Raw genomic sequence first — 121896 nt, 5'->3', positions numbered from 1 at the left:
GATCCTTAGTTAATTTAGAAACATAGAAACATAGAAAATAGGTGCAGGAGTAGGCCATTTGGCCCTTCGAGCCTGCACCGCCATTCAGTATGATCATGGCTGATCATCCAACTCAGAACCCTGGACCTGCTTTCTCTCCATACCCCCGATCCCTTTAACCACAAGGGCCATATCTAACTTCCTCTTAAATATAGCCAATGAACTGGACTCAACTGTTTCCTGTGGCAGAGAATTCCACAGATTCACCACTCTCTGTGTGAAGAAGTTTTTCCTCATCTCGGTCCTAAAAGGCTTCCCCTTTATCCTTAAACTGTGACCCCTCGTATGAATACTCATACGAGGGTATGAGTATTCCCTCATACTCACTGGAATTTAGAAGATTAAGCCTAGTCCAGGGGTCAGCAACCTTTACCACTGAAAGAGCCACTTGGACCCGTTTCCCACAGAAAAGAAAACACTGGGAGCCGCAAAACCCGTCTGACATTTAAAATGAAATAACACTGCATTCAACGTTTTTTTTGCCTTTATGCTATGTATAAACAAACTATAATGTGTTGCATTTATGAAATTGATGAACTCCTGCAGAGAAAATGAAATTACATTTCTGCATGCAACAAAAACATTTTGAACTCCGAAAAAAAGACGTTGGGTTGAAAGTTACTTTTAAGTAAAATACTCAATGTCTATTTGAGTCCTTCTTGTATTTATGAAAAACGCCGAACTTAAATTTTCCGCCAGCAGCAAACCAAAAATAACGTCAGCCAGCTGTCAGCCTGAAAAATAAAAGGACTATTTCACTGAACAATGAAAAAATATGAATATACATAAAATAATAGGCAATTAAAATATTTATCATACTTGGTTAATGGGATTTCTGCTCCTGGACCTCAGCGCACAGCGTCTGCACATCAGGGCTGTATGACGTCACCTTCATCTTTACACAGGATCGCAAGCTGTCATCTGTGAGGCGTGCGCGATGTTTGTTTTTAATAAAGTTCATGTTGGAGAACACCTGCTCACTTACATATGTGGATCCAAAGATCGACAGGACTCAAAGCGCATACTTTTTAATGTTTACATAAATGTCGGGCATAGCATTCCATGTTTCGAACACAAGTTTGTCCGGTTTTGGAAGGTTTTCAATATCACTCCATTTGTGTTTCTGAGCAAGAACGGCCTTCTGACGGGCAACATCTTCAAGGTCTGCTGTCAAGCGTCTAAACTTGGACACCCATATGTCTTTGTCGGCTATGTCGGCCAGTTCCATCTCAAGATCAGGTTGACTCACACCTGCCAATGCAGTCGTATTCAGTAGGGAAGGATCGATGCTTAAGGGAGTGACCGGGAAGGATAATGTGTTTTTTTCCTCTCTGAACTCACAGAAGCGTTTCCCAAACGATGTTTGCATTGCGATGATTGCAGAATGTAAATACTCCGAATTTATCATGTCGTGACCTTGTTTGAACTCTCTCAAATTGGGGAAGTGAGACAAAGTGCCTTTCTGTAAATCTCTGGCAAGCACTGTCAACTTGCGCTCGAATGCCAAAATATCCTCCAACACGTGCAGGGCTGTGCGTCCTTTCCCCTGAAGAGCTGTGTTCAGCGTGTTCAGGTGCGCTGTCATGTCTACCACGAAGTGTAGCTTTTCCAGCCACTCTGGCTGTTCCAGCTCAGGAAAGGTGAGCCCTTTGCTGCCCAGGAAAGTTTTCACTTCTTCCAGACACGCGACAAAGCGTTTCAGCACCTTCCGTCTGGACAGCCAGCGATAAAAACACGTTGTAGCGGTGTCAGTAAACTGCAGTCAAAGATAGCTTTATTCGAACTAAACAGCCTTGCTTTTAAGCCTCCCTCAACCCAGCCCCCATGGACGCAGATGCTGCAAAAGACGCGTACTCACAAACCCCCGTAGGCTATCTCCCTTAGCCGGAATGCTGGCTAATTGTGAGCCGTTTCGGATGTGCCAGGAAATGTGTCGCCACACTTAGATTGTACAAGATCACCATAATCTTCAAATTTAGAATTACATTTCAAAAGCTAACAAACTAACATAAAATACATTTTAATTAAATACTGACCAATTATTTCCCAAAGCCACAGGGAGCCGCAGCACAGAGGTGAAAGAGCCACAAATGGCTCGGGAGCCGCAGGTTGCCGACCCCCGGCCTAGTCGATCCAGTCTTTCTTCATATGAAAGTCCTGCCATACCAGGAATCAATCTAGTGAATCTTCTCTGTACTCCCTCTATGGCAAGAATGTCTTTCCTCAGATTAGGGGACCAAAACTGCACACAATATTCTAGGTACGGTCTCACCAAGGCCTTGTACAACTGCAGTGGAACCTCCCTGCTCCTGTACACAAATCCTTTTGCTATGAATGCCAACATACCATTTGCCTTTTTCACCGCCTGCTGTACCTGCATGCCCACCTTCAATGACTGGTGTACAATGATACCCAGGTCTCGTTGCATCTCCCCTTTTCCTAATCGGCCACGGTTAAGATAATAATCTGTTTTCCTGTTCTTGCAACCAAAGTGGATGACCACACATTTGTCCACATTAAATTGCATCTGCCATGAATTTGCCCTCTCACCTAACCTATCCAAGTCACCCTGGCAACTTCCAGGCAGTGAAGCTCCATGGCTGCCTCTTCTGTCTGGCAGCAACAAACACATCAGCTAGGCCAGCTGCTTCTCCAGCCGTTGCAGGGTTGTGCTCCTTAATCCAGACCCATAGCTCAGGGGGAAGCATTCTCAGATATTGTTCCAGGACAATAATTTCTCCATTTTCATTCACCGTCTTCTCCTTCGGGTGAACCCACTTCCCATAAAGCTCCTTTAACCTGTCATATAGTTCTTTTGGGCCTTCATCGGGTTCAACCTCAAGGCTACGAAATCTCTGTCTGTAGGTTTCTGGATTTATATCATATTTTTTTAAAATAGCACTTTTAATTTCCTCATAGTCTAGACCATGATCAATGTCCATAGGAACATAGGCACTCCTAGCTTTGCCTGTCAATAATGGAATGAGCCTAAAAGCCCCATCTTCAATTGGCCATCTGCATGCTGTTGCTATTCTCTCAAAAGTGACAAGAAAATGTTCAGTATCATCAGGATCAGTCAGCTACTGAAGCTTTGGCTCCTGAGTAGATCTCAAGTGTACCGCTGTAGAACCATCCTCATGGGAGACCCCGAAGTTTACCCGGGCAGGAGGGGGGCCTGCACCTGAACCCACAACATCTGCCCCCACAGTATCTGTCTTACCAGGTGGTTGATCAAACATTGGAGGGGTGCAGGCCTGCACCTCTAACTGAAGCAGATTGAACTGGTGCTGCAGCACTTTAAATCACTGCTCTCGGCGTGCTGTTTCTTCAGTCAATTGGTCATCTCATTCCTGCTGCTGCCCCATGTACGTGTGAAGAATATTGGCCAGGTCGATAATCGTGGGCTCCCGAGGCTCCTCTATTTCTGAGGACCTAGCCCCACCTTCCACTCCAGATTCAGACTGCTCCCCCAACTCCAGCTGCTCCCAATCGGCCAGCACTTCCCCTCCTCTTACTACCTTCTTCATGTTGAGAAAGAAAATCAGAACACCTTTCCTGCACCTCCTACTGCTGGTCCTACCACTGCCACCATCTGTGAAGGACCAGGGTGAGCAAAAACCCAGGAGAACAGGTAAAGGTGAAAAAAATAGGGGTTCTATTACCCAAAAAGTTTACAAACTCAACAGAACTGTTCTAGAGTCCAAACTTGAACCAGCTAAACAGAACTTGGTTGTTACAACAACATAGTAAGATACTCCTCAAACCAAGAGGTACCACTCATCTCCTGACTGCGGGTTTACATTTGATGCTGGCCAGTCCATAGTAAATTGCAGGGGAGAAACATTCTTCTCCTTAAAAAGATACAGCATAAATGAAGCAGCTGCAGAGGACACCCCTCTGGCTGCAGCAGAATGGCACAAGCCAATTACCCAGCCCCATCTGTAATGCAACAGCTCAGTTGTTTACCAGATTATCAGGAGGATGGTCGGCTACAGGACACTTTAATATGTCTGGCTGATGGTGCGGCTGGTAATTGCAGCCATCACAAAGCAGAATCAGAATCAGGTTTATTATCACTGGCATGTGTCGTGAAATTTGTTAACTTAGCAGCTGCAGTTCAATGCAATACATAATATAGAAGAGGAAAATAAATAAATAACAGTATACATATATTGAATAGATTAAAATTGTGCAAAATCCAGAAATAATATATATTTTAAAAAGTGAGATAGTGTTCAGGGGTTCAATCTCCATTTAGGAATCGGATGGCAGAGGGGAAGAAGCTGTTCTTGAATTGCTGAGTGTGTGCCTTCAGGCTTCTGTACCTCCTACCTGATGGTAACAGTGAGAAAAGGGCATGCCCTGGGTGCTGGAGGTCCTTAATAATGGACACTGCCTTTCTGAGACACCGCTCCCTAAAGATGTCCTGGGTATTTTGTAGGCTAGTACCCAAGATAGAGCCGACTAGATTTACAACCCTCTGCAGCTACTTTTAGACATTTGCAGTAGCTCCCTAGCCCCCCAATACCAGACAGTGATGCAGCCTGTCAGAATGCTCTCGATGGTACACCTATAGAAGTTTCTGAGTGTATTTGTTGACGTACCAAATCTCTTCAAACTCCTAATGAAGTATAGTCGCTGTCTTGCCTTCTTTACAACTGCATCGATATGTTGGGACCAGGTTAGATCCTCAGAGATCTTGACACCCAGGAACTTGAAACTGCTCACTCTCTCCACTTCTGATCCCTCTATCAGGATTGGTATGTGTTCCTTTGTCTTACCCTTCCTGAAGTCCATAATCAGCTCTTTCGTCTTACTGACACTGAGTGCCAGGTTGTTGCTGTGACACCACTCCACTAGACATAAGACCGTAAGATATCAGTGCAGAATTAAGTTATTTGGCCCATCAAGTCTGCTCCAGCATTTCATCATGAGTAATCCACCTTCCTTCAGCCCCCATATCCTATGTTCTCTCTGTATTCTTTCATGCCCTGACTATTCAAGTATCTATCAACCTCTGCCTTAAATCTACCCAATGACTTGGCCTCCACAGTCACCTGTGGCAACAAATTCCAGGTGCACCACTCTCTGGTTAAAGAAATTCCTCATCTCCATTCTAAAAGGATACATCCCTAGTTTGAGGCTGAATCCTGTGGACTTAAGACATCCCCACCACAGAAAACATCCTTTCCACATCCAGGTCTTTCAACACGCAATAGGTTTGAATGATGTAATCCATCATTCTTCTGAATTCCAGTGAGTACAGGCCAGAGTCATCAAATGCTCCTCGTATCACAAACTTTTCAATCCCAGAATAATTTTTATTAACCTCCCTGGAACCCTCTCCAATATTAGCACATCCTTTCTTAGATAAAGGCCCAAAACCGCTCAATACTCAGTATTGCACTTGTGAGGCCTCTTGTGAAGTCTCAAAATTACACCCTTGCTTTTATATTCTAGTCCTCAAAATGAATCCTAACATATTTGCCGTTCTCACTGCTGAATTGAAGCGAGAGGCTGAGAGTGGAAGACTGAAGCATCGCGGAGAGAAGGTCATTTTTCTTTAACTGATCGGGGAAAAGGGGCTAGACTGCGCAGGCTCGTGATGTAGCACGCCAAGGTTTAAAAGAAAGACCGCCATATACAGCAGCCATCGTCGAGTGGGACGGCTTTGGCTCAATCAGGCTTCAGTGAGAAACAGGCGGAGGCGAGGGTAGGTACCAGTAAGTTTCTGTTTTTCTTTTTTTTTGTTCAGGCTAGAGAATATGCCAGGCAGGATGTTGGAATGTTCCTCTTGCAGGATGTGGGAAGTCAGGGAGACCTCCGGTGGCCCTGACAACAATACCTGCAAGAAGTGCATCCAGCTGCGGCTCTTAACAGACCGGGTTATGGAACTGGAGCAGGAGCTGGATGACCTTCGGATCATTCGGGAGACTAAGCAGTTTATAGATAGTAGCTTCCGGGAGATAGGTACACCTAAGGAACAGGGCACAGGTAACTGGGTTACCTTCAGGCAAGGGAAGGGAAAAGGGCAGGTGGTGCAGGGTTCCCCTGTGGCCATTCCCCTCCAGAACAGGTATACCAATTTGGATACTGTTGGGGGGGATGGCTTACCTGGGACAAGCTGAGGCAGCCGGATCTCTGGCACTGAGTCTGGTTCTGCAGTGCAGAAGGGAGGGTGGAAGAAGAGGAGAGCAGTAGTGGTAGGGGACTCCATAGTCAGGGGTACAGACAGGAGATTCTGGGGTCATGACAGAGACTCCAGGATGGTTTGTTGCCTCCCGGATGCCAGGGTCAGGGATGTCTCTGATTGCATGCACAGCATTCTGAAATGGGAGGGTGATCAGCCAGATGTCGTGGTACACATCGGTACCAATGACATAGGTAGAAAGAGTCAGGAGGTCCTGAAGAGTGAGTACAGAGAGTTTGGTAGGAAGTTGAAAAACGGATACCTGGAGGGCAGTAATCTTCAGATTGCTGCCTGTGCCACGTGCCAGTGTGGGTAAGAGTAGGATGCTCTGGCAGATGAACATAGGGCTGGACTGGCATCTCAATGTTCCAGGGTTCCAATGTTTCAGACATGATAGAGGCAGAGGGATGAAGGGTGGGGGGGGGGGGTGACTTTGCTAGTCAGGGAAAATATTACAGCAGTACTTCGGCAGGACAGATTAGAGGGCTTGTCTACCAAGGCCAAATGGGTGGAGCTGAGAAACAGGAAAGGTAGGACCACGTTAATAGGGTTGTATTATAGACCATCTAATAGTCAGCGAGAATTGGAGGAGCAAATCTGCAGAGAGATAACAGACAACTGCAGCAGGCAGAAAATTGTAATAGTAGGGGATTTTAATTTTCCACACATTGATTGGGACTCCCATACTGTTAAAGGTCTAGATGGGTTAGAGTTTGTGAAATGAGTTCAGGAAAGTTTTCTAAATCAATATATGAATGTACCAACTAGGGAGGATGCAATATTAGATCTCCTATTAGGAAATGAGTTAGGGCAGGTGACGGAAGTGCATGTAGGGGAACACTTTGGTTCCAGTGATAACATCATTAGTTTCAACTTGATCACGGATAAAGATAGATCTGGTCCTCGGGTTGAAGTTCTAAACTGGAAAAAAGCCAAATTTGAAGAAATGAGAAAGGATCTAAAAAGCATAGATTGGGACAGGTTGTTCTCTGGCAAGGATGTGATTTGTAAGTGGGAGGCCTTCAAAGGAGAAATTTTGAGAGTGCAGAGTTTGTATGTTCCTGTCAGGGTTAAAGGCAAAATGAATAAGGAACCTTGGTTCTCGAAACTCTGATAAAGAGGAGAGAGATGTATAATACACATAGGCAACAGGGAGGAAATAAGATGCTTGAGAAGTATAAAAAGAGTAAGAAATTACTTAAGAAATCAGGAGGGCTAAAAGAAGACATGAGGTTGCTTTGGCAGTCAGGGTGAAGGATAATTCTAAGAGCTTCTACAGGTATGTTAAGAGCAAAAGGATAGTAAGGGATAAAATTGGTCCTCTTGAAGATCAGAGTGGTCGGCTATGTATGGAACCAAAAGAAATGGGAGAGGTATTAAATGGGTTTTTTTGCATCTGTATTTACTAAGGAAACTGGAATGGAGTCTATGGAAACAAGGCAAACAAGTAGGGAGGTCATGGAACTTATATAGCTTAAAGAGGAGGAGGTGCTTGCTGTCTTGAGGCAGAGTAGATAAATCCCTAGGACCTGACAGGGTATTCCCTCGGACCTTGAAAAAGACTAGTGTTGAAATTGCAGGGCCCTGGCAGAAATATTTAAATGTCAATATCCACGGGTCAGGTGCCGGAGGATTGGAGGATAGCTCATGTAGTTCTGTTGTTTAAAAAAAGCTCAAAAAGTAAGCCAGGAAATTATAGGCCAGTAAATTCAACATCTGTAGTAGGTAAATTATTGGAAGGAAAACTAAGAGATAGGATCTACAAGTATTTGGATAGACAGGGACTTATTAGAAAAAGTCAGCATGGCTTTGTGCGTGGTAGGACATGTTTAACCAATCTATTAGTTTTTCGAGGAAGTTACCAGGAAAGGGGATGAAGGGAAGGCAGTGAATGTTGTATACATGGACTTCAGTAAGGCCTTTGACAAGGTCCCGCATGGGAGGTTGGTTAGGAAGATTCAGTCACTAGGTATACATGGAGAGATAGCAAATTGGATTAGACATTGGCTCAATGGAAGAAGCCAGAGAATGGTAGTGGAGGATTGCTTCTCTGAGTGGAGGCCTGTGACTAGTGGTGTGCCATAGGGATCAGTGCTGGGTCCATTGTTATTTGTCATCTATATCAATGATCTGGATGATAATGTGGCAAATTGGATCAGCAAATTTGCTGATGATACAAAGATTGGCGGTGTAGCGGACAGTGAGGAAGGTTTTCAAAGCTTGCAGAGGGATTTGGACCGGTTGGAGGAATGGGCTGAAAAATGGCAGGTGGAGTTTAATGCGGACAAGTGTGAGGTATTGCACATCGGAAGGTCTAACCAAGGTAGAACATACAAGATAAATGGTAGGACACTGAGGAGTGCAGTAGAACAGAGGGATCCGGGAGTACAGATACATAATTCCCTAAAAGTAGCATCACAAGTAGATAGGGTCGTAAAGAGAGCTTTTGGTACATTGGCCTTTATAAATCAAAGTATTGAGTATAAGAGTTGGAATGTAATGGTGAGGTTGCATAAGACATTGGTGAGACCAAATTTGGAGTATTGTGTGTACTTTTGGTCACCTAATTACAGGAAGGATATTAATAAGGTTGAAAGAGTGCAGAGAAGGTTTACAAGGACGTTGCCAGGATTTGAGAAACTGAGTTACAGAGAAAAGTTGAATAGGTTAGGACTTTATTCCCTGGAGCGTAGGAGAATGAGGGGTGATTTGATAGAGGTGTATAAAATTATGATGTGTATAGATAGAGTGAATGCAAGCAGGCTTTTTCCACTGAGGCCAGGGGAGAAAAAAAAACCAGAGGACATGGGTTAAGGGTGGGAAGAGTTTAAAGGGAACATGGGGGGGGGGCATCTTCATGCAGAGAGTGGTGGGAGTGTGGAATGAGCTGCCTGATGAAGTGGTGAATGCTTTTGACATTAAAGAAAAACTTGCACAGGTATATGGATGAGAGGGGTTTGGAGGGATATGGCCCATGTGCAGGTCAGTGGGACTAGGCAGAAAAATGGTTTGGCACAGCCAAGAAGGGCCAAAAGGCCTGTTTCTGTGCTGTAATGTTCTATGGTTCTATGGAATTAACCTGCAATTCAACCTTCAGGGAATCCTGTGTGAAGACACCCAAGCCCCTTTGCACCTCAGGTTTTTGAACTCTCTCTCCATTTAGAGAATAGTTAACCCTTTTATTTCTTCTACCACAGTGCATGACCATATACTTTCCAACTCTATTCCCCCTGCCACTTTTTTGCCTATTCTCTTTTCTCTACTTTCTCAAATCTACCTGCCCCTCCACCCATCCTTGTATTGTCCACAAACTTGAGGACAAAGCCATGAATTCCATTACTAAGTTATTGAGACACAATATAAAAAAAGCAGTCCCAATACAGAAGCCAAGCCCTATTGTCACCTATGTCACTTCATTTTACTTTAAGAGGTGACGGCGTTCAAGCCTGGCCACAACAGTTGAGCATCCTTCATTGAATTAGCGTTTGGCCTGGAATTGTTACTTTGTTCATGAGACAGCCTTCTAGTGATTGTACCCAGTTACTTCTCCACATTAAACTTGCTCCCTCATGTAGGACAGGTGCATACGAAGCTGACTGTGCTGACTGTGGCTTTGTCTTTCCAGCTTTCAGAGGGACCACTTCACAGGTTATTAACTGTCATCTACATTGTTCAGACATCAGCCAACCCTGTGGAAGGTCGTCAGAAATTAGAATTCAAATTCTACACCCCTTTGGAAAATCCAGTGGTTACAATCTGCAGTAATATCATGATGTTTCTTTGCTTTATTCAATTTCAGTTTGGTGCAGTTTTATTTACTAATATCAGGACAGGCCTCTGGATTATCAGTGTGGTAGTGTATCAGCATAATGTTAGCTTGTTACAGAACTCATGTACAGAATTTCCTGAATTTATGGAATGTGAGAAACTCCTAACAAATGTTTTGAGTGAAAACTGTCAATGGACAAAAAGCATAATCTATTACTGGAATTTTTGATACTTTCAATTGCTAAGTTGCACACATTCAAAGGTAGTGCTCATACGTCACTCTGTTATATTCCTTTCGGTAAACAACTTGGCTGTTTCAAGCTCTCTGATGGATGAAACCCAATAAGCAGTTACATTAAGTTATTCTGGGATTATTACAACCTTTAAAATGTAACACTAAACAGAACTATCATATTGCGAGATGATACTGAAGATTTGGACTTCAGAATTATAAATTTGTCTACTGTAAATGGTTTTCATAAATCCTGTGAAAATATTTTTCCTGCAATCTGACTGTTAGTAATTAGGTAAAGGCAAATTTTCTAAACTGGAGCCAGGAACAGAAAACTGATTCTGGATTTGCACAGTAAGAAAATGGAAGCATCTCAGCAAGAGTGAAATGTTTATTCACATCATTGATACAATCAGTAAGTTACACTGCTAAACCACATCACCATGCAGTTAAAAAACCTGTTCTTCAAAATATCACATTAATTCTGCTGTTCAAATCTACAGATAGGAGAGCCATAACTTTTCAGATAGCTTGTTCCATTTGAAGCCGTTAGTTTGTAACCTCAAAAAGGATAGTCCTTGTGGTTAACACACCTAAAACAAAGAAAAAGTTAGAAGAAGTTTAAGGGCAGGCATATAAAAATCTACGCATGCCAAGATGACTTGCCTGCAATTATATCAAGTTTTATACTTTAACCATAAACAATATTATTCAGATTAGTGTTCTGCACAGACCTTTACTGCAACTCCATTGCCTCAGAGCCAACTCCAGCTCCAACACCTCCCAACCAGAAATCTAGCCCTCAGGTGCAGGGAGCAGGCTTGTGGGTGTTGGGAAGCAACAGAAGTAATTCTTTAGAGAAGCCTGGTAGGCCAGTGACAGAAGGGGGCAGATATAGATGAGGATGGGGTCATACAGTGGATTCACTTCTCTGGGTAGCAAGTCTACAAGTTATTGACTGTAAGCCAGGCCCTTATTTGATACACTGCACGCCCCACTGGCCAATGCCTCACCTTTCCTCCAACCAAACCGAAAAAATCCAAGGTAATTCACATGTGCACTGTTCCAAATGATTGATACTCTTGTATTTCAAATGTAATTAACAACCATTAACATGTACAGTATACTTTCATAATTGCAATTCCTTTTGATAAAAAGCAATGTTAAAAGCTGATTTTTTTTGCAGATTTCAAGGTAACAGCTTAGAGTCCCATATTTCCTTAATTTAAAAAAATCAAACTTTTGCTATTTTCCAAGCATATTTTTAGTTAAATTTGAGTCAGAAGCATTTAAGGGACTGGAAGTGTACAAATTGGGCTTGAGAAGGATATGAAAACCCTCTGCAATTCAGTCAGAGACTTCTTTCTCTACAATGAGCTTGTACTTCTGCACATTTTCCATTGACTTTGCTTCAGCTGCTTGGCTGAAAGAAAGATTTTTTGCTAAAGTGGCAGGTGAAAGGCAAAAATTATGAAATGGACAAGCAACTGCATGTCACAAGCTAGAGAAAGTCTACAGACACTGAAAATCCAAGCCACACACAAAATGCTGGAGGAACTCAGCAGGCCAGCCAGCATCTATGGATAAAAGTACAGTCACATTTTGGCCTGAAATCCTTTGGCAGGACTGGAGAAAAAAGAAAGCTGAGAAGTAGATTTGAAAGGTGGGGGGGGAAGGGAGAGAAACACCAGGCAACCGGTGAAACTTGGAGGGGGAGGGATGATGCAAAGAGCTAGGAAGTTCATTGGTGAAAGAGACAGAAGTCCATGGAAGAAGTGGGGGGGAGGGGGGAGGAATGAAGAGCACCAGAGGGAGGTGATGTGCAGGTAAGGAGATAACATGAGAGGTGCAATGGGAAACGGTGAAGGAGGGGGTAGAGGCATTACTGGAAGTTTGAGAAATCTATGTCCATGCCATCAGGTTGGAGGCTACCCAAATGAATACAAGGAGTTGTTCTTTCAACCCAAGTCTGGCCTTATCCTGACAGTGGAGGAGGCCATGGATGGACATATTGGAATGGGAATGGGAAGTGGAATTAAAACAGGTGGCCACTGGGAGATCCCAATTGTTGTGGCAGATGGAGCAGAGGTCTCCCAATCTATATCAGGTCTCACCGATATACAAGAGGCCACTCCAGGAGCACCAAACACAGTATATGACCCACACAGTCTCAGAGGTGAAGTGCCACCTCACCTGGAAGTATTGTTTAGGGCTCTGAATGGTAGTGAGGGGGGTGGTGTAGGGGCAGGTGAAGCACTTGCTCACTTGTTCTGCTTGCAAGGCTAAGTGCCAGGAGGGAGATCAGTGGGGAGGGACAAATGGACAAGGGGACAAGGGAGTTGCACAGGGAGCGATCCCCGCAGAAAGCAGAAAGTGGGAGTGGGGGGGGGGGGGGTTGGGAGGAGATGTTTTTAGTGGTGGGATCCAGTTGGAGGTGGGGGTGGTTTCAGGGAATTATGTGCTGGGCGTGGAGACTGGTGGGGTGGTATGTGAGTACCACATACCACATACTACCTCTGGTAGTGCAGCATGAGGATGGGGTTAGAGCTGATGTGCGTGAAACGGAAGAGATGCAGTTGAGGTGAGCGTTGATGGAGGAAGGGATGCATTTATTTTTTGAAAGGGGACAGAACCTTCATTTTAGAATGAAAAGCCACATCCTGAAAGCAGATGTGCAGGAGATGGAGGAATTGAGAGAAGGGGGATGGCGTTTTTAAAAGTAGCAGGGTGGGTAGAGGTATGGTCCAAGCAGCTGTAAGAATTTGTTGGTTTATAATAGACATCGGTGGATAACCTGTCACTGTAGAGAAAGGGAACGGAAATGTCGAAGATTGACTAGGTGAATTTGAGGGCCGGATAGAAGTTGGGTGCTAAGTGGATGAAATCGACAAGTTCAGCACTGGTGCAGAAAGCAGCACAAATGCAGTCGTTGATGCAGCATAGGAAAAGTACAGGACAGTCACAAGTCTAGGCTTGCAACACAGACTGTTCCATGTAGTCAACAGACAGCATAGCTAGGACACAAGTGCCATTGGCTATCCCTTTTATTTCAAGGAAGTGGGAGGACCCAAAGGAGAAATTATTTAGAAGGATAATTTCCACTAGGCAGAGGTGAATGGTGGAGGGGAACAGGTCGGGTCTGATGTCCAGAAAAAAAAACTAAGCTTTGAGGCCTTCCTGGTTGGGGATAGAGGTGTATATGGACTAGACATACATAGTAAAAATATGATGGGGACCAGGGAGCCTAAAATCCTTGAAAAGATCAAGCAACTGCATGTTATTATCAGATTAAATCCATAAGGCTCAATCAGAATCAGGAAAATTGCAGTTTGAATTCAAAAGATAAATCAGATACAGAAAGGCCAAAATGTACAAGAAGTACAGAAGTTATTTGGTGCTGTTAGAGGTACTTACAATTGAATAAGCAGCTTCAATGTAGTTGAAAATATAATTTGTACACAATTATTGGACAGGAGGAGGAACCGAGCTTTTGACAACAGTTCCCTTGTTTTTAAATCCTAAAACTGCAATTATCAATAACTTGAGAAACAGAAGTTTCTCCCTTTGAAGATTTGGAACCTCAAAAGCAACACTCACTGCTCTAAAAGACTCATTTTAGTTAAATGACAGCTTTTTCAACTTGTTGATCTAGGACGGAGGCAAAATTGGACAGGACAATGAAGCATCAGGTAGTGAGAGTCAAGGTCACCCACATTAACAAAGAATGGCTTAACTGAAGCTCCATTGAAATATTCCTTTAGTTCCAACTCCCCTGCTGGGCAAATAGAAGCTATGTTCTTTAAAGACATTTCTTGCTTGGGATGTCTGCAATCTACCCTTGGTTGGAGATTAATTAACCTTTGCCTTGCTACCTTTTCCATAGTGACCACCACTCTGCCTCAAAGAGGATCAGAGTCTCTTTCACCCCCCATTTGCGACATTTACCAGTAGTGTTGCTGACAAAGGGCCCCAAAGCATTGAGGATTCATCCCTACCACCCATCCAACAATCTCTGGACTCAGTACCCTCTGGAAGAGGTACAGAAGCATCAGGACTAGGACTGCCAGACTGGGAGTTTCCTCCATCAGGCTAAGACTAATGAATAAATATCCTGCCACCACTAAGGTGGCATCACTCAGACATCCAGCAACTTACTTTTGCTGCACTTCACTCCCAGCATTTGAATTATATTTTAAACTTATGTGCTGTGTGGGTGTCCTGCGGTCCAAAGGAACATTGTTTTGTTTGGTTGTACATATGACCATCAATTTGAACTTGTTTTCTTCATTTCACCCTCTCATTGGTGAGGCCCTGGGTGGCTGGGCTGGAAATTGTCTTGATTTATTCATTCCTAGGATGCATTGTTGGCAATAATGACATTTAATGTCATTCCTCAAATGGCCCTAACTAAGTCAAGTTGGTCAGCTCAGAGACACCTTTTGGCCAAGGTAAAATTTTCTCTCCAAAGAGCATTATTGGAATAAGGTTTAAGCTTGTCAGCTATCGAAAGCTGAAACTGGAGAACCTCTTCAAAATTATGAAAATATACAAAGTATACTTAAAGAACTAAGGACCTGAGGGACAGAGTGTCAAATGGGGAAAATTGAAGAAAAATATTTATATCCTAAAGGCAAGAGGATAATCAGTGAAGAGTAGGGACAAGATGTGTTTGGAATCAGAAGATACAAGGGATGTTTCAATTAATACAGATCAGAAGTAATCTTAGTAGAGATGGACATTGTGGTTGGAGAAGGCAATGAGGTACATCTTGGTTGAATTAAAGGTGGCTAAATCTTTCGGGCTTGTTGGAATCTATCCCAGGCTGCTAAGGGGGGCAGAGAAGAAATCTTACTTCTTGCAAGATCAGCAAGACTAAGCTAAGCAATTACAGACTGGCAAATCTGGTATCAACTGCAGTTCAGATAGAGCCATTATCTTCTAAAAACCTTCTTGTACTTCGACATCTAGTCAAGCAAAAATCCCCAATATCCATACCAGCAGCTGGATACCCAACTTAGACAAAAGACGTGTTTTCACAACTAATTATGCAATCACAAGTCTTTGGGACCTAAACTTCTGCAATTTTCACTGATCAATAGTCTTTCCTCTCTACAGTCCCGAGGCCCAGAACTTAACTGGACAAGAACATTAGAAGGTATTGCTGCAAATACAGGTCAGAAACTGGACAGCCTCTAACACAGTAACATCTTCTAACTCAATATCTTTCTAGGTTACAAGCCAATTTATGGGTGCAACAGAACATAGAAAAGCTACAGCACAATACAGGCCCTTCGGCCCACGAAGTTGTGCCAAACACAACTTCCTTAGAAATTACTGGGCTTACCTATAGCCCTCTATTTTACTAAGCTAAAAGTACCTATCTGAAAGCCTCTTATAAGACCCTATTGTATCCACCTCCACCACCATTGCCAGCAATCCATTACATCCATTCACCACTCTCTGTGTAAGAAACTTACCCCGACATCTCCTCTGTACCTACTCCTCATGACCTTAGACCTGTGTCCTCTTGTGGCAACCATTTCAGCCCTAGGAAAAAGCCTCTGACTATCCACACGATCAATGCCTCTCATCATCTTATACACCTCTATCAGGTCATCTCTCATCCTCCGTCGCTCCAAGGAAAAAAGGCCGAGTTTACTCAACCTATTCTCATAAGGTATACTCCCCAATTCAGGTGACATCCTTGTAAATCTCCTCTGCACCCTTTCTAAGGCTTCCACATCCTTCCAGAAGTGAGGCAACCAGAACTGAGCACAGTACTCCAAGTGGGGTCTGACCAGGGTCCTATAGAGCTGCAACATTACCTCTTGGCTCCTAAATTCAATTCCATGATTGATGAAGGCCAATGCACCATACATCTTCTTAGCCACAGAGTCAACCTGCGCAGCAGCGTTGAGCGTTGTATGGACTCGGGCCCCAAGATCCCTCTGATCCTCCACACTGCCAAGAGTCTTACCGTGAATGCTATATTCTGCCATCATATTTGACCTACCAAAATGTACCATTTCACATTATCTGGGTTGAACTCCATCTACCACTCCATCAGCCCAGTCCTGCATCCTATCAATGTCCCGTTGTAACCTGTGACAGCCCTCCACACTATCCTCAACACCTCCAACTTTTGTGTCATAAGCAAACTTACTAACCCATCCCTCCACTTCCTCATCCAGGTCATTTATAAATAATCACGAAGAGTAAGGGTCTCAGAACAGATCCCTGAGGCACTCCACTGGTCACCAGCCTCCATGCAGAATATGACCTATCTACATCTGCTCTTTGCCTTCCATGGGCAAGCCAGTTCTGGATCCACAAAGTAATATCCCCTTGGATCCCATGCCTCCTTACTTTCTCAATAAACCTTGCATGGGGTACCTTATCAAATGCCTTGCTGAAATCCATATATACTACATCTACTACTCTTCCTTCAATGTGTATAGTCACATCCTCAAAAAATTCAATCAGGCTTATAAGGCACGACTTGTCCTTTACAAAGCCATGCTAACTATTCCTAATCATATTACACCTCTCCAAATGTTCATAAATCCTGCCTCTCAGGATCTTTTCCAACAACTCCATGCACCGTATGCATGCATAGTGGTGCATAGCAGTGGTGCATGCATCACTGCTATATACAGCACCATCACTGCTATACACACTGAAGTAAGACTCACTGGTCTATAATTTCCTGGGCTATCTCTACTCCCTTTCTTGAATAAAGGAACAACATCCACAACCCTCCAATGCTCCGGAACCTCTCCCGTCCCAATTGATGATGCAAAGATCATTCCCAGAGGCTCAGCAATCTCCTCCCTCACCTCCCACAGAAGCCTGGGGTACATCTCATCTGGTCCTGGCGACTTATCCAACTTTCTGCTTTCAGAAAGCTCCAGCACATCCTCTTTCTTAGTATCTACATGCTCAAGCTTTTCCAGTCTGCTGCAAGTCATCACTACAATCACTAAGATCCTTTTCTAAAGTGAATACTGAAGCAAAGTATTCATTAAGTACCTCTGGTTCCATACACACTTTCCCACTGCCACACTTGATAGGTCCTATTCCTTCACGTCTTATGCTCTTGCTCTTCACATACTTGTAGAATGGCTTGGAATCTTCCTTAATTCTGCATGCCAAGGCTTTCTCATGGCCCCTTCTGGCTCTCTTAATTACGTTAAGCTCCTTCCTATTAGCCTTATAATCTTCTAAATATCTAACATTACCTAACTCTCTGAACCTTTTGTAAGCTTTTCTTTTCTTCTTGATTTATTACAGCCTTTGTACACCATGGTTCCAGTACCCTACCATAACTTCCCTGTTTCATTGGAACGTACCTATACAGAGCTCTACACAATTATCCCCTGAATATTTGCCACATTTCTTCTGTACTTTTCCCTGAGAACATCCGTTTCCAATTTAAGCCTCCAATTTCCTGCTTGATAGCCTCATAATTCCCCTTACTCCAATTAAAAGCTTTTCTAACTTGTCTATTCCTATCTCTCTCCAATGCTATTGTAAAGGAGATAGAATTATGATCACTATCTCCAAAATGCTCTCCCACTGAGAAATCTGACACCTGACCAGGTTAATTGCCCAATACCAAACCAAGTACAGCCTCTCCTCTTGTAGGCTTATCTGCATACTGTGTCAGGAAACCTTACTGAACACACCTAACAAACTCCACCCCATCTAAACCCCTCACTCTAGGGAAATGCCAATCAATATTTGGGAAATTAAAATCTCCAATCACAACAACTCTGTTAATATTACACCTTTCCAGGATCTGTTTCCCTATCTGCTCCTCGATATCCCTGTTATTATTAGGCGGCCTATAAAAAAAATACCCAGTAAAGTTATTGACGCCATCAGGTCTGCTGCACCATTTCATGAAGGCTGATCCATTTCCCTCAGCCCCAATCACCAGCCTTCTCCCTGTACCCTTTCATGTCTTGACTAATGAAGAATTCATAAACCTCTGCCTTAAATATACCCAATGATTTGGGCTCAACAGCCACCTGTAGCAAAACATTCCATAGATTCACCACTACCTGGCTAAAGACATTCCTCATCTGTTCTAAATGGACATCCCTGTATTCAGAGGCCGTGTCCTTTGGTCTTAGATTCTACCATAGCAAAAATCTTTTCCGCATCCACTCTATCAAGGCCTTTCAACATTCAATAGATTTCAGTGAGATCATGATTCTTCTGAATTTGAGTACAGACCCAGAGCCATCAAACACTTGAGCCTTAACTGAACCCCGTTGTTAACAGCAAATGCAAATTAACTAGATCCACTGAATGCACTAAGGTTTACTTGTCAGCACCTTTCAAACAGGTAACTTCAGCAATCTAGGTGAACAACACACATGTGCCCATCGTCTGCAAGCTCCCTTTCACAACTACCATTTTACCCTGGAGACATCACCTTCAGTTAAGTGTCAAAATCATGCAATTTAAGAGTATTATGGAGTTTGCAGTGATTCAAGAACCACCTTCTCAGGACAATTACATAAAGTAAATGACAGCAACACCCACAATAAATCAGTAACTGTTTAGAAAGATCATGTGTGCTAGTTTACAATTTACAGGTGTCTGGGATTGTGATTTTGGAGCATATCAATTATAGGATTAAAACAGTGGTGCCAGAACTACATTGGACAAACGTGTGTTGGAAATAGTTAACAGCTGACACGCCATTCTTTCATTCATGAAATAAGTGTTGCAGGAAATGCCAGCTTTTTTGTTGCTTTTATGTAATTACTCTCAAGGTGCGAGCTTAAACCAAATCAAATGAAGATTATCCAACAGTGGGAATAATCACAAATGTTTGTTTTTATCCTGGCCTTGCCAGTCAGGACCAGAGTTCTTAATCCTATATGGAAGATCAACTCCTTTTTAAAATACGATTATGTTTTGGATGATATGTCTGAGGAACTCAAACAACAGCAGTTTCCACATCCACATGTATTTTGGTAGATAATGGAAAGGTTGAGATGGTAGTGAATGGAACAGAATCAAAGTACTGGGGGAGCACAATTTCCGTCCAGCTAATTACTGAGCTCTGGGTCAAACTTAATCCTAAATTTCCAATATTATTCTCACCAAAATAAACACTGTACACAAACTATTATGTTTGATCAAGATCAGCTTTAAGCAGCTTGTACAATTAACTCAAACATCACTTTCAGGTGATCTGATACAACCTTTCAGTTAATCTGATACAACCTTCATCTTGGCACGAATCATGTACAACCTTTGCTGTTATAATAGTTTCATCTCTTCCCATCATTTCAACTTGCTTGAATTTAAGGTTATCTAACCATGTGCAGATTTTCCCCCCCCAAGTTCCTTTCACCAGCTACCACATTCCACTAGCTTCAGCATCTTGCTAGGTGTTACTCCAAAGCCATACACCTTTGCCTTAAAGAAGCCTCATATGTGGAGAGTACACATGCAGAAGTGTCAAATTGCTGGAAGCACTCAGAACAGGTTGAATAATGCTGGATTGTTTATATTCTGTAATATTATTACAACTTCATTCATTTAGAAAAAAATGGGAAGTTTTCCAATACTATTCCAGTTCATCACTTAAGAAATGTTTGAGCTCAGTAACGGTCTGGTAATTGAAGACAGAACACATTGCCTGTTCAATTATTCAAATGGAATTGCAGCACACTCACAAGTGGAATAGTCAAAGCCATGCTACAACTGTTTGAAAACCTATTATGCACATCAGAAGTTCTAGACATTCATTGGTCAAAGCTTTCTATTAGAACAGCAAGATGTGAGAAGCAGCTTTAAAAAAGTAAACAGAGCCAAAAAGCAGGTATTAAAAAAATCTCTAATTTATGAACCAAAATAAAAACTAAGGAAAAATGAGAAGAACGTGGAAAACGTCAGTACAGTGAAGATTCAAGATCTAGGAATATAGTGGAATTCTCAGGTAGATTATAAGGTCCGATATTACCCAGTCAGCCTGGCACCAGTAAAGGACTCTTAGCCAAAGTAATGCAAACACTTCTCTTTTATTTTATTTCTTCATGTAACATGCTACTGGGGACAAATCAGCTTTTACTAATGGGGACTGCTTCTGTCTGTCAATGGAGTAGCAGTAATTTCAGCCTTAATAGATACGTGCATACAACTCACCATTCTAGAGGACAGCTTCGCCAATTCCTGTTGAAGGAAAGAATACTCTTCATTTCCTCATCACTCAACTGAAAATCAAACACCTGTAACAGCAGAAACACAATTAGATTGTAAAATTAAAATAGTGAAAGATTGGTGAAATGACACACGACATGTGGAAATAATCTTACCATGAGCTTTTCAGCTGGGATTTAATAAGGAGCTGAAAAGTAACCATAGCATTTGATCTTCCAAAGACAAATCAGAAGCCTCAAGTTTACTGTCATAAATTTAGTTCTTTCCCCCATCCACCCCTAAAAAATGCACTATACAGAGCTAAACTTAACTATGAGCTGGTGCAATGCATCACCTTCATATCTCCTCTTCCTATCCCCTCTTACAACCTTGGCTCAGGAAGTAAACCAAAAGAGTTGGGCCGCGACAGGAATGAGAAACAGAAAATTTTTATTAAGGTAATGGAAGAAGGGTGATCGTGATGTGGTAGTGCTGGCTGCAGAATGGGAGAGGGGGAGAGGGAATGGCCTTGTTTTAAAAGCAGTTCCCAGCTGGTGCTGGCAATGGAAGGCTCATTGCAGGTATCCCAAAGAACCAGGTTAAAGAGGAAACATAGGCCAGGAAATGTACAGGACATAACCTCATCCCTAAAAAGTTTGCTCTGGTGCAACCTAAAGCTACCCCAGTGGCAGGGACATGATATAGAGAGCTTCTGATTAAGCTTACCAGCAACCTGACACACCTGGCATGACCTAGAGTACTGTGCTACATCAGGCTTCACACCAGACCAGAAGAAATGCCTAAGTGTACAATCAAGAGTTTTCCTAGTGCCCAAATGATCAGCGAGGTTATGATCGTGAGCCAAACACACTATGTCAGGCTGGGAAACATCAGGATCAATTTGATAAACACTACTCAAATCATCCTGAACAGACATTTTTGGAGACTGCTTTCTCACTAACACCCATTGCTAATAACCACACAAGGCCTCTAAATTGTTTCCTCTTCAGAGGGGACAAAAGGGTCTTTTTCTGTTCAAGTGCTAGCTGTTCACAAGAGGAAACACGTGGCCAAACCCTGTTAGATCTACATCACCTTAAGCCATAAAAGTGTCACAGATTGGGAGACTGTCAGAGCTCTTGCCTTGCCTTTGATCTTTCTTGGACATTGCATGAGTAGTAACACAAACAGGAAAGGTATCTGGATAGTCAGCTCAAGCTGATCTGCACCACAGGATTAGAGGTTACTTCAGGAGTAGAGAGCACTACCACCTGCCAAATTGTTTCCTAGAATGAAAGGCATGCCTTCAATTGGTATCTGGGAACAAAGGGCCACAACTTCACCAGAAACTGAACCTGATTGGAGACAAAAGTTATGCAAAGACATGGATAAAAGAAAACCTGTACCAAACTCTCTTACAAGTGTCTCTGAACCCAAAGCAAACTCAGAATAGCAAAACATCCTACAGAATTAGACTGAAAAGCTCTGATCTTAATGGGTTGCTTTGACTCAGGATCAGAGGCAGGAGAAATGAAACCATCCGTTAGGGAGAGCCAGCCAGCCAACTCATGTTCCTTGTTTGAGATGTCACCAAATGGAGACAGGAGTCTGTTAGTTTTCACAAAAGCTACAGGCTTCACAGATTCCTGATTTTCATTAAGCACTGAGCATTCAGTAATTAGATGACCAGGCTTCTTGCAGTAGAAACATGGCATTCTCAGATGTAAAATTCTTAGGCAAGGTTGAGGTGGGCTACTGGTTTTAAAGATAGTGCTTGATAAGATAGACCTGCACCCAGCTTGCTGTTTACAGGGAACACTGACTTTGTGGGTGAAGACATACTCATCTTCCAATATGGCAGCTTACTCAAGGGTTGATGCCTTTTGCTCATTTAGACAAACAGATGCAACATCAGGCAGACAGCTCTTCAATTCCTCAAGCATGAAGAGTTAACCACGTTGTTCTTTAACTCAAATAGAAATTAAACACCGCTGGTCAAGCAGACTCCCCACCCACATCCCCGACAAACTCAACATGCTTTCCCGTCAAGCTTACTATAGCGAATAAAGTGTTGCCTGACAAGACTCAGGAACTAATTCACAAGATTTCAAGAAAGCCATTTTGACCCCATCACAATCAACATGAGAGAAGTACTTCGGCATCCTTCTCAGCAAATGGTGGAGCTTATTTACAATGGCTACCTACATGAAATACAGGATTATGTATGAGACTTCTTAAACTACAACTCCATAAGGAAACGCTCATGTTCTAAATGTAGTTTGTGTTCCTTATTCCTGTCCACTAATTGCTTCACTTGCAGCTCTGTCCATCTCGTTTAGCCTCAACTCAATGCCAGCCTCTGACAAAGGATTATGGATTGGGCACTATGGGACAGGTTGAACTAGCTTCAAGAACCCCATTGTCTATCAACACTTCTTGACAATTTTTATACTCCTTTCAACCATTTTCAGTGTTAGTAAGCTCAATTTTGTAATCAGGAGCCAGCTGCAAAAGTTGATCTTTTGTAAACTGCTCAAGCAGCTCCTCAGAAGGAGCTTTAATGAACACTTCAACAGATGCCATATTTAAAAGTTTCCATACACTAAAAGTACTGACAAGTATAGAGATAAGCACAAACGTAACAATTGTGGCATTTATTACAAAGCAACACTGTGTACGCAACACACACGAGGGCCCAGCAAATAGCTACCTAGATACAAATTTTGTTCTCTAGAAAATAGCCATTAAGACCACAATTACAAAAATAAAACTAGATGTTACCACCAGAGTAGCATAGAATGGATTACCCACCCCAGACAAGCATCACAATTCTTCAATGGAGACTGCCAGTCATCCTAATTAACAAAACTCAGGGTACTAGTTACAAACAAGTTCAAAGGTAGAACTTCATAGAAGCCAATCATGGACCCACCACAAAAGTCCCTAAAATTTAGTCACTTTAACTCACCTAACTTAACCTATTTGCTTTAGCTTTCTCTCATTCTCTTCCCCCAACACACAACAAAATGAATATGGCAATTAAGTGGTAATCTAAGCACAATGAAAGTGCAGATCTAAGAATCAAATGAAAACCCTACTTCGTACTGGACAACAGGCAACTTTAAAAACTTCAGGAAGCATAGGCCATCAGCCTATGGTCATGCAGTTCTGAAATGCTTACCTCATCTACTTAAAAACACCTTGAAAACAATAAAGGAGTGACCCATAGGAAAAACTGATTTACTCAGTTCAGCTGGAACACATTCCCTCTCTAACCAGCATACTTATGCACTAGCTAACTTAACAGCACTCAAACAACCACACTCACCCAGCAGCAGTTGTACCAAAAAGAAGAAAAATGGCAAAACAGCTTAAGAAGTCCCCAGTAAGTGCCAGCAATGGAAGGGTAATTGCAGGTGTTCCAGGGAACTGCACCACAAATTAGAGGAAACAGGCCAGGAAATGTTGAGGAATACGCCTCAAATCTTACTTACCTGAAAGTTTTCCTTAATTCGCTCTGGAGTGACAGACTTTGGAATTACAACCAGCCTTCTTTGAATCTGGAACCGGATCAACACCTGAAACCAAATCCACTGTAGTTAGAGCCAATAGCCTGCTGTAGAATATTAATGATGACCGCAGATTTACTGCTTAAATATAGGGTGGATTCCATTGGCCAATTGTTTTGAAATCCCTACCATGTGATTTATGTGCAGAAGTGACAGTCCAAAAGAGGAAGTACAGACAAACCTCGATTTCCTATATTGAAAGGAAACTACCCAGGTCACAGAAGAGGCTGCTGAGCTGTCGTGTTGGAAATACCTTTTATCACAAGGGCCTGTACACAAGAACCCCAAATTTGCCATTCAGCTCCAAAATCTGTTCAAATTGTAGGACACCACAATTTAACAAATCAGGAACAATGAAAGCAGTGTTAACTTAAAAGGTGGGACATTCATCCATTGGGCAAAAAGCAGGTCCTGAGCATATTGCTGACACCAAATGGAACAGAACCTACCCCTTTCTGTCTCAGAACACCAGAACTGCCAATCACAGCACTAAACTGGTAGTTTCTGTAAAGAAACATGTTACATGCTAAATTAAAGAACAGATTTCCATCCTTCCAAACTTTTTACATCAATAGGTAAGGTAGTAGAAGGAGAATAAACACTCACCCAAACTATCTAACCAACTATGGAACTCTTCTTTAGTGAACTGAGCAGAATGAAATTTGAATTATGGCTTTTATAGATGAATAACCATTAAATATTTAAGTAAATCAAGAAACAGTTCTTCGGAAGTTAATATTTCAAACTAAAAGTCACAGAGCAAATACATTAAAAATCTTAAACACTGTGGATTCTGGTTAATCAGGCCATCAGTTAAAAGGTGAAGCCACTTAATTTGGACAACACTTAACGAGCAAAAACTAAATCAAGAAAATAGCCAAGATTCCCTTCATTTATTTGGGATACAATGTCACTTAATTAGGCAAGAGATAGATAGTCATTGGCACTTGTGATGCTTAGACTTTACCATGCTTGAAACCACCAGTTTACATATGCTTGTGTGATGTTATGTTATCCATTTGAATGGACACAGATTCAAAAAGCAGCAATCTTTGATAATTTTTAAAGTTTTGTCTGTCTTTAAAAAAAAAGAGACCCTTGCCAAGTAATCTCAAAAAGATTTGTCAATAACCAAATAAAATTACCTAGACCAAATTAAAACCCATCCAGCCAACACCACTCATCGTTGGCTGGCAGAGATAACGGAGTGCCGAGAGTGACTGCTGCATGGTCGATACATCAGCAAGATAAACTGTAATGATGGGCATGACACAAAGAACAGGGAGCATTCCAAAAGTAATGTGTGAAGAATCCAGGAGTTGGAGGCCCTCAGTATTTTTCCATTTTAACTGGACAAGATGTACATGTTGATTGGACCAGAGGGAGAAGCTAAGAAGCTGGGTCACAAAGAATTTAAAGGAACAGACGGCTGGTTGCCAAATGGAATGTCAGCACATTAAAGAAAGCATATGGTGAGAAAGGCATTGCTGGGGGGGACGTCACGTGATGACGTAGGATCGAGACGCTGGAACCTAGCTCTCCCGTAAAAAATCAATAAATTAATGTTTAAGTTAAGAAAAGTTAGTCAATACTTTCTAAAAGTTACTTATAAACTACTCTGGATTGTTTCAAGTTATGCCTCACAAACAGAAGATGAAGAAAACTACTACTGTGAAGACAACGCAAGTTGGAACAGAATCAAGGCCTACTTCTGCTAAAGAACCACGGGCTCAGGTACATTTCACCTCCAGCGACACAGAACAGGAAACTGCGGCAACATCGATCAATCCTAAAGAAAAAGACCAACGAGAACTGCGCAAACGTGAAGAAAGGAGCATGCGTAAACGTAAGCAACCAGAACTACACATCCCAGTTACGACTGAAACCGAAAGTGAAAGTGAATCTGAGGGAGAGTCAGATTCTCTGGAAAAATCAGATGAAGATGGAAGTAAAAGTTTTTCTGGAAAAGAAAAGACTTTGATGCAAATAATGCGTAAATTAGGCGCATTAAAAGTAATCAAAAGAAAAATGACAAATATGGAGATTATGTTTGATAAAATGACAAAAAGACAGGAAAAAATGGAAAAGAGAATTATAGATTTGGAAACTACAATGGAAGACATAGTTGAAAGAATGAATAAAATGGAAAATGATACTACTGCCTGGACATCAGAAAGAAAACAATTTATGGAAAAAATTGATAAGCTTGAAAATTTTAGTAGACGAAACAATATTAAAATTGTTGGACTTAAAGAAGATATAGAAGGAGAAAATCCAATATTTTTTTTTCAAAAATGGATCCCTGAAAAATTGGAAATGGAAGGAGAAATTCTAATTGAAATTGAAAGGGCTCATATAGTCTTAAGGTCAAGACCTCAAGCTGATCAAAATCCACGATCAATTTTGATAAAATGCTTAAGATACCAAGATAAAGAAAAGATCCTGAAGGCAGCTGCCCAATGTGCCAAAAAGAGAAACGGGCCATTGATGATAGCAGGGAAGGCAGTTCTTTTCTATCCTGATATAAGTTATAACCTTTTGAAGAGAAAGAAGGAATTTAACCCAGTGAAAAAAGTCTTATGGGAAAAGGGTTATAAATTTATAATGCGTCACCCAGCAACACTGATAATTTTTTTGGAGGAGAGAACAAGAAGATTTTTTTTTTTACCAATTATCGAGAAGCAGAGGAGTTCGCACAAAAACTTCTATTTATTCACTAATTACTCATACAGACTTCCAAGCGTAATGGATTAAAGAAGATAGAGACAGTGAACAGAAGTGATGGACATTTAAGGATGATACAGGGGAGAAAAGCAAAATTTCAGAAATACTAATTGAGAATAGTATTTTTTTTCTTCTTTTATATATATACTTTTTTATGTTGCGGGGGGAGGGGCTGGGGAGCTTTGGATCAGTTACTACAGGATTCACGTGTGTAATCATGGTGATCGCCATGACCCGTACAACAGAGGGGGGTAATGTTGTGTTTTTTTTCACAACATTAGTAGGGGGGTATTTTGTTTTTTTCTTTATACTCTATTTTTCTTCTACCTTTCTGCCTGGATGATCAGTGGGGACACACATAGCAACATGGAGAATTTTACAAAGATTTCCCAAGATACCACAAAAGTTGAAAGATTAGGTATTATTATAGATTGGAGTAACATAATTAAAAATAATGACTAATTTACTAAATTTTTTAAGTTTTAATGTTAACGGGCTTAATGGACCGGTAAAAAGAAAAAGAATTTTAACATACATTAAAAAAATGAAAACCGATATAGCTTTTTTACAAGAAACACATTTAACAGACATAGAACATCAGAAATTAAAAAGAGACTGGGTTGGAAATGTTATTGCAGCTTCATTTAATTCAAAGGCGAGAGGAGTTGCAATTTTGGTTAATAAAAATTTACCAATTAAAATACAAAACGTATTAATTGATTTGGCGGGGAGATATGTAATTATACATTGTCAAATTTTTTCAGAACTATGGACTCTTATGAATATTTATGCACCAAATGAAAATGATGTAAAATTTATACAAGAGGTCTTTTTGAATTTGGCTAACGCACATGACAAAATATTAATAGGTGGAGATTTTAACTTTTGTCTAGATCCAGTTTTAGATAGATCAACAAAGGTTGTCACAAAATCAAAAGTAGTAAAATTAACTCTATCATTGATGAAAGACTTAAATTTGATTGATATATGGAGAAGAATTAATCCAAAAGAGATTATTCATTTTATTCAAATAGACATAAGACATATTCAAGGATAGATTTTTTTCCTATTATCAACGAATATTCAAGATAGAGTGAAAAATGTGGAATATAAAGCGAGAATATTGTCAGATCATTCTCCTTTGATAATGACAATGACAGATAAAGAGGAATCAATTTATAGATGGGATTTAATTCAATATTACTAAAACGTAAAGATTTTTGTGATTTTATGAAAAAGCAGATTCAGTTCTTTTTAGATACAAATTCACATTCAGTTGATGATAAATTTATATTGTGGGAAGCAATGAAGGCATATTTGAGAGGTCAGATAATAAGTTATACTTCTAAAATTAAGAAGGAATATATGATAGAAATAGATCAATTGGAAAAAGATTACAAAATTAGAAAAAGAATCTCAAAGAAATATGACAGAAGAAAAACAAAGCCAACTTATTAATAAGTTACAATATAATACACTCCAGACATATCAAACAGAAAAAGCAATTATGAGAACTAAACAGAGATATTATGAACTAGGTGAAAGATCACATAAGGTCCTTGCATGGCAGTTAAAAACAGACCAGACTTCTAAAACAATAAATGCAATTTGAACAAGAGTAAATAAAATTACTTATAAACCTTTAGAAATTAATGAAACTTTTAAGAATTTTTATTCTGAGTTGTATAAATCAGAATCACAAAATGGTAATGTCAAGATAGAAAGGTTTTTAAATCACAAATAACTCTTCCAAAATTAAATACGGAAGAACAGAAGGGATTAGATATGCCTTTTACATTGAAAGAGGTCGAAGAAGCCCTAGGATCACTTCAAAGTAATAAATCTCCAGGAGAAGATGGTTTTCCACCTGAATTTTATAAAAAGTTTAAAGATTTATTAATTCCTCCTTTTATGGAGTTAATACATCAAGCGGAAAGAATGCATAAACTTCCAGAATCTTTTTCGACAGCTATTTTAATAGTATTGCCAAAAAAAGGTCTTTTAAAGCCAGCATCATATAGACCTATTTTTTTATTAAACACTGATTATAAAATAATAGCAAAAATCTTATCTAACAGATTATCTAAATACTTACCAAAATTAGTACATATGGATCAAACAGGATTTATTAAAAATAGACAATCGGCAGATAATGTAACTCGGTTATTTAGTATAATTCATTTGGTGCAAAAGAGGGAGGAAATGAGTGTGGCAGTTGCTTTAGATGCCGAAAAAGCATTTGATAGATTGGAATGGGATTTTTTATTTAAAGTATTGGAAAAATATGGATTAGGAGTATCTTTTATAAAATGGATTAAAACCTTAAGTATTAATCCCAAAGCTAAAGTAGTGACAAATGGTCAAATTTCAAGACCATTTCAGTTAACAAGGTCAACTAGGCAAGGTTGACCATTAGGCAAACTAGACCATTATCACCTGCTTTATTTGTGTTGGCGATAGAACCATTAACTGAATTAATTAGAATGGACCCAGATATTAAGGGTTTTAGAGTTAATCAGGAAGAATACAAGATTAACTTATTTGCTGATGATGTTCTGCTTTATTTAAGAAACCCATTGCACTCGTTGCGTAAATTATCCTATAGATTAGAAGAATATGGGAAAATATCAGGTTATAAAATAAATTGGGATAAAAGTGAAATTTTACCTCTTACTGAAGGAGATTATAGTCAATGTCGATTAATAACTCAATTTAGATGGCCGGCAAATGGTATAAAATATTTAGGTATAAGAGTTGATAATGATGTAAAGAACTTATATAAATTAAATTACTTACCATTACTGAAAAAAATTCAAGAAGATCTTGATAAAAGGATGGTATAACCAATAACATTAGTAGGTAGAGTAAATACCATAAAAATGAATATATTCTCTCACTTCCGGTAAGATGGCGACTGCTTAGCTGCTTTGAACTTTTGCTCCGTTATTTTCCCTATCTTTGCACTATATGTCTACATTCTTAAACCTTAGTTAGGAATTTTATTAGGTCTCTTTTGCTTGCCTGCGAACACATCTATTTTATAATGTCTATCAGAATCTCTAAATCTGGGAAACAGGAAGTTACGGCTTCGCCGACTGAGATTATCGCTGCTCTGGAACAACACCGAGAAGATATTTTAAAGGAATTTAGAACTTTTTTCAACCAGCTGGATGCCAAATTGGATGGGATCAGTGCTAGAGTGGACAAACATGCCGTACATTTATCTTGCATCGACTCGACCTCTGATGATTTAAAACGCCACGTCGAATACCTTGAGACCCTCTGTTCCACCCTATATGGAGAAATATAGTAAACTTTTTTCCAAAATGGTGGACCTTGAAAACCGGAGCAGACGTTGCAATTTACGAATTCTTGGATTGCCAGAGGCCACCGAACAGGGTTCCCTCGTAAACTTTTTTTTCCGATTTTCTTTGTGAGATTTTTGGGAAAGAATTTTTTCCAACTCCACCTGAGCTTGAAAGGGCACACAGGGTCTATGTCCCCCGCGCAATGTTGGGCTCACACCCACGACCAGTAATTTTGTGCTTTCATCAATACCAGGTGAAAAACCGTTTGATTATGGAGGCGCGCCGCAGAGGTACTTTTGCTTTTCGAAATTCAACCATTCGTTTTGTGGATGATTATGCCCCCCAGGTTTTGAAGATGCGTGCTGAGTTTAAAGGTGTGATGAAGGTGCTTTTCGATCGTGGTTTTAGACCCTCACTTCGCAATCCTGCCGATCTCCGAGTTACGCTTGCTAATGGAGAATATAAGTGGTTTAAGTCGGTGAAGGAGGCTGAGGCATTTGTTGGAAGTCTTCCGGCTATCCAGTCTTCTTCGGAACCTGGTCGGACTTTCTAAAAAGGTGGATAAGTACCTCTCGTAGTAAAAGTACTTTTTTTCCGGACTCAGACTTTACTTGAATAACTCAGACACTACCTATTGAAACTCCAAGGGAGATAGACAATCTCTCCCTGGACTTGGTACATTTTTTCTAAATAGATATTCTGTGCTTAATGCTTCCCTGCGGACGTTTAGATTGTACTTGTGTATTCTATTTTATTTTGTATAACTATCTATAGAGTTCTACAATTGACTCTAACTTGCTTTGGAGGTTTGGTGTTTTTTATTGAAGGCCTCCCTGTTGGTTGATTTACAATTTAAGTTTTGCTGCCTTTTTTTTTCTGTAAATGGTTGATAAGTACTCTCCTTGAACCTAGAATTTCCCCCTTTTTCTCCCTCCCTTTTTTTCTCTCCTTTTAATCTTCTATAATTTTTTCGCAGGTAGGTTAGTTTTGGTTTTCCTTTGATTTTCTCTGTATTAAGTTTTATACTTCTGCAGAAGTTGTTCCTATCTGTAATTATGTTTTCCAGTGCATAAATTAGCTACCATTTGCTATATTATTTATATGGAACTGTTGTTAATGACACAGATCTGGAAGTCATTTTTGGGTTAATTTTTTTGGTAGAGCTAGCTGCTTTTTTTGGTAGCCGTCTAGTTGTGGGTTGCGAGGGTGGGGTGGGTTTTCCAGTTTTAACATCACTCACTGTTTCTATTGCTTTTCTTTGTTACTCAGGATATGTTTATGTTTTGATTCTACGAATCTATGTTTACATTTCTGCTCCCAGACTGATATTGTATTGCTTGACTTTTTGTATGCCTGCTGCCTTTTATGCATTAACAATTGATAATGGCTAGTACACTTAAATTTGTGAGCTGGAATGTAAAGGGATTGAATCATCCTGTTAAAAGAAGGAAGGTACTCTCACATATTAAACAACTCAAAGCTGACATTGCTTTCCTTCAAGAAACTCATATTCGTTGTTCTGAAAACTCCCGGCTTTTGTCAAAGTGGGAGGGTCAGCACTTTCATTCATCCTTTGCCGCTAAAGCTGGGGGGGGGGGGGTCTCCATCCTTATTAACTCAAATACTCCTTTTGAACTCCATAAGATATCTGATACAAATGGCCGTTTTATTATTGTTTCCGGTAAATTATACAATACTAATGTTGTACTAGCAAACCTGTATGCCCCCAATTTTGATGATGTTAATTTTTTTGAATGTTTTTTTTTCCTCACTACCAGACTTAAACTCATACTCTCTTATACTGGGTGGCGACTTCAATTGTTGGTTAGATCCTAATTTGGATCGATCGTCCTCTGTTACTAGACTACCTACTAAATCTGCCTTAGCTATCCAATCATTTCTTTCTAATTATGGTATCTCTGATATATGGCATTTTCTTCATCCTACTGGGAGAGATTTTTTTTTCACATGTTCACCATACCTTCATTAGAATTGACTACTTCTTACTCGATAACCAACTCATTCCATTTGTCTATTCTTGTGATTATCAGAGTATACTGATTTCTGACTATGCCCCAATTACTCTCTCTTTAAACTTTCCTGGTCTCCCCCAGAGGAATAAATACTGGCGGTTTGATTTGACTTTATTATCGGATGATGATTTTCTAAAATTTATCAAGGATCAGATAACCTTTTATTTTAACACTAATACATCACCTGAAGTGTCATCCCAGATTGTCTGGGATGCCATGAAAGCATATCTGAGGGGTCAAATAATCTCCTATACAGCAAATCTTAATAGAAAGTTCTGTGCAGATCAATTAGACCTCATTAACCAGATTAAACAATTGGATCAACTGTATGCTCAAACTAAGAATCCTGAACTGTACAAGAAACTATACAAGAACTTCAAGCTAAATTCAATCTTTTGTCTACTCAACCTGTCGAACACCAACTTCTCGAAAGTAAGAGTCGCTTTTACATTCATGGTGACAAATCTAGTAAATTTCTAGCCAATCAGCTGAGGCGTTCCAAAGCCAAACAACATATTACAAAGATCCGGAAGGAGAACAGAGACTTTACATCGGATCATTTAGAAATTAATGACGCATTCAAAAATTTCTATTCTCCACTTTATTCCTCTGAATCTTTGAATGACAATATCTCTGTTGATCAATTTTTAAAAAAAATCTGAATATTTCTTCGCTTTCATCTGATTTTAAAGCCAAACTTAATGCGCCTATATCATCAGAAGAAATATCTTTTGCAATTTCTGCATTGTCCTCAGGGAAATCTCCTGGACCTGATGGGTTCCCCGTAGAATTTTATAAATCATTCTCCTCACTTCTTTCTCCTCAGTTATTCTCAGTATTATCTGACTCGTTTAATTGCGGCAAAGTGCCACCCTCTTTTAATGAGGCATCTATTATTCTTTTATCAAAAAAAGGGTAAAGACCCAACAGAGTGTTCCTCATATAGGCCGATCTCTTTGCTTAATGTTGATGTCAAAATCTTGGCTAAAGTTTTGGCTTATAGATTAGAAACTGTTATTCCCTCTATTATCTCTGATGACCAAACTAGCTTTATTAAAAACAGTCTCCCTTTTTTTAAACATACGGCATCTATTCAATATTCTATATTCACCTCCAACTGGGATTCCTGAACATGTTATTTCCCTCGATGCGGAGAAAGCATTTGATCATATAGAGTGGAACTACCTTTTTGCAGTTTTAGAAAAATTTGACTTTGGTCAAAGTTTTATCTCTTGGATCAAATTGCTGTATTTGTGTCCTGCTTCTGTTTTAACTAATTTTCAGAAATCCCAGTTATTTAACCTCAAAAGTGGCACACATCAGGGATGCCCTTTAAGTCCCTTTCTCTTTGATTTGGCTATAGAACCTTTGGCGATAGCATTTTGAAATTGTTCTGAATTGACTGGGATTTGGAGAGGAGGTGTTGAGCATAAAGTTTCTCTTTATGCTGATGACTTATTACTTTTTCTTTCAAATCCATCTACATCCTTACCTCCAATGTTTTCACTTCTTGACCAGTTTAGCCAGTTTTCTGGCTATAAACTTAATTTACATAAGAGCAAACTTTTCCCAATTAATAAAGAAGCACAAGAATTAACATTTCGTGATCTCCCTTTTAAAGTAGTCCACAATCAATTTACCTATCTTGGTATTACAGTCACAAGGAAGTTTAAAGATCTCTTTTGTGAAAATTTTGCCAATCTTGCATATAATCTAAAACAGAGTCTGGTACAATGGTCACCTCTATGTCTTTGGTAGGTCATATTAATGTTGTCAAAATGTATGTTCTCCCTAAACTTTTATACTTATTTCAATCAATCCCAATTTTTATTCCTAAATCTTTTTTCGATTCCTTTGACTCTATTATTTTGTCATATCTGTGGAAGAATAAGCGCTCTAGAATTAATAAAGTCTATCTCCAAAAACCTAAAAAAGAGGGTGGCATGGCTTTACCTAACTTTCGTTTATATTACTGGGCAGCTAATATACGTTGAGCTACCTTTTGGTCTTTTTTCCATGGCCAACCCGAGAGCCCTAATTGGGTGGCAATGGAGCTGAGCTCCACTAAAGAACTATCTCTGCACTTCTTGGCTATGTACTCCCTAGTAGTTTGTCCAGATTAATGGTTAATCCTCTTGTTAGACACACTTTGCGTATTTGGGCTCAGTTTAGGAAATTTTATGGTTTCCATGGTTTTTCCATTTCCAGCCCTGTCGTACATAATCACCTTTTTCTACCCACTACGTATGACTCAGCATTCCATGATTGGTATAAGCAGGGCATCAGACATTTTGAAGATCTTTTTATTGATAATCGCTTCGCTTCTTTCCAACAGCTCTCTGCTAAGTTCAATCTGCCCAATGCTCATTTTTTTAGATATCTCCAAATTAGACACTTTATTGTTCCTTTAATTCCCAACTTCCCTGAAATGCCTGAGAAAAATGCTATGGACTTTTTTTCTTTCCATTAATCCACTAGGTAAAGGTTTAATATCAAGTATTCAAGACAAATTAGCAGCCTTATGACGTGCCCCTGTGGATAAAATTAAAATGGCATGGGAGCAGGATTTAAATACCTCCTTATCTGATGAGACTTGGGACTCGATTCTCAAATTGGTTAATACAACCTCTCTTTGTGCTCGCCATTGCCTCTTACAATTTAAGATTGTTCATAGAGCCCATATGTCTAAATCTAAACTATCTCGATTTTACCCTAACATCAGTCCGCTTTGTGATAAATGCAAAAGGGGCGAGGCCTCTCTCATTCATGTCCTAGCTTGGAGAAATTTTGGAAAGATGTCTTTATAACGTTATCGTATATTCTGAATCACCACCTAGAACCAAACCCTTTAATTGCTCGTTATTGCTTTAATTCAGTTTCTGGGGTGAGACAGATTTACGTCTGAGTTCGTCTAAGTGTCAAATATTATCATTTGCCTCTCCCCTGGCTAGATGTTTAATCCTTCTTAGATGGAGAGATGTTGCCCCGCCCACGCATGCTCAATGATATTATGGCCTGTTTGGACCTTGAAAAAAATTCATTATTCAATTCTTAATTCGGACTTAAAGTTCCATAAGGTCTGGGGACCTTTTATTGAGTACGGTCCCTTGCTTTCAGCTCCTTTTTCTTTTGGTAGTAGGCATTGATATCTTCTGTTGCTAAGTGTATTCACAGTTTGGGGGTTTGATTGTCCTGATTTATATTCTCTATGTTGTGTTGTAGGTGGTCTGGAGTTTCCTTTTTTTGTTTTGTGTTGTGGGGCTTGGGGAGGACACTAATTTTACTTGTCTTCAATTTGGGTGCTTTTTCAATTATCTTTTTCTGTATCAGATTGTTATTGTATGCTTACTTTTGCACTGTATCAATGTTCTTCATTTTGATCTGGGGGTTTTTTATCTGTAGTTATGTAGAAAAAGTATAAAAAAAAACTAATTAAAAAATGAATACATTCCCTAGACTACAATACTTATTTCAATCACTACCAATACAACTACCCCAGAAGTTTTTTCAAGAGTTAAACAAATATGTGAGGAAGTTTCTTTGGAAAGGTAAGATGTCAAGAATATCATTGGAAAAATTGACATGGAAATTTGATCTAGGAGGGTTACAACTTCCAAATTTTAAGAATTATTATAAAGCAAATCAACTTAGATTTATTGCATCTTTTTTTGAGAAAGATAGACCAGCATGGATTAGAATAGAACTAGATAAAATAGGAGAAAATACACCAGAAGATTTTATATATAAATGGGAATCTAAATGGATACGGGAAAAGAAAGAATCTCCTATATTAAAACATTTGATTGACTTATGGAATAAGATAAATGTTGATGAGGAGACAAAGAAATCTTTATTAGCAAAGAGATCTTTAATTCAAAATAGACTTATTCCTTTTACAATGGATAATCAACTTTTATATAATTGGTTTCAAAAAGGGATTAGATATATAGGAGATTGTTTTGAAGGAGGTATATTAATGTCATTTGATCAATTAAATAAATATAAAGTATCAAACAACACTCTTTTTTGTTACTTCCAACTAGAGGCTTATTTAAGAGAAAAATTAGGTCAAACAATGTTATTGCCGAAATCTAATGAAATAGAAACTTTAATTCAAAAAGGAAAGATTAAAAAATTTATCTCTTGTATATATAACTTGATTCAAAAACAGGCAATTAAACAAGGAGTCCATAAGTCAAGACAAAAATGGGAAAGTGACTTGAATATTAAAATTGAAGAAACAAATTGGTCAAGACTATGTCTTGATAGTATGACAAATACAATAAATGTCCAGTTAAGATTAGTACAATATAATTTTTTACATCAATTATATATTACACCACAAAAAATAAATAAATTAAACCCAAATTTATCCGATCAGTGTTTCCGATGTAACCAAGAAATCGGTATTTTTTTACATTCTACTTGGTCTTGTTCTAAAAGTCAACCTTTTTGAACAAATTTAAGAGTTTTATTGGAACAAATTATTGGAACACAACTTCCACATAATCCAATATTATTTTTACTAGGCGATATTGAAGGGATAAAACGAAAACCCAAATTGAATAAATATCAGAAAGAATTTATAAAAATTGCACTGGCAGTAGCCAAAAAGGCTATTGCAGTTACTTGGAAATCGGATACATACTTAAGTATAGATCATTGGAAGAAGGAAATTTATAGCTGTATTCCACTTGAAAAAATTACTTATAATTTAAGAGATAAATATGAAACATTTTTGAAAATTTGGCGCCCTTATTTACAAAAGACAGGATTAAATATATAGGTGCTCCGAAGATGAGATAATTAGTTATTTGGGGAAAGAAATAAATATATATACACTAAAGTTATTATGAACTCCAGGAGCATGTGGGGATCTTCCGATATCCAGGCACTCTTTCTTTTTTTCCTTTCTTTCTTTTTTTTTCTATAGGGATGTTAGGGGGGAGAGGTTAAGGGGAGGGGGGAAGGGTATATATTTTTTTTCATATTTTCTTTTACTTCTGTAATTATTTGAAAACTCAATAAAAAAAAGTTTTTTAAAAAGGCAATGCTGATGCTGCAAGTGCAGAAACATGGAAATCTACAAACCTCCAAATTCAATAATTTTACAGACAATATCTGCAATGTCAATGATATAGTTCTTTATAGTGCCATGGCTGACTATTCCACTTGTTACAAACATGCAACATTATCAGGTTCAAAGAAAGCAATGAATCATAACTGTGTTGATCTAATATGTCAAAATTGATTTTTAAAAATTGTTGATTATTGGGAAAAGCATTAAACCTCAGTGGTCAAGGAGGCTGAGAATGGGATAGTTTACCACTCAGTATGCTAATAAGAATGTGTGGACGACTTCCATAATTTAATAGTTGAAGAGATGGGATATGGAGCTACAGCATAAATTAAATAAAATTCTTCTGCTTGTTGACAAATGTGCAGCACACCCCAATGTAGAATGTTTAAGAAACAGCCATCTGGAATTCCTCAGCCAATACAACATCCTTGGTGCAGCCAATAGATATGTGAATCTAAAAATTTAAAGTTGGTGAACACATTGAAGAATTTGAAGAAAATCTATGACATCTTCAACAGCCAAGGGAGTGCAAAGTTTAACCTCTTACAGGCAGTATAATTTGTCAGTAAAAGTTGGCAAGAAATAAGCAACAAGACAATTCATAACTGTTTTGCTCACTGCAGTTTCAAGTGTTCAGGCTTAAGAGATGCCAGAAATAGCCAGGAGTGAAAAGGAAATGATTTCACTACTTCAAGGTAGAAACTACAAAGAATTTGAAGGCATCAACAATCATCTTGAATGTTCTAATGAAAATGAAGATCTGGAAGATGCAATCATTGAAAGCATTATATTGGACACCAAGTGGGGAACATGAAGACTAGGAAAGTGATGAGAATGACACAACTGAACCTGAGCTTGACTACACAGGATGCCAGAAAATTACTGGATTACAACACTGCTTCATGCAGGTAGACAATGAAGGCAGTCCATTAGCTGCATAAGTGTGTGCACTGATTGTGTTCATCAACAGTCAAAAGAACATGTCAATGTACACCTCACAAATTCTTCTGTCTTTAAAGTGTGGTAGTTTTCTAATTTGCTCTGTATTTAATTTAAATGTAATTTATTCTTCAGTTAAACAGTACTTGGTCTGTTTTGCACCTAACTTTTCCATGAAACTTCAGCCAGCTGGGGCAGCCTCTGAATTGGGCCAAAATGTACTGGTCTCAATGTGTCCCAATTAAATGGAATCCATTGTATTTGAAATAAAATTATAGTACACATGGTACAGCTACACGTAAATGAACCAAAAAGCTAGAATATGACACTGCCACAGAGATTTAATAAGAAAAGTTCTTACTTGTGCTACTGATTTCTTATGACGCTGTGCTATTTCCTGTAGCTTAGGATCCTCAAGGAGATTGGGTTCATCTGGCTTTGCCCTGAAATTAATGAAAGGAAATGGAATTACTTGTGCAAAATCTCCAAGGAAGAACTTCCAGCTGCATGATTTTCCATTAGTAGGCAGTGTCGTTTTTAAAAAAATACATGTTATAAATGACTTCTCACCAGTCATAGTTTAATTATTGTTTCACTCATTAAATGTGATACATTTTTTGATTAAGGTGCTTCATACTCATTTGTGTTCTGGGGTCCTGTTGTCTTGTATGACACTTCAATGCAGGTACAGACAGCAAAAATCATCTTATAAACTAAATTCAGAAGAACAAAAACACAGGTATAGCAAGCCAATGGTCCCTCAAGCCTGCTCCACAACTGACAATCAACTTTTATTAACTTCATTCTCATCCGCATGATCTCATAACCTTTAATTTCCCATTGCCCAAAAATTCATCCTAGTTCAAAATTAATGTAATGGTATAATATTATTTATGCTGGAAGTTTCTGCTAAACATGAGGAAAGAACATCCCTAAAGCATATGATGCAAAAAGTGGCTGTCAAACAAAGAGAGCTCAGAATAAGGCAATACAAGTTAAGAAGCACAGGTATCATAGGCAGTGCAGAGGACAGGCAATAAACTATTAATGTGATACATATTGGTATAAGTGGCAATGGAGAAGCTTAGCACAGAGGTAGACTGGGAAAGTTAGAGGATCTCAAAATCAAAGATCACACCCACTCTAGACATTCTTCTCTCCTCTCCCATCAGCCAAAAGATAGCACAGGCCTGAAAGCACATACCAGTGTCAAGGACAGCATTTACCCTGCTCTTGTAAAGACTATTAAATGGTTCCCTAGTACTACAAAATAAACTCAACTTCACAATCTACCTCAGTATGATTTGACACCTCATTGTCTACCCTACAGTTAGCTGTTACTTTATTCTGCATTTTCTTTTTTTTTTACCTTGTTCTTCCTCAAATTGATCTGTGTGACTAGCATTCAAAACAAGTTTTCCACTGTATTTCAGTACAAGTGACAATAATAAGTGTGCAAAAATTGTAGCATGGCATTAAAAAAAGGGACCAACTACTCAAAAATTCATTGTCTAATAAGACGAAAGCGGAGAAATTGCAAATACATCATTTCTTAATGTACCAAGAATGAATCAATGGATGATCAGGTTTGAAAGAATATGGCAAATCAGATAGCCAGTGTCAGGTAGGCACATGGGAAAGAGTAATAATATTGTTTAGATTTAACAGAGAGGACAATGGTCTTCAAAATGTCCTCAAAATACACAGCCTTGCAGTTTGATTCTTTCATGTCAAGAAGTTGGCCAGCTTACACTGGAAATTCATTACAACTCTTTCCAAAGATTTGCATGGACAACAGCTTCAGAAAGTCGCTTTAAAAAATAAACTACAATATTAGCAATTTATCATTACTAAAATAGGAGCAAATTACGGTAGTACCATGGTCTGTCCAGAGATCCCAGTGGACTATAGGCTGTCACAACAATATTGTTGGAATTGCAATAGGAGATCAGATCTTCTTGAGTTAGATAAGGGTGGCACTCAATCTAATAAAGAAAAAGAGAACACAATAAAACTTCAATGCTGATGAGAAATTTTCACAGAAAAAGACAGCGTCAATAAATGCCATCCTGAAAATAAGTGAAATTCTATAATGCCAAAATTTTAGAAGAAATCAATTACCTGGTTGACAGCTGGTCTGTACTTCAAGTTTTTTTTATTAAGGATACGCTCTATCTGCTTATGATTAAAATTGGACACCCCAATAGCTTTAACCATTTTTTGATCCACCAATTCTTCCATTGCCTGTGAAAGGAAAATGATTATAATAATTAGCAGTCAGCTAAATTTAAATTTTAGACTGAAGGCCACCCAGAATAATGTTTCAAGCAACTAAAGTCAAGGGACCAATCTAACAACAAGGGCTTCAAGAAGGAAACATATTACAAGTTTAATTTCTAGATAAATCTAGTAACAATAACCTTAGATTCTCCAGTTACATACTCACTTCCCAAGTGTCAACAAAATCCGTGTCACTTGGTATTATCATCCCAATCTCATTGCGAGGCAAGTTCTCCTGGCCAGCCTAAAAGGAGATATTTTAGAAGCAAGAACAAATAGCATAACTTAAATTACTGAGAAAGGAGGTAGACCCAAGTGGGTTAATACATGCCAACATTTAAGAGCTGTTTGTAAGTTTACCTTTGGTTTGTTTTCATTTATATTACAGAATATACTTCATGTCCGAGTTTTATCAAATTGTATTCACTACATACCCCTTGATATTACTTAACAAGAGGAACACTTTGGCATGAAAGGGCAGGGCTCCTGTGTTTCTTCTAACTGGGCCAAAGAGCCTATTCTGCATTGTATGCTCAATGTTCCAGTATGGCTTGCTACTACTTAGCAATTTTCCTACGAATCACATCAAAGTAATTCAGTTGGCTTAGATTTCTCATAAATGAATGATAAAAACCTCAAGTACCCAACCCCCAAAATTTACTAATTTTAAACAACCCACTGAGTACTAGGCTATCTAAGGGTACAACTAATTTATCTCAAGCAGTGTGCAAATTAAACTAGAGAAAGATGCACAAAAATGTTTTGCCAGGCAGTTTACCTTGAATCCCATAGGCCAATGAATAAGGTACAGATCCAGATAGTCCAGTTTCAGGTCACTTAACGTCTTAGAACAGCAATCCTTCACCATGTCTTTGGCATGAAATGTACACCACAGCTAGAAGGAAAACAAAATTATTCATTAGTGCATTGATATCACTAAAATTAAATTATACTTTAGCTACATGGCAGCAGCACTCCAAATCCTTTACCTTGCTAACAATGAAAAGATCTTCACGCTTTACAGTTCCATCCTTGATCTTCGCCTGAATAGCATCACCAACTTCTTTTTCATTTGCATACACAAATGCACCATCAATGTGACGATAACCAGCATCAATGGCCACTTTCACTGCTGCTGTCACTTTACCTGGTTCAGACTGAACAGAAAAGTGCTTATACATAAAATTCAAATGGTAAGGAAATGCCAAATGAAACAGATATAAATGGCAGTCAATTCAAATTTAAGCATTTCAAAACAGCACAGCTAAGAACATTCTTCCAACATCCTCCTTAACCTAGAATTTAACCAAGCTCTACCAAAGCAGATCACAAGTCAGGTATCATTTTTTTTTTGAGTGACACCGCTTGACAAAACCTTTCCTCCAACTACCAGCCATAAGTCGGAGGCAAAAAAAGCACAGGATAGCTGCATTTACACTTGGGAAGCTTGACAATAGAGGTAGCAGACCATGATTTTCCAACTCATTCACGATTCTAGACATGCCCACCCATCAAAACTGAAATGCAAAGTATCCATAAAATAGTTATTCTTTTAGGTCAGTCCATCAGCACCTCTCTAAAACACAAATGTTATCACTGAGACAAGGACAGCAAGTGATGAGAACACAGCCAAGTGAAGTTCACATAAAAAAATGATATTCCCCCTACCCACTGGGTCTTGATCTCTAACCAAAAGAACTATTTGAAATACCTCTCCAGAACAACCACAGAGCCTCAAGATGGTCGATGAGCATCACCACTAAGGGCAATAGGCTGTCTCTGCTACTACAACCAACAAGCCATAAAATAGATGAAAATCAGGACTGTTGAAGGGCCTCAGCCCAAAACATTGACTGTTTACTCTTTTCTATAGATGCTGCCCGGCTTGCTGCATTGCTCCAGCACTGTGAGTGATCCTTAGATTTCTAGCATCTATAGATTTTGCGTTTGAAAATCTAGGGTCTGTTAGTAATACAGCAAATGTGCCTGGCCATACACCAAACTGCTCTAACATAAGCACAGTCCTGGTACTCAGCCAACCAAAAGCATTACCAAGTACCAGAAGAATCCCTGACAACACTATCAAGTGCCATTCTAGAAGCAGCAGCAAGTAAAGTGATCCAAGGCTATTCACCATTTAAAGACAACAACTCAATGGCTGACCAGATATGAGCTTGACCTCCAATTTGCTGCCCAGATATGAGCTTGACCTCCAATTTGCTGCCCAAAACCCAATTCCAACAGTGCCCAGAAATCTGTTTCAGGCTTAAACATATCCTATAACCGCAACCTTCTCAGCACTCTGTAAAGTAGAATGCCAGAGACTTATAATCCTCATACAAGATTCCTCATTGTAATTTTAAATGGTTTTTCCACTTATTCTGAACCTTCATCTCTGCCCAATCAGTTTTTCCATAGAAGGCAATATCTTCAGTATCTACCTTCATAACTTCTTCAGCATATTATTTCAGTATCACCTCCACTTAGATCCAGACTGCTTAATACTTCTTCATAAGACAAGCCCTTCATTCCAAGAATCCACTTACCAATACTTTTGCACCATCAGAGCCACTTGTTTCAGAGCTAATTTACAATCTTGGTCCTAATACAGAGAAGATAGAAAAGACAAATTCTAGAGATAATACAGGAGACTTCCCCTTGATACAATAGATGCAACTAAGTACAACATTGAGTCCAAATAAAAATGAATCAATATCTGAAAAGAAGCTGGTTCTGATTGTTAGTGGATAATCATTTCATCTCCAGAACATCACTTCAGGAGGCCCTCAGAGTTTCTTCAGCTTGCGTCATGACATTCACTTCACAAGGCCAGAAGTGAAAATTTTCTTTAACGTTCGCTTTGTGTGCAGTTCCTTATTTACTCCTCAGTTATCGAGTTGATCCATGCCCACAGCCACCATGACCTAAATGACACTGGGTATAAATGGCCAGTAAGATTTGTGCCACACAAGAATCAGGCATCAACCATCTCCAGCAAGTCTGACCACCTTTATAATTTCAATTGCAATATTATTGCTGCATTTCACCCCCCCACCACCACCAATATGCTGAGCATCAGCACTGTCCAGAAACTTTTGAACCAGATACAGCAAGTGTAGTTATGTGAAGTGTCCTTACTTTGGATAGTACTTTGATAATCTGACAGTTACCTATTGTGGCCAGATTTGAGCAGAGATTGGGCACCCTATGATTACCACCTGACTCCTGCACACCTTAATAACTGATTAACTAATAGCAGGTAAAATGTGTGGTATTTGTTATTTTCCTGGACAAATGCAACTGTACCAATATCCATGGAATAGGTAAAGCCAGTTCTGCCATCTAAATGCATAGTTTTCCCACCCAATTCCCCTATCTCTCAACAGATTTCAGGAACTTATAGAATCTTAACCTTTTACACATTCAACAGCTGCACAGCCACAGCTCAAGGGTATAATCTTTTATTTCAAGAAGTCAATCCTCAAGTAAGGAACTTTCATCTGACTTCATTAGCCAGTCCCTAATCCCAAGACAAAATCTGAGTTTTAGTAATTCCAGCCATCAGGAAGTCCCAAAGAAACAAACATCAACATTGACAAGTTCCTTCCTAATCATATCTTAGCATTTCCTGAAATTATAAAAATTCTGTTCTATGTCCCCTCAGGGAACAGCTTTCTCATCCCAACACGTCTTATGATCCTTTGTTGCATTGCTTTCAAGCTAAATATGGTTCTGAGTTAAGCAGGCAATAAATCATACAGTAATCATGCCATACTGCTATTCTAATTCAACGGTTTGCTAAACCAGACAAAAAGTCTCACTTCACTAAACCACACTCAATTGTTTTAAAAACTGAGCATTCTACAAGTGATGACTTCAAAATCCTCACATTAAACTACTCTGCCACATTCTTGCCTACTTGTGTACTTTGTAACTTACTTCTTTACACAAGTTTTTCATCACCAGTATGCTTACATATATTAAGATCAGGGATCCAGTTGCAGACAACAAATAACTAAAGATCAATTACTGATCCTTACACATACCCAGTAATTACTTTTTGTCACTGTTAAAAATCTCCCCTCAGCTTTTATTCTGTAACGGGTAACCATGTCAAAATATTTACCTCAACCTCACAGGAGCTCTTTCTTGCATAACACCTTTACCTGGCCCCTTATCAAAATTCCTTTGAAAAAATTCTTTCATATAACCAAGGTGACTGTACTACCAATGTTAATCAAATACTTTAATTAGATCCTTTAAAACTTTAAATCCTTTAAAAGTTAATTCAAGATGTTCCACAACACAGATGACCCCCACCCCCCCCCAACAATATCACACCCACACTAAATTTATTCTCTCCACTGCCACAAGGATTTTGTTAATCAAAAGTTAGAGCAATTCACTATAGCTCATCTACAGTGTCAATTCAGGGAACACAGTTTTGACTTTGAACTTACAGTAATTTATGAAAATTACAGACTTGTTCCCTCACTAACCAATTTTGCTTTGATGCTTGTACATGCACATACCAGTTGAAACCTACACTCCTTACTTTGATTTCATTCTTTCCACTATTAATCTAACTTTCATATAAGGCTGACACCTATTCATAAGCCTCACTTGTGGCACTTACTACAACAAGAAAATCACCAAGCTCTTCCATCTTTTGTCTTCATTTTCTCTTCAAAATAGTCTTTGTTTTCCATTTGCATATTTCTCTCAGCACGTCCACATTTCAATTTGCAGAGTCTTAAGCCTTCCTACGGCATAAATTGCCATAATGATCAATACTTGTACCTTCAGTTTCTGCACTCCACTACATTTTTGCCTGCTTCGTCAATTCTTTCATTTGTGCATGTCTTAATCTTGCAAGATACATCTACAATGTACAAGCAATCCTCTCTCGATACAGCACCAAAACCTAATGGAATAGAAAGCCATTTCATCAATCTTGCCCATGGCAGTAGGAAAAGATCCAACCATCTGAATTCCACATTTCAGCAAATGATCAGCTTAAGTGTAACAAGCCTCTACCATCCGTTTAGGTATTGTTCTGTATCACTACCATCATCGTTTGGGTTAAAATTAATATCCACTCATCGTACTTTAAAACTATTCTCCACTTTCATCCCTGTTGACAAAAGGTTCTATACTCTCCTGGCACCGCAATTTAAAAAAAGTTTCCTCCTAGCTTCCTCAGTGCCAAATAATTCGAACCATCTGATTGAACTTGGCCTTTTGTCCTTGGAGCGACAGGGGATGAAAGATGACCTAATAGAGGTGTACAAGATGATGCAAGGCATTGATCATGTGGAAGGCCAAAGGCTCTATCCCGGTCTTGAAATGGCTAGCACAAGCGGCGTAGTTTCAAGGTGCTTGAAAGTGGTACAAGGATGACATCAGAGAGTTTTTTCCACAGAGTAGTGCATTGCCAGCGAAGTTGGTAGAGGCAGGTATAATAGAGTCTTCTAAGAGACTATTAGATGGGTATATGGAGCTTAGAAAAATAGAAGGCTGTGTGATAGGGGACTCTAGGCCACTGGTTGGGAAACCATTGCTCTAGGCAGTTTCTAGTGTAGGTTACATAGGTGGCACAAGATTGTGGGCCAAAGGGCCTCTAATTGTAAGACTGTAATGTGCTGTACTTTTCTATGTTCTATCACATCTTTCCTGTGAAACTGACACCAAGTAAAATGCATTAAAGGTGACAAACTGGAAATGTCATATTACTAGTACTGGAATACTCAAGTCAAGTGGATACGGAGTACTTCTGATTAGTGACACTGGGCTCCAGAGTTCATCCTACAACACCTGTCTGACTGAATGTATCCTCAGTATTGTTCACTTCCATTTTCCAGCATCTGCATTCTTGTTTTTGCTTTGATTCTTTATATAGCTCTGGCAATATCAACATTTTATATACCATTCCTCAAAAACCATCCCATATACCATACCCCTTTCCTTGTTAATCCTCTCCACCCTTCTATACTAACAAGGGCATGCTCACACATTGAAGAAATAGGAGTAGACACTCAGTAAGATCACCAGTTTCTGCCCCATCACTGCTTAGTATCCAGAGATCTTTCAGTCTCAGTTTTGTATGGCATCAAAGCCTCCATCCTTCTAACGATAGCCCATCAACTCAAGGTAAATGCTTCTATTACTATGACAAAAGGAAATGGAAAATTCTGGATGAATTTCAGATTAGGCAGTACTTGAAAAACTAAGGATCGCAAACACAAAACATTGCCCCACCTGTTAATCTTTTCCCTACCTTTTCTGTTTTTGTTTCAGATTTCCAACATCTGCATTTAACTTTTCCCTTTATTCCTTTCCTACCAACCAACTCATCCATGCTAGCTTTATCAACAATGTCCAACTTTTATCGATCTCATCACAAGCTGAGAATTAAAATACACAATTTGTACTTGATCCTCTCCTCAAAAAAATCCAATGCACTGTCATGCACAGTTTTTATTTTATAAACCCATTGTTCACTACAGTCATCTGACAGCTTTCCTCCTCTTTGGTTCTCAGTGTTTTCCCTCATTCTGATATTATGTTAATGTAAAGAATGTTATTCTTTACTGACAATATGCATGGGTTGTTGGCGTATGCCCATCCAACACCAGACATTCCCGCCCCCAGTAATCCATTCCCTCACAATTTGAATGCTTTCACTATTCGTGGAATCACTTCCCAACTTCCATTTGCTCCATTCAATCTAGATTTTTGCCTCTCTGAAAAAGTTGCTTTCAGTCTACCTCAATGAGAAAGAATGTCATCAAGCTGTAAAAACAATGGACCTGAGGTCCCAGTACTTTCAGACAGCCTCAAAGGATTCAAACTGTATCACTTACCTGTCTTAAGCACAAGAATTATTGGACAAGCTGTGATGTGGCAGCTAGCAGTCACCAAAAAGACCTGTGGCACCTTCAGGCTGAGTATGGGATCTGTATTTGGCAGCATTGAGACTTGATCAGGCAACCGAGGTCAGTAACATCAAAACTCATAATTGGATAACCATGTGAAGTGGCATTTGCAGTTTTGAAAGAATTATTGTTTATTTCCCTTGCATAGAATGTTGACTGATCACACCCACCTCTTTCTCCACTTACTGGTTACTTTCATCCTACAAGCTTAATGTTAAACAGTGGATTTCCTCCAATTGATCATGAAAATTACTTAACTGAAAACGACAAAAAATCTCAATTCAAAAGTATTACCCATCCTATCTTTACAAATCAAAACTGTTTATTATGTGAATATGTCTAGCTAATCTTTGCTCAACTTTAAACACCCTCTCTGGTCATTCACAATACTATTCAGCAAAGCTATGGTTTAAATTCTACATCCCAAAATTTATCAAGATTTCTTACACCCTTTGCATTATCACAGCGAACACTACTATTGCTAGAAACCACATCTGTGGTAGTCCCAGATAACTTTATTACACAACATTCTCCATAAAAGAATATTTAAGATACTGTATTTGCCCCATTGAACTCAATAGGTCAAAATAACATTGTTTCTTTATCAGGAAAAATGAAACAAACAGAATAGCTATTTCTGGATAGAACCTGATGCACAATTAAAAGCTCCTGGTCATCAAAAACTGTTCAGACCTCAGTACTACAGTATGAACACTCACTGGCCTAGAAATTCTAGTACACCCAGGCAATGCATCAATTGAGTGGCAGTCCGAACATTCAGAGCAATCAAGAGACAGGGGCATGAACTGGAAATAGAAAATTCAGCAAGAAGGAATACCAGGATGAATACAAAAAGAACATGAAATAAATCCTTGAGATATAGGAGCAGAAGCAGGCCGTTTGGCCCATTGAGTCTTGTGCACCATTAAATAATGGGCTGATCCAATTCCTCCAGTCATCCCCATTTCCCTGCCTTCTCCCCATACCCTTTGATGCCCTGGCTAATCAAGAACCTATCCATCTCTGCCTTAAATACACCCAATGACTTGGCCTCCATAGCCGCTCGTGGTAACAAATTCCAGATTTACCACCCTCTGATTAAAGTAATTTCTCATCTCAGTTCTAAGAGGACATCCTTTAATCCTGAATTCTCTCATCTAAATAAGTCTGCCCGATTATTTCTTCCACCAAAGTGCATGACCATACACTTTCCAGCATTGTATTTCAGCTGCTACTTCTTTGCCCATTCCCCTGAATTATCCAAATCGTTCTGCAGCTGTTTCCTCAATACTACCCGCTCCTCCACCTATCTTTGCATCATCCGCAAATATAATCACAAATCCATTAATACTGTAGTCCATCGTAAAAAGCTGCGGTCCCAACACCAACCCTCGTGGAACTCCATTGGTAACTGGAAGTCAGCCAGAATAGGATTCCTTTATTCCCACCGTTTTCCACCGAAGCTAATAACTTCCCTGTAATTCCATGGGCTCTTATCCTGCTGAGCAGTCTCAAGTGCAGCACCTTGTCAAAGGCCTTCTGAAAATCCAAGTACACCACCTCTACTGCATCCCCTTTGTCTACCCTGCTTGCAATTTCCTCAAAGAATTGCAGGAGGTTTGTCAGGCAGGGTTTTCCTTTCAGAAAACCATGCTGGCTTTTGGCTATCTTGTCATTTGTCTCCAGGTCCGCTGTAATCTCATCCCAGAAGGGATTCTAGTCTAGCAGTGCTGACGAGAATTCGGTGACCCAAGTCACCAACAAACTTCAATCCAGGTTTCCCCACTATGCCCTAGGTAGGAGGTGTATGTCTGGAAACGATCTCCCCAAGCAGACATGGCACAAATTGTTTAGCGATGAAACTGTGAATTCAGATGATTTTCAGCTGGAGATAAATGTTGGCATAAATCAAAAATAACAAAAAAAACTAGTTTATAATAAAGAGCACCTATTGTCTGTTTACTGGTTAGATTAGATTCACTCTTACACTTCCACCAGATACTTACATTCCGGTTCCAGATAAAACAGATACAAAAGCTCAATTCTACGCGGACAGTTGTCCATTAGTGAAGACAGAAAACTCGAACTTCATGCTTAGTGTGCAAGGCATCACATCAGTACGTCGGCAACTGACCTATAGATTTAAAAATCGACACCCACACCTTCCCAACAACCTCCCCAACTCCCACCCGAACTTTTTTTCTGTTCAGTCGTATTCCCTGCGGGATGAAACACCGTGGATAACGGCGGCGCTGCGGATGCAAGACACTTTCCTTCCGATAATGGGGAAGGAGAATATGACAATTCGAAGGTTTAAACAAAGATATCACACACAGACATTTCTTTATTAAGGAATTGCTTGCACGCTTTCTCTTCAAAGACGAAGTTCCTTTGCGGAAGTACCTCGCCCAGACCCCCCACGGGCAGTAACACCCTCCCTCCGGGTGATTCACAGCATTGTCCGGTCCCAAATCGCGGGTCCGCGCTGCAGTAATACCACCCCCACCCGCACCCAGCGTGTCGCCCCTCACATGTTAACCCCCGTCCGAACAACCTCCCCCCGCCACTCTATCAGTTCTTCACTCGACTGAGAACGGGTTCGCCCACAGGATGACATCGCGCGTCCGCTCCCTCACCCCCACCACATCACCTCAGCGCTCGGCGGGCAACGCGAGCTAACTCCCGCGTGCTCTCGGGGCACCGACCCTACCCCATTCCCCCAGCGGGGAGCAACAGTATGACCAGCGCACAAAACTCCGGAGACGTTTAAATTTGTTGAGTGCCCATCCTTCGGCGGCAGCTGCCTCACTCACTTTCCAGGTCCCCAGCCCAAGAACGGGCATGTGAACGCCAGTGTTGAGGGTAATACTCGTAGCACCGACACCAGCCATGATGCACGCTAATAGAGGATTCTGGTATGTGCATCGCTGGTAGATCGTTTTAAAAGGAATATATACATTCGTCCTCTGATTGGCTCGTAGGTGCTGTCGCTCAAAGTTGGGTTGGACTTCGCATCACGCTCTCCTCTACCCGCCCGGCTCCTGATGCCAATCCTTTCTCCGATTGGTTAACCGGTGCTGTCATTTAAAAGAGCGCCTGCAATAGGCGCCACCCCTTCCAGGCCGTTTTTTTTCGCCCACATTCCTTTCGCCCCTCCCCCACCATCGGGTCTCCTGACTGAATAAGAAAGGAAGGAATGGTAGTAATCTTTCATCATGCGAGTTAGGGGGTAAAACATGAATTTTGAAGTCATTTTAACCGTTTTTATGAGGACTGGAAATGGTAGTGATAAAAGGCAATCGGGAGGAAAAAAAATGAAATCTGGGTGACTGGACGGAAGACAGATCAAATAAAAGATATCAATCAATGGCACAAGGAAAGGAACAAAAGGCGGGTAAATAGATCATAATAAAATAGCGTATAATATTATTTTGTTTAGATCATTGGTCAATATTGAAGTGTGCCTTGTCAAGATATGTATTTTATTTCTCAGTAAGAATATAAAGAAAAAGTATTTCTTGAATATACTCAATGACTGAACCTCCGCGGCTTTCTTGGACAGAGAATTCCAGAAATCTCATTCTTTTGGTGAAGGGTTTTTTCTGCCCCATTCGTGTCCCGAATGGCTGGCTGAGCCATCATACTCAGACTGTTCTCTGTTCAAAGTAACTCCCACCAGGGAATTAGTCATCCTTACCAAGTTAAGTAAGAACTTTGATTGCTTTAACGAGAATGCACCTCATATTCCTGAACTCCGACACACCCTGCTTGTCTTCAAGTGACCTCCATTCTAGATAGACAGGTTTTCTCTGCTCATAGCGCATTGAAATGAAATGTCTAGATAGACAGTATTCCGGTTTGGACTTTATCAAGCTACTGTACAATTCCAGTAATTTGTGATAGGTGACTGAAGATTCTGGAATTGAAATAGATTTTCCTTATGTAACACTCAGCTATATCAGCTCGTACACACTAGGGGAGACCCCGCCCAACCTGGTCTCACAGTTGCGTCGGTTGCCGTGCAATGACGTCTGATACGGCCTCAAACATCAATCATCAGCCAGCATGCAGGTGGAGTGGGAGAATCAGGTAGGTGCTGGACCCCAGGACAGGGAGTTTGTGGAGTGTCTAAGGGATGTATTTTTGGAACAGCTTGTGCATGAGCCAACCAGGAACGAGGCTATTTTGGACTTGGTGGTGTGTAATGAACAGGAATTGATAAGTGATCTTGAAGTAAAGGAGCCATTAGGAAGTAGTGATCATAACATGATAAGTTTTTATCTACAATTTGAGAGGGATAGGGGCAGATCAGAGGTGTCAGTGTTGCAATTAAATAAAGGAGACTACGGAGCCATGAGGGATGAGCTGGCCAAAGTTAAATGGGCGGATACCCTGGCAGGAAAGACAGTGGATCGGCAGTGGCAGATATTCTTGGGCATAATACAAAAGATGCAAATGCAGTTCATTCCAATGAGAAGGAAGGATTCAAAGAGGGGGAAGGGGCCACAGTGGTTGACAAAGGAAGTCAGAGATTGTATAGCATTAAAGAAAAAGAAGTACGACAGGGCTAAGATGAGTGGGAATACAGATGATTGGGAAAGTTTTAAGGAACAGCAGATCGTAACTAAAAAAGCAATACGGAGAGAAAAAATCAGGTATGAGCTCAGTCTAGCCAGGAATATAAAAGGGGATAGCAAAAGCTTTTTTTTAGCTATGTGAAGAGAAAGAAGATAGTTAAGAACAATGTTGGCCCCTTGAAGAATGAATTGGGAGAAATTGTTATGGGAAACAGGGAAATGGCAACAGAATTTAATGCATACTTTAGATCTGTCTTCACCAGGGAGGACTCAAGCAATCTCCCAGATGTATGGATGGGCCAGGGTCATAAGATATCAGAGGAATTGAGACAGATTGACATTAGGAAAGAAACTGTGATGAGTAGACTGGTAGGACTGAAGGCTAATAAATCCCTGGGTCCAGATGGTCTGCATCCGAGGGTTCTAAAAGAGGTGGCTCAGGAAATTGCGGATGCATTGGTAATCATTTTCCAATGTTCCTTAGATTCAGGATCAGTTCCTGAAGATTGGAGAGTGGCTAATGTTGTCCCACTTTTCAAGAAGGGAGGGAAGGAGAAAACGGAGAACTATCGCCCTGTTAGCCTAACGTCAGTCGTGGGGAAGATGCTTGAGTCCATTATTAAGGATGAAATAGTGGCACATCTAGATGGCAGAAATAGGATTAGGCCGAGCCAGCATGGATTTACCAAGGGCAAATCATGCTTGACTAATCTGTTGGAGTTTTTTGAGGGTGTAAAAAGGATGTTAGACGAGGGTAAGCCAGTAGATGTTGTGTACCTAGATTTTCAGAAGGCATTCGATAAGTTGCCACATAGGAGATTGGTGAGTAAAATCAGAGCTCATGGCATTGGGGGCAGGGTTTCAACATGGATAGAAAACTGGTTGGCAGATAGAAAGCAAAGGGTAGCAGTGAATGGGTGTTTCTCAGACTGGCTGGAGGTGACTAGTGGGGTACCACAGGGCTCTGTATTGGGACCACAGCTCTTTACGATTTATGTCAATGATTTAGATGAGGGCATTGAAAACTATATCAGCAAGTTTGCTGACGATACTAAACTGGGTGGCAGTGTGACATGCGAAGAGGACGTTAGGAGAATACAGGGAGACTTGGATAGGCTGGGTGAGTGGGCAGATACTTGGCAGATGTCATTCAATGTGAATAAATGTGAAGTTATCCACTTTGGAAGCTGGAACAAGAGGGCAGAGTATTGTCTGAACGGTGTCGAGTTAGGTAAGGGAGAAATGCAAAGAGACCTAGGAGTCCTAGTTCACCAGTCAATGAAGGTGAATGAGCAAGTGCAACAGGCAGTGAAGAGGGCAAATGGAATGTTGGCCTTTGTTACAAGGGGAATTGAATACAAGAGCAAGGATGTTCTTCTGCATTTGTACAGGGCCCTGGTGAGACCACACCTGGAATATTGTGTACAGTTTTGGTCTCCAGGTTTAAGGAAGGACATTCTGGCAATTGAGGAAGTGCAGCGTAGATTCACTAGGTTGATTCCTGGGATGGCAGGGCTGTCTTACGCAGAGAGATTGGAGAGATTGGGCTTGTACACGCTGGAATTGAGGAGATTGAGAGGGGATCTGATTGAAACATTTAAGATAATTAAAGGATTTGATAGGATTGAGGCAGGAAATATGTTCCAGATGTTGGGAGAGTCCAGTACCAGAGGGCATGGATTGAGAATAAGAGGTCAGTTATTTAAAACAGAGTTGAGGAAGAGCTTCTTCTCCCAGAGAGTTGTGGAGGTGTGGAATGCACTGCCTCGGAAGACGGTGGAGGCCAATTCTCTGGATGCTTTCAAGAAGGAGCTGGATAGATATCTGATGGATAGGGGAATCAAGGGATATGGGGACAAGGCAGGGACTGGATATTGATAGTGAATGATCAGCCATGATCTCAGAATGGCGGTGCAGACTCGAGGGGCCGAATGGTCTACTTCTGCACCTATTGTCTATTGTCTATTGTCTAATAAAGATACAATACAAAAAAAGAGTGAATGGAAACAAATTGCGCCAGAGTTATCAAAGTTCAGTTTCTTCGTGCACACACAGCTGGAGCTCCGACCCCACGCCTCGTAGCTCGGGACCACCCGAAGTGATCGACCAGAGCGCTCCCAGCATGTCTGCCTTCCTCTCGATCTCCCCTCCAACTCCCCTAAAGCCCGCGCAACTCTAGCTTTCAGACCAACACAAGAAAAAATAACATCTATCCCAATTGATTAACAAATGTACAATTCTCCATATCAGTAATTATAACACAAACAAGCTGCGAGAGAAAGCACTCCCTCACCAGTTAACATAACAAAGAAACATTTTTACTTTTAACATAACAAAGAAGCCATTTTGATTAACATAGGCAGTAACATAAAGAAGAAACTCCCTACACTTTCCTCCAACAGAAGTCATGCCCTCATGACGTTAACAGAATTCCCCACTGCACCTTGCAAGACACAAAACCCAACCTAGGTGCAGAAAGCAGTGGCATAACTTCCCAGGGCGGTAGAGATCACATTCGGTTCTCCTGGCGCTGCATAGGTCAATCGCTCCAGGGGGTACCTACTTCTCTGAGACCTCCGTACCTCCTCTGCTGACCCTTCCGGCTCAGACACCACTGGGGACACCCCGGGTCTACCTGTCGGACCCTCACTGGGATCTCTCTTCACCTGAGAGCCCTCTGTCTTGTGTTTGGGTTCCACCCTCTCTCCCCCCAATGCCGGCTGTATCTCTGTCTGCCCCTCAACACCCTCCCTCCTCTCACCTAGCTCAGTGGGGGAAGGGCCAGGAGCCTCTTCTTCCGGTACTGGGGAAATAGTGAACGGAAATGGGTGCCGCACACCTGAATCGTCGTCTACCGAAGCAGTATCCCTTTCCGAGGTGAGGACCGGTCCCGTCTCTTCCACAGCGGGTTCTTCCCTCGCTCTCACAGAGTCCTCGTACTAGGCGTAACCTCCCACTCTGGCTCTTGATCCACCTGCTTCTTGACCCAGGGGCAACAGGTGGTTCTGATGGAGCACCTTAACAGGCCCCTTCCCATCCTCGGGTCTCACCCTGTAAACAGGTAGATTCGGCATCTGGCTCTCTACCACACAGTGGGTGGCCGCCCATCGATCCCCCAACTTGTGCTTACCAGGTAGTCCTAAATTCCGTATAAGGACCCGGTCTCCCGGCAATAATCGGGCGAACTTCACTTTCTGATCGTACCTCCTCTTATTCCTCTGATTCTGCTCGGTGGCCGCCACCTTGGCCAACTCCTATGCCCTTTTCAACTCTCTCCTCATATCGGACACATACTTCAGATAGGGATTCGCAGGTAATTCACCCGCCTCAGTCCCAAAACACAAGTCAATGGGCAACCTCGCTTCCCGCCCGAACATCAGATAAAAGGCGAGTACTCTGTTAGCGTAATTGCGAGTACAATTGTAACAGTGAACCAAATGCCCGATGTGCTGACTCCACTTACTTTTCTGACCAATCTCCAGAGTCCCGAGCAGATCCAACAGGGTCCAATTAAACCTCCTGGCTGAGGATCACCCTGCGGGTGATAGGGTGTGGTCCTGGATTTCTCAACCCCAAGCATACCCAGTACTTCATGGATAAACCGGTTATCGAAGCCCCGTCCCTGATAACTATGGATCCGCCTGGGAAGGCCTTAAAGAACAAAGTGTTTCTCCCATAACACCTTCGCCACTGTAGTCGCTTTCTGGTCCTTAGTGGGAAACACCTGAGCATACCGAGTGTAGTGATCCGTGATGACTAAAACATTCGCGGTGTTGTTGGTGTCAGGTTCGATAGACAGGAAATCCATACACACCAGGTCCAGGGGTCCCGCACTCCGCAAGTGTGACAAAGGAACCACCTGCGCAGGCGGGTCTTCCTCCTCAAGCAACCACTGCACTTCTTACAATATTCTTCAACCTCCCCCCTCATCCGGGGCCAGTAGAACCGGTCTTTGAGTAATCCATAGGTCTTTTCCACCCCCAAGTGCCCGAAATCATCATGCAGGGCCTGGAGCACAGTCTTACAATATTTCTCAGGCATGACCAGCTGCCAATGCCGGGGGTGGTCCGGGGGGCACCATGACCCGGTACAAGACTTGGTTCTTCAACTTTAACCGAGGTCACTCCTTCAGTAGTAAGGGCACGGAGGTGTGCTTCGCCTGGGCCATATCCCCCTTTCTGACCGCGTACCAGATAGTGCCAATGCCCGGGTCGTCACGCTGAGCCGCCCCCCACTTCCTGGGGGCTCACCTCCGGCAGCTGCCTGTTCCTCAGAGCAGTCAAATTACAGTACACAGTGGGTAGTGTGTCTTCATCAGCCCCTGATGCACCATCAATTACTCACTCTGAGACGTAAGGCGAGATATCGGCTTTTAAGAGAGTGACCACCATACTACATCCTGGAGACTGAGAGGCCGGGCTCAGGCCTTGATCGCCTTTATATAGGGGTCTGTGGGAGGAGCCACAGGAGCAGTCAGCAGGGGGCGTGTCCAGACAGGCACACGTTGTTCACCACAGCCCCCAATCGATCCACTGCCTGATCCAGCCCCATCATTGGAGAAAACATTCTCCAATTGTTTTCCTCCAGTGGGCCTCACAGGGGCACTAGACATCACCATCACTGGGAACAAGTGTGCAAGAGGCATCCCGCGCTTAAAGGTGATCTCTCTCTCCGTCGTGTTCCTTACAATCACCCCCATCCGGCGTGCCTGTAGAACGGAGGGCCTCTGCAATTCGGGTCTCACCAGTCTACTAACAGGGCCTCACCCGTGGGCGCTTCGGGGAATCTGAGGGTCCCCATCACTAGTGCCACCTCCCCTGAGTACACCACACCGTCCTTCGTTTGCACTCAGGATCCAGCCCTTGGGGGTCACCCACTTCTTCCAACGCCGCTCGAAACACTGGGTGTACCAAGTAGGTTTCCAGAAAGTTCTCCCCCGCCTTCTCATTCTATCTCATCCTCAATCTCTCTCTCTCTCCTCTACCCCTCCTCCCCCCGCTTACTCGCTCTCAAAAAAAAATTGATTTCCAGGATATTGTATATAATTTGCAGGCATCAGGGAGCCGCTATCAATATGCGGGAGACTCCCGGAACCTCCGGGAGAGGTGGGATATCTGTGTTATTCTGCCTAGTCCCATTGACCCACACCTGGACCATATCCCTTCCATCTATGTACATATCTAAACTTCTTTTAAATCTTAGATTTGAACCGGCAACCGCTAATTCCACTGGCAGCTCATTCCACACTCGCGCCAACCTCTGAGTGAAGAGGTTCTCCCTCATATACCTCCTGTACCTAGAAAAGTGCCAACTGAATGTAGATTTGTGGTTTATCAAATTTATAGACTGCGTTTGAGCTGTGCCTAGCCACACAGTCATGGGTGTCGAGAGAGTAGAGCAGTGGGCTAAGCATGCAACCTTGAGGTGTGCCAGTGTTGATTATCATTGAGGAGGAGATGTTATTTCCAATCCATACAGACAGTGGTCTTCTGGTGGAGAAGTCAAGGATTCAGTTGCAGTGAGAGGTACAGGGTCCCAGGTTTTGGAACATTTCAATTAGAACTGAAGCTATGATTGTATTCAAAGCTGAACTCTAATTAATAAACAGTAGCCTGATGTAGGTATTACTATTGACCAAGTGATCTAAAGTTGAGTGAAGAGCCAATGAAATTGTATTTGCAGTAGAGCTATTGTAACAATAGGCAAGTTGGTAGTGAGTGGGTCCAGGTCCTTGCTTAGGCAGGAGTTGATTCTAGCACTGACCAATTTCTTAGAGAACTTTATCACAGCATATGAGAATACCACTAGGTGACAGTCATTCAGGCAGCTCACCCTCCTCTTCTTGGGCACTGGTATGATTGTTGCCCTTTTGAAGCACGTGGGAACCTCTGATAGCAACAGTGAGAAATTGAAGATGTCCCTAAGCACTCGTGCCAGAGGATTGGCACAGGTTTCCCAGAGGCCTACAATATCACGGCCTGATGTCTGTGATGGTTCTCCTTTTGAAAGATATTCTGATGTCAGCTTCTGAGACAGAGATCACAGGGTCATCATCAGTGTTCCCTCTAAGCTGCATGGTAACCGGAATATTCCCGCACTCATGACCTTTATTGCTGCACAGCTGGAATTTTCTTTTATATAATTTTGACGTTATACTGATATGACTTTGAAATACATGGCAAAGTGCATTTTTGAAATGCAATCACAATCAGAATCAGGTTTATTATTCGACGTATGTTGCAAAATCTGTTGTTTTGTTTTGCACCAGCAATTCAATGCAATATATATATATATATATATATATATATATATATATATATATATATATATATATATAAAAATGATAAATTGCTTTAAGGATAATTAATAACCTTAATTAATTATGTATTAATTACTATAATCCACAAACTTTCTAAATAATAAATGTACCACAACCTTTACTTTGAAAAATAATAGAGCTTAAACATATTTACATTGTCAGTGTTTCATGCTACAATACTGTTACAAGCTATAGCAATAGAAACAAAATGTAAGTCGGTAGCCCATTGAATGCTGACGCAAAAGATTTTCTTTGGTGTATTATATTTCATTATGCACTTCAATTAATAAATAAAATGTATGTGATCGTTCAATTTTCATTTTAAATATTCATAATGTGCATATTTTACACAAAACATTTAAAGGGCCACGCAGTTTTGAGGCCTTGTAAAAAAAGTTTTGTGCCCAGAGCAATAGTTGGTCCACGCAGTGTTTTAAAAAATTGCCACTAGAAAGGCTTTACGGACTAAGATCACAATCAAAACTTTTTCTGCTATTGGACACTGAGGAGCTGTGCCCTGTGTAAGAGCCTCTCAAGCACTTTGGTGTATTATTTGAACAGGAAACATGATTGACATTGCTTTTTGTAAAAGGGATATTATGATTTGATGTCACAACAAATGTATAAAACAAACACAAAATGAATGTAAAACATTTATTCAATGCATTGTATTTTCTGTATATATTTTATGAATCAATTTTAATTTTGAAATAAAAATTACATCATGACCAGTATCAGTAACACCTTTTTTTTTACCTCTTGACACCTAATACCTTTAAATTCTTTCCATCAGCACCTTCCTATTCAACCACAGGAAATCCAAAACTGCCTCTCTTACCACAAGAATTCCCATTAAGTCTCCAAAGCACATTCTCCCCAGTTCATCATGTTGCCATTTAATCCACTGAATTTGCCTTGAATTCTCATGTTATTTTAATTTTTCAAAACTAGTAAAACACCTCCAAAGAGCTTTGTGAATTTTTTTGGATCATGTATCCACCATGTTCAGAATCCGGTTTTCAAGTGTGAGAGAAAACTTTTGCCTGACAAGTCAACTTTGTTTGTGGATACATATTAAAAATATGCTAGTCAGTATTGGCACTGGAGTACCTTTTAGGCAAAAATCCCTACAATATTAAAACATTTCAATAACCTGGTATTTTTATTGCCACTACTAATTTAGGTGCAATCCTACTATAAACCCAGGTTCAATTCCTGCCACTGCCTGTAAGGAGTTGGACATTCTCCCCATTATCATGTGGATTTCCTCTGGCTGCTCCAATTTCCAAAGATGTACTGGATGGTAGGTTAATTGGTCATTGTAAATAGGATTAAATTGGGGTATTGCTGGGTAGCATGGCTTGAAGGTCTGTAAGGTCCTATTCCTCGCTGTATTAAAGCATATAGTTTATTCCAATCCTCCAAGAGGACCACAACCTTGTCGCTGTTTGGAGGCCTGTGTGCCTCAATGACTATGTTGGCTGGAATTAAGGCCTTTGTCACAAGGTGGAGGCAAAGATGCTGGGAGAGGACCCACAAGCAGGACACAAACACACCTTTCTTAGGTTCAATAAAATAGCATTTATTACTTGCTACACAGAGAACCGGGGAATCAGGGAGGACAAAGAGGAACACGAACCTCAGACTAGAAGACTAGGGACTTGGGTTGCCGCAGACCTTGGACTTGGAAACTGGGAACTTGGATCGCCGCGGCCATGACTTAAACACTGGGAACATGGACCACCGCGGACCTTGGACTTGGACATTAGAAACTTGGATTGTCGTGGCCATGACTGGGACCGCCACGGACCTTGGACCTGGAGACTGGGAACTTGGATTGCCGTGGACCTTGGACCTGGAGACTGGACCTTGATTCAACGCAGCCAGAACATGGACACCAAGGATCACCACAGCCAGAACGTGGACACCATGGATCACCGCAGCCAGAAATGTGGACACCAAACACAGGACAGGAACGTCGAGCCAGGACTCCGCCTTCATCTCAGGCACCGAGTTGGGACTCTTCTTCAAGGGATAGACATGGACACTGGGCATAAACATCGAGCTAGGATTCCGCCTTCAACTCATCCCTGGCAGTTTGACCTTGCCTGGGCCCACTCTGGCGAAGGAAGGTGAATTGCTGGCACTCCAATGCTGGTTAGATAACTCTGGTTTGTGGTAGTGACTTGCTAATGCTTCCTAACACTCTCGCCCCGAACGAGAGTGGCGTATAAGCTAGGGACTTATAAACTGCCGGTTTGGGTCAAGAGTAGATTACCTTAATGGCCAAGCTCAAGGGACACGTGAAACAGAATTAGAAGGGAACAAGGAGTCAATGGTCTGGATCATAACACAACCTAACTAAATCTAAAGGAGAACCAATCCAAACCATGACAGCTTTATGCTTTGGTTCTTGGTAGGCTCACCCATGCCAAACAGGTCAAAGGGCAGAGGCCAAAGAGTGGTCCACTGGATCTCCAGGTTCGGGGTTTCAGCTCAGGGCTAACAACCCAGACTGGTAAAACAAAACTATTACGGAACCAGCAATGAAGAATCCTTCTACATCTGAGTTTGATGGTATTCCTGAGTCCCCACCTGGGACTTGCATGACTGGCAGTAGTGAAAACAAAGAAGCTACTGTCAGGAAGAATGAAGCGCTGAACACTGCCAGAGATGGAGGACCTTCATTGCTGCCCTTAATGCCAGCCACGTAATGGCCAGTTTATTTAAATGTCAACAGGACAAAGGAGACTTTTATCAACCTCGGCAGAACTCACACCACTCATACCCCTCTTTATATCAGGTAATGTAGTACTTCACAGTACCAGCGACCCAGTTTCAATTCCCACCACTGCCTGTAATGAGTTTGTACATATCTCAATAAACAAATAACTAAATAAATATCAACAGCATGGCTATGGAAACTGTGAGCAGTATCAGACTCCTGGGATTGTACATCTCGCACAACTTCTCTGGTTCCAGACTACATCCTGCACAATCAGGAAAATTACTTTCTGAGGAGTCTGAAGAGAGCTGGACTATGCACATCTATGCTCAGGTCATTCTACAGACGTGCAGTAGAGAGCATCCTAACATATTGCATCACTGCAGGGTACAGAAACTGCACTGCAGCCTACAGCAAGGCTCTACAATAAGTAGTCAAAACCACCCAACGGATCACCGGCACTAGCCTACCTGCCATCAAGAACATACTTTATATACAGAAAGGTGCTGGAAAAGGCCCAATAACATCATGAAGGATCCCATCCACCGTGCTCATGGACTGTTGCCCCATTCCCATCAGGAAGGAGGCTGCATAGCACCCACGCCAGGACAACCAGACTCAAGAACAATTACTTTTCCCAATTAATAAGGCTAATCAATACCTCCACCCATTAACTCAACCCTCCACAGCCCCAACCACCACTTTATAATTTATTTTTATTAAGTACGATCGTGAACAATAGCCAGATCAGAAATGCTGAACAAGTCAACTAGTTCCTAAAGAGAACTCTGATAGGCCAATCAGACGGTTCACTGCTGCTTAGCAATAGAACACAAAATCCACAGTTTTCTGTTCCATTGATGGAAAATGATCGTAATTGAAAATAAAGTGGAAATAATAAAGTGATCAGAAGGAGGTGAAATGCCATCGGTCATTGGAAAAGCTTTAAGCTACAGTCGGTCAACGATCGGAACAACTTTAAAGGATACAGGTAAAGGATAAAGTGACAATAATGGAGCATGTGAAAGGCCCTGCCCCAATGAAAGCTACAATTATTACTAAGCAATGCAGTGGTTTAATTATTGAAATACATACGTTTCTTAAGTGTTTTATATGCATAGAAAGGTAAAATATGTACTATATACTAAGCCAAATGTTTGACTGACGCTAAATAATACCTGATGTACCTGTTCCGACTTACATACAAATCCGACTTAAAGACAGACTCAGGAACAGAACTCGTTTATAATCCAAGGACTGCCTGTATTTCAGAACTAAAGGGCAGTTATGGCTACAGCTTGTTTTGGAGGGCCTAACTGGGCAGATGTTTGCCATGACAGTTAGGAATTAAGTAGTTTCTAAAGCGCTTCCTAATAGGATTGTTACTATTACAGATCTTTTTTATATTAAACTGTGACTTTATCTTTGTGCATCTCTCTCATTATTCTTACCTTCTTCCTCCTTCATCATTACTTCTGTCCTGTCTCTCTCTACTTCTTCTATTTACCCCACCCTCTTCCTCTTTTTCTTCCCATTTTCCTCTTGCTATACTGGCAGCAAGATATTAAAAGCTAGTCTTTTGATTGTTGGGTAAGTGAGGAGCTTGGGGGGGATACAGCAAGAATAGTCAAAAATAAACAAAAACTGGGACCATAGGAGTGGCTTTCCCCACATTGGCAGGTAAGAACCTGATCAGCAGGTGAGAAGTACTCTCAATGTTGCTGTATGTTGCTTATCCTGTTCCTGCACTGTGGCAGCTACCTGAAGCATTTTCTGTTCTATCTGAAAATTCAAAATGGAATGCGTCGAGGCATTGCAATGCAGAAGTCTCCAGAGAATGGAGAAGAAAGCTGGTTGTCATAGATTCTTCACTGCCAGTTATTTTGGTGGTATCTAGGACAGCAGAGAAGGTCTTCCATCACTGCAGGGCTCAGGGTATCCTTCATTGTGTAAGTAGCTCGGTTTTCATCACAGTAAGTCATGCAAGTTCTGAGCGGAGATTCAGAAATACCATCTTAGTCAGATATTGATGGATTCTTCATTGTTGTTTCCATAACAATTTTGTTTTATCAATCATGATTGTTAGCCCTGAGCTGAACCCCTGAACCTGGAGGACTGGTGGACCATTTGTAGTCTAGCTGCAACCCTTTGACCTGTTTGGCATGGGTGACCATACCGAGCTAAAGCACAAACTCCTGACTCCATCCAACATAGCTCTCCAGTCATTAACGTACACAAGCCTCCAAACCACAACAAGGTTGTGGTCCTCTTGGAGGGTCATAGATTAGCATAATCACTCCTACTGCAAAAGTTGTAATGCACTATCCAGGGTTTCCCCAGCAGACCTCAAGAGTCCTATGGGGCAAGTTTAAGTGCAGTTTAAGTCATTGGGAGCTGGCAGTGACTGTAAAATCCTGCCCACTGGTTCAGGATTCAACCTTTATAGTTGTATGCTCAGAAAGAAAATTATAAAGGAACTAAAATGTTGCATCCTTATCTCATGCAACACAATCAACTTTATACTGAAATAAGGAAAATCTATTTCAATTCCAGAATCTTTAGTCTCCTGTCACAAATTACTGGAATTGTACAGTAGCTTGATAAGTTCCAAACTGGAATATTGTCTAGACATTTCATTTCAATGCGCTATGAGCAGAGAAAACCTGTCTATCTGGAATGGAGGTCACATGAAGACAAGCAGGTTGCGTCAGAGTTCAGGAATAAGAGGTGCATTCTTGTTAAAGCAATAAAAGTTCTTACTTAACTTGGTAAGGATGACTAATTCCCTGGTGGGAGTTACTTTGAACAGAGAACAGTCTGAGTATGAAGGCTCAGCCAGCCATTTGGGACACGAATGGGGAAGAAAAAAACCCTTCACCAAAAGAATGAGATTTCTGGAATTCTCTGTCCAAGAAAGCCGAGGAGGTTCAGTCATTGAGTATATTCAAGAAATACTTTTTCTTTATTTTTTTAAATAAAAAATAAAGTAATATAAAGTACAATATCTGAGAAATAAAGTAATAAAGAACTAATGAAATAAAAAATAAAGTAATATTGTTACGTACCACATAACTGGGTGTATTACCAGCAAAGATAGAAGTATCCGTTGGAGTCTGGTACTATTTTCAAAACAGTGTTTATTAGTAAAATATACCAATCAATATCAACAATGCAAATATACAGATAATACACGTTAGCAATACTAAACCTAAAAGTGTGGGTATAATAATAAAGAAGCTCTATCGTTGTCTAGGGGATAATGAACTGTCATATGTGAGTATAAAGTTCAGTTCAGTTCATACAGGCTGAGGCAGTTGTTGGTCGATGTGTTGTAATCGTTGGAGAGAGAGAGAGAGAGAGAAAGATCAAACAGTGACAGCCAGTCAAACCTTCCTTTATGATCTTGATCTTTCGATGTGTTGTTGTGGCCATTCAGGTATGACCCCTCTGTCCTTTAGCTAGACCGTTCTTCTATGGTGGACTCGTCACCCAGGCAAGGGTGGACACACACACACAAGCCCCCACGGGCCTCACTATAAACACTGTGAGTTCAAATTGACCAATCCTCCGTTCGGTCTCCGATGCCCCCCACTTTTCTCGTGGGTTCCAACACTTAAACAGTGCTCACTAGTGTGTCTCTTGGTGCGCCTGAGGGGTGTCTCCCCAGACCTCACTTTTATCCCTACTCACAGGGTCTCAGGTGTCAATCAGTTTTGAATGGCTTAGCCCATCAAACCAGCCCACTCCGGCTGTCCACTGAGGAATTTTAATGAACAGAATAGTACCAAGTAAACAGCCGTCTCCAGAGCCGTGCGTCTTACAGGAGTCATAATATGGTCTCTCTCCCCCGGTGTTATCTTGCCCTTGCCTGAAGCAAATGTTCCAGTCCCAGTATGTTTTGTTCCATCTCTTTCTCTCTCATTAACAGCCTGGCAACAGTAACGGTTTGTAATTCTCCCAGGGGAGGGGGACATGGGCAACCTTGCACCCTTCTGCCCATCAGAACTGTTCATCCTTCATAACACCCCCATCCTTCTAGGAATTTTCACCATAGGGGAAAATTAACTAGTAAAGCATTTTACAGGATTACAGAGTTTAGCAAAAAAAAACAGAAGTGTTCTTAACTATAAAGCAATACAGATATACCTTCACTTAGCATCTAGATAAATAGTCAGCGATTACATTGTCACTTCCTTTAATATATTGTATCTGAATATCAAACTCTTGTAGCATCAGACTCCAATTTAATAATCTCCTGTTTTTATTTTTCATGTTAGCCAGGAATACCAAAGGATTGTGATCTGTATAAACAATTAAGGGTCTTTGTGCTGAACAAATGTACACTTCAAAATGTTGTATTGCCAAAACAAGTGCCAACAATTCTTTTTCTACGGTAGAGTAATTCCTCTGGTGCACATTGAACTTCCGAGAGAGATATGCTACCGGGTGTTCCACCCCATCCCTGCTTTCTGCAATAGGACTGCCCCTGCAGCCTCAAAACTTGCATCAGTCGCCAAGGAGAAGGGTTCTAACAAGTCAGGTGCCTTTAACACAGGGTGATGGCACAGTATGGTTTTTAACTTTTCAAAAGCATCTTGACAAGAATTGTTCCACTCAAATTTTTCTTCCTTCTGTAGGAGTTTTGTAAGCGGGAGGGTAATATCAGCAAAGTTCTTACAAAATTTTTGATAGTACCCCACCATGCCCAAAAATCTTCTCAAGGCTCTCTTATTTGTTGGTACAGGAACCTCAGAAATAGCCTGTACTTTTGCCTGCACAGGAGCCAACTGCCCCTGCCCTACCACATACCCCAAGTAGGTGATTGTGGCATGACCAAATTCACTCTTTGCAAGGTTCACTGTAAGTTGGGCTGCAGACATTCTTTTAAACAGGTTTTCTACAGCCTCAATGTGCTCATCCCAGGTGTCATTCCAAACTACCACATTGTCAATATAAGCTTTGGTATTTGTTAACCCTTTTATCACCATGTCAATCATCCTCTGGAATGTCCCTGGTACATTTTTCATTCCGAACGGCAAGACATTGTACTCGTAAAACCTGGAGGGGGTGACAAAGGCTGAAATTTCTCGAGCCCTGTCCGTTAAAGGAACGCACCAGTATCCCTTTAACAAGTCAATCTTAGTGATGTACCTCACTTTCCCCATTTTATCAATGCAATCGTCCACCCTAGGGATAGGGTAAGCATCTGTCTGCGTGACAGCATTCACCTTTCTGTAATCGGTACAGAATCTTATGGTACCGTCCAGTTTCGGTACTACCACGCAGGGAGAGGCCCACGCAGAAAAGGATTCACGAATTATACCAGCAGCTAGCATATGCTCAATTTCTTTTTCAACTAGCTTGCTCTTTTCCAAATTCATCCGATAAAGGGATTGTTTAATAGGCTGGGCCGAGGTAACAATGGCATCATGCTCTGTTCCTTTACACCTCCTTGGAACATCTGGACATAAATCTGTATGCCGTTTAATGAGCTGTGTTAACTGCTCTCTTTGTACAGGCTCTAAGTGATTGACTTTATCAGCAAGGTTGGCTAGAAAAACTGAGTTCTGTAGTCTGGTGGGTATTATACTTATCTTTTCAAAATGCTCTGGGTCCTCCTCAACACTCTTCTCTACCTCATCAGTTTTCGTGACTGCACCAACCTCCGCGGGGGTCATTTCATGATAACCTTTCAGCATGTTTACACGAACCAACTGGTTCGGCTTGCGTCTGTCAGGGGTTTCAATCACATAATTCAACGAGTCTATTTTCTTAACTACTTTGTATGGTCCTTGAAACCTCACCTGTAGGGGGTTGGTAACTACAGGGAATAGGACCAAGACCTTATCGCCCACGTGAAATTTTTGCTCGTGGGTATGTTTGTCATACCATTGTTGCATTCTCGTCTGGGAGTCTTTTAAATTTTCCTTTGCCAAGGCGCATACCTTATGGAGTCTTTCCTGGAATTTTAAAACATAGTCAATCACACTGACTTGAACGTTCGGGCTAGACCACTTCTCTCTAAGTAGGGTTAAAGGTCCTCTGGGCCTGTGACCAAAAATGTGCTCAAACAGACTGAACCCCAGAGATTCCTGAACCGTATCCCTCACTGCAAGTAACAGAAGTGGTAATGCATCATCCCAGTCTCAAACGTTTTCCTGACAGTAAGTTTTAATCATAGTCTTCAGTGTAGCGTGGAATCTTTCCAATGCTCCTTGAGATTTTGATGGTATGCAGAAGCTAAAATTTGTTTAACTCCTACCTGTGTCATCATTTGCTGAAACGCTCTGGATGTAAAGGTACACCCCTGATCTGACTGTATCTCCTTAGGTAACCCCACTGTAGTAAAGAATTTAATGAGGGCCTTCACCACCGCAGGGGTCCTAATATTCCCCAGAGGCACAGCCTCTGGAAATCGTGTAGCGGCACACATCATGATCATAATGTACTGCTGCCCACTCGCTGTTCTAGGCAAAGGACCCACAAAATCCACAATGATTCGGGAGAAAGGCTCCTCAAAAGCGGGTATCAGTCTGAGAGGTGCCTTAGGGATAACCTGGTTTGACTTTCCTACCACCTGACACATATGGCGCCTTTTACAATAATCAGCTATATCCTTCCTCATTTTTGGCCGATAGAAATCTCATAACCCTATCCACTGTCTTCCTTACTCCCAAATGTCCACCTAGAGGTCCCTTGTGAGCTAAGTTCAAAATTTCATCCCTATACACTTTCGGTACTACCACCTGATGTCCCACCGCCCAGTCATCATCGACTGGCAGCGTGGTCGGCCTCCACTTCCTCATCAACACTCCGTCCTTCAGGTAGTAGCCCTCTGGTTCTTTATCCAGTTCTGTCTCAGAAAGAACTGACTCTCTCAATGCCACAAGCTCCTCGTCACGTCCTTGCTCCTTTATAAATTCTTTTCTTGCTAAGGGAAGTCTACCTCCTGTCCTTTATTCTCTTTCACCTCCCTATTCTCCGCTTTACCATCCCCTAACCCCTCCTGGTACAGGGTCGGCAAAAACGTCTCAGCCAAATCAACACTGGACTGATTTAAACTGGTCTCGTTCTCAGCTGCCTTTCTCGACATGCTGCGAGTGATTGCGCATGCGGGGTAGATCTTAGAATCCAGCGGCGGGTCCTCAGCACTCACAGGCTTGCTTGTCAGCTTCACTGCTGAACACACGTCACCACCTGCTAAGTCATTACCAAGGAGGACGTCCACTCCGTCTCTCGGTAGTTCTGACCGCACCCCTACTTCGACTGGTCCAGATACCAGGTCACATTTTAAAATGATCTTGTGCAAAGGCACAGCTTCTGTCCCTTTTCCTATACCTCTTAATACCACCTCTCCAGTTTCAGGACCGAAATCTAGCACCTTACTTAGGATCAATGTCTGATCAGCCCCAGTATCTCTCCAGATTCTCACTGGAACTGGGATCACTCCTTCTTTCAGAGACACCGTCCCTTCTGAAATAAATTTCCAACGCCCCTCTCATACTCTATCTACCTTTGCCTTCCTCGTCAATTTGCTAATCGACTCAATACACCCAGTCGGGACTGCTGTTTTCCCTTTTCCTATCTCCTTCTTCAGAGCAAAGCACTTAGATGCAATATGACCAACCTTTCCACAATTATAACAGGTCAAGCCAGGAACCCTCCTGCCAGCCTGCTTGTCCTCCTTACCTTTACCACCAGCTCCTCGCTTATTCTCTACCTTAGCCGGTGGACTTTCTTTACTGTCCCTACTGCCTTTCTGGTAACTCTTATTTGAGGAAAACTTTGTCTTGTGGGTTAGGGCATATTCACCTGCGAACCTGGCAAATTCCGATATATTATTACATTATATACGATATATATTATATTAATACTTATTTGGCTTCTCGTTCAGATACATCCTGATATTATCCGAAACACAACCTTTAAATTCCTCAATCAGAATTAACTCTCTGAAATGATGGAAATCCTCCTCCACCTTTTCTGCAGCACAGCAACGATCCAAGAGCATAGGCAAACTCTGCATACGTCTGATTCCACAGTTTCTTTAAATCTCTGAACTTTTGTCTGTACGCTTCAGGTACCAACTCGTAGGCCCGAAGGATAGCCTGCTTTACTTCCTCATAATCCTCGGACAACGCCACATATGCCCGTTGAGCCTTCCCTTTTAATACACTTTGTAACAACGCCACCCACTGATCTCTGGGCCACTTCTGATTCACTGCCACCTTTTTAAACTGCAAGAAGTAACTATCAACATCTGTCTCCTCGAACGGAGGTACTTACCTAAACTCCCTACTAACATTAAACTTCTCCTCTCTTGAGCCTTCTCCTTGGTCTTTTCCCTGTTGCTTTAACTTCTCCATGCCTTCAAGGTCGGGTTTTGTATAAATTTGTCTATGTCCATCTTTGCTGGTTCACGGTCTGGTTACCCACGCAACCAGAACAAATAATGGACTTATAGCCCGATTCACTGGCCCCCCAATTTGGTAATCAAATCTCGAGACGAGGCCCCAATTTGTTACGTACCCCGTAACTGGGTGTCTTACCATCAAAGATAGAAGTATCCGTTGGAGTCTGGTACTATTTTCAAAACAGTGTTTATTAGTAAAATATACCAATCAATATCAACAATGCAAATATACAGATAATACACGTTAGCAATACTAAACCTAAAAGTGTGGGTATAATAATAAAGAAGCTCTATCGTTGTCTAGGGGATAATGAACTGTCATATGTGAGTATAAAGTTCAGTTCAGTTCACACAGGTTGAGGTAGTTGTTGGTCGATGTGTTGTAATCGTTGGAGAGAGAGAGAGAGAGAAAAATCAAACAGTGACAGCCAGTCAAACCTTCCTTTATGATCTTGATCTGTCGATGTGTTGTTGTGGCCATTCAGGTATGACCCCTCTGTCCTTTAGCTAGACCGTTCTTCTGTGGTGGACTCATCGCCCAGGCAAGGGTGGACACACACACACAAGCCCCCACGGGCCTCACTATAAACACTGTGAGTTCAAATTGACCAATCCTCCGTTCGGTCTCCGATGCCCCCCACTTTTCTCGTGGGTTCCAACACTTAAACAGTGCTCACTAGTGTGTCTCTTGGTGCGCCTGAGGGGTGTCTCCCCAGACCTCACTTTTATCCCTACTCACAGGGTCTCAGGTGTCAATCAGTTTTGAATGGCTTAGCCCGTCAAACCAGCCCACTCCGGCTGTCCACTGAGGAATTTTAATGAACAGAATAGTACCAAGTAAACAGCCGTCTCCGGAGCCGTGAGTCTTACAGGAGTCATAATATGGTCTCTCTCCCCCGGTGTTATCTCGCCCTTGTCTGAAGCAAATGTTCCAGTCCCAGCATGTTTTGTTCCATCTCTTTCTCTCTCATTAACAGCCTGGCAACAGTAACGGTTTGTAATTCTCCCAGGGGAGGGGGACATGGGCAACCTTGCACCCTTCTGCCCATCAGAACTGTTCATCCTTCATAACAATGCAAAGTACAATATCTGAGAAATAAAGTAATAAAGAAATAAAGAAATAAAAATAAAGTAATATAAGGTACAATATCTGAGAAATAAAGTAATAAAGAAATAAAAAATAGTAATATAAAGTACAATATCTGAGAAATAAAGTACATATCTTGATAAGGCTCATTTCAACTTTGACCAATGATCTGAACAAAATAATATTATATGCTATTTTATTATGATCTATTTTACCTGCCTTTTGTTCCTTTCCCTGTGCCATTGATTGATATCTTTTGTTATTTGATCTGTCTTCCATCCAGTCACCCAGGTTTCATTTTTTGTTCTTCCCGATAGCCTTTTATCACTACCATTTCCAGTCCTCGTAAACATCCTATCTCGCATGATGAAAGATTACTACCATTCCTTCCTTTTGTATTCAGTGAGTCAGTAGATCCGATGGTGGGGGAGGGGCAAAAGGAATGTGGGTGAAAAAAAATGGCCTGGAAGGGGAGGGGCCTATTGCAGGTGCTCTTTTAAATGACAGCACCTGTTAGCCAATCGGAGAAAGGATTGGCGTCAGGAGCTGGGCTAGACGGGTAAAGAGCAAACACGAGGAAATCTGCAGATGCTGGAAATTCAAACAACACACACAAAATGCTGGTGGAACACAGCAGGCCAGGCAGCATCTATAGGTAGAAGCGTTGTCGATGTTTCAGGCTGAGACCCTTCGTAGGTTAGTTTAAATGGAAATAAATAAATTCGTCCTCTGATTGTCTCGTAGGTGCTGTTGTTCAAAGTTGGGCTTCGCACACCGCTCTCCTTTTGTCAGGACGAAGGTTCTCGGCCGGAAACGTCGATAGCACTTTTCCCTATAGATGCTGCCTAGCCTGCTGTGTTCCACCAGCATTTTGTGTGTGTTGTTGTAGACGGGTAAAGGTTGACTTTTCGGGCCAAGACCCTTCTTCAGCACTGGAAAGGAAAGGTGGGGAGTTGCCAGAATAAAAAAAGTGGGTGTTATTTGCTGGGACTAAATATATATACACATAAAGATGTAGAATCATTGTGCATTGTCTCTTTTGGAAGTGTGTGACTCCTGATGAAGGGTTTCGGCCTGAAATGTCGTCACTACCTCCTCCCAGAGATTCTGTCTGGCCTGCTGAGTTCTGCCAGCATTTTGTGTTCTTTAAAGGAGAGCAGTGTGCGAAGCCCAACTTTGAGCAACAGCACCTACGAGACAATCAGAGGACGAATTTATTTACTTCCATTTAAACCAACCTACCAGCGATGCACATACCAGAATCCTCTATTAGCGTGCAACATAGCTGGTGTCATATTACCCTCAACACTGGATCTACGGGCTGTTCCCAGGGACGCACACCGAGACCAACATCCGGTGCTGCTGGCAGATCATCAACTCGGTAAAAGACGCTCTTTGGTCGGCCCGAAACTTGATGGTCTACCAGCACACGGAGATGTCCATGGGGGAATGCTGCCGACTGGCACATTCTCGGCTGCAGGAGTACGTGCTGAGGGACGCACTCAAACTTGGTGCAGCCACACGGGAGATGAGGGGTAGGTGGGGCGGGGTGTATACCCCTAAACAAGTGTATGTAAATATGGAATAACAGAGTGCCACATGGGAGGCGAAAAGTGTGAAAATGTAAAGATAGCAATGGAAACAGTTGTAAAGGATTGAAAATCATTGAATGGTTTATTGTATGTAATTTATTTTTGAATAAAGTATATTTTGTTTAATTACAACAATACCCTCAACACTGGCGTTCACATGCCCGTTCTTGGGCTGGGGACCTGGAAAGTGAGTGAGGCAGCTGCCGCCGAAGGATGGGCACTCAACAAATTTAAACGTCTCCGGAGTTTTGTGCGCTGGTCATACTGTTGCTCCCCGCTGGGGGAATGGGGTAGGGTCGGTGCCCCGAGAGCACGCGGGAGTTAGCTCGCGTTGCCCGCCGAGCGCTGAGGTGATGTGGTGGGGGTGAGGGAGCGGACGCGCGATGTCATCCTGTGGGCGAACCCGTTCTCAGTCGAGTGAAGAACTGATAGAGTGGCGGGGGGAGGTTGTTCGGACGGGGGTTAACATGTGAGGGGCGACACGCTGGGTGCGGGTGGGGGTGGTATTACTGCAGCGCGGACCCGCGATTTGGGACCGGACAATGCTGTGAATCACCCGGAGGGAGGGTGTTACTGCCCGTGGGGGGTCTGGGCGAGGTACTTCCGCAAAGGAACTTCGTCTTTGAAGAGAAAGCGTGCAAGCAATTCCTTAATAAAGAAATGTCTGTGTGTGATATCTTTGTTTAAACCTTCGAATTGTCATATTCTCCTTCCCCATTATCGGAAGGAAAGTGTCTTGCATCCGCAGCGCCGCCGTTATCCACGGTGTTTCATCCCGCAGGGAATACGACTGATCAGAAAAAAAGTTCGGGTGGGAGTTGGGGAGGTTGTTGGGAAGGTGTGGGTGTCGATTTTTAAATCTATAGGTCAGTTGCCGACGTACTGATGTGATGCCTTGCACACTAAGCATGAAGTTCGAGTTTTCTGTCTTCACTAATGGACAACTGTCCGCGTAGAATTGAGCTTTTGTATCTGTTTTATCTGGAACCGGAATGTAAGTATCTGGTGGAAGTGTAAGAGTGAATCTAATCTAACCAGTAAACAGACAATAGGTGCTCTTTATTATAAACTAGTTTTTTTTGTTATTTTTGATTTATGCCAACATTTATCTCCAGCTGAAAATCATCTGAATTCACAGTTTCATCGCTAAACAATTTGTGCCATGTCTGCTTGGGGAGATCGTTTCCAGACATACACCTCCTACCTAGGGCATAGTGGGGAAACCTGGATTGAAGTTTGTTGGTGACTTGGGTCACCGAATTCTCGTCAGCACTGCTAGACTAGAATCCCTTCTGGGATGAGATTACAGCGGACCTGGAGACAAATGACAAGATAGCCAAAAGCCAGCATGGTTTTCTGAAAGGAAAACCCTGCCTGACAAACCTCCTGCAATTCTTTGAGGAAATTGCAAGCAGGGTAGACAAAGGGGATGCAGTAGAGGTGGTGTACTTGGATTTTCAGAAGGCCTTTGACAAGGTGCTGCACTTGAGACTGCTCAGCAGGATAAGAGCCCATGGAATTACAGGGAAGTTATTAGCTTCGGTGGAAAACGGTGGGAATAAAGGAATCCTATTCTGGCTGACTTCCAGTTACCAATGGAGTTCCACGAGGGTTGGTGTTGGGACCGCAGCTTTTTACGACGGACTATAGTATTAATGGATTTGTGATTATATTTGCGGATGATGCAAAGATAGGTGGAGGAGCGGGTAGTATTGAGGAAACAGCTGCAGAACGATTTGGATAATTCAGGGGAATGGGCAAAGAAGTAGCAGCTGAAATACAATGCTGGAAAGTGTATGGTCATGCACTTTGGTGGAAGAAATAATCGAGCAGACTTATTTAGATGAGAGAATTCAGGATTAAAGGATGTCCTCTTAGAACTGAGATGAGGAGAAATTACTTTAATCAGAGGGTGGTAAATCTGGAATTTGTTACCACGAGCGGCTATGGAGGCCAAGTCATTGGGTGTATTTAAGGCAGAGATGGATAGGTTCTTGATTAGCCAGGGCATCAAAGGGTATGGGGAGAAGGCAGGGAAATGGGGATGACTGGAGGAATTGGATCAGCCCATTATTTAATGGTGCACAAGACTCAATGGGCCAAACGGCCTGCTTCTGCTCCTATATCTTAAGGATTTATTTGATGTTCTTTTTGTATTCATCCTGGTATTCCTTCTTGCTGAATTTTCTATTTCCAGTTCATGCCCCCGTCTCTTGATTGCTCTGAATGTTTGGACTGCCACTCAATTGATGCATTGCCTGGGTGTACTGGAATTTCTAGGCCAGTGAGTGTTCATACTGTAGTACTGAGGTCTGAACAGTTTTTGATGACCAGGAGCTTTTAATTGTGCATCAGGTTCTATCCAGAAATAGCTATTCTGTTTGTTTCATTTTTCCTGATAAAGAAACAATGTTATTTTGACCTATTGAGTTCAATGGGGCAAATACAGTATCTTAAATATTCTTTTATGGAGAATGTTGTGTAATAAAGTTATCTGGGACTACCACAGATGTGGTTTCTAGCAATAGTAGTGTTCGCTGTGATAATGCAAAGGGTGTAAGAAATCTTGATAAATTTTGGGATGTAGAATTTAAACCATAGCTTTGCTGAATAGTATTGTGAATGACCAGAGAGGGTGTTTAAAGTTGAGCAAAGATTAGCTAGACATATTCACATAATAAACAGTTTTGATTTGTAAAGATAGGATGGGTAATACTTTTGAATTGAGATTTTTTGTCGTTTTCAGTTAAGTAATTTTCATGATCAATTGGAGGAAATCCACTGTTTAACATTAAGCTTGTAGGATGAAAGTAACCAGTAAGTGGAGAAAGAGGTGGGTGTGATCAGTCAACATTCTATGCAAGGGAAATAAACAATAATTCTTTCAAAACTGCAAATGCCACTTCACATGGTTATCCAATTATGAGTTTTGATGTTACTGACCTCGGTTGCCTGATCAAGTCTCAATGCTGCCAATTACAGATCCCATACTCAGCCTAAAGGTGCCACAGGTCTTTTTGGTGACTGCTAGCTGCCACATCACAGCTTGTCTAATAATTCTTGTGCTTAAGACAGGTAAGTGATACAGTTTGAATCCTTTGAGGCTGTCTGAAAGTACTGGGACCTCAGGTCCATTGTTTTTACAGCTTGATGACATTCTTTCTCATTGAGGTAGACTGAAAGCAACTTTTTCAGAGTGGAAAAAATCTAGATTGAATGGAGCAAATGGAAGTTGGGAAGTGATTCCACGAATAGTGAAAGCATTCAAATTTTGAGGGAATGGATTACGGGGGGGGGGGAATGTCTGGTGTTGGATGGGCATACGCCAACAACCCATGCATATTGTCAGTAAAGAATAACATTCTTTACATTAACATAATATCAGAATGAGGGAAAACACTGAGAACCAAAGAGGAGGAAAGCTGTCAGATGACTGTGTAGTGAACAATGGGTTTATAAAATAAAAACTGTGCATGACAGTGCATTGGATTTTTTTGAGGAGAGGATCAAGTACAAATTGTGTATTTTAATTCTCAGAAAGCTTGTGATGAGATCGATAAAAGTTGGACATTGTTGATAAAGCTAGCATGGATGAGTTGGTTGGTAGGAAAGGAATAAAGGGAAAAGTTAAATGTAGATGTTGGAAATCTGAAACAAAAACAGAAAAGGTAGGGAAAAGATTAACAGGTGGGGCAATGTTTTGTGTTTGCGATCCTTAGTTTTTCAAGTACTGCCTAATCTGAAATTCATCCAGGTTTCTTTTGTCATAGTAATAGAAGCATTTACCTTGAGTTGATGGGCTATTGTTAGAAGGATGGAGGCTTTGATGCCATACAAAACTGAGACTGAAAGATCTTTGGATACTAAGCAGTGATGGGGCAGAAATTAGTGATCTTACTGAGTGGTCTACTCCTATTTCTTCAACGTGTGAGCATGCCCTTGCTAGTATAGAAGGGTGGAGAGGATTAACAAGGAAAGGGGTATGGTATATGGGATGGTTTTTGAGGAATGGTATATAAAATGCTGATATTGCCAGAGCTATATAAAGAATCAAAGCAAAAACAAGAACGCAGATGCTGGAAAATGGAAGTGAACAATACTGAGGATACATTCAGTCAGACAGGTGTTGTAGGGTGAACTCTGGAGCCCAGTGTCACTAATCAGAAGTACTCCGTATCCACTTGACTTGAGTATTCCAGTACTAGTAATATGAAATTTCCAGTTTGTCACCTTTAATGCATTTTACTTGGTGTCAGTTTCACAGGAAAGATGTGATAGAACATAGAAAAGTACAGCACATTACAGTCTTACAATTAGAGGCCCTTTGGCCCACAATCTTGTGCCACCCATGTAACCTACACTAGAAACTGCCTAGAGCAATGGTTTCCCAACCAGTGGCCTAGAGTCCCCTACCACACAGCCTTCTATTTTTCTAAGCTCCATATACCCATCTAATAGTCTCTTAGAAGACTCTATTATACCTGCCTCTACCATCTTCGCTGGCAATGCACTACTCTGTGGAAAAAACTCTCTGACGTCATCCTTGTACCACTTTCAAGCACCTTGAAACTACGCCGCTTGTGCTAGCCATTTCAAGACCGGGATAGAGCCTTTGGCCTTCCACATGATCAATGCCTTGCATCATCTTGTACACCTCTATTAGGTCATCTTTCATCCCCTGTCGCTCCAAGGACAAAAGGCCAAGTTCAATCAGATGGTTCGAATTATTTGGCACTGAGGAAGCTAGGAGGAAACTTTTTTTAAATTGCGGTGCCAGGAGAGTATAGAACCTTTTGTCAACAGGGATGAAAGTGGAGAATAGTTTTAAAGTACGATGAGTGGATATTAATTTTAACCCAAACGATGATGGTAGTGATACAGAACAATACCTAAACGGATGGTAGAGGCTTGTTACACTTAAGCTGAACATTTGCTGAAATGTGGAATTCAGATGGTTGGATCTTTTCCTACTGCCATGGGCAAAATTGATGAAATGGCTTTCTATTCCATTAGGTTTTGGTGCTGTATCGAGAGAAGATTGCTTGTACATTGTAGATGTATCTTGCAAGAGTAAGACATGCACAAATGAAAGAATTGAAGAAGCAGGCAAAAATGTAGTGGAGTGCAGAAACTGAAGGTACAAGTATTGACAATTATGGCAATTTATGCCATAGGAAGGCTTAAGACTCTGCAAATTGAAATGTGGACGTGCAGAGAGAAATATGCAAGTGGCAACAAAGACTATTTTGAAGAGAAAATGAAGACAAAAGATGGAAGAGCTTGGTGATTTTCTTGTAGTAGTAAGCGCCACAAGTGAGGCTTATGAATAGGTGTCAGCCTTCAGAGTTAAAGTAATAATGGAAAGAATGAAATCAAAGTAAGGAGTGTAGGTTTCAGCTGGTATGTGCATGTACAAGCATCAAAGCAAAATTGGTTAGTGAGGGAGCAAATCCGTAATTTTCATAAATTGTTGTAAGTTCAAAGTCAAAACTGTGTTCCCTGAATTGACACTGTAGATGAGCTATAGCGAATTGCTCTAACTTTTGATTAACAAAATCCTTGTGGCGGTGGAGAGAATAAATTTAGTGTGGGTGTGATATTGTTGGTGGGGTGGGGGTCTTCTGTGTTGTGGAACATCTTGAATTAACTTTAGTTTTAAAGGATCTAATTAAAGTATTTGATTAACATTGGTAGTGCAGTCACCTTGGTTATATGAAAGAGAATTTTTTCAAAGGAATTTTGATAAGGGGCCAGGTAAAGGTGTTATGCAAGAAAGAGCTCGTGAGGTTGAGGTAAATATTTTGACATGGTTATCCATTACAGAATAAAAGCTGAGGGGAGATTTTTAACAGTGACAAAAAGTAATTACTGGGTACGTGTAAGGATTAGTAATTGATCTTTAGTTATTTGTTGTCTGCAACTGGATCCCTGATCTTAATATATGTAAGCATACTGGTGATGAAAAACTTGTGTAAGGAAGTAAGTTACAAAGTACACAAGTAGGCAAGAATGTGGCAGAGTAGTTTAATGTGAGGATTTTGAAGTCATCACTTGTAGAATGCTCAGTTTTTAAAACAATTGAGCGCGGTTTAGTGAAGTGAGACTTTGTGTCTGGTTTAGCAAGCAGTTGAATTAGAAAAGCAGTATAGCCTGCTTAACTCAGAACCATATTTAGCTTGAAAGCAATGCAACAAAGGATCATAAGATGTGTTGGGATGAGAAAGCTGTTCCCTGAGGGGACATAGAACAGAATTTTTATAATTTCAGGAAATGCTAAGATATGATTAGGAAGGAAATTGTCAATGTTGATGTTTGTTTCTTTGGGACTTTCTGATGGCTGGAATTACTAAAACTCAGATTTTGTCTTGGGATTAGGGACTGGCTAATGAAGTCAGATGAAAGTTCCTCACTTGAGGATTGACGTCTTGAAATAAAAGATTATACCCTTGAGCTGTGGCTGTGCAGCTGTTGATTGTGTAAAAGGTTAAGATTCTGTAAGTTCCTGAATTCTGTTGAGAGAGATGGGGGGGAATTGGGTGGGAAAACTATGCATTTAGATGGCAGAACTGGCTTTACCTATTCCATGGATATTGGTACAGTTGCATTTGTCCAGGAAAATAACAAATACCACACATTTTACCTGCTATTAGTTAATCAGTTATTAAGGTGTGCAGGAGTCAGGTGGTAATCATAGGGTGCCCAATCTCTGCTCAAATCTGGCCACAATAGGTAACTGTCAGATTATCAAAGTACTATCCAAAGTAAGGACACTTCACATAACTACACTTGCTGTATCTAGTCCAAAAGTTTCTGGACAGTGCTGATGCTCAGCATATTGGTGGGGGCGGGGGGGGGGGAATGCAGCAATAATATTGCAGTTGAAATTATAAAGGTGGTCAGACTTGCTGGAGATGGTTGATGCCTGATTCTTGTGTGGCACAAACCTTACTGGCCATTTATACCCAGTGTCGTTTAGGTCATGGTGGCTGTGGGCATGGATCAACTCGATAACTGAGGAGTAAATAAGGAACTGCACACAAAGCGAACGTTAAAGAAAATCTTCACTTCTGGCCTTGTGAAGTGAATGTCATGACGCAAGCTGAAGAAACTCTGAGGGCCTCCTGAAGTGATGTTCTGGAGTTGAAATGATTATCCTCTAACAATCAGAACCAGCTTCTTTTCTTTTGTAATTTATTTTTTTATTGAAATTCATCATCAAACAAACATTTCCATAAGATGTATTTCAGACATTGTACCTATATATCATATAATCTTATATATCACAAATCTCCACAAAGTATTTATCTGAGGTATACACTTATAGAAAAGAGCAGAAAGAAAATACAAGCAAAAGGAAAAAGTATGTACAAGTAGGGAGTGATCTTTTTTTTTCAACGTATTAATTGATTTGTGAGAATAAAATCAGGCCTACGAGGCATTATGTAGTTAAACCATTTTTCCCAGTATGAATCAAATTGTTCCAGCTTATGATTAACAGATGCTGTTATCTTCTGCATTTTGTAAATGTCCATTGTAATTTCCATCCATGTATTTAATGTCGGGCTCAACTTATTTTCAGATATGATTAGAGATTGAAGAGTTCATAACTTCATTCCTATTGATGCAATTTTATTTGGACTCCTTGATGTTGTACTTAGTTGCATCTATTGTGTCAAGGGGAAATCTCCTGTATTTTCTCTAGAATTTGTCTTTTCTATCTTCTCTGTATTAGGACCAAGATTGTAAATTAGCTCTGAAACAAGTGGCTCTGATGGTGCAAAAGTATTGGTAAGTGGATTCTTGGAATGAAGGGCTTGTCTTATGAAGAAGTATTAAGCAGTCTGGATCTAAGTGGAGGTGATACTGAAATAATATGCTGAAGAAGTTATGAAGGTAGATACTGAAGATATTGCCTTCTATGGAAAAACTGATTGGGCAGAGATGAAGGTTCAGAATAAGTGGAAAAACCATTTAAAATTACAATGAGGAATCTTGTATAAGTCTCTGGGATTCTACTTTACAGAGTGCTGAGAAGGTTGCGGTTATTGGATATGTTTAAGCCTGAAACAGATTTCTGGGCGCTGTTGGAATTGGGTTTTGGGCAGCAAATTGGAGGTCAAGCTCATATCTGGTCAGCCATTGAGTTGTTGTCTTTAAATGGTGAATAGCCTTGGATCACTTTACCTGCTGCTGCTTCTAGAATGGCACTTGATAGTGTTGTCAGGGATTCTTCTGGTACTTGGTAATGCTTTTGGTTGGCTGAGTACCAGGACTGTGCTTATGTTAGAGCAGTTTGGTGTATGGCCAGGCACATTTGCTGTATTACTAACAGACCCTAGATTTTCAAACGCAAAATCTATAGATGCTAGAAATCTAAGGATCACTCACAGTGCTGGAGCAATGCAGCAAGCCGGGCAGCATCTATAGAAAAGAGTAAACAGTCAATGTTTTGGGCTGAGGCCCTTCAACAGTCCTGATTTTCATCTATTTTATGGCTTGTTGGTTGTAGTAGCAGAGACAGCCTATTGCCCTTAGTGGTGATGCTCATCGACCATCTTGAGGCTCTGTGGTTGTTCTGGGGAGGTTGTAGTGTTCTCGCTCGGGTGTACGAGAACGCTGAAACAAACACCGAGGTAAACTGTAGTCAATGAAAACAGGATAGCAGTAAGATTAACCATTTACTGTTCACTCTTCCTCATTAACGTATGGTGAAAACTGTTGATAAAACAATACAAGATTTGTACAGTATTTGTTTCCTTCTTGATATCACATTTACATCGTAAATACTTGCAAAAGTAAACTACAACTACATTCCATTAAAATGCAGCATACAGTCAGAATCTACCTACACCATTGACTGCTTTAAATACACTTCAACATAAACTATCCGCAACTCTTTAACTAACGAAAACATAAACCTTATCAACCGTCATTACTTTTAACAGAATCAGCGTTAACATTTTAATTCAACATATCGATTATCTCATGAACTTACAGCGTTGCTTCACTATTTTTCTAGTGCATAGAAAGACAACTTTCTTTGCGCTGATCCTGCACATGTGAGCCCCCTCCTTCCCATTTCTCCAAACTGGTATTTTCCCACAAGACGTGGCGAAACCGGATGTGATGTCATTGCATGCCGTGATATATCACAGACAATGAATTTACTTTAAACAATCTTACCTTTAACTAGAAAATGCTAACAAATGAATTACTAAAGCGAAAATATTATAAACTAAACAAATGCCATAAAGACAACACACTCCCCGCTTGACCTTCGTAAGGTCACAATGAACATAATACAAAACTTCAGTCTCTAAATCAGTCCTTAGGTAGAAGTAGAATGACTTCTGTAACTGGCCTTTGGTAAATTTTCACATCACCTTGGTCGGTAGTTTTCAACTCAACCTTCCTGACATGTCCATCCCCACTAGGGAATGTGGCAGTGATTCTGGCCATTGGCCAGCTGTTGCGGGCGATTTGCTTGTCCCTGAGCAGGACTAAATCTCCAACTTGAAGATTCCTGCAGGGTTCTGTCCACTTTTGTCTGTGTTGCAACAAAGGTAGATATTCCTGTCTCCAACGAGACCAGAATCAATTTGCCAGAGCCTGGACCTGTCTCCATGGCTTTGTGTACAAATCCTTATCAGAGAAGTCCCCTGGTGGAGGGGGGCGGGGAGCTCCTGCCTTCTGCGTAAGGAGCATTGATGGCGAGAGTATGAAGGGGTTTTCTGGGTCAGAAGACACAGGTAGGAGTGGTCGTGCACTTATAATGGCTGTGACCTCTGCCATTAGTGTGCACAGTACCTCGTGGGTCAGTCGGGTGCATTGCTGCATCTCAGGTTTCCTTTTCAGGGTTTTTTGCAAGGGCGTGAACCACTTGACTGCCTGCTCTTTGTTGTTTGGCAAGCACTGGCGTGGTTCTCTGAAAGGTAGTGGGGCGACCCAATTATTTGCTTCATCTCTGAAGATCTTGGTGTCCTCTGTTTTTAAGAAAATGGCGTCTTGAGCTGATGGAGCAAGTTTATTATCATGCTCAGTTTGAGCAAAGACTGACCGACCCAGCGTCTCGTCAGTTACCTTACATTTGTCAAAGCCTTGTCGTGCTTCCTTAATACACGTAACACTTGTGCGGGGTTGAAAAATTGAATGGCGTCCACTCTCTAGCACATTGGTCTTGAATGTGTTAACCGTCAGTTTGTGTACATTGCCAGGGCACACCTCTCCTATCACCACCCAGCCTAGATCCAGGCATTGCGCAAAGGGGGCGTCGTGTGATCCATGGACCTGCTGCCTAACCTTGTGCACCCGGATAACATCTCTTCCTAATAGCAGGAGTATTTCTGCTTTTGGGTCCAGTTCTGGGATGTGTTTGGCGATGTGGCGGAGATGTGGCTGGTGTAGCACCGCACTTGACGTCGGGATCTCAGTGCGGTTCTTCAAAATTTCATTGCACTCTAAGGGTGGAGGGAGACAGATGACAACATTACCATCCAGGGACTCGAGTTGGAAGCCTTCTGCCTTCCTTCCATAAGTTTCCAAGTTGCTTGAGCAAGTTCTAAGGTAGTATGGGAACTGCTCACTCTCAATGTTGAACAATTTAAAGAACTCTGGACTGACTTGTGAGCGATTGCTCTGATCGTCCAGAATCACATAGGCTTTGATGGCCTTGTCTTTGGCTCCCTTAGGGTACACCTTAGTGAGGCAGATCTTTGAACAAGAACGGCTTGACTGAGCTTGAGCACAAACTTCTGTACAGCTCGAGCTGACAACAGTTGTCCTGGAGTGAGCCTCTCCCTCCCCGCCGTCCTGTTGTGGGGGTGAAGGAGCTTTGTCGGTTTGCAGTAACGGGCCGGGATGCATGGCCCCATTGTGATTAGTGCTATTACATTCCGGGCACTTCACGGCAATCGTACACTCTCTAGCAAGGTGAGAGGTAGAGGAACAGCATTTAAAACATATTCTTTTCTCCTTGAGAAGGCCAACCTCTCTTCAAGGGGTTTTTCCCTAAACGTTCTGCATTTTTTGAGGGGTTGGGGTTTGTAATGCAATGGACAATTCTTGCTAGGGTCGTTGTTAGTTGTAAAGGCTTCAGTCTTAAGCACTGAAACAGGTTTATTAATGTTGAAATTATTCGAAGAGGATTTATCTGGCTTGGTGTAAACTGTACTGCTTCCTGGACCCATGAGGCTAGGGTCGTTTCGCTTCTTCGTCTCCTTGCACACAAACCTAGTGAAATACTCAAAGGGAGGAAATCGACCATTGTTCTCTTCCTTGTACTCTGAGGCAACAGACACCCACCTTTCCTGCAGCCCAAATGTAAGTTTGTCCACGATTTGTCTAATCCCGTATGGAGTATCTAGGTATACTAGAGCAGTTGAGTAGCCATCTTCTTTGGCGCCTTGAATCTCCGTGAGTAAATCTCCGAGCTCTCTTAACTTAATGTGGTCCTTGGCTGACACCTTAGGAAAATTTTCTAGATGTTGGTATAGCGCCGCTTCAATCATTTTGGGGGCCGCATAGCCCTCCCAAAGTCTCTCCCATGCTTTGCTTAAGGCTAGCTTGGGGTTGTTGATGTACACTGAGAGTATGCGTCTCACCTGTTTGCATGATCTTTTCCCAGCAAATTCGCCATAAGATCCAACTCTTGGGTTGCTCTGAGCTGGACTCCGTGGATAGCGTTGGTGAATGTGGAGTACCATGCACGGTAATTTTCAGGTTCATCGTCAAACTGGTATAGTCCTGAAGAGACAAGATCTCGTCGTGCTAAATACTGTGCCATGGGTTCAACTGCAAGTGGCATGCGGCCTGGGGGAATATGTCCCGAACCCTGGCACCAGGGAGGCAAATTACCATCTGGGACTCCCGATCACCTCCACAGAACCGCCTGTCTGAACCCCTGACTATCGAGTCCCCTATTACTAAGGTCCTCTTTCTTCTATCCCTACCCTTCTGAGCTACAGGGCTGTCCTCTGTGCCGGAGGCCCGGCCACTGTCACTTCCACCAGGTAGGCTGTCCCCCCCAACAGTACTCAAACATGAGTACTTATTGTCAAGGGGTACAGCCACTGGGGTACTCTCTAGTACCTGCCTCTTCCTCTTCCTGACCTTGACCCACCTATCTGCCTCCGGAGTGACCACCTGCCTGTAACTCCTCTCTATCTCCTCCTCACTCTCCCTTACCAGGCGAAGGTCATCGAGCTGCAGCTCCAGTTCCCTAACTCGGTCCTTCAGGAGCTGCAGTTCGGTGCCCCTGGCGCAGATGTGGACGTCTGGGAGGCACGGAGACTCCAGGATCTCCCACATCCAACACCGAGAACAACAAGCTGCCCTCACACTCATACTTCCCGAATAACTGACAATAACAAGAACTAAAAGATAAGCCTACTGTGCCCTCTTCCCCCTAAGCCCCCGAGCCCAAGCCTTACGCTCTGCTCCCAGCACATTCTGTTGCCCACTTCTTAAGGCTGCGTTCTTTTTATATTTTCCCTCCTTCCCAGGCCTCCTACACGCGCCTGCGCAGTCCCGCCTCTCAGAACTCCGATCTGAGACGCAATTGGACAATTTGAAAATGGCCGCCGTCGCACTTCCTCTCAAAGCCTTGCTGTCCTCTTCCAAAAGAGAACTACCTCACTCAGTCTCTCCTTTTTATATTTTCCCTCCTTCCCAGGCCTCCTTCACGCGCCTGCGCAGTCCCACCTCTCAGAACTCCGATTATGCAGAATTATGCAGAAAGTTTGTAGTTAATAACCCATCTCCTTCTACCTTAGGCCACGAACTTTGGTGACATTTACCAGGAGCATTACCAACAAATGGCCCCAAAACATCAAGGATCCATCCTACCACTCATCCAATAATCTGACTCAGTACCATCTGAGAGAGGTGCAGGAGCATTAAGATTAGAACTACCAGACAGGGTAACAGCTTCTTCCATCAGGCTGCATCTAATGGATATCCTGACACTATCGAGGTGGCACCACTCAGACAGACAGCCATTTACTTTTGCTGCACTTTACTACCTGCATTTGAATTATATTTAAAATTATTTATAGCACAATATTTTGGTTTGTGCTGTGTGATACATGTGTGAGTGCCCATGGTCCCAAGGAACATTGTTTTGTTTGGTTGTGTATATACAGTCAGATGACAATCAACTTGAACTCGTCTCCTTCATCCCACCCTCTCATTGGTGAGGCTCTGGGTGGCTCCAAATGAGGCTCACCAATGCCTCATCTTATTACATCCTTGCTTTTATATTCTGTTTGCCTGAATTATGCATGATCATCCATGATCATTGGGAGCAAAAATTAACTCAGCTGAACTGAACCCCATTGTTAACAGCCCCCATCAATTGATGCTATGCACGTTAACTAGATTCACTGAATGCACAAAGGTTTCCTTGTCAGCACCTTTCAAGCAGGTAACTTAAGCAAGTTAGATGAACTTTGACAACACGCATGTGCCCATCATCTGTAAACTCCCATCCACAACTACCATCTTACCCAGGGATCATCACTTTCAGTTAAGTGTCAAAATCATGCAACTTTTTAAGAGCATTGCAGAGTTTGTAGTGGTTCAACAACTACTTTCTTGGGACAATTATTTAAAATTAATGATAGCAACATCCACAATAAGTCAGTAACTGTTAGAAAGATCATGAGTACTAGTTTACAATTTACAGTAGTGTCTGGGATTGTGATTTGGAAGTTTTGTAGACTGCACATCAATTAAAATAGTAGTGCCAGAACCACATTGGACAAAAATAAAGTGTGCTGGAAATAGTTAGCTGTTGGGGCAACTTTCTTTCATTCATGAAATACGAGTGTTAAAAGGAGAAGCCACCTTTTCTGTCCCTTTTATGTAATTATTCTCAAGGTATGAATTCAAACCACACATCACATCAGAATCAAATTTATTATCACCAGCACGTGACAGGAAATTTGTTAACATAGCAGCAGCAGTTCAATGCAATACATAATCCAGCAGAGTAATAAATAATAAATATAATAATAAGTAAATCAATTACTTTTATTGAATTGATTAAAAAACATGCAAAAACAGAAATGCTGTATATTAAAAAAAAAGTGAGGTAGTGTCCAAAGGTTCAATGTCTGTTTAGGAATCGGATGGCAGAGGAGAAGAAGCTGTTCCTGACCCACTGAGTGTGTACCTTCAGGCTTCCGTATCTCCTACCTTATGGTATGTAGTGAACTACATATACCTGTCTGGACACTCCCCCTGCTGACTGCTCCTGTGGCTCCTCCCACAGACCCCTGTATAAAGGCGATCAAGGCCTGAACCCGGCCTCTCAGTCACCAGGATGTACGAGTACTCGCAGTTCCCCTTTGCCATTCCCTACCCTGACACCACTACCACGTCCGTCATAAAAGCCCTGCGCCAGCTCTTCACTCTGTTTGGGTATCCCTGCTATATCCACAGTGATAGAGGGTCCTCCCTTATGAGTGATGAGCTGCGCCAGTACCTGCTAGCTAGGGGCATTGCTACTAGTCGGACCATGAGTTATAATCCCCGGGGCAATGGACAGGTGGAGAGGGAGAATGCCACAGTGTGGAAGGCCACACTTTTAGCCCTTAAGTCAAAAGGGTTACCGGTCTCTTGATGGCAGGAGGTCCTCCCTGAGGCACTCCACTCTATCCGCTCTCTGTTATGTACGTCCACCAATGCCACCCCTCACGAACACCTATTCTCTTTTCCCAGGAAGTCTGTCACTGGGACCACCCTAACAGTTTGGCTGACATTCCCGGGGCCAGTGCTGCTCCAGAAACATGTGAGGAGTAATAAATACTCCCCACTGGTCGAGAGGGTTCACCTTCTACATGCGAACCCCCAGCATGCCTACGTGGTCTTGCCTGATGGGTGGGAGGACGCGGTCTCCGTCCGCGACCTGGCGCCCGCAGGTGCAGCAGACCACTACCCTGAACACTCTCCGGTAACTATGAACCCTGTACCCGAGGTGACACCGCGCACACCAGGCCCTACACAGACGCCTCACGACACTCATATACCGGGCTTTTCGTACGCGTGTATACCAGGTGCCTCGCACATGCGTGAGGGATCACTGACACCTAGTGGGCTGGAACCAACATAACCTCCGTCTCCTGTGCAATCACCACCACCGGCATCGGTGCAATCACAGCCGGTGCTGCGTAGATCGCAGCGACAGATTCGACCACCTGATAGACTTAACCTGTAAGAAACTTCGCCACATGGGGACTCTTTTAAAACAAAGGGGGGGGTGAATGTAGTGAACTACATATACCTGTCTGGACATGCCCCCTGCTGACTGCTCCTGTGGCTCCTCCCACAGACCCCTGTATAAAGGCGATCAAGGCCTGAACCCAGCCTCTCAGTCTCCAGGATGTAGTATGGTGGTCACTCACTGTTTGTTCCTTCTTCCGGTCAATAAAAGCCGATATCTCGCCTTACATCTCAGAGTGAGTTATTGATGGTGCATCATGGTAACAGTGAGAAAAGGGCATGCCCTGGGTGCTGGAGGTCCTTAATAATGGTCGCTGCCTTTCTGAGACACGACTCCCTAAAGATGTCCTGTGTAATTTGTAGGCTCGTATCCAAGATGGAGCTGACTAGATTTACAACCTTCTGTAGCTTCTTTCAGTCCTGTGAAGTAGCCCCTCCACGGTACAACTGTAGAAGTTTTGACTGTATTTGTTGACATACCAAATCTCTTCAAACTCCTAATAAAGTATAGCCACTGTCTTGCCTTCTTTATAACTACATCAATATGTTGGGACAAGGTTAGACCCTCAGAGAATTTGACATCCAGGAACTGAAACTGCTCACTCTCTCCACTTCTGATCCTTCTATGAGCGTTGGTACGTGTTCCTTCGTCTTACCCTTCCTGAAGTTGAAGTCCACAATCAGCTCTGACATCTTAGTGACATTGAGTACCAGGTTGTTGCTGCGGCACCTTTCCACTAGTTGGAGTATCTCACTCCTGTACGCCCTCTCATCTCCATCTGAGATCCTACCAATGGTTGTATCATCAGCAAATTTATAGATGGTATTTGAGCTATGCGAAATTAAAACAGTGAAAGATTGGTGAAATGATGCACAACATGTGGAAATAATCTTACCATGAGCTTTTCAGCTGGGATTTAATAAGGAGCTGAACAGTAACCATAGCATTTGATCTTCCAAAGACAAATCAGAAGCCGCAAGTTTACTGTCATAAATTTAGTTCTTTCCTCCACTCACCTCTGGGGAAAAAAAGCACTAACACAGTACTAAATTTCTAAATATGAGCTGGTGTAATGCATCACCTACTGATCTCCTCCTCCTATCCCCTCTTACAACCTTGGCTCAGGAAGTAAACCAAAGGAGTTGCCTTATTTCAAGCATTACCAATTTTTATCCCTAAATCTTTTTTTTTATATTATTGACTCCAAAATATCTTCTTATCTTTGGCAGAATAAAAATCCCAGACTAAGCAAAAAATATTTACAGAAGCCTAAGAAGGAAGGTGGTTTGGCTGTGCCAAACTTGAGATTTTATTATTGGGCAGTTAATATACGATATTTAATATTTTGGACACAAGAATTGACTACAGCTGCCTGCCCACAATGGGTAAATTTGGAATGTAAATCTGTACAAGACTTTTTGTTGTTTTCAATCTTAGGATCTTCACTTCCTTTTTCTTTATCTAAATTGAATAAACATATAACTAATCCTATAGTCAAATACACATTGCGAATCTGGTTTCAATTTCGTCAATTTTTTGGTTTGAATAAGTTTATTCTATCATGCCCTATAGTATCTAATTATTTTTCTCGGCCTTCCTTTATGGATCAAACTTTTTTTTATGGAAAACAAAAGGTATAACATGTTTTCGTGATTTGTTTCTAGATGATAGTGTTGTGTCCTTTGAAAAGTTATCTAATAAATATAATTTACCTAAAACTCATTTTTTTAGATATTTGCAAGTTAGAAATTTGTTGTATAATGAGTTACAGGCTTTTCCGAAACTAGGTCCATTGGACATTACGGAAAGAATTTTAGCTCTGAATCCTTGTCAAAAGGGTTTAGTGGCTGTCATTTATAATATGATTATGAAAGTACAGCCAGATATATCAGAAAAAATTAAGAAGGAATGGGAAGAAGAACTTCATTGTCTTATATCCATTGAGCAATGGGAGAAAATGTTACTATTAGTTAATTCATCCTCTATTTGTGCTAAACATGCCCTAATACAATTTAAGGTTGTACATAGAGCTCATATGTCTAAGGATAAACTTGCTCAATTTTATTCTTATGTTAATTCAACCTGTGACAGATGTCATTCTGATGTTGCCTCATTAACCCATATGTTTTGGTCTTGTCCTTGTTTACAAAACTATTGGAAAGATATTTTCAGTTTTCTTTCAAGACTTCTGAATATTAATATCCAACCGTATCCTTTTACTGCAATATTTGGTTTACCAATGGTGGATAATAGTTATCTATCCTCTTCATCTTGATGAATGATTGCATTTGTTACACTAATGGCTAGAAGATCTATTCTATTGAACTGGAAAGAAATTAATCCTCCAACTATATTTCAGTGGTTTTCTCAAACTATTTCTTGTTTGAGCTTAGAAAAAATAAGAAGTGTTGTTTTTGACCCTTCAGTTAAATTTGAAGAAACTTGGAGACCATTTATTCAACATTTTCATATGAGTTGAATTGTCTTTTCCTAAACCTTACTTATATTATCCTTAATTGTTTGGATGGAGGTTCGGAGTTATTGGCACTACTGTATATGTACTTCACATTATTCAATGGCCCATGTTGGTTAGTGTTTTTTTTCTTCTTTTTTTTTCTGGGGTCTTTTTTTTATTTTTATTTCTTTGTTCATCAACGTTATGAGCTTGGGAGGTTATATATTTTTATTATATATCTGAATGTCTATTTAAACTATTAATTATGTACTCTCAAACACTTTGTATTCATGTTTCATTTATGTTTGTTTAAAATTAATAAAAAGATTTAAAAAGAAAGAAAGGAGTTGGGCCACGACAGGAATGAGAAACAGAAAATTTTTATTAAGGTAATGGAAGAAGGGTGATCGTGATGTGGTAGTGCTGGCTGCAGAATGGGAGAGGGGGAGAGGGAATGGCCTTGTTTTAAAAGCAGTTCCCAGCTGGTGCTGGCAATGGAAGGCTCATTGCAGGTATCCCAAAGAACCAGGTTAAAGAGGAAACACAGGCCAGGAAATGTACAGGACATAACCTCATCCCTAAAAAGTTTGCTCTGGTGCAACCTAAAGCTACCCCAGTGGCAGGGACATGATATAGAGAGCTTCTGATTAAGCTTGCCAGCAACCTGACACACCTGGCATGACCTAGAGTACTGTGCTACATCAGGCTTCACACCAGACCAGAAGAAATGCCTAAGTGTACAATCAAGAGTTTTCCTAGTGCCCAAATGATCAGCGAGGTTATGATCGTGAGCCAAACACACTATGTCAGGCTGGGAAACATCAGGATCAATTTGATAAACACTACTCAAATCATCCTGAACAGACATTTTTGGAGACTGCTTTCTCACTAACACCCCATTGCTAATAACCACACAAGGCCTCTAAATTGTTTCCTCTTCAGAGGGGACAAAAGGGTCTTTTTCTGTTCAAGTGCTAGCTGTTCACAAGAGGAAACACGTGGCCAAACCCTGTTAGATCTACATCACCTTAAGCCATAAAAGTGTCACAGATTGGGAGACTGTCAGAGCTCTTGCCTTGCCTTTGATCTTTCTTGGACATTGCATGAGTAGTAACACAAACAGGAAAGGTATCTGGATAGTCAGCTCAAGCTGATCTGCACCACAGGATTAGAGGTTACTTCAGGAGTAGAGAGCACTACCACCTGCCAAATTGTTCCCTAGAATGAAAGGCATGCCTTCAATTGGTATCTGGGAACAAAGGGCCACAACTTCACCAGAAACTGAACCTGATTGGAGACAAAAGTTATGCAAAGACATGGATAAAAGAAAACCTGTACCAAACTCTCTTACAAGTGTCTCTGAACCCAAAGCAAACTCAGAATAGCAAAACATCCTACAGAATCAGACTGAAAAGCTCTGATCTTAATGGGTTGCTTTGATTCAGGATCAGAGGCAGGAGAAATGAAACCATCCGTTAGGGAGAGCCAGCCAGCCAACTCATGTTCCTTGTTTGAGATGTCACCAAATGGAGACAGGAGTCTGTTAGTTTTCACAAAAGCTACAGGCTTCACAGATTCCTGATTTTCATTAAGCACTGAGCATTCAGTAATTAGATGACCAGGCTTCTTGCAGTAGAAACATGGCATTCTCAGATGTAAAATTCTTAGGCAAGGTTGAGGTGGGCTACTGGTTTTAAAGATAGTGCTTGATAAGATAGACCTGCACCCAGCTTGCTGTTTACAGGGAACACTGACTTTGTGGGTGAAGACATACTCATCTTCCAATATGGCAGCTTGCTCAAGGGTTGATGCCTTTTGCTCATTTAGACAAACAGATGCAACATCAGGCACACAGCTCTTCAATTCCTCAAGCATGAAGAGTTAACCACGTTCTTTAACTCAAATAGAAATTAAACACCGCTGGTCAAGCAGACTCCCCGCCCACATCCCCGACAAACTCAACATGCTTTCCCATCAAGCTTACTATAGCAAATAAAGTGTTGCCGACAAGACTCAGGAACTAATTCACAAGATTTCAAGAAAGCCACTCTGATCCCATCATAATCTGAGCTCTTTTCAGTGCTTGGAGTGGAGTAGGCTTCCTGGACTTTACCCACGTTTCAGCTACTTTGAAGTGGTAGCCACACATTCAAAATGAGAGAAGTACTTCGGCATCCTTCTCTGCAAATGGAACTTACTTACAATGGCTACCTACATGAAATACAGAAGGATTTTGCTATGAGACTTCTTAAACTACAACTCCATAAGGAAACACTCATGTTCTAAATGCTGTTGGTGTTCCTCGTGCCTGTCTGCTAACTGCTTCTGTTGTGGCACTATCTATCTCATTTAGCCTCAACTCAATGCCAGCCTCTGACAAAGGATAATGTTTGGCACCAGGGTGGGGGTGGGGGTGGGGGGGGGGGGGGGGTTGCGCTAGCTTCAAGAACCCCAGTGTCTATCAACACTTCTTGACAATTTTTATACTCCTTTCAACCATTTTCAGTGTTAGTAAGCTCAATTTTGTAATCAGGAGCCAGCTGCAAAAGTTGATCTTTTGTAAACTGCTCAAGCAGCTCCTCAGAAGGAGCTTTAATGAACACTTCAACAGATGCCATATTTAAAAGTTTCCATACACTAAAAGTACTGACAAGTATAGAGATAAGCACAAACGTAACAATTGTGGCATTTATTACAAAGCAACACTGTGTACGCAACACACACGAGGGCCCAGGGCGCAGCTACCTAGATACAGAATGTGGCAAATTCTGCTCTCTAGAAAATAGCTGTTAAGACCACATTTACAAAAATAAAACTAGATGTTACCACTCAAATACCAGAGTAGCGTAGAATGGATTACCCACCCCAGACAAGCATCACAATTCTTCAATTGAGACTGCCAGTCATCCTAATTAACAAAACTCAGGGTACAAGTTTAGAACTTCAGAAACTAGATACTAGGTAGAATTTCATCAAAGCCAATCATGGACCCACCATAAAAATGCTTAAAATTTAGTCTCTTTAACTCACTCAACTTAACTAATTCACTTAAGCTTTCTCTCATCCACCCCCCCCCCCCACCACCACCACACACTGCAAAGTGAGTATGACGATTGAGTGCTAATCTAAACAAAAAAGTACAGATTTAAGAATCAAATGAACAATCCCACTTATCTTCTGAGGTGTACTTCTAGCTCCGGCAGTTTAGATGCATCTAGGTCAGGCATGGGCAAACTACGGCCCGCGGGCCATATGCGGCCCGTTAAGCTTTTTAATCCGGCCCGCAGAACTTGATGAAATTATATTAATAAACCTTGTTAACGTTTTTTCCCAGCAATTCTGGCGTTTTCCCAATAGATGACGCACTCTATATACATTGACCTTTGTTGAGATGCAGCGTATTACTCCAAATTTGCGCTTTACTTTGTGACCTTGTGGCGACCCATTTCCTGGCACATCCGAACCGGCTCACAATTAGCCAGCGTTCCGGCTAAGGGAGATAGCCTGCGGGGATTTGCGAGCACAGAGCTCCGCATATTGGCGCGCTCTCACTGTTCTGTCATTGTGCGGGTCGTTGTTGAGTTTTGGCACAGGGGACAATTGAATAAGAAGGAGCAGGACAAGTAGACCTGCATCTCCTACCGTTTTTGAAATAAAGACAGTCAGGAGGAGAGTGATGATGATAATATCTTGAAGGATAACAAAATTTTCAGTGCTTTAAAATAATAACTGTTACTATTAAAAAAAGCTGTATTTTATTCATTTAATTTTCAGTGTTTTAAAAGACATTTCAATAAATAGCTAAGTACCATGGGACTTCAAAGACAGATATTTTGTTGCAATGCATTTGTTCATTTTCAATTGAAATTAAAGCACATGTTTTCTACATATCCCATGATATTTTATTTTCTCTTATGAGGTGTATTACCAAAACACTCGTCCATCTGCTCCTGGTCCGGCCCCCCTGTCAAATTTTAGAACCCTTTGTGGCCCTCAAGTCAAAAAGTTTGCCCACCCCTGATCTAGGTGTATTGCTGCCCTCCGCAGCATGTACAATTAATTACAGAGTTCCAAGAAACTCAAATTCTCAAATATAAACTAGTAGCACGTAGAAACAGAATCATAAACTTTTCAATCAGATGGTGGTTCTCTTGGTGGCCAAACAAAGATTTAATAGAAAAACAAAATACATTTAAGTCAGACAACCTCCTGATGAAGGGTTTCAGCCCGAAACGTTGTCACAACCTCCTCCCATAGATGCTGTCGGGCCTGCTGAGTTCGGCCAGCATTTTGTGTTTTTATTTATTGCCAGCATCTGCAGATTCACTCGTGTTGCTCTTGAACAATATGCTTCTTTCAATTTTATATCACTACATCTCAGCAAAACATGCTGAACTGTCTCTGGACTACCACAGTCACATAATCCAGTTGGATGTTTTCCTATTATCTTTAAGTAATAGTTTAGCCCACAATGCCCCAACCTAAGTTTGTTAATTTCACATTATCATCTCTGATTTAAAGGGTAACAGTCTGAGACCTTTTCAACTAGTGGGTGACTAGAAAAGAAAGGCCTTCCCTTTAATTTATTTTTTCCAATCCTCCTCCCATTGCTTCTCTATACCTTTTTTTAATCTTACTTCCCAATTCTGCTCTGCCTAGGGGTATTCTAATTCCTACTTGCCCACTCTGTAAGGAAGACTTTGCAATGCCATCCACAATTTCATTTCCCTCCACCCCAGCATGCCCAGGTCCATGTAAATCTGACTTCACAACCCATCTTCCCTACTCTAAACAAAACTAAGGGAATCTCAATAAATATGTCAGGACAAACTTTTGATTTATTCCCTTTTATAGCCTCTAAGGCAGCAGCAGAATCGGAACAGATGACAACCCTGCATGGTCGAGAGTCTTCTATCCACCATAAGGCCCAGAGGTTTGCTAATAATTCTGTTGCAAAGACAGAAACACCATCTGAAACCCAGTGACCAATCTCAACTCCAAGTTGAGACACGTATGTCCCAAATCCTGCCTTACTGCTCTCTGGGTCCACTGAGCCATCGGTAAAAATCTTCAGATAAGATCCCCATTTATTATTTAAATACTCATTTACGATCGCTGTTGAAATTGCTCTGCTTCCTTGAAGCTGAAAAAGGAGCAATAGGTCTACACTTGGTTCTGGCAAAAGCCAAAAGGAACGGTGGCAAGCAAATTTTGTCAGCTGTGTCTTCCTCAATCAGTTTCAATTTCACAGCCCAGCTATTAACCAAATCTAAAAATGGATATCTTTAATTTTACTTTGGTGCTCCGATGTCTCCTATGGAAGACATTTCGATGGACAGCTGTGATTGAAGCCATAGAACCATAGAACATTACAGCACAGAAACAGGCCTTTTGGCCCTTCTTGGCTGTGCCGAACCATTTTTCTGCCTAGTCCCACTGACCTGCACCTGGCCCATATCCCTTCATACACCTCTCATCCATGTACCTATCCAAGTTTTTCTTAAATGTACAACTTCATCTGGCAGCTTTTGCCCAATACTGCAGGCCCAACTTAACTCATCTTAAATGTAGAGGTGCTTCTCCCATCTCCACACATAATGCAGGGACTGATGTTGTTCTGAAAGCTCCACAACAGAGTCTAAGTGCTTTGGACCGCAGTGTCTAATCTTCCGTGCACTGCCGTAGCAGTGGGACCATAAGCAAAACAGCCATAATCAATTACTGATCTAATCATAGCCAGATATATTAAGTACATAGTTTCCCATCCTTCTTCCCAGCCACATCCAGCAATACTTCTCATAACATTAAAAACTTTCTCACACTTTCCCATTGTTTTATCTGTATGAACCCTCCAAGTGAGTCTTTCATCAAACCAGACACCTAAAAACTTGAATACCTTGACTCTTCCTAATGGAGAATCATATAGACACAATTCACAATCAGGAATCTTTCTTCTAAAGCCAAAAATCATATATTTGGACTTAGAAGCAGAAATCCTGAAACCCCATTTATTTGACCAGTTTTCAACTGATCTTAAAGCCTTTTGTACCTGCTTTAATATATACCTGACGTTTCTTCCTCTTTTCCAGATTGCACCATCGTCGGCAAACAACGATGTGCCAAATCCTGTCCCTACCTGCTCAAAGATATCGTTTATCATGACATTAAAAACAACTGGACTAATGACGCTTCCTTGAGGGGTACCATTATCTATTTTAACTGACTTGGAGCTTGTTCCGTCTATTCTTACTTGAATTGTCCTTTCCTTAAGAAAATCTTTGATCTAATTAAACATTCTACCTCTAATTCCCGCATCATAGAGTTTAATTAATAAACCTTCCTTCCATAGTGAGTCATATGCTCTTTCAAAATCTAGAAATGCACTTACCATTACTTCTCCATTTTGAAACACTTTTTTAATATTATGATCTAAAAGGGCAACGGATTCCATTGTTGATCTTCCAGTTCTAAAACCATTTTGATAGGCAGCAAAATATCTCTTACTTTCTAAAAAAAAAACAAGTCTGTTGGTGACCATTTGTTCCATCGTTTTACAAAGTACTGATGTTAAAGCTATAGGCTGATATGAACTAGGACTAGACACATCTTTACCTGGCTTTAAAACTGGAACTAGCACCGCATGCTTCCATTCTACTGGTAATTTTCCTTCTTTCCACACTGAATTAAACAAAGCTAGTATTTATATTAATACAGAGTTATCTAAATGCTTAAGCAATTCATAACACAGTCCATCCCTACCAGGAGAAGTGCTTGAACCTGATTGGACAGCTTCCTGCAATTCCTGAAGGGAGAAAAACAAATTCATGGAGCTGTTATCATCCAAACTCCTGTCCAATTTCCAACTTTCCTTTAAAATAATTTCCCTTCTCAAATCACCTGACTCTCCAGAACTGTGTAACGCTTGGAACACCTCTACAAACATATCAGCCTTTTCCTTGTCAGTTACAGCTTCATTATCTCCTTCCAGCAAAGCTGGGATAGATGGTTTTCTATATATCCCTGACATTCTGTGAATGATCATCCATAGCTGCTTTATAGGTGTCTCAGGGCCCAGGGTTCCACAAAATCTTCTTCAACTATGCCCCTTTGCATTTTTAATTACTCTCCTTGCTACTGCTCGTTCCTTTTTATACTCCATATCATTATCTAACACTGGGTACTTTCTTAATTTCCTGTAAGCTCTATTTCTGTTTCTTACTGCTATATCACAATTCTTATTCCACTATGGAACTAATGCTCGAGCCTCAGGAACATTCCATAGCAGAATAGTCAATTGAGCAACTTTATGAATTATAGAACAGAGGGATTCACTCCACTTGTCTATGGAGCCCTCACTATCAATCTTTTCTATTATATCCACAGCTTTCTCCTGGTACTCATCCCAACAGGCCAATGAAAAATTATACCTAGCAGCCCTCTCCTCAACTTCTACTATCAAATTTCTACCAAATCTACATAATATAGGATAGTAATCACTTCCTACTTTGTACCTGTCCATAATTGCCTGTTATGAGTGATGAACAGACCTGATGGACAATGGGATAAAGGGTTAACCATCCCCCCCCCGAGAACCACAAACTATTACTGTTGTTATGCTGACCATGAGAAAGAGAGACGAAAAACCGGCAAGAACATCTGCGACAGATAAGAGAGAGGGGGAAATTGTTGATTAACCGTATTGTGACTTCTTTTTTTTTTGAATTATTTACCGTTTCGCTGCAAGGACAATAGTTTGCTCATAAACATTCCTCAGTGGACTGAAGGAGTGGCCTTATTTGATGGACACAGTCATTCAGGAGTGATGGATAGCCGAGTCCCCGTGAATAGGGATAAAAGACAGGTCTGGAGAGACACCCTCCAGACTCGCCAGTGGACACTGATTGAGTGTTGGAACCCACAAGAAAGGTGGGGGCTTCGGAGACCGAACCAGGAGATCGGTCAGTAAAGCTCACAGTGTTACAGCAGGGCCGGTGGGGACTTGTGTGTGTGTCCACTCATGCCAGAGTGACGAGTCCACCACAGAAGAACGGTCTGGCTGAAGACCAGAGGGGTCATAACTGAATGACCACAACGATATGACGGATTAAGAAAGCAAAGGAAGGTTTGGCTGCTGTAGCTGTTACATCTCGCTCGCTCTCTCTCTCTCTCTCTCTCTCCAACGATTACAACTCAACAAGCATAACTACCTCAGCACTCATGAACTGAACTGAACTTTATATTCTATGACAATTTATTTACCCCTAGACATCGATAGAGCTTGTTTATTATTGATTATTATTATTATTATTCCTACACTTTTAGGTTTATTACTGCTACCTTGTGTTATATGTATATTTGCATTATTGATATGGTTTTGCTTATTTTTATTAATAAACACCTTTAAATATAGTACCACCAGACTCCAACGAATACTTCTATCTCTGCTGGTTAGACACCCAGTTACGGGGTACGTAACAAGCCCAGTCCCCAATCCTGGCTAAGTTTGAGGAACTGATTGATAAGTCTAAGTGACTACAAGTATTCTTTACAATATTAAATCTTGTAGGACTTCCATCGTTTAGAAGTACCACGTTGTATTTATCTAGAATCTCCTCTACCACCGCTCCATTACCATCTTTACTTTCACTACCCCACATAGGATTATGGACATTGAAATCTCCAACCCAGATTACTGGGGATCTCGCCTTATTCATAATTCCATCAGAATCTGATAACATCATATTACATGGATTATAGAAGTTAATCAAAGTTGTTTGACCACGAGGGCTCCAAACTTCCACAGCCACAATTTCAAGGTTAGATTTTAAATCAAGTCTTCTAAACTGAAGTCCTGTTTTTATGAAAGTTGCACACCCTCCACCAGATTTACCCGTTCTGTCAGCTCTCAATCTATCATGACCAGGGATCACAAAATCTAAATGAGGCTTTAACCTCAACAAATCAGGCTTATCTTTAAAAGTTCCAACAAACCTTTTAAATTCTTAACCATTTGCAATTAAGCATCTTGCATTCTATTGTAATATTATTAACATCCAAATACTAATTATCGGCCTCTTCATCCACATAAAGCTCCTCCATACTCTTTGACCCTGACAACTGGGAAGTATTCAGTGATCATCTGTCTGTCATATACTCAGGTAATCTTTTTGGTAAAACCTGTTCCATATCAAGGAATCTCTCTGCGGCTCCAACAATTACTTTATCATATCCGACATCTTGGTTGCAGTTTTAGCCCCGACAACAACAAACACCAAAAAAGACCCTTTAGTCATCAACAACATGTCTGAAGGAACCATAATTGGAGAACAGAATGTGCTGACTCCCCATCATTCCAATTTTTTCTTTACTTATTATTGCTCTCTATTAACTTCCTTTACTGCCTCAGCATATGATATTTTTTGTTGGTTACTAACAACCTGAATCTGCTTTGCCTTAATAAAATACTCACATCTTCTGAACATCACTACATGGTCCCCTCCACAGTTACTGCATTTTGGTGCCGCTGCCTTACATGCTTTAATATCATGATCCTCTCGTCATTTCACACGTCTTCTTTTACCTCGACACGAAACAGCAACGTGTCCAAATCTATGGCAATTATGACAGTGCAAGGGAGGTCTAATATATTCTCTAACTTGATAAGACATGCTCCCAAATAGACTCTAGTTGGAAGAACATCACCTGCAAAAACCAGCTGGACAGGAGAATCCCTATCACCTCCTTTTCTCAATTTTAATCGCTTAGCTTCAATCACTCAACCACCTTTAATATTGTCCAAAATTTTGTTTTCAGTCACGCCAGACCAAATACCATACACGACCCCTGCCCCCCCGCACTCCCTTCCTTTCTTTCAGAGTAATACACTCCACTTTCACAACCAATTTTCCCACCGTTTTAGCACTGCTATATTGGTCAACATCTTTGCAACAAATTTTCAGCAATCCATTATACAAAATCTTGGCCTGGAATCCTTTACCTATTTGGTTCCCTAATGCTGCTGCCACTTTCAAAGGATTAAGGGCTCTAAATCCTCCTTCCCCTTCCTTCTGACCTTTAATTTTACACAGAACTATAAATTCCTCCAAGTCACCCATTTTCCTCAACTTGTTGTCCCCTGTTACATTGGGTCTTTTACTTGATGCACCTCTTTTTTGGCTACCCTTACTTCTGGAGTAATCCAGTCTCCTTCCCCCACTCCCCCCTTTGCTGCCAGAGGCTACGAACCAACCCTTTCAAACTACGAGGCTGAATAAAGGGGAAGAAATAAATTAATAAAATTAAACAAACTGGCCAACCAAAAGTGAGGGAAACCACCACTGATCAAACATGAATCACTTGCTCCAGCGCCAGCTCGCTTTGGCTGTCAAAAACTGCCGACCCTGAGGTGTACTAGACAAGAAGCGACTTTAAAAGCAAAACTTCAGGAAGCATAAGCCATCAGCCTATGGTCATGCAGTTCTGAAATGTTTACCCTGTCAGAGAACGTCTGTACCCAGGAATACAGTGAAAACAATGGAGTGACCCATAGGAAAAACTGATTTCCTCACTTTAGCTGGAACACATTCCCTCTCTAACCAGCATACTTGTGAACTAGCTAACTTAACAGCACTCAAACTCACCCAGCAGCAGTTGTACCAAAAAGAAGAAAAATGGCTGAACAATAGCACACCACAAGAGAACATAAAAGGCCTGCATTCTTCAAAAATCTTAGGGGCAAACAAATTCACTGCATCTTTTCAAAATAAAAAAATCGGACAAGCCCCAATTATGTTACAACCTCTACTCTCAGGAAGTAGCGCAGATGTCAGGCCACAACAAGAATTACAAAAAATATTTATTAAATTAAAGGGGGAGAAAAAAGGGTGATGTAGTGCTGGCTGCAGAATATAAGAGAGAAAGTGGGTGTGGCCTTGCTTTTAAGTAGTTCTCAGCAGGTTGAAGCAATGGAAGGGTAGTTGAAGGTGTCCCAGGGAACTGCAACACAGGTTAAGAGGAAACAGGCCAGGAAATGTACAGAACACAATACCTCAAATCTTACTTACCTGAAAGTTTTTCTTAATTTGTTCTGGAGTGACAGACTTTGGAATTACAACCAGCCTTCTTTGAACCTGGAACCGGATCAACACCTGAAATCAAATCTTCTATAGTTAAAGCCAATAAATAGCTTGCTGTAGAATGTTAATGACAATTGCAGATTTGCTACTTAAATGTAGAGTGGATTTTATTGCCCAAATGTTTTGAAATCCCCACCATGTGATTTATATGCAGAAGTGAGATTCCAAATGAAGTGACAGACAAACCTCGATTTCCTATATTGAAAGGAAACTGCCCAGGTCACAGAAGAGGCTGCTGAGCTGTCGTGTTGGAAATGCCTTTTAACACGAGGGCCTGTACACAAGAACTCCAAATTTGCCATTCAGCCCCAAAATCCCTTTGGATAGTAGGACATGTTACGTACCCCGTAACTAGGTCGCTTACCAGCAAAGATAGAGAGGTCCGTTGAAGTCTGATGGTCCTATTTTTAAAAAGTCTTTATTTATAAAGGGGCACAAAATAAGATTAATACAAACATTCAGATAATATACGTCGTCACTACTCAATCTAAAAGCGTGGGTATAATAATAACCATCGATAAGAAACAGCTCGATCGTTTGTCTAGGGGATAATATATTGTCCGATGGAAATATAAAAGCCACTCAGTTCCTGCAGGCTTCAGCCTTTTGGGACCGCTGGGTTTTCACTTGTTGGAGAGAGAGAGATTTGTGAGAAAAGAAACTTGCCTGGGTCTTTTATGAAGCAAATCCGTTGAATTGGGGAAGTTGGTTCCCCGTGGTTAGTTCAAGAACATCGGTTCTGTGGTACCCGCCACCGGCTCCCAAGCCAGGGAACCGAACGCACATGGCTTCCTTCAAATGGCTTCCCGCTACTACGGGATTGTTTCTTCTGGTGCGTCTGAAGGGATTGTTCCCCCAGACCCTCTTTTATACTTCCTCACGGGGTCTCAGATGTCAATCAGGTTGGGATGATGCAATCTCTCTCTCAACCAGCCCACTTTGCCAGAGGGCTCGCACGTAGCATAGTCCCCAATCCACAAACGTGGTCTCCAGGAGACAATGGGCAATATCGCATTATTTTGCATCGCTGGGGAACGAGGCATCCGGCATGTCTCTCTCCCATTTCCTGGGTCTACTGACCCCCCCCCCCCAACTAGTGCTCTTGCGATTCTCACAAAGGAGGGGGCTGCGGGCATAACAGACACTACAATATAACAAAAACAGGAACAATTAAAGCATTGTTAACTTATAGGGTTGTGCATCCATCCATTGGGCAAAAAGCAGCTTTAGTCAAGGTCCTGAGCACATTACTGACAACTATAGGACAGAACCTACCCCTTTATGGCTCAGAACAACAAAACTGCCAAGCACAGCACTGAAACTGGTAGTTTCTGTAAAGAAGCATGTTACATGCTAAATTAAAGAACAAATTTCCATCCTTCCAAACTTTTTACATCAATAGGTAAGGTACTGGAAGGAGAATAAACACTCACCCAACCTATCCAACCAATTATGAAACTCTTCTTTAGTGAACTGAGCAGAATGAGATTTGAATTATGGCTTTTATAAATGAATAATCATAAAATATTAAAGAAAATCAAGATTCAGTTCTTTGGAAGTTAATATTTTGAACTAGAAGTCACAAAGCAAATACATCAAAAGGTCTCAAACTGTGGATTCTGCTTAATCGGGCCATCAGTTAATAGGTGAAGCCACTACTTTCGGACAACACTTAAAGAATAAAAACTATATCAAGAAAATAGTCAAGATTCCCTTCATTTATTTGGGACACAATGCCACTTATTTAGGTAGGAAGCAGTTAGTCATTGGCGCTTCTGTCACTGTTAGACTTCACCATGCTTTTGCTATGTTATCCATTTGAATGGACGCAGATTCAAATAGCAGCAATTTTTCCTAAATTTTTAATTTTGTCTTTAAAAAAGTTTCAAACTCTTGCCAAGTAATCACAAAAAGATTTGTCAATAACCAAATAAAATTACCTAGACCAAATTAAAACCCATCCAGCCAACACCACTCATCGTTGGCTGGCAGAGATAACGGAGTGCCGAGAGTGACTGCTGCATGGTCGATACATCAGCAAGATAAACTGTAATGATGGGCGTGACACAAAGAACAGGGAGCATTCCAAAAGTAATGTGTGAAGAATCCAGGAGTTGGAGGCCCTCAGTATTTTTCCATTTTAACTGGACAAGATGTACATGTCGATTGGACCAGAGGGAGAAGCTAAGAAGCTGGGTCACAAAGAATTTAAAGGAACAGACGGCTGGTTGCCAAATGGAATGTCAGCACATTAAATTAAAACACATGGCAAGAAAGGTAGTGCTGATGCTGCAAGGTGTAGAAACATTGAAATCTACAAACCTCTTAATTCAATAATTTTATGTAGACAATATCTGCAATGACAATGAAAGAGTTCTTTATAGTGCCACATTGGTCGATTCAGTACAATCATGCAACACTATCAGGTTCAAAGAAAGCAATGGATCATAACTGTTCTTCAAATGTCAGGAACTGATAAAAACAAATTGTTGATTTTTGGGAAAAGCATTAAACCTCAGTCATTTAGGAAGCTAAGAGTGGATAGTTTCCCAATTAGTATGCTAATAGGAATGTGTGGATGACTTCCAAAATTTAAGAAATGGTTGATGATTTGGGATTTGGAGCTACAGCAGAAATTCAATAAAATTCTGCTTGTTGACAAATGTGCAAAACAGCCCAATGTAGAATGTTTGAGAAACAGCCATCTGGAACTTGATGCCAATACAACATCCCTGGTGCAGCCAATAGATATGTGAATCAAAAAATTTAAAGTTGATTTACAGAAAGTTGGTGAACACATTCTCCAAGAATTTGAAGAAAATCAATGACATCTTCAACAGCCAAGGAAGTGAGTGCAAAGTTTAACCTTTTACAGGCAGTACAATTTGTCAATAAAAGTTAACAAGAAATAAGCAGCAAGACAATTCAGAACTGTTTTGCTCACTGCAGGTTCAAGTGTTCAGGCTTAGAGATGCCAGAAATAACCAGGAGTGAAAAGGAAATGATTTCACTACTTCATCAAGTTAGAAACTACAATTTGAAGGCATCAACAATCTTTCTTTCTTTTTCAATCTTTTTATTGAGTTTCATATATATAAAAAAACATAACATAATAATGAATAGGTTATAAATACATTAGACTTGAAATTAAATTGATAATAGGATAACAATATCCTATTAAAATATCAACAGGAAAACATAGTACATTATCAATCAAGCCTATAATAATTATATGAAAAAAATAAGAATAATCATCAAAAGAAAAGGAAAAAATTGTAAAAATACAAGCAAAAAATATATATTGAGAAAAAAAATACTAAACTAAACTAACATGGGCAATAATAACAGTTTATAAGTTTATGATAGTGCCAAAAACTCCGGAACTCCATACCAGAACAAGAATATACAGAGAGAAGGTCTGGAACAGGCCAGATTAATTCATATGAAAATGTCGAATGAACGGTCCCCAAGTTTCTTCAAATTTAACTGATGAGTCAAAAATAGTGCTTCTAATTTTTTCCAAGCTCAGATCAGAAATAGTTTGAGAGAGCCACTGAAATGTGGTAGGAGGATTTACTTCTTTCCAATTTTGCAATATAGACCTTCTGGCCATTAATGTTACAAAAGCAATCATTCGTCTAATTGAAGGGGAAAACTGATTACCATCCTCATTTGGTATACCAAAAATTGCAGTAATAAAATGAGGTTGTAAATTGATATTCCAAATTGAGGAAATGGTAGCAAATATGTCCTTCCAATAGTTATGTAAAGTGGGACATGACCAAAACATGTGGGTCAATGAAGCCACATCTGAATGACATCTGTCACATTGAGGGTTAATATGAGAATAGAATCGAGCAAGCTTATCTTTAGACATATGAGCTCTATGTACAATTTTAAATTGTATTAAAGCATGTTTAGCACATATAGAAGAAGAATTAACCATTTGTAAAATTTTTTCCCATTTTTTTATTGATATATTATATTGAAGTTCTTTTTCCCATTCTTGTTTAATTCTACCTGATATTTCTGGTTGTATCTTCATAATCATATTATAAATAAAAGCCACTAATCCCTTCTGATAAGGATTTAAGGTAAAAATCATACCTAAAAAGTCCATTGAAGTTGAATTGGGGAAGGATGGTAGAATTTTATGTAAAAAATTTCTGATTTGTAGATATCTAAAAAAATTAGATTTAGGTAACTCAAATTTGTTGGAAAGTTGGTCGAAAGACATCAAACTACCTTCAAAAAAGAGATCACGAAAACATTTTATACCTTTCCTTTTCCATATGCTAAAAGCTTGATCTGTCAAAGAAGGTTTGAAAAAAAAATTAAGTAAAATAGGGCTATCAAGAGCAAAGTTTTTCAGAGTAAAAAATTTACGAAATTTAGGTAAAGCTAAACCACCATCTTTTTTAGATTTTTGTAATTGCCTTTTACTTAACCTAGGATTTTTATTTTGTCACACAAATGAAGAAATTTTTGAGTCAATGTTATCGAAAAAAGATTTAGGAATAAAAATTGGTAAAGCTTGAAATAAATATTAAAATTTCGGTAGAATCATCATTTTAATAGCATTAATCCGACCAACTAATAATAAGGATAAGGGAGACCATCTTGTAGTAAGTTGTTGAATTTGATGAAACATAGGTAAAAAATTCAAAGTAAATAAATCTTTATATTTCTTGGTAATTTTTATACCTAAATAGATAAAGTTATCATCAACAACTTTAAATGGTATCCTTTCATTCAATAAAGTTTGCGCGTTTAAAGGGAATAAATCACTCTTATCCAAGTTTAGTTTATAACCAGAAAAACTACCAAATTGAGCCAACAAGGATAAAATAGTGGGAATAGACCTGTCAGGATCAGAAATATATAGTAACAAGTCATCAGCATAAAGTGATAACTTGTATAATTTCTCATTGCGGGTAATACCAAAAATATTAGGAGATTCACGAATAGCAATGGCTTAAGGTTCTAATGCAATATTAAACAATAAAGAACTTAAGGGACAACCTTGTCTCATACCACGAGATAATAGAAAAAAAGAAGATCTGTAATTATTTGTAAGAACAGAAGCAACAGGTTTATGATATATTAGTTTGATCCATGATATAAAATTAGGACTAAAATTAAAATATCTCAAAGCGTTAAATAAGTATACCCATTCAACTCTATCAAAAGCTTTTTCAGCATCTAGTGAAATAACACATTTATGGAAGAACTTTTGGAGAGAAGACGCCATTCCATTTTAGGCTTTAACTTATGAAGCTGCGGTATAGCTTTTTATTTTGGTCTGTAGACCTGGTTTTTTTTTATTATCATGATTTACAGATGCTTTTTTAACTTTAATATAATGTCTTTTTTCTTAATTAATTTTTTTCCCTCTGGATTAGATATACATGTTAAGACTTTGTAATAATGATTTATTTTTTAAGATGTCGTTTCTTCTTCCCATAAGACTTTGCTTTCCGTAAGCGTTTATTTGCCTGTATTTGAGAATGGGACGAATGTTTTGAATTTTTGAACCTTTTTTTATATATATATTGTAGTGGTTATTGAACCCTTTTTTAATTTTATTTTGACAACCTTTTTTTTAAAAAAAAAGATTGGTGAATTTACATCTATACTTTGTAATATGGTCCTTTCAAAATGTCGTTTCTTCTTCCCATAAGTCTTTGTTTTTGAAATGTAATTTCCTTATATTTGAATATGGAATCTTTTTTTAAAGGCATATTACACTATTTTAAACTTTAATGGTTATCCTTTTTTTATTAATGATTTTTTGCTTTTTTATATTATTTTTTCATTTTGATTGATATATATTCTTTCTGTTTACAGCCCTGTATTTATATCTGGGTGTTATATAGTTTCTCTTTTCTTTCTTTTCATGAAGTCGCCATCTTGAAAATGGGGCTAATATTAGTGTTAGTTTGTGTGCCTGCCGCTTGGCTTTTTTCCGTGGGGTTGGGGGAGGGGGTAGGGATCTTCTTTCACGCTTTTGCTTTTTATTTTTTTGCTTTTAGTTTATGGACCGACTTTAAATTATTAATATTGTTGAGGTGTCATGTTCTCCGGTTGCTCCTGAATCATTTTTCCTTCTTCCTGAATTATGGGTTATGTGTCTTTTTAACCTTTTATGATATACACAACTAATATTGGCATGATGGATAAGTCTATTAACTTTATCTCCTGGAATACTAATGGTTTAAATCATCTGATTAAACATAAAAAAATATTTTAAGTATTCCATAGACTAAATGCTAATATTATTTTTGCACAGGAGACCCATATCAGGAGGGAGGATAATCAACATTTTTTTAGGTTCTGGAAAGGTCAACAATTTCACTCGAATTGTACCGCCAAAATTAGGGGTGTGTCTATTCTTATAGACCCCTCAATTTCATTTACACATCATGAAATTATTTCTGATCCACAGGGCAGATTTTTGTTGATAACTGGTTCACTTTTTAATCGAAAAGTGGTTCTAGTTAATACTTATGCTCCAAACTTTGACTGCCCTGAATTTTTTAAGCATTTATTTACTTCCCTTCCTAATCTAAATGAATATATGTTGATAATGGGTGGAGATTTCAATTGTTGTTTGAATCCTTCGATGGATAGATCTAAACCTATTCGAATTCTTCCGAATAGATCAGCCTTACTTATTAATTCTTTTATGGTTGATTCGGGAATTACTGAAATATGGCGGTTTTTGAACCCTAAAGATAAAGAATTTTCGTTTTTTTCACATGTATATCACAGTTATTCTAGAATTGATTATTTCCTTATTGATCATCGTTTATTAACAGATGTTATTGATTGTAAATATGATTCTATTGCTATTTCGGATCATGCACCTTTGAAGTTATCTATCAAGATTTCGGACTTTTCTAATAATACTAGATCTTGGAGACTTACTTTGCTTCAAGATCCAGAATTCATCACCTACATAAAACAGCAAATTGACTTGTTTTTCTCAACAAACTATACAGAAGAGATTGACAGAGGAATACTTTGGGACTCTTTTAAGGCTTTTATTCGTGGACAAATTATCTCACATTCCGTCGGTAAAAACAAACAAAGATATTTAGATATTGCTTTATTAGTGGATAAAATTAAAGAAATTGATAAGAGTTATTCCGTGACTCCTACCAAAGAACTTTATAAGAAGAGAGTTGAGCTTCAAATGGAGCATAGCTTATTATTATCTTCTTCAATTGAGAATCAATTAATTAGGACTAGGGCTCAATTTTATATCCATAGTGATCGAACTGGTAAATTGTTAGCTAACCAATTAAAAGCTATCTTGACTAAGCGACAAATTATTAAAATTCGTAAACAAGACGGCAATCTGACTACTGATCATAAAGAAATCAATAACACTTTTCAAGATTTTTATAAATCTTTATATCAATCAGAATTTGACGGCGATCTGTCCATGATGGATAACTTTTTTAACAATTTGAATATTCCCAAACTGACAGATGAAGATCGTAGCTTGTTTGATGCTCCTATCTCTTTGGCCGAAATAGGAGGGGCTATATCTCATCAATGAATTCAGGGAAAGCTCCTGGTCCTGATGGTTATATTATAGAACTTTTAAAAACTTTTTCTTCTTTGCTTTCCCCTTGGTTATGTGAAATCTTTAATGATGCATTTGTTAAGAAGAGATTACCTCAGTCTTTTTATGAAGCTACTATCTCTCTAATTCTTAAAAAAGATAAGGATCCCACTTTATGTGCATCTTATTGCCCTATATCACTATTAAATGTAGACTCTAAGATTCTTACAAAAATTTTAGCTATTAGGTTAGAAAAGGTACTATCACAGATTATTTCAGAAGACCAAACTGGTTTTATTAGGAATCGGTATTACTTTTTTAATATTAGAAAATTGATTAATATAATTTATACTTCATCACCCACAATTCCAGAATGTGTTATTTCACTAGAGGCATCAACAATCATCTTGAATGTTCTAATGAAAATAAAGATTTGGAGGATACAATCATTGAAAGCATTGTATTGGAACATCAAGTGGGGAACATGAAGACTAGGAAAGTGATGAGAATGACACAACTGAACCTGAGCTTGACTACACAGGATGCCAGGAAATTACTGGTTTACAACACTGCTTCATGCAGGTAGACAATGAAGGCAGTCCATTAGCTGCACAGGTGTTTGCATTGTTTCTGTTCATCAACAGTCAAAAGAACATGTCAATGTACACTTCACAAATTCCTCCATCATAATCTTTACAAACAAAGTTTTAAAGTACTGTCATAGTAGTGGTAGTGTTCTAATTTGCTCTGTATTTCATTTTAACTGAAAAGAAAAGTTGCATTTAGCAGTACTTGGTCTTTTTAGTACTTCTATTTATTTCCATGAAACTTCAGCCAACTGGGGCAGCCACTCAAATGGACCAAAATGTACTGGTCTCAATGTGTCCCACTGTATTTGAAATAAAATTATAGTACATACACTACAGCTACACGTAATGAACCAAAAAGCTAGAATATGACACTGCCGCAGAAATTTAACAAGAAAAGTTCCTACTTGTGCTACTGATTTCTTATGACGCTGTGCTATTTCCTGTAGCTTAGGATCTTCAGGGAGATTGGATTCATCTGGCTTTGCCCTGAAATTAATGAAAGGAAATGGAATTACTTGTGCAAAGTCTCCAAAGAAGAACTTCCAGCTGCATGATTTTCCATTAGTAGGCAGTGCAGATTTTTAAAAAATAAAATACGTGTTATAAATGACTTCTCACCAGTCATAGTTTAATTATTGTTTCACTCATTAAATGTGATACCTTTTTTGATTAAGGTGCTTCCTACTCATTTGGGTTCCAGGGTCCTGTTATCTCATATAACACTTTAATGCAGGTACATCCAGCAAAAATCATCTTGTAAACTAAATTCAGAATCCCTAACATCTTTTCATAAGAACACAAGAGTGGCACCCAATCGTCTCTCATGCCTGCTCCTCAACTCACCTGTATTAAGTTCATCCTTTTCTGCATGATCCCATAACCTTCAATTTCCCACTACAGTATCCAAAAATTCATCCAACCTCAGTAAATGTAATGGTATAGTATTTTTTGTGAAATTTCCGCTAAGCATGAGAAAAGGACTTCCCTGTAGCATATGTTGCAGAAAGTGGCTGTCAAGCTCAGAATAAGGCAATACAAGTCAAGAAGCATGGGTGACATAAGCAGCACAGAGGACACAATTCTGCAGGGCAAAGGCAGTAAGCATTCAATGTGATAAGCAATGGTACCAGTGGCATGGAGAATGGCAGATTAGGAAAGTTAATGAGGATCTCAAAATCAGTGCTCTAAATTCCTCACTGTACATCAGTGAGCAAAGAATGAGAAAGACAAGGCAGATTAATGGCTATTGATATGTTAGATTTATTAATAAGGGAATTTTTTAAAGTGGTGGACACAACTGAGCATATCAGTCTTGCAGCTGTCACAACTGGAACAGATGCTCTTGTGAGGTTCATTGGGTTAGAGGGGCCGAGTGATGTCCAAAGGATTAGAGGGGTTTAAAATAGTGGGAATGTAGTACAGATTAAGGTAACTCAGTATGGGAGAGAAGTAATTTTTGTTAAGTGCAGAATTTATTCAAGTAAGCTCAAAGAAACAAGTAACTATTCCTGTTACCATTTCGTGTTCTTATAAAAAATAACCAAATAACGTTTTCACATGACTGGTGTATTCAAGAAGCCAAGTAGTGAAAGTGTAATGGAGGAACAAATTTACACTCATGACTGTGCAGATTCTGTTCCAACTACAAGTTTGCAAATGACACCATGCCCCAACAACAAGTCAGCGTACAAGAAGGAAAAGATGGATAGTAATGTGTTTTCTTCCAGGTCAGGAAGACAAAAGAATATGTCATTGACTTCAGGAAGGGGGCTGTATAAATGTTCCTGTCTGTCAACCGTGTGTTCTAGGAGGGAACATGACCAATAGCCTATCCTAGCCTAATCACAGGCAAAAAGCATACTTCATCAGGAGGTGAAAGAAATCTGGCATGTCCCCATCAATCCTCAGCAATTTTTAATTACTGGACCATAGAGAGCATCCTAGCTGGATGCATCACAGAATAGATGCAGTACATGACAGCTAGAAAAATCAGAGTGGTGGACACAGCTGAGCATATCAGAAACTGGTCTCCCCCCCCCCCCCCATGGACCCTGTCTACACTTCTCATTGCCTCAATAAAGCAGCCCACTAATCAAAGATCACACCCTCTCTAGACATTCTTCTCCCCTCTTCCATCAGCCAAGAGATGGCACAGGCCTGAAAGCACATACCAGTGTCAAGGACAGCATTTAGCCTGCTCTTGTAAAAACTATTAAATAGTTCCCTAGGGGAGAGTTTAAAATAGAATTGCTGGGGGGTGGGAACTGAACTGAAGTGAAGGAGGAAGAGGCAGCTGGCTCACAAATAGAGAAAGCTTGGAGACAGTGCAGGAGGGAGGATAGGCAGGTGATAGAGAAGGGACTCATTCAGACCGATGGTTTGAGATGTGTCTATTTTAATGCAAGGAGTATCATGAACAAAGCGGATAACCTAGAGTGCAGATCAGTACTTGGAGCTATGATGTTGTAGCCATTACAGAGACTTGGATGACTCGGGCAGGAATGGTTACTTCAAGTGTCGGGCTTTCGATGTTTCAGAAAGGACAGGGAGGGAGGCAAAAGAGGTGGGGGCATGGCACTGTGGCAGAGATAGTGTCATGGCTGCAGAAAAGGAGGAAGTTATGGAGGGAATGTCTACAGAATCTCTGTGGTTAGAAGTTAGGAACAGGAAGGGGCAAATAACTCTACTGGGTGTTTTTTTTTGTAGAGCACACAATAGTAACAGGGACATTGAGGAGCAGATAGGGAGACAGATTCTGGAAAGGTGTAATAATAACGGGGTTGTTGTGGTTGGAGATTTTAATTTCCCAAATATCAAATGACATCTCTAGAGCAAGGGGTTTAAATGGGGTGGAGTTTGTTTGGTGTGTTCAGGAAGGTTTCCTGACACAATATGCAGATAAGCCTATAAGAGGAGAGGCTGTACTTGATCTGGTATTGAGAAATGAACCTGGTCAGGTGTCAGATCTCTCAGAGGGAGAGCATTTTGGAGATCACAATTCTAACTCCTTTACCATAGCATTCGAGAGGTATAGGAAGAGACAAGTTAGGAGAGTGTTTAACTGCAGTAAGAGGAAATATCAGGCAATCAGGCAATCAGGCAGGAATGGAAGCATAAATTGGGAACAGATGTTCTCAGGGAAATGTATGGAAGAAATGTGGCAAATGTTCGGGGATATTTGCATGGGGTTCTGCATGGGTTTGTTCCAATGAGACAGGGAAAGGATTGTAGGGTACAGGAACTGTGGTGTACAAAGGCTGTGTAAATCTAGTCAGGATGAAAAGAAAAGCTTATGAAAGGTTCAAAAAGTTAGGTAATGAAAGAGATCTAGAAGATTATAAGGCTAGCAGGAAGGAGCTTAAGAATGAAATTACGAGAGCCAGAAGGGGCCATGAGAAGACCTTGGCAGACAGGATTAAGGAACACTTCAAGGCATTCTACAAGTATGTGAAGAGCAAGAGGATAAGAAGTAAGAGAATTGGACCAATCAAATGTGACAGCCGGAGGAGATAGCAGAGGTGCTTAATGAATACTTTGCTTCAGTATTCACTACGGAAAAGGAGCTTTGTGATTGTAAGGTGACTTACAGCGGACTGAAAAGCTTGAGCAGGTAGATATTAAGGAAGAGGATATGCTGGAGCTTTTGGAAAGCATCAAGTTGGATAAGTCTCCAGAGTGGATGGGATGTACCCTAGGCAACTGTGGGAGGCGAGGGAGGAGATTGCTGAGCCTCTGGCAATGATCTTTGTATCATCAATGGGGACAGGAGAGGTTCCGAAGGATTGGACGATTGCAGATGTTGTTCCCTTATTCAAGAAAGGGAGTAGAGATAGCCCAGGAAATTATAGACCATTGAGTCTTACCTCAGTGGTTGGCAAGTTGATGGAGAAGATCCTGAGAGGCGGGATTTATGAACATTTGGAAATGTATAATATAATTAGGAATAGTCAGCATGGCTTTGTCAAGGGCAGGTCATGCCTTACGAGCCTGATTGAATTTTTTGAGGATGTGACTAAGCACATTGATGAAGGTAGAGCAGTAGATGTAGTGTATATGGATTTCAGCAAGGCATTTGATAAGGTACCCCATGCAAGGCTTATTGAGAAAGTAAGGAGGCATGGGATCCAAGGGGACATTGCTTTGTAGATCCAGAACTGGCTTGCCCACAGAAGGCAAAGAGCGGTTGTAGACGGGTCATATTCTGCATGGAGGTCAGTCACCAGTGGTGTGTCTCAGGGATCTGTTCTGAAGCCGCTACTCTTCGTGATTTTTATAAATGACCTGGATGAGGAAGTGGAAGGATGGGTTAGTAAGTTTGCTGATGACACAAAGGTTGGGGGTGTGGTGGATAGTGTGGAGGGCTGTCAGAGGTTACAGCGGGACATTGATAGGATGCAAAATTGGGCTGAGAAGTGACAGATGGAGTTCAACCCAGATAAGTGTGAGGTGGTTCATTTTGGTAGGTCAAATATGACAGCAGAATATAGTATTAATGGTAAGACTCTTGGCAGTGTGGAGGATCAAAGGGATCTTGGGGTCCGAGTCCACAGGATGCTCAAAGCTGCTGTGCAGGTTGACTCTGTGGTTAAGAAGACATACAGTGCATTGGCCTTCATTAAATGTGGGATTGAGTTTAGGAGCTGAGAAGTAATGTTACAGCTGTATAGGACCCTGGTCAGACTCCACTTGGAGTACTGTGCTCAGTTCTGGTCGCCTCACTATAGGAAGTATGTGGAAACCATAGAAAGGGTACAGAGGAGATTTACAAGGATGTTGCCTGGATTGGGGAGCATGCCTTATGAAAATAGGTTGAGAGAACTTGGCCTTTTCTCCTTGGAACGATGGAGGATGAGAGGTGACCTGATGGAGGTTTATAAGATGATGAGAGGCATTAATCATCTAGATAGTCAGAGACTTTTTCCCAGGGCTGAATTGGCTAGCATGAGAGGGCACAGTTTTAAGGTACTTGGAAGTAGATACAGAGGAGATGTTAGGGGTAAATTGTTTTTTTTTACAAGCAGAGAGTGGTGAGTGTGTGGAATGGGCTGCCAGTGACAGTGGTGGAGACGGATACAATAGGGTCTTTTAAGAGACTCCTGGATGGGTACATGGAGCTTAGAAAAATAGAGGGACATGTTCAGCACAGCTTTGTGGGCCGAAGGGTCTGTGTTGTGCTGTAGATTTTCTATGTTTCTATAAAATAAACTTGACTTCACAATCTACCTCATTATGATCTTGCACCTCATTGTCTACCCTACACTTTCTCTCCAGCTGTTACTTTATTCTGCGTTTTGTATTGTTTTAAGTTGTTCTTCCTCAATGCTTCCTCAAATTGATCTGTATGAATAGTATGCAAGACAAGTTTTCCACTATATCTCAGTATAAGTGACAGTAATATGTGTGCAAAAATTGTAACATGGTTTAAAAAAAGTTCGGGGATCAATTACTCAAAAAATCATTGTCTAATAAGAGCAAAGCAGAGAATATTTTTGTAAATACATCAATATAATTCTTAATGTATCAAGGGGAAAAAATTCAATGGATGATCAGGTTTTGAAGAATATGGCAAATCAGGTAGACAAAGTGTCAGGTAGCCACATGGGAAACAGTAACATAGAAACATAGAAAACCCACAGCACAGTACAGGCCCTTCAGCCCACAAAGTTGTGCTGAACATGTCCCTACCTTAGAAATTACTAGGCTTATATCTAGCCCTCTATTTTTCTAAGCTCCATGTACCTATCCAAAAGTCCCTTAAAAGATCCTATTGTATCTGCCCCCACCACTGTTGCCAGCAGCCCATTCCACACACTCACCACTCTGAGTAAAAAACTTAACCCTAGGATCTCCTCTGTACCTACTCCCCAGCACCTTAAACCTGTGTCCTTGTGGCAACCATTCCAGCCCTGGGAAAAAGCCTCTGACTATCCACACCATCGATACCTCTCATCATCTTATACACCTCTATCAGGTCACCTCTCATCCTCCGTTGCTCCAAGGAGAAAAGGCCGAGTTCACTCAACCTATTCTCATTAAGGGATGCTCTCCAATCCAGGCAACATCCTTGTAAATCCCCTCTGCACCCTTTCTATGGCTTCCACGTCCTTCCTGTAGTGAGATGACCAGAACTGAGCACAGTATTCCAAGCAGAGTCTGACCAGGGTCCTATATAGCTGCAACATTACCTCTTGGCTCCTAAATTCAATTCCACAATTCATGAAGGCCAATACACCATATGCCTTCTTAACCACTGAGTCAACCTGCGTAGCTGCTTTGAATGTACTATAGACTTGGACCCCAAGATCCCTCTGATCCTCCACACTGCCAAGATTCTTACCAGTAATACTACATTCTGCCATCTTATTTGCCCTACCAAAGTGAACCACTTCACACTTACCTGGGTTGAACTCCATCTGCCACTTCTCAGCCCAGTTTTGTATCCTATCAATCTCCTGCTGTAACCTCTGACAGCCCTCCACACTATCCACAACACCTCCAACCTTTGTGTCATCAGCAAAGTTGCTAACCCATCCCTCCACTTCCTCATCCAGGTCATTTATAAAAATCACGAAGAGCAAGGATCCCAGAACAGATCCCTGAGGCACTCCACTGGTCACTGACCTCCATGCAGAATATGACCTGTCTACAACCACTCTTTGCCTTCTGTGGGCAAGCCAGTTCTGGATCCACAAAGCAATGTCCCTTTGGATCCCATGCCTCCTTACTTTCTCAATAAGCCTTGCATGGGGTACCTTATCAAATGCCTTGCTGAAATCCATATACACTACACCTACTGCTCTTCCTTCATCAATATGTTTAGTCACATCCTAAAAAATTCAATCAGGCTCGTAAGGCATGACCTGCCCTTTACAAAGCCATGCTGACTATTCCTAATTATATTATACATTTCCAAATGTTCATAAATCCTGCCTCTCAGGATCTTCTCCATCAACTTACCAACCACTGACGTAAGACTCACTGGTCTATAATTTCCTGAGCTATCTCTACTCCCTTTCTTGAATAAAGGAACAACATCCACAACCCTCCAATCCTCCGGAACCTCTCCTGTCCCCATTGATGATGCAAAGGTCATTGCCAGAGGCTCAGCAATCTCCTCCCTCGCCTCCCACAGTAGCCTGCTGTACATCTCATCCGGTCCCAGCGACTTATCCAACTTGATGCTTTCCAAAAGCTCCAGCACATCCTCTTACTTAATATCTACATGCTCAAGCTTTTCAGTCTGCTGCAAGTCATCAATACAGTCACCAAGATTCTTTTCCATTGTGAATAGTGAAGTAAAGAATTCATTAAGTACCTCTGCTATTTCCTCTGATTCCATACATACCTTTCCACTGTCATACATGATAGGTCCTATTCTTTCACGTCTTACCATCTTGCTCTTCATATACTTGTAGAATGCTTTGGGGTTTTCCTTAATCTTGCCCACCAAAGCCTTCTCATGGCCCCTTCTGGCTCTCCTAATTCCCTTCTTGAGCTCCTTTCTATTAGCCTTGTAATCTTCTAGATCTTGTGGTCATTAGAAGAGCTAGCCAACGAGCCAAGCTTGTATTAAAGCCCGATGAGAGGGTTGCAGTACAAATTACATTTTCTAATGCATTGAAGCAGTTTATTCAAGTGTAGGTACCTCCAACACAACTATCACCATATAACCTCTGGTACTAAATTCTTCTACACTTGACCTTTCTGTATCTGATTTGTCTTTTGAATTCGAACTGCAATATTCCTGATTCTGATTGAGCTTTGTGAATTTAATCCGAAAATGATTAATGAAAAAATAACAGGGTTGTTATCATGGGTGACTTTAACTTCCCTAATTTTGATTGGCACCTAATTAGTGCCAATGGTTTAGATGGGCCAGAGTTTGTAAGTGTGTCCAGGATGGATTCCTGTCACAGTATGTTGTCAGGCCAACTAGGGGGAATGCCATACTAGATCTAGTATTAGGTAACAAACCGGGTCAGGTCACAGATCTCTCAGTGGGTGAGCATCTGGGAGACAGTGATCACCGCTCCCTGGCCTCTAGCATTATCATGGAAAAGGATAGAATCAGAGAGGACAGGAAAATTTCTAATTGGGGAAGGGCAAGTTATGAGGCTATAAGGCTAGAACTTGCAGGTGGGGACTGGGATGATGTTTTTGCAGGGAAATGTACTATGGACACGTGGTCGATGTTTAGGGATCTCTTGCAGGATGTTAGGGATAAATTTGTCCTGGTGAGGAAGACAAAGAATGGTAGGGTGAAGGAACCATGGGTGACAAGTGAGGTGGAAAATCTAGTCAGGTAGAAGAAGGCAGCATACATGAGGTTTAGGAAGCAAGGATCAGATGGGTCTATTGAGGAATATAGGGTAGCAAGACAGGAGCTTAAGAAGGGGCTGAGGAGAGCAAGAGGAGGCATGAGAAGACCTTGGTAAGTAGGGTAAAGGAAAACCTCAAGGCATTCTTCAATTATGTGAAGAACAAAAGGATGACAGGAGTGAAGGTAGGACCAATTAGAGACAAAGGTGGGAAGATGTGCCTGGAGGCTGTGGAAGTGAGCGAGGTCCTCAATGAATACTTCTCTTCGGTATTCACCAATGAGAGAGAACTTGATGATGGTGAGGACAATATGAGTGAGGTTGATATTCTAGAGCATGTTGATATTAAGGGAGAGGAGGTGTTGGAGTTGTCAAAATACATTAGGACAGATAAGTCCCCGGAACCTGACGGAATATTCCCCAGGCTGCTCCATGAGGCAGGGGAAGAGATTGCTGAGCTTCTGACTAGGATCTTTATGTCCTCGTTGTCCACGGGAATGGTACCAGAGGATTGGAGGGAGGTGAATGTTGTCCCCTTGTTCAAAAAAGGTAGTAGGGATAGTCCGGGTAATTATAGACCAGTGAGCCTTACGTCTGTGGTGGGAAAGCTGTTGGAAAAGATTCTTAGAGATAGGATCTATGGGCATTTAGAGAATCATGGTCTGATCAGGGACAGTCAGCCTGGCTTTGTGAAGGGCAGATCGTGTCTAACAAGCCTCTTTGAGGAGGCAACCAGGCATATAGATGAGGGTAGTGCAGTGGATGTGATCTACATGGATTTTAGTAAGGGATTTGACAAGGTTCCACAAAGTTGGCTTATTCAGAAAGTCAGAAGGCACGGGATCCAGGGAAATTTGGCCAGGTGGATTCAGAATTGGCTTGCCTGCAGAAAGCAGAGGGTCATGGTGGAGGGAATACATTCAGGTTGGGGGGTTGTGACTAGTGATGTCCTACAAAGATCAGTTCTGGGACCTCTACTTTTTGTGATTTTTATTAATGACCTGGATGTGGGGTTAGAAGGGTGAATTGGCAAGTTTGCAGATGACACAAAGGTTGGTACTGTTGTGGATAGTGTTGAGGATTGTCGAAGATTGCAGAGAGACATTGATGGGATGCAGGAGTGGGCTGAGAAGTGGCAGATGGAGTTCAACCCGGAGAAGTGTGAGGTGGTGCACTTTGGAAGGACAAACTCCAAGGCAGAGTACAAAGAAAATGGTAGGATACTTGGTAGTGTGGAGGAGCAGAGGGATCGGAGGTACATGTCCACAGATCCCTGAAAGTTGCCTCACAGGTAGATCGGGTAGTTAAGAAAGCTTATGAGGTGTTAGCTTTCATAAGTCGAGGGATAGAGTTTAAGAGTCGAGGGGTAATGATGCAGCTCTATAAAACTCTGGTTAGGCCACACTTGGAGTACTGTGTCCAGTTCTGGTCGCCTCACTATAGGAAGGATGTGGAAGCATTGGAAAGGGTACAGAGGAGATTTACCAGGATGCTGCCTGGTTTAGAGAGTATGAAATCTCTGAGTATCTGGAGAGTATGGAAACAGGGATCAATCATCAGCCCATCATTTCATCCTCCCAGATCCTCACCCTGATTGTCTGGGCCTTTGAGAACCAAATTCGCCAGGCCCTATAGCAGGAGTCTGCTCCAGACAACCAAACTGACAACTATATCAATCCAGGCACTTACCATTCCAGCTGCCACCACCCCTCAGAGATTAAGGGAGCTAGGGCTTTACTCTTTAGAGAGAAGGAGGATGAGAGGAGACATGATAGACGCATACAAGATATTAAGAGGAATAGATACAGTGCACAGCCAGTGCCTCTTCCCCAGGGCACCACTGCTCAGTACAAGAGGCCATGGCTTTAAGGTAAGGGGACAGAAGTTCAAGGGGAATAATAGAGGAAGGTTTTTCACTCAGAGAGTGGTTGGTGTGTGGAATGCATTGCCTGAGTCAGTGGTGGAGGCAGATACACTAGTGAAGTTTAAGAGACTACTAGACAGGTATATGGAGGAATTTAAGGTGGGGGGTTATAGGGGAGGCAGGGTTTAAGGGTTGGCACAACATTGTGGGCCGAATGGCCTGTACTGTGCTGTACTATTCTATGTTTTGTGTTCTATATGACATGCAGTTGCTTGTCCATTTCATAATTTTTGCCTTTCACCTACCACTTTGGCAACTAATCTTCCTTTCAGCCAAGCAGCCGAAGCAAAGTCAATGGAAAATGTGCAAAAGTACAAGCTCATTGTAGAGAAAAATGTCTCTGACTGAATTGCAAAGGACTTTTATGTCCTTGTCAAGCCCAATTTGTAAATTTTCAGTCCCTTAAGTGCTTCTGATCTAAATTTAATTGAAAAATAAACTTGCAAATATAGCAACTTGTGATATTTTATATTAAAAAAGAAAGGAACTATAGGACTGTTGGACTGAAATCAGCAAAAAAAATTGTTACTACATTCATTTATCAGCTTTGAAAATAGCTTTTTAGAAAAAATTGCAATTGTGGAAGTATACTGTATATGTTAAAAGGTTGTTTTAGTTACATTTAAAATCAATGGAGTCCCAATCATTTGGAACTGTCAGGGTCCGGTTCGAAGTCCGCATTCCGGTTCACGGTCCGGTCCGTGGACTCCGGACTCCGGGTCCTCCGGCCGTCACTTGTTTCCGTTGGACTTGATCATAAGCACCTGATGATCACCCTGGGGCTGGGAATATAAGTGGCCCTGGGATTGAGTGTGGTTGGGGGTTGTCTTGTCAAGTATCCCTGGGAGCAAACGGCCACTTGCCATCTTTAGGCTGGGGTGGAGAACCATTGCTTCTCGGAGCCTTGCTGTCAGAAGTCGGAGCTGTCATTGCGGTATGGATTTGGCTGATTTCCAGGCCAGCTGGGTGGCCGTCAGCCACTCCGAGCTAGGTAGGGATCCGGTTGTTTCTGTCGCCAGCCGAGGTTGCTGGTCTCGGAGCAACCCCGATGCAGAGATGGAACTGTCTGGCGTTCTTTGATGTTTGTCTCTTCCTGTCCTCACCCTGTGGGGTAAGTCAGGCTGTTCTGCCGTTGCCCTGCGGGATGATCTGGCTTATCTAGTCTTTGCCTTCGTCAGGTAAGTCCGGCCGTTCTGCTGTTACCCGACGGATGGTCCTGCCCCACCTTGGTGTGGAGTGAAAGTTGAGTTCCAGCTTGTCAAAGGAGAAGTCCTGGCTCTGTGTCTATGTACTGTCCAGTCTCGTGTTAGTGTCTTATTAAAGATGAGTCCCGGCTTGTCAAAGGAGAAGTCCTGGCTCTGTGTCTATGTACTGTCCAGTCTCGTGTTAGTGTCTTTTTAAAGATGAGTCTGGGCTTGTCAAAGGAGAAGTCCTGGCTCTATGTTGATGTACTGTCCAGTCTCGTGTTAGTGTCTTATTAAAGATGAGTCCCGGCTTGTCGAAGGAGAAGTCCTGGCTCTATGTTGATGTACTGTCCAGTCTCGTGTTAGTGTCTTATTAAAGATGAGTCCCGGCTTGTCGAAGGAGAAGTCCTGGCTCTATGTTGATGTACAGTTCCTAGTCTGCCTCCAAGAACCCGAACCTTGTCATGTCTTCGCCTGGTTTGAGGTCCGAGCCCGCGTCAAGACCCAAGTTCTGGGTCCTTGTCCAGTCTCTGGCTCAGAGTCCACACCCAAGTTCTTTGTTCTCAGTCCCTCGTCCTGGTACAGCTTTCCTAGCTTAGTCTGTGACCCGCCCCGTCCTTTAGTTTTGTCCTGTCCTGTTCCTAGTACTTCAGTGTCTGTGTCCTGCATTTGGGTCCAGTCTCAATGCTCTCCTTATGATAGGAACACTGCACATGTGCTTTACCTTGGAGTTTGTGGGTCTGGTTGGAAGAAGGGTGGGGCATTGGCCAGTGGGGTGTGCAGTGTATCAAATAAGGGTCTGGCATACAATCAATAACTGTAGACTTGCTGCCCAGAGAAGTGAAGCCACTGTATGACCCCATCCTCATCTATATCTGCCCCCTTCTGTCACTGGCCTACCAGGCTTCTCTAAAGTATTGCTTCTACTGCTTTCCAACACCCACAAGCCTGCTCCCTTTCAGGAGGTTAGAATGTGAAATGCACAAAATGTCCCTGAATGGTGCAAAAAGCCAAAGATGCTATCAATGTGACAAATCCTCCCATGGCGACTGTTGATTCAAAGAAAAAGTGGGCAGAAAATGTCACGGACAAGGTCACACAGAGAGTGTGTGAAGCAGATAAAAAGCACAACCAAGAGGCCAAGGCAGATAAAAAGCACAACCGAGTGAAAAATCTCAAACACAAAACTAAGCAAATGCTTCCTCAGGTCCTGACGAAGGGTCTCGGTCCAAAACATTGACAGTGCTTCTCCCTATGGATGCTGCCTGGCCTGCTGTGATCCACCAGCATTTTGTGTGTGTTGTTTGAATTTCCAGCATCTGCAGATTTCCTCGTATTTGCTCATGAAATTGGATACACGGTTTCCTCTATAATCTGTCACGTACCCCGTGACCGGGTTACCAAACCAGCAGAAATGGAATGATACGTTGGAGTCTGGTATTACTGTAACTAAAAGTGTTTACTTGTAAACTAAGTGATACAGTACTATAAAATGCAAACATACATATGAAACAGGTTAGCAATGATATATA

The 121896-nt window shown here is 41.0% G+C and overlaps 1 protein-coding gene and 1 long non-coding RNA gene across 4 annotated transcripts; both read right to left on the bottom strand.

Moving 5' to 3' along the window:
* Window positions 1–505: 505 nt before the first annotated feature.
* On the bottom strand, window positions 506–1598 carry LOC132397798 (uncharacterized). Its single transcript, XR_009513453.1, has 2 exons — window positions 859–1598; window positions 506–773 (listed from the first exon to the last, which is right to left on the bottom strand). It is a non-coding gene; the product is annotated as an uncharacterized LOC132397798 (long non-coding RNA).
* Window positions 1599–10605: 9007 nt separating this feature from the next.
* On the bottom strand, window positions 10606–50224 carry LOC132398385 (aldo-keto reductase family 1 member B1-like). 3 transcript variants are annotated; one of them, XM_059977734.1, is made up of 11 exons: window positions 50069–50086; window positions 42867–42922; window positions 41310–41477; window positions 41099–41215; window positions 40487–40564; window positions 40162–40284; window positions 39919–40025; window positions 38402–38483; window positions 23882–23965; window positions 20394–20476; window positions 10606–10822 (listed from the first exon to the last, which is right to left on the bottom strand). In XM_059977734.1, the coding sequence occupies exons 4-11, from the start codon at window positions 41186–41188 to the stop codon at window positions 10792–10794; spliced, it is 678 nt and encodes a 225-aa protein (XP_059833717.1). In that variant the 5' UTR covers window positions 41189–41215; window positions 41310–41477; window positions 42867–42922; window positions 50069–50086; the 3' UTR covers window positions 10606–10791. The 3 variants fall into 3 exon arrangements, with proteins under 3 accessions (XP_059833717.1, XP_059833715.1, XP_059833714.1); XM_059977732.1 differs by lacking the exon at window positions 50069–50086 and adding an exon at window positions 45121–46729; XM_059977731.1 differs by lacking the exon at window positions 42867–42922 and having other exon boundaries at window positions 50069–50224.
* Window positions 50225–121896: the final 71672 nt, after the last annotated feature.

Source organism: Hypanus sabinus, chromosome 8, assembly GCF_030144855.1.
Source record: "Hypanus sabinus isolate sHypSab1 chromosome 8, sHypSab1.hap1, whole genome shotgun sequence".
Lineage (NCBI taxonomy): Eukaryota > Metazoa > Chordata > Chondrichthyes > Myliobatiformes > Dasyatidae > Hypanus > Hypanus sabinus.
This window is presented reverse-complemented; position numbering and strand designations above follow the sequence as displayed.

Excerpts from the sequence above, each read along its gene's own strand:
- LOC132398385 (XM_059977731.1), bottom strand. The coding sequence starts at position 50,146 with ATGGCTGGTGTCGGTGCTACGAGTATTACCCTCAACACTGGCGTTCAC. Across the intron at positions 41,216-41,309 it reads ATCTTTTCATTGTTAGCAAG|CTGTGGTGTACATTTCATGC; the intron begins GTAAAGGATTTG and ends TTTTCCTTCTAG. Across the intron at positions 40,026-40,161 it reads ACAGACCAGCTGTCAACCAG|ATTGAGTGCCACCCTTATCT; the intron begins GTAATTGATTTC and ends TTTCTTTATTAG.